Source organism: Marmota monax, unplaced genomic scaffold (assembly GCF_021218885.2).
Source record: "Marmota monax isolate L192 unplaced genomic scaffold, Marmota_monax_Labrador192_F-V1.1 WCK01_AAM20220418_F8-fsc00035, whole genome shotgun sequence".
Classification (NCBI taxonomy): Eukaryota; Metazoa; Chordata; class Mammalia; order Rodentia; family Sciuridae; genus Marmota; species Marmota monax.
In genome coordinates, this window is record NW_026691961.1 from 1 (window position 1) to 144,179 (window position 144,179).

At 45.5% G+C, this 144,179-nt stretch overlaps 7 protein-coding genes and 1 long non-coding RNA gene across 9 annotated transcripts; 6 read left to right on the top strand and 2 right to left on the bottom strand.

Annotated features, from left to right (window-relative positions):
* Positions 1-20: 20 nt before the first annotated feature.
* On the bottom strand, positions 21-62,380 carry LOC124081745 (uncharacterized). 2 transcript variants are annotated; one of them, XR_006848129.2, is made up of 4 exons: positions 62,230-62,380; positions 61,504-61,586; positions 54,951-55,158; positions 21-1,418 (listed from the first exon to the last, which is right to left on the bottom strand). It is a non-coding gene; the product is annotated as an uncharacterized LOC124081745 (long non-coding RNA). The 2 variants fall into 2 exon arrangements; XR_006848113.2 differs by having other exon boundaries at positions 62,172-62,380.
* On the top strand, positions 8,747-9,748 carry LOC124081538 (olfactory receptor 2T11-like). The gene has a single exon (XM_046427791.2). It carries the CDS (start codon positions 8,747-8,749, stop codon positions 9,704-9,706), a length of 960 nt encoding a protein of 319 aa, XP_046283747.1. The 3' UTR covers positions 9,707-9,748.
* Positions 28,763-35,170, top strand: LOC124081684 (cilia- and flagella-associated protein 144-like). The gene is made up of 4 exons (XM_046428004.2): positions 28,763-28,913; positions 31,220-31,279; positions 32,230-32,333; positions 35,002-35,170. Exons 1-4 carry the CDS (start codon positions 28,781-28,783, stop codon positions 35,110-35,112), a joined length of 408 nt encoding a protein of 135 aa, XP_046283960.1. The 5' UTR covers positions 28,763-28,780; the 3' UTR covers positions 35,113-35,170.
* LOC124081630 (olfactory receptor 2T27) lies at positions 48,004-48,957 on the top strand. The gene has a single exon (XM_046427876.1). It carries the CDS (start codon positions 48,004-48,006, stop codon positions 48,955-48,957), a length of 954 nt encoding a protein of 317 aa, XP_046283832.1.
* A 26,773-nt stretch (positions 62,381-89,153) lies between the features above and the next one.
* Positions 89,154-90,122, top strand: LOC124093421 (olfactory receptor 2G6). The gene has a single exon (XM_046445826.1). It carries the CDS (start codon positions 89,154-89,156, stop codon positions 90,120-90,122), a length of 969 nt encoding a protein of 322 aa, XP_046301782.1.
* Positions 90,123-94,668: 4,546 nt separating this feature from the next.
* Positions 94,669-96,388, top strand: LOC124076940 (F-box/WD repeat-containing protein 1A-like). Its single transcript, XM_046421068.2, is given in 2 exon segments — positions 94,669-96,218; positions 96,220-96,388. Coding segments are annotated over 2 exon segments (1,524 nt in total). The 5' UTR covers positions 94,669-94,757; the 3' UTR covers positions 96,283-96,388.
* Positions 96,389-105,102: 8,714 nt separating this feature from the next.
* On the bottom strand, positions 105,103-132,913 carry LOC124081848 (zinc finger protein 709). Its single transcript, XM_046428239.2, has 7 exons — positions 132,778-132,913; positions 126,583-126,734; positions 123,299-123,434; positions 116,107-116,246; positions 109,479-109,605; positions 108,808-108,868; positions 105,103-108,137 (listed from the first exon to the last, which is right to left on the bottom strand). The coding sequence occupies exons 4-7, from the start codon at positions 116,152-116,154 to the stop codon at positions 105,884-105,886; spliced, it is 2,490 nt and encodes an 829-aa protein (XP_046284195.1). The 5' UTR covers positions 116,155-116,246; positions 123,299-123,434; positions 126,583-126,734; positions 132,778-132,913; the 3' UTR covers positions 105,103-105,883.
* LOC124081909 (transcription elongation factor SPT4-A) lies at positions 119,297-120,581 on the top strand. Its single transcript, XM_046428331.1, has one exon. The coding sequence runs from the start codon at positions 119,343-119,345 to the stop codon at positions 119,685-119,687; it is 345 nt and encodes a 114-aa protein (XP_046284287.1). The 5' UTR covers positions 119,297-119,342; the 3' UTR covers positions 119,688-120,581.
* Positions 132,914-144,179: the final 11,266 nt, after the last annotated feature.

Here is a 144,179-nt window from a genome sequence, read left to right on the forward strand (position 1 = left end):
TTGTGAACATGGGATTGTGTTTGAGGTTCTGTGTTTTCAATCACATTTTATCTCTTTATTTTCTTGGCTATGAATTTACATGATAGATTCTTACCATGCCTCTCTTCCCATAGTCTAGGGCTTAGCCAGAAATTAATTATTGTTTGCTTGACTGGTTGATTGAAAGTTGAAACTGCCTTCAAGTTTTAAAGTCTAAATCAACTTCCATTGATATTTAATAAAGTGGTAACAGATGAATGCAGAATGAGCACATGAAGACCTCTGCCTAGCTATCGTTACGTCCTCTAGGCTAACGGGCTCTGTGTTCTCTCTCTTCGCCTCTCTGGTGACATGTTGGTAGAAACGCCTTTCTTTTCCAATTAGTTGAGGTTAGATGTGGTGTTTTGATAGGTGGTCAACTTGAATCCAACTTCAACTGACCAGAGGACAGGGAACCTTCCATGACCTATTATTTCACTTCCTTCTGTGCATAGGGGCCTCAAACTTGAGAAATAAGACACCTTGGGGTTCACTGGTGCTCCTTTCCTCTAGCAGCACAAGGCTTAGGAAAAATTGGACAATTTTCAGGTGATGTGTAGCCGACAAAGACTAACCAAAGTCTACTCCGTCCTTTGCTCCCTGGCACCAACTCGGAGGCAGAGGGAAGCATCCCCCAGCAGCGCCCACCCAGGTGGACAGCTTCCCTGCAGTGATCCCACCACTGGCCTGCTCTGTCTCCCAGGTTCCCGGAAATTTTACTTTATCCTGAAGTTAAACAAGTAACAAGCAGGAAAGGGATGGAAGGTTGGCTGGAGGAGCATTTCCCGGAGCGCGAGGCAGCCCGGATTCATTTGGGAAAATCCTCCCCCGTGTTCCCGTTCAGCCTGGTGAACGCTGTGTCCTGCGGCCCGACAGCCCTTTCCTTCTCCTTCCTCCAGCCTGCAGCACCTCTGCTGCCCTTTCCTTCCACAAGGTCACTGCATGCTGCACTTCCAGTGTCTTCCCCACTGGGAATCCCTCTCCTTCTTGTTTCCATGGAGTCCCGGACATCACTCGAGGCCTGTGTGAATATGTGCTAGGGTGTTTGTTCTTGCATTTCCAAGATTAATTTTCTTGCATGATTAACAAGGGCATTTAACCTACACATTGATTGATATTTCAAAATATTCAAAATACTTGAAAAGCAACGTGGAAGAGAAGAGCACTTGGACAATCCCTGCAGAGGTCATGGGCCTTGCTGGCTGGACATGGAGGGAGGTGAATTCTGCCATGCCGTTGAAGACACAGGTCAGCAAACTCGGGGCCAGTTCCACAGTGTCACATTGTGAGGGCTGATCTACATGAACACTTCCCATGGATTTTCTCTAAACAACTGGAAAACCCATAATGCATGTCACGTGGTGGGTGTCCACTCCTCAGAACCAAAGATGAGTCACAACCTAAGAGGGAGAGCAAGAGATTTTTTTCCAAGGTTAGTTCACCTAATTTCCATATGAGTATATTTGTGGTCACCAGATTTTCCTCTTTATTAAAGATGATGCATTAACTTGGAAATGACAATTACAAAAACCTAAAATCAATTTTAATATTATCAATTGCATACTTGCAACAGGACACACACCATTCCAGATGATGGCAAAAAGACAAATAAAAATATGTCCCTATATTTCAAATTATATTCAATTGTATTACCTGATCCTTACAAAGTTCTATAAGGTATTTAAAAAATAATTAGCCCCATGGGACATGAAAAAGCTGATGTTCAGACAAATTATCACCTCACTTGAGCAACAGGCACTCAGGGACTCAGACCAGGACTTGTGACTTCTGGTCTGATTTTCACTGTGTGCAGACCTTGATATTAACTGGCAGACAATTGTCAAAGGAGAGAGCAGGTAATGCAGGACACAGCTGCCAGTTTGGTCATCCTGATAATGGCCTGGACAAAAGTCCCCCAAGAGCAAGGTGCTGATAAAAGCCATGATTAATTCTTGCCGGATGCCAGGTGAACTGGTCTACTTAGAGCCTGAGGACCAATCTGGAGAGAAAAAAGACCTTCTGTGGGGTCTTTCTGTGTGTGAGAGATGTGAACATGAAGTGATCTGAACTCAGGCTTCCACATATTGTTTTACGTAAGTAAATATTTTTATTTATGCAATGTAAAATTTTAACAGTGAAAAACACAAAGCACCTATATCCTCTAATCTATAAACACTAAGGGAGATTTCAGAAAAGCAGTGGTCAGATAAGCTGACTAGAGACAGTTATGCAGACGTTGATTCAGAGGGAGAGGACAAAGCAGGCCTCTGTGGCCTGGGGGGTGACAGCACAGTCCTGACCCAGACCTGTGGCTGGCGCGCTGCAGTGAGGCGCCACTATGAGGCCTGACCTCGGCCATCAGTCCCGACTCCCACAGGAGTTCCTATGTACCAGGGCCAGGCTACAGTGATGGCAGATAGCTACATGGCCTCCAGAGCTTGACCTGAAACAGAGTGTTTCCTGAGAAAACTAGGAGCTGAACCAGAGGAAGCTTTGTTCATTATTTTTTCCGTTGAGATTGTGTTGAGGGCAGAACTTCCTAAATCTGACAGACCAGCAGGGTCTTTGCCAAACCCCCCTTGCCTGCTTCTCTCAACATTATGGAGACGTGGAATGGTGGGTTCTGACCGGCTGCAACAAACCAGCTGAGTGGAGCAAGGTGAGCCATTCATGCACACACGCCTCTGCGCCAGCCTGACCAGCCCACAGGCTTTCTCCTGTTCCTTTGATCAGCCCTTTAGGCTCATTTGGTTTTATTCAGTTTTACTTATCATGTAACAAAAACCAGGATCTTCATTTTGTTCTGCTTCCCAAGCACATAGGCATTTTCCTGACATAGAATATGTTGTCAATAAATATCAGGGTAGTGAACGAGTGGAAGCCACTGCATTTAGAAGGTGTGGCACTCTATGTACACATATCAAGTTAATAAATTATTATTATTATTATTATTATATTCCTTTTTCCAGGCCATCTTGGGTTTAAAGGGCAGCATGGAAACTGAAGCTCAATTAAATTAAATGCGCTTCACCAGCTCACATGGAATTGTATGTTGAGGGGAACTGGAGTCGTGGCTCAGTGGTAGAGCACTTGCCTGGCATGTGTGAGGCCCTGGGTTCGAGTCTCAGCACTCCATATAAATAAATAAAAGATCCACTGACAACTAAAAAATATTTTAAAAAAAGAACTATATGCTGAGCTAAAAGCTAAGAACTGTAGTTACCTTCTGTCCAACTTCACTAGTTCTTAAGTGACTTCAGATGAAGGGACACCACTGGCTTCTGCCAGGTTCCTCCCAGGGGGTGCTTCAGACAGGTGGTGGGGGCTATAGGGGGCATGGGCTCCTATAGCTCCTATAGGTGCAAGCAGGAGGCTTCTCTGAACACAGGTAAGACGGGCCGAGGCCTTGGCTTCTGAACAGCTGACGGGGCTCTGCAGACAGAGGCTTTCCCTCCTCCCAGGCAAGCTACGGAATCTCCTCAAAGGGAGAAAAGGTAGCTCACTCTGACCCAAGGCAGGGTTGATTGCAAGTAATGGTTCTCATTTGAAAATAATGCACACTGAGTATTTCTAAGAAATCAGCTATGACATGTGCCATGAAGGTACTGAGTGCTCTCAGCCTGAAGATGGAGAGTGTCAGACTGTGTCCATGTGGCTGTGGATATGAAGTATGCACACACGCCACCCTTTTCTCTTACAAGCACAGTGAAACTGTCAAACCATGGGGGATTGGAGACCTCCCTCGTGTCACAATGGCCACTTGGAGCACCGTGATGTGCTGAAGCCTAAGTGATTCAGTGTGGGTGCAGCCGACTATGCTCAGTCTCCTGGCTTTCTTATTGGAAATAACGCCAAGAGGAGTTTTTAATAGTACAAGCTGCCACTCATATGATTATCTCTGTATTAAAATTTCCTAGTGAAATTTATGCTCTTTCAGGTTTTTATACTGACTCAGTGCCCACTCCTACCAGCAATATTTGCAGGTCCCCCCTTGGTCCCCAATGTTGACACAGTCCTGCTCTCACTAGGGCTCAAGCTGGCCAGACTGCAGGACCCATTTCTGCTGCAGCCTCTCCACCCTGCACCTGGGCCTCTGCAGCAGAGGAACAAGCACCCCTGCTTCCCAGCGTCTTGCTGAGCAAACTCCTCATGCTCCTGCTCTGGGGAGGAACGGCCTCAGGTGCCAGCCTGTGCCCGTGGCCACCCTCCACTGATGGCCTCACAGGGCACATGACGGAGAGGACAGGAGGTGGCACCAGGCCAGTAGTGGCAGACAGTGCTGGGGGAGAGTCCAGGGCTGTGTCCATGACTCCCCCCGGAGGGGCTGAGGAGACCACCCGGCAGCAAAGGAGGCCCATGTCCCTCACTCCCCCAAGATGTGACACTTAGAGATTAACTCTGGAGACTGAGGTCAGCCCAGCAGTGAATCATCAGACTGAACAAGAGTCCCCTGTAACTGCTGTCCATGCCCAGGGTGGGGAGCTGGTCTGCACCTCTGAGCACCCACACACTCAGGAAGCCTGTTGGAAAGAGCGGTGTGTTGCGCTGCTAGGACCAGACAGGTACCATGTGAGGACACTGGATTCAGCTCACACAGCTGGCCACTTCCCCTGAAGGATTTTCCAAATGCTGTTTAAGGAGGGAAACCCTCTCCTCCCCATTTGAGGATATTTGTGCTTAGGAAAATACAGTAAGAAAAGGCAACTAGGTCAAAACATATGCTAAATTAATTCATAGTTTTAGTTTTGTAAATCATTGACAGGATTTCTCTAGTAGCATTTCAATTTATTCCACAAAGTTTTAAATTAGATTCACACTTCATGCAACTTTTTTTTCAAAATGCCTGTGTTGCTTTTCCTTCTGTCAGTTATAAGTAGTAGTCTTGGTCTCAGGGGTTCTTGCTTAGAGTGAACTCTGCCAGCTCCTCCCGACACACTTTGCTGAAAATCTCCTTCAACGCTCAGGTCCCCCAAAGCAAATTGGATCTCACAGTATGTAATGGTGGGGACGTTGGTGAAGGGCTGGGAGCAGGCCCAGAGGACAGGCACCCTGTTCCCTTGGAGATAAGAAGCTCTCCTTCCTTTGTGACAGAGGCTCGATGTCAGATTTCTGAGCTAGGAGTTTGCAGGGTCTTTCTCAAGGGACATTGGGTGAGAAAAGTGTGTGTGTGTCCTACCTCCACATGAAGCCAGGCACCTGAAGGCAGGTGGCTGAGGACTGGGGATTTCCCAGGAGTTAGGAAGAATTTTCAGTTTCTTAAAAAATTGACTTCTTTTAGTTACTTTATTAATTATTGACTATGTTTGAAGGAAAATGAAGTTTTCCTGATTATAGCTTTATCCCTTGTAGTCATTTAACCTCTACCAGGTGATTTGAACTTAACTGAAGCATGGAGGATACTTGCCCCTTGGGCATAGTTAAGAGGAGGAGCAGAGATCAGGGAAGATGGAGGCCAGGTCCTAAGCCTTGACTCAGCTCTGCAGCTTCCCCTTTCTGAGCTGAGAGGTGGTGATGCCTCAGTCATGACCTTGTCGCTGGGTTACAAGTGGCCTCGTCAAAACCTGGGACACTGAGGACTGCATAGGTGCAGGCCAATTTATTATTAGCATCTTGTCTTGCTTTTACTTAAAAACTGAGAGAATTATTTATTGGAATGTTAGTTTCCTGTGGATATTATGCTGTCACAAACCCAGCTTAACACGTTACAGTCCAGGAGGTCAGAATCCCAAAGGTGGCCACACTGGCTAAACTCCTCATGCTGGGGGAGCTGTGGTTCCCTCATGGGAACCCATTTCTGTTTGGTTTTTGAGTGGCCGGACATGGTTTGTCGGACCCCCAGAGCTGGCCCCTGCCTGGGACTTCCTGAACACCCCCCTCTACTTTAAATCCATGGACTGGATCAGTCTGGGTCCAGCTTCCAACAGCACCCCTTCCTGCTTCCTGCCTCCCTCCTTCCTTCAAAGGCCTTTTGACTGCACTGAGTCTAGAAAGTTCTCATCCCAGATCCATGAGTTAATCACCTCTGCAAGGTCTCTGTCATATACAAAAGTGTGTCCTTTGGTTTCAGGGACTAGCTATGGATGGGATTATAGGAGGAGGACTCTTCTGCACACAACTGGTCTTAACACTTGCTAAGCCTATTACAGCTTCACTAAACTCATTAAGGAGGAACATTAATCATAAGTCTCATGGCATTTTTTAAAGATACAATTGTTTCTGGTAATAGGAGGGAGATGAAAACTTGCTGTTAAAAAAATCATGCATAACAATAACGATCTTCTTTTTTTTATCTATTATACAGGAGGAATTCTAACTTTAACCTTTTTCCCCCACAATACAATCTCTGGATGTCTAATAACACTGGGGGCTGCAGTTCTCTTTAACACAATAACTGGGGCCTGCCTGTAGGAAGAGCTGTCTTAGCAAGTGCAGGTGCAGAAAACAAAGGAAGGGGTGAGTTCCTCTTGTGTAGTCAAGAAGGTGGTCATCTAGGGACTGTGTGAGCAGGTGTCTGGATTTTAAGGCTCAGGGAGTAATTGTCCCAAATTTATATACATTAACCTCAGAGATTTAGGAGTAAATTTGTATTAGTGTTTGACCTTCGAAGACTTATTTTATTTGTCCCCTTCCCACTCTCCCTTGTTTTGGGTTAGCATTCACATATCAGAGACAACTTCTGGAATTTGGTATTTTGGGGATTGGCGTATTTCACTTAGATTGATAATCTCCAGTTTCATCCATTTACTGGCAAATGCCATATTTCATTCTTCTTTGTTTCCTAGAACTAAGTCTCTTTAGAGAACATGGAGGGATCCTATTTTATGACAACTTTATTTTGGAGTAAAGACAAGCACAAAGGCCTGGTATTTGTTTTCTTGTTTGTCTGTCTTGAGTTTCATGGTGCTAGGGATGGAGACAGGGCCTCTGCTCACTAGGCAAGTGTCCAACCTCAAACTGAACAGGCTCAGGCCTGACATTTGTTGAAAATGTGTTTGCCATTAGCACGTTTTCAAAAAACAAACTTAAAAATATTTAAAAGAAATTATCCAAGAAATGGATTAACTTAAAAATCAAAAATACATGATTTGCATTACATTAGTGATGTGTTCAAAAACCATCCATTTAATGATTTAACAAGTATTTACAACACACCAGTCATTCTTCTAGATGGTGAGAGTGGTTAAAAAAAATAAAATAGGCACCAATCCTCATCCTCATGGGGCTCAATTTCCAGAACCAAGAGTCCAACACAAGCAAAATGAACCTGTAGTCTGTCCCATAGTGCTAAGAATCATGAAGAAATACAAAGTCCTCGAGTGGGACCAGAGCCACCTGCTGAGAAGGTGGCCTTTGCACCATTCCCTGACGCACATGTGGAGATGGCTGGCTTAGACATGCAGAAGGGCTCAGGCAAGGGGAGCTGGGACAGGGGTCCTGGGCTGGGACCCTAGAGTGGGGACAGAGGACCAGCAAGATGACCTCCTCAGCCCCATGACCAGGACATTGCAGGGGGCAAGAGAGGACTTCAAGGTAAGCGTCAAAACATGATGGCCCCTGAGCACAGGCTTCAGCAGAGAGTGATGTGGGGTGAATATATCCCCCAAGGTCACTTTGGTTGCTGTGTTGGAGGGGGACTCAGGGCAAGCAGAGGGGATGTGAGAAAGCTCCTGAACAACCCAGGTTAAAGATCATGCATTGGCCCAGCCTACTAGCTGTGCATGGAGAGATAAATGTGGATTCTTCACTTGAACTAGTTTATGCATTTGGATTGTTTCATTTGTGTGGCAAAGAGAGATAAAAATCTCTCTCATTTTTTATGGATTAGCTTTATTAATTTTTTGGAGTAAAAAGTAGAACATCTCTTTCCTGTCAGTGGGTTTTAACAAAAACAAGTTGTAGACAACATTTATTTTCAATTGTCCTTTGGAAATGGTATGTAATTTTCTTTTTTTATTTCTTTAGTACTAGAGATTGAATTCAGCCATATCCCCAGCCCTATTGTGTATTTTATTAGAGGCAGGGTCTCACTGAGCTGCTTAGCACCTTGCCATTGCTGAGGCTGGCTTTGAACTTGTGATTCTCCTGTCTCAGCCTCCCACCACTCAGATTACAGGCATGCACCACCACACCCGGCTCTGGAATGTAATTTAAGTTAACAGATCAGGATTCTAAGACAAGCCTTGACCATGTGGTCCTTCTGGGAGGCCTGACAAAAAAGACAGCAGCCGTGACTACTTACAGAGTAATTTGAACAAATGGTTCAGAGAAAAATTTGTAGAGACAGTCTAATTTAACTTCAGAATCCATTTTTAGCAGTAGTCTATTGAGTAGGCTTTATTGAGCCTATGGGTCGTGTCTCATGGACAGCAGGTAAATGAGAATTTCAGACAGTGATTTTGTCCTTGTTTAAGTAAATCACAGACTCACAATAATGTAGAGTGAGCAGAACAGACGTGGCGAATCTCTACTCCAGGGCGAGAGATCTCTACCCTTGCCATCCTCTGCACACAGCAACGTGACCACAAGCAGGGCCACTTGCCAACAAGAAACAGGGTCACCTCTGCAGCTGCTCTGGGATGAGTTTGCTGGTTTGTTTTTTCTAGCCCCTGCCCTGGAAAATCCCTCCACGCCAGCCCCCGTGCAGAGTGGTGTCCCCATCCTGAACTAGCTTCTCCCACCTTCCTCCTGGTCCTGAGGTGTCCCTGATCCCCTGGAGCTGCCACTGGCAATGTCAACAGGAAACAGAACTTCTACCTCCGACTTTGTTCTCTTGGGGCTTCTGGTGAGCACGGAGGCCACGGGGATTGTTTTCACGGTCATCTTTGCCATTTTCATGGTGGCTGTCACTGCAAATGTGGTCATGATAGTCTTGATTCAGGTGGACTCCCACCTCCACACCCCCATGTACTTCCTGCTCAGCCAGCTGTCCATCATGGACACCCTTTTCATCTGTACCACTGTCCCAAAGCTCCTGGTGGATATGGTTTCTACAGAGAGAACCATTTCCTTTGTGGCCTGTGGCATCCAGATCTTCCTGTACTTGACCATGATTGGTTCAGAGTTCTTCCTGCTGGGCCTCATGGCCTATGACCATTATGTGGCTGTCTGCAACCCTCTTAGGTACCCAGTTCTCATGAACCGCAAGATGTGTCTTCTGCTGGCTGCTGGTGCCTGGTTTGGGGGCTCACTTGATGGCTTTCTGCTCACGCCCATCACCATGAATGTCCCTTACTGTGGCTCCCACCAAATCAACCATTTTTTCTGTGAGATCCCTGCAGTTCTCAAACTGGCCTGTGCTGACACATCCTTGTATGAGACCCTGATGTACCCCTGCTGCGTCCTCATGCTGCTCATCCCCATCTCTATCATCTCCACTTCCTATGCGCTCATCTTGCTCACTGTCCACCGCATGCGCTCTGTTGAGGGCGGCAAAAAAGCCTTCACCACGTGTTCATCCCACCTGACTGTGGTCAGCATTTTCTACGGGGCTGCCTTCTACACGTACGTGCTGCCCCCATCATTCCACACACCTGAACAGGACAAGGTAGTGTCTGCCTTCTATACCATTGTCACACCCATGCTTAACCCTCTCATCTACAGTCTCAGAAACAAAGATGTTATGGGGGCATTGGAGAGGGTGTTTGCCCACTGTTCCCCTGCTCAGAAAGTAGCCACAGTTGAGGCGTAGAGACTCAGTAACACGAGGACAGGTCCTCCAGAGGTCACTCTCCATGTGCCCAGTTTCATCAAACTACTTTTCAGCCATCAAAGTCTACTTAACAATTAAGAAGAGTCCTCTCCAGAACAAATACCATCCAACAAAGCCCCTCATAGCCTGATTAGAGCTGAGCCTCATTGTCAGAAATTTCTTCGAAGACCTCAGCTGATGCCCAACCCCAGCAGGACAACAAGCTGGTCTGTCCAGAGAAAACTGCACTCCCATTCCATCCTATCTTGTGTTGGTGAAAGGGGACGTCGAAAGCGCTTTCAACCAGCTTATGTTCCAGGCTACTTCGTCTTACACCTTGGGACTTGGAATCTAAGAAGACACCAAAATTTCATAGAGTAGAGAAGTTTCTGCCAAGCTAATCCCAGACAAGGGAGATAGTACCTCTTGCTCCACACACAAATTAACCACACTCAAACTTCTGTGATACATTAATACAAAGAATAGAACAACAACAACAAAAAAGAATAGAACAAAAGCAAGAACAAAAACCCAACTAACAAACAGGCCCTGAGTAGGAATGACTGGAGCAGGGCCTCTGGACCCCACTAATGAACATCTACTCCTGCAGCAAAAGCAGAGAATTAACACAAAGTCTATAGATATCACACCTTTAAAAGGTCTCAGTCTGTAACAATCTAGGACATTTTGGCAAGAGAAGATTATGCCTTAAAAAGTCCCAAACATAAGAATTGACGAGAAATTCATACCAATAGATGCATAAAACTCAACACATCAATACAAGAAATAGTAAAAAACAAGGTAATGCAACAGCTTCTAAGTTCATAATTCACCTGCAACGGTCTCCAAAGATATTGAAGTGGAGAAAATAACAGAAAAGTTCATAAGCATGATTATAAAAATGATCAATGAATTTCAAGAGAACACAGAAAAATAACTGAATGAATTAAAGAAGTAAATACAGGCTATGAATGAGAAATTTGAAGGAGATTGATATGTTGAAAAATAACCAAGCAGAAACTTAGAAATGAAGGACACAATAAATCAAATAAAATGTTTACTCAAAAGTCTAATAGAGTAGATCATACTGATGACAGAATGGCAGATCTAGAAGACAAAGTGGCTGGTCTAGAATATTCATACAGCTTTATAAAAAAGAAAATAAGTAACTATGACCAGAGTAAAAAGAACTCTGGGCCAACATTAAGAGAAAAAAATTTAAGAATCATTGGAATTGAAGAAGATTGTGAGAGGGAGGCTAATGGCTGTAAGTCCTCTTCAGGATAATAATGACAGAACATTTTTGAAATCTTGAGAATGAGATGTACATCCAAATATAGGAGGAACTCAGAACCCCAAACAAACAAGATCAAAAAAGAACCTCTTCACTACACATTATAATTGAAATGACTAATGTGCACAGCAAGGATAGAATTTTAAAATCCTCAAGAAAAAAATCAGTTCACAATTAGAGGAGAGCCAATAAGAATTACTTCTGATTTCTCAGAACAAGTGCTAAAATTCAGGAAGACTTGTAATAATGTGTTTCAAACCCTGAAAGAAAATAACTGTCAATCCAGATTACTATGTCCAACAAAAATATCTTGTAGAATAAAAAAAAGGAAATAAAAAATTCTAACATAAGCAGAAACTAAAAGAATTCATGACTTCTAAGCTGGCCCTACAGAAAATACTTAAAGAAATATTACATGTAGAAAAACTCAAAAAACAAATCCCTGAGTTCACAAATGGATAAATCTCATTTGAAGAATCACAGGCAAATGAGAAATAGGACAAATTATTCATTAAAAATAATAAAAGTAGCAGGAATTAATAAACATCTCTCAGTAATAACATTCAATTTAAGGGGTCTCATCTGTCAAATTAAAAGACATAGGCTGGCAGAATGGATTAAAAAACACGATCTAAATAAACATTGTTTACAAGACACTCACCCTTATTGGTGAATACAGCAACAGACTGAACATAAAAGGATTAAAATTTATATACCATATAATTGAAGCCCCAAACCATCAGGAATATTCATAAAAAGCATGTTTCAAGCCAAAACTTAAAACAGACAAAGAAGGTCACTTAATACTCGTAAAGGGAATAATCCAATAATAAGATATATTGCTAGCAAATTTTTATGCCCCAAATGTTGGTGCACCTAATTACATATAACAGACATTACCTGAATTAAAGATATATAGACTCCAGTACAATAATACTGAATGAATTGAACACACTTCACTCATCAATTGATAGTTCATTATTCTGATTTGTGTATGAGGTGTCCCCCCAAAACTACAGTTAGTACAGGAATATTCAGAGGTGAAATGATTAAATTATGACATCTGTGACCTGATAAGCCCATTCTACTTTGAATGGACTGTGTGGTGACTATGGGTAGGAACTATAGGTAGTCCACCTATCTATAGTAGTGTGGCTGCAGGAGTGAGTCATGGAGCCATGCCTAGAATGCTGTTCTTCCTAGACCCCTTTATCTCCCTCTCTTTGCTTTCTGATCCCATCACAAACTGTGTGGTGTTCCTCTGCTGGTCCCTTCCCCCATGATGAGCTGCTTCCCCTTGGGCCCAGAGCAAGAATCAGCTATCTATGAACTGAGACCTCTGAAAACATGAGCCCCAAATAAACTTTTCCTCATCTAAATTGTTCTTGTTGCACATTTTGATCACAGTGGTACAAAATCTAAGTAAAGGTCCAGTTATAAACTCAGTAGAGAATCTTCACACACAGAAAATATTATAAATGAAATAGATAAACAGATACTATAGACTATTTCATCTAACATAGATGATTTCTCTTATCAGATGCTCATGGAATGTTCTCAAAATTTGACCATATTTTAGATCACAAAGCAACTCCTAGCAAATATAAAATATCATTATAATTCCTTGTATCTTGTCTAAACATAATGGAATGAAATTAGAAATCAACACCAAAAATACTTACAGAAGCCATATAAACATGTGGGCATTGGACAGTGTTCACTTTTGAATAATGAATGGGCATAGAAAAAAAATTAAAGGAGAATTTTTTTATAAAATCTTAGAATCAAATGTGAATATTGATAAAACATCAGAAAATCTGGAACATTATGATGGTGGTTTTAAGAGCAAGCATTATACCTATGAATGACTGCATAAGAAAATAATAAATATCCCAAATAAAGAACCTACTATTGTATCTCAAGCCCTTGAAAAGTAAGAACAAACCAATTCCAAAATCATTAGAAGAAAGGAAATAATTATGTTCAAAGCTGAAATCAATGAATTACAGAATAACAAAACAATTCAAAGAATAAAAAAAACAAAGAGTTGGTACTTGGGGGGGAAAAAAAAAAAAGCTTGGCAAACTCTTAGCCAAACTAACAAAAAGAAAAAGAGAGATGGCCACCTTGCCTGTGCAGGGCTCCAGGCCTCAGCATCAGAGCAGGACTGCCTACTCACCCACGCAGGTCTCCCAGGTGCCCGAGAGGGACCACCGGCATCTGCACCAGAGCAGGACTCTTGGCCGCCCACCTGCACAGAAGTTCCAGATGCTGCTCCCATGCAGGACACCTAGCCACTACCACCCACAGGAACTCCAACCGCCACTCCCATGTAGACCCCCATGTACCAACATGGGGCTCCCTCACTCACCTCCATCTTGGGACTCTGCAGCCACTGCCACAGTCCCCTATGCACAGTAGCCTGCCTGCACCTGGAGACATCACACAGGCTCTGAAGACAGCCGACAGCCACAACACTGCCCGTCACAGAGCTACATCTCTGAACACATAGCCAATGCCATTGTCCGGCTTCCCCCTCCCAACACGACACCCACCAATGAAAGCAGCCACCTCCATCTTGGACCATCTTCATCACCATCTTTAGTTGGGGCATCTCCCAGTTTGGAACACCAGCTGGGCATGTACTATAGTTCCCAACACCCTCTCCCCAGCAGCCACTTGTGTGGGCTCTCTCTCTGCCCAGCAAGGAGGTCCGCAGAACAGGGTAGAGGAAAGTGTGGCTGCGGAGTCACTATTCAAGACCTCTGGAGATCAAGCTGGAAGCATATCTTATTTTATTGAGCAGTTACCATGTATATATACTCAGGCAGCAGCTAGGCAGATTACAGGCAGCCACCAACACAATTTCTAGCCAACTGTCCTTGCAGCGACCAATTGAGGAGCAGACCGTGGAGCAAGCGCTGGGACCACAACATGTGGCCTCACGCTCCAGCGCGTGCCTACAGGTAAGCATCTGCCACTCGTGTACCTAGCACGAGGAGAGTGGTCTGCCACTCAGGTGCCCTAAGTATGCCACATATTCAGTACTCCATGCACCTGTCCCCACATCTCCCCACTCTGACTGTGCCACAAGGACTTCAGCCAGCATTGTTGGTTTTCATTCAGGGGACTTTACATGGTTACATAAGCATCTCACAACACAAGAAAATATTATCACTATAATAACCAGTAGGGCCAGGGTAATAGCGTTATAAGGATTAGTTAATCTGGCTATCAGGTTTTCCCAATGTTCAGTCAGTCCCTGGAAGAAAGAAGAGGTTGTCAAGATAGACACCTTCGTCTCATTGATTTTGACAATTGCCTTAGTAAGGTTTTGCATAGTCATAACATAGTTAGTATCCCAAGTGCCCTTCATATGCAGAGAAAAACTGGAGAAGTCTAAGGTTACATTGCTAGACACAGCATATTAGGTGACACAAATGCTATGAAACTCAGGGTCACAATTGAGCCTCTGCAACATAAACAGAATATCTAGTTGTTCCTGGTGAGGTCTAGTTCTTGCTGAATGACTAAAATAGCAGCTCAGGTCAGTTTATTTAAGTCATTTTGGATGGCAAAGGCTTCTGCCATGGCAGTGGACACATTGTTCACAGTCTGAGCAGTCTGGATACTCTGAGTGAGGGAAGCAGTGACAGTGGTTGTGGCTGCCATGGTGGTCACAGGGCAATAATCCCAGGGATGATGAGGCTAATTGCATGCCTTGTCTGATGTAAGATCTCATTCAGAAGGTTCTTCATCTCCATGCCCCATGGACTCCTCCTCTCTCTCTGGACAGGGTCACTGGAAGCCAGATTGCTGGGGGCACTCTGATTTTAAATATACGTATAGCTTTCACAGCAGGGGTTAGACAATTTGTGAGCCAGCAGGATGTATTGACTGCACAGGGATCTCTGTATGAGTGATATTTATGCCATCAGTATCATTGATTATTAGCATGGCAAAGGGTGGTGTCACACAAGCTTGTGCATAGTGGGTATGGGTATAATTTGGGATGAAGGTAAATCCATGGTCAGGTCTGGACTCAATATAGACCCATTCATCCAGCTGGCTGCTGCCCATTTGATGGGTCTAGCAGCTAGCAATATTGGTGTGAGATCCATCATGCCATACTGACTTTTGGCATGACAGTTGGTAATCAATAGAGGGAAAATCCTCCCTTCAGGCTTGCACAATGTAACCCTTGAAACCAAGTTCTGCCATTTAAAAATTTTTAAATTTAAATAGCAAATAATCCATGAGCATCTATTTGATAATTCTAAAATGTTAATTTATGAAAATTGTGTTGCTTTAGAAATAATCACTTGGGTTAACTGTACAACTACTTTTATTTCCTATCCAAATATATTGTGAGCACCTACCACTTTCCAAAACTACTATTAAATTTACATTTTGTTTTTAAGCAAATGATGTGTAAAATTAGAGGAATAAAAGTCAGCTTGGCACTGAGCACAAACCATTTTAGAGTGATTTCCAGGACTCTCTAATGGAGAGTGGAAGCTTTTCATGGCTCTGGACTTCCTGTCTGGTTCACATGATGGCCACCAGCCTGGCTTGCCCACTTTCCCAGCTGTCTCAGCCAAGCGTCCTGTACCTCTTTGTTCCTCAGGGTGTCAATGAGAGGATTCAACAGGGGTGTGACCACAGTGTAGAAGAAGGTGAAAAACTTGCCGTTCTTTGAAGCGAAGTTGCTCTGAGGGTCAGTGTACACCATGGCCACTGTCCCATAAAACATGAAGACCACGAGGAGGTGGGAGGATCAGGGGGCAGTGGCTTTCTTCCTTCCCTCCTCTGACTTCATGCTCCTCATAGCCTGAGCTATGCAGCCATAGGAAGCCAGGATCAGCCCCACAGGGACCATGATGAAGATGACAGCCGTGATGGTCATCTGCCACTCATTGGCAGTGGTGTCTCCACAGGCCAGGCGTCTGAGGACAGGCACCTCACACAGAAAGCCATCCAGGAGGTGATGGGGACAGAAGGGCAGCTGGAGTGTGACCGGGAACAGGATGAGAGACCCTGTCAGGGCAGACAGCCAGGCCCTGAGTGCCAGCTTCCAGCAGAGCAGAGGGTGCATGAAGATGGAGTAGCGCAAGGGTGGCAGACAGCCACGCAGTGGTGGAAGGACATCACCACCAGCAAGCTGCATTCTGTGGCCCCCACAGAGGACACACACAGCTGCACAGCACAGCCTGCAGAGCTGATGCCCAGGTTTGACGCCTCTGGTGCACAGAGGGAAACCGAGCTCCAGGGTGGAAAAGATTGCTAAGGGAGAAGTCCATGGGCATGTGGAGATGCGACCCACACAGGAAAGCAAGGCTATCGGGGAGCCTCTGAGCACGATGATGACGTAGAACATGGCAATGGCCCAGGAGAGAGCAATTTCCAGCTGGGGCCACTCAGAAGGTGGGAAGGATGAACCTCCTGTGGAACCCTGGTTGGTCTTCTCTCTTCCTTGGTCTTTGGGTTTTGGATATCATGGTAAGTTTTGGGAACTGGATTTTTTAGAAGGGATACACTGCTATTTATTTAGAGAAGATGAACATATTTAGATTCCAGGCAGTCTTGGGATGGATGGGACATGTAATTTCCCTAAATTACCCTAACAACATGCATTCTTTTCTGTAAAGTCTTTAGGTTTTGTACAGTAAATGGGTACTTTCAACTGTCCCTTGGATCTCTTGGAGCTCTTACCTCCAAAACCTGTAGTCATACCTTCCCAGTGACAGCCCTCATCACTGGGGCCTCCACATGTTCCTCCCACACTGTCCTTTCAACATTCATTCAGCAATTTCTACAATATGTGGGATGATTAAAACCCATAGCTACTTTCTTTTCTTTTTTTGAGAGAGGATCTTTCTAAGTTTCCTAGGCTGACCTCAAACTCATGGTCCTCCTGCCTCTGCCTCACAGGTAGCTGGGGTTTCAGGCATGCACCACCATACTTGTTCTACAATTTACATTAAAACAACAGTTTACTAACCAATTCACTGCGTAACTCTTTAGGAGGGGATGATGACATTCATCGCTGTGACATGAGAAACAACGCAGCAGGTGACACTGCTTCTGCAACATGGAGTCACAGAAACAGTTGAGGGAGACAGAGTGTCCCTACAATCAGATTCTGCAATACACTAGTAACACAGGATCTTTGAAGCTAAACCAGCATATGGTGATAATCTGTGCATCTGAAAACACACCCTGTTTCAAAGATTGGGACAGAAATTTGGGCGTATCCTTCAATTCCAAGCAGAGGCGTGCCTCGCTCTCTGAATGTACGTGCTTACCTGGGCTGGACAGATACTAGGAAGAGTTGAGCAGATCACAAGCCTGCTGCTCAGGAGCCCCTTGGGGATGCCCCATCTTGAGGACTTAGTGCCGATGCCCAACTCTGACAAGCTTCATTGCTGAATATAAGACGTTGCACTGACGTCAGGAAATGGCGAGAAAAGTTTCAAATGCTTTTTTTCTTTTTCCTACTGAGGAGGAAAAAAAGGAGCACAGAGGAGAGTGGGTGTTCGGGAGGCCCCAGTGGACCTCTTCTCTTGCAGGTAATTAGTTGCCAACCCCAAAATGCTGCAAAGACCTTGAGAATGAAAAAAGTGCCTTCCTTATTTTTGGTAAATTACTTGAGTCATCCCTTAGCGGGTTTTAGTTGATTTCTAAATGCAATTCTCCTTCTGTCATTTCTGCTTGGCGAGAAGACTGTCTTCTAGCTATCTGAAATGCATGATATGTTCACCCCCGAGGGCAGCAGCCCAGAACTTACTCTTTTTCTGTGTCTGGAACAGTGCGCCCACTGACCAACCTCTCTCGTCTGCCCCACCTCCCCCACCTCTGCTCATCCCGGTTCTGCTCTCAACTTCTGCGAGATCAAGTGTTTCAGCTTTCAGATAGGAGTAGATCTGGAGGTCCTTGAGGTCCTCTGTGCCTGGCTTATTGCACTTCACATCAAGTCCTTCAAGTTCATCCTGTGCTCACATGTGGAAGGGCCTCCACCTATGACTGTGAGACTGAGTAGCACTGTGCCGTGTTTGGGTGCCTCCTGCTCTTTGTCCATTCTCCACGGTGGCCAGTCAGAGGCTTCCCTTCTTGCCTGCTGAGCACAGGGCTGCAGTGGACGCAGCAGCAGGCCCTGCCTCAACACACTCATTTCCTTTCCTTTGCACATGAACCCAGCAGCAGGAGAGCTCGACTTCCTCTCTCTAGCTGTGTCTTTAAATTCTCAGGAGCTCCGTGCTGCTAACGGCCCTCACAGCCACACTCTGCAGGGCATTCCCGTCCTCCACTTCTTGGCAGCAGCCACTCTAAGAGCCTCGGGGCAGTAACTCAGTGTGGTTTTGACAGATTTTCCCAACAAGTGCAGATGTGGAGCATGTTTACACCGTGGCCGCAGGCCATCTTCCCAGGAGAAACAGCGATTCAGCTCTTCAGTCCATTTTGAGATTTTTTTGATTTCTTAGATATTCTGGATAGGACCACATTAGCTCAAGCAGCTTATCTACTGATCCTACATTCTGCAAGTTTCAGCAGTGTTTTTGTCAGTCTTTTGTCTGCTAGGGCCAAAAGACCCACAAGAACAATTTCAGAGAAGGAAAACTTTCCTTGGCTCTCAGTTTCAGAGGTCTCAGAGCATCGTTCTGGGCACCAGGTGAGACAGAACATCAAGGCACAAGAGTGTGGCAGAGTAAAGTAGCTCAGGACCTCACACAAGGAAGCAGAGAGAGCGAGCTCTGCTCGTCAGGCAAAAATATAGAACCCAAATGCATGATCCCCGCTGCTCCAGCCACAACCTACCAAACTACAGTTACCACCCAGTTCATTACTTCAAGTGGGTCAATGCACACATTAGGTTAAGGCTTCTGTAACCTGATAATTTCACCTTTAAACTTTCTTGCATTGTCTCACACATGAGCTTTTGGGGGACACCTCATATCTAAACTGTAACATTCCACCTCTGTCCCAAAAGTTTTTGACCATCTCAATGCAAGATACATTAGTCCATTTCCAAGAGTCCCCACAGTCTCATCAGTTCCATCACTGCCCCAGAGTCCATGTCCAAAGTCTCCTTTGAGATTCAAGGCAAACTCTCAGTGTGTAAGTCCTGGTAAAAATCAAAAGCAAGTTGTGTATATCCAATACATAAACACACTGAATAAACATTCTATTCCAAGAGGAAGAATTAGGGCCACTGAAGGAAGGGATGACACCAACATAAGACCAAAACTGAGCTGGACAGAAAGTCCCGTAGCTCCACTTCCAGCCTCTGGGGCACATGACATTGTGGTGTTCCCCCAAGGGGCTTGTGCAGCTCCCCACCTATGGCTTTGCTGGTTGCACCCCACATGACTTTCCCATTGGTTTGTTTCTACTTGGGTTCCTTGGGTTTTCCTTGGCCTACACTCCATGTTATTGGCATCTAGTCTTGGAAGTCTCCACTCAGCTTTGGCTTCCTCCACACCTCTCCATGCATTGCCCTCTCAAGGTCTGCCCACAGAGACCCAATCCTGCTGCACTTAGCTTGGTCTTCCTCACCTTTTGAAATCTCAGTGGAAGCCTCCATGACCCCCTAACTCCTGTAACCTGCAATATTGCGGAACTAGCACAACATGGTTCCTGCCAAGGTCTGACCATCTCAAGCAGTAGCCACCACCTGGGACCCCAGCTGCAGCAGACTCGAAGTGCCTGAGTGACTGAGCACACTGAAACAACTTCCTAGTCCTCTCCCTGTGCGAGCAGGACGCCCTCGTGTTCTCTTTACAAAGAAATTTTTACTTTACCGCTCATAAGTCTGAGGTGGGTGTGGTCTTTCCAATTCCTAAGATGCCCTCAAACTGTCCTACTACTTCTGGTTAAAGTATTTACCATTTCTTCAGTGACTGTAATCCCTTTAACAACCACACCTTTCTTAACCCCAGTTTATTTGCAATTTTCTGGCCAAATAGCAAGCTTTTCATCTTTTTTTACTTTGCTTTATACTCCTGATTATCATAGTAAACTTGGCTAAAAGCTGCCAACAATATCCATTCCACTGCCTGAATTGCAAACTGCCATGAAATTTCCTCCACCAGATTAATTAGTCCATCACCTTTAAATTCAGTCTCATAGAAAGTTGCAGAACATCTTCTTTGCTGGAATGTAACATGAAGAGTCTCCAGTCCAATTTCCAGTAGTATCCTCCTTTTCCTCTGAAACCTCATGAGCCCAGTCTTTATTGTCCACAGTTCTATTGACATTTTGGTCTTCTGAGCTCCCACAAAATCATCCATTAATCTCTGTGTACAATATTCTAAAGTATTTCCAGTTTACATATTTAAACTTTTCAAAATTCCTGCCCCCACAAACCAACTTTAAAAGTTTGTGAACCACATGGTTATGGTAATCACAGCAACAACCCACTTCCAATACCAGTTTCTATTTTGATCAGCTTTTTCAGCACTGTGACCAAATTACCTGACAAGAACAATTTTAGAAGAGAAAAAGTTTATATGACTCTCAAGGTTTCAGAGGCCTCAGTCCATGGTTGGCCAACTCAGTTGCTCTGGGCATGAGGTGTGGCAGAACACCATGGAGGAAGAATTCAAAGGAACATAGCCCCTCAGAACATGGCAACGAGGATGCAGAGAGAGTTCCTCTCACCAGGAACAAAATATATACCCCAAAGTCATGCCCCCAGTGACCTACCTCCTCCACCCTACCTGCCTACATTTACCACCCAGCTAATCCATTAAAGTGGATTAATGCTCTTTATTTTAAGCCTCTCATAACCCACTGATTTCACCTCTAAGCTTTCTTGCATTGCCTCAAAATGAGCTTTTGGGGGATATCTCACATCCAAACCATAGTAAACAGTCTTAGGGTTATAATTCCCTTCACAGAAACTCATTGAGTGCCTACTGTGTGCTGCCCCTATGCTAGCCATAGGAGACCCAATAGGGATCTAGAAATCTCAGAATTAAGACAATATTTTTGACTGTATAAAATAAATTAAATGTGGTATTGTAAAATAGCTATAGGAAATGGAAAAATTCAGAATAATATACACATAAGAGAAAATAATTTTAAAATAAGCTGTTGCTGCATAAAGATAAAATAGGAACTAAAAGTAACACAATTCTTATGAGGGTGGGGAGAATTTGATCCATGGGTACCAAGTTACAGTCATACAGGAGAAAGCAGTTCTGGTATGCTATTGCACAGTAGGATGACTATGGAGAGTGAGAACTTACTGTGTATTTCAAAAATCTGGAAGAAAGGATTTTGAGTATTTTTCCTATTAAAAAGATAAATGTCCAAGGGGATAGTGTTTAATATGAATATAATATTGCAAAATGTATATAAATATTAAAATGTTTCCTGTTTTATACACCAGGTAAGAGGTACATTTGACTTAAAAATATAAAAATATGTTTTGTCTATATGCATGTATTAAAACCTGACATGTATGTCATAAATATGTAAAATTGTTAGGATTTTATGTATCAGTTAAGATGCAACCAAGTTTCTTCCTCCCAGACTTGGAATGAGGGACACCATGCATACATACAGGAATGTTGTATACTTCTTTAATTGCTATTTTGAAAAATCTGTGTAACTTTTATACAAGTTTGAAAAGTTTATAAAAGGATATGAACACATTTCAAAACTAATTTCTAAAGAAAACTCACTAATAGAAATAAAAAATGTATTTCTTTAAAGTGTGAAATATTTCCCTTTCGGCCATATCATACACCAAAAGTAAAAAGGAACAATGAAATTCGGCAAGACTGGATGGAATGAGCATGATAGAAAAGTACATCGTCTCTAGAAAGCTGGGAAAATTCTTTTCCTTGAGATGTAACTTGTGCAATACATGATTTTTTGTAAAGTGAAATTCAAACACTATTAATAAGGTATCCAAGGAGAAATATAATCAAAAATGAAGATATACATTGATTCAGCAAAGCCTGAAGAGTTAATAGAGCAGAAAATCAAAAGTATGTCACATGAGCTGAAGTTCTCTACAGAAGCTGTGTCTACATTGCTGCCCCTTCATCCTGCTGGCCCTCAGCTAACCAAATGCATAGAGCTTTTAAAGTTTTCTGCCAAATATTACTCTGCCTAAAAATCCTCTTTTTTATTTTTTCAACATATTTCTGTACTTATTCACATAATAGAATTTTCTTGCTTTCAATACTCATTAGTCAATGTCAATCCTTTCATTTCATAAAACAAAGGAAGAATATTCGTCTGTGCTGCTACACGGGGAAGAAATTCTTTGAGTATATTAATATGCAGCTTTTTCTGTAGAATTGTCCTGCCATGCTTCACAAGCTTTTTCCTTATTTGCCATTCTACCAGTATATTTGATATCATTTAAAACTTTCAGAATTTGTAAAAAAGTGCTCAATATTCTATTGCCTAACTTATTTTATTTATCACTTGTGATTTTTATTATCATATGAATATTCAAAACTTTGAAATATGACACTTTGACAAGGGTCAATAAGTTTTTCTCAAGCATGATATCAGAAAAGTAAGCTCTGGACCCTCAGGTTTGTGTCCCTCATGCTAGAGATGCTGTGTCCCTGGTGGGAACTGTTTTCTGGCTTTTCTGGATCCAGATCCTGGGCTTGTGGGAAGGGCTCAGGACAAGCTGAACCTGGTACAGCTTAACTGAGACTCAGCCCACCAGAAAAAGTGTTCAGCCTTCCCTTAAAGTGACTGCTGAGGTCCCTTGGGGGCCAGAATGTGTTATGGGGCTTTTAGGAAGATGATTGCCTCTTACGTCTAATGAGGGAGGAAATAGCAAGCTCCCTGGACAATTATGTCATGAATGACTTTAACCCTTTATATGCTTTGAAATGTGCTGGAACACACAGAAGCACTTGCACCAAATCTGACAGCTAGGGACCACTACAGGAACACAGCCATGGAACCGCCAGGGAGGGCCACCAGAGAAGCAGAACAGCACAGCATCAGGGTTTCCCCTTGGTCACCCCTCCCCATGGCAGCCAGTGCTGCAAAGCCTTCAGATGTGCCTTGTGCTACATGCAGAGAAGACCTGCAGCAAAGCTGGCCATCTGAGCAGAGCTGCTGGTCCTCACCCAGCCTCTCCCACCCTCACTGCAGCCACCAGGCCACGCCCGCCAGGACCTGGGAGTCACGGCTCACCGGTTCTTCCACGAAGGCCTCATCTTGTCCCAAGATCTCATTCAGGATCCCACCCTGCATTTAGTTGTGGACTTTGATACCTTCAAAGATATTGAAGAATACTGATTGGTTATTTTGCCAAATGAATTTGATAATAATCATTTCCTACATTATCATTATTGTGTCATTAGATCAATGTTTTCCTCAATATTATAGGTTAGCTTTTAGTGTTGATTCACAATTGTTTGTAAGAGGATGGAGGTTGTGCTCTTTAGAGTCTGGCTGCATATGAAGAGCAGGACTCTGATTTGTGCAGTGACAGGAAGCCATATTGGATCATGTGTATGCTTACACACACACACACTCACACAGAAACAACAACAAAACCACACAATATCAAAACAACAGTTCAAAAGCATTCAAAAAGAAAAACAGCATGGACAAAAGTGAATTATAAACCCAAAGTTGACACTACTGAAAATTCTATGTAAAGTACATTTGTGACCTCCCAGCAAAATATGGTAGTACATATTAGGCCACACAAGATCAATGCCCACAAAAAAATTACAAAGATTAAAATCATTTTGTAAAAAGATTTTTTTGTTATCTGCCCCAGCTAATGTCTAGCCGCTGCTACTTAATTTGTCTGCTGAAACCAACTGGCCTTCACTCGGCTGAGAACTAGACTAGCTGGGCAGCTTCACAGAAAGAAAGTCATCTTTGAGGCATCCAGGCTAATTTGCCTTCACTTTAGTGCTGCTAACAATGTGTATCCATATTTTTATATGAATCTTGAAAAACACAACAATATTATTTATATTTTGTTCATAATCTTTCACTAAATACATAAGCCCATCTTCTGACAGTCAGAGATCATGGCACCCGAGGCAGTTGAGCACGTGGGTCTACAGAGATTTCCAAGGCACAAGTGGAAAAGGTGTTTGGGGCCATGTGCTTCTGGCCAGATCACAAACTCTGAGGCTGGAGACACCACCTAGGAGGAATATCCAGCTGCTGCAGGCCCTGCATACTTAGGTCTCTCCAGCACACCACCAATCTCCAAATCCCAGCAGGAACTGGGGAGATGCTTCCTGTATTCTGCACATTAGGTGTGAGCCCTGTTCCTGCACACTACAGACGTGACCACTGAGACGACTGAGCACTGCAGTGTGCCCTGGGCTGTCAGCTGGGGTCTGCACCTGGTGGCCCACACCCTCAAAGGTGATGCAGAGAGCCTCCATGTTCAAAGAGCATCTATCCTCCAGACTCCCTCCCTCCATGGTAGATGGCCAGGGCACAGGGAGGGAACCGGCTCAGTTGACAACTCCACACAGCACTGCAAACAGAACCAGAGTCCATGATTCCTCGTTGTCAGCAAAGTCAAGGTGGCCATGGAGGGGCCTATCCAAAAGGAGGTAATACTCCCCATGGCCTCCAAGAGTCATGGTGGGGAAGGAAGAGGCAGCAGGTGCCCGCCCAGCGCTCCTGGGGCCTCGCCCCTTCTCACCAGGCTGGTCCTGAGGCTGAGCCAAGCAGACACCAAGACCACAGAGCCACAGACTCAGCTCCTTAGACAACCAAGCGCCAGCCCAACGGCCACCTCTCCAGTCAACTCCCAAGGATGCCATGCAGGGTGCGTCAGTGAAGGGGAGTTCCTTCTCTGTAGGACACTACTGTGACAGTTGGTTTATAATATTCTGGGCTCTGAGCCACTTGGGGCAAAAGGGCACCCCAGTATGTAAGAGTGGTCACCTGGGCTCCCAAACATACTGAGTTACGATGGGCAGTGTGAAGATGGTGGGAATGCAAGGCCACAGGCTCCCCTTCCAAAGACCCTCTGAGCACGCCCTTGGTAGGAAACTGTGTCATGTTTGGTGCTTGAAGTCAGAGGAAAAGGAAGGATTTATGGTTCGGAAAACACCTGTGCTTACTCCTCCACAGCATCAACTCCATCCTGCCATGAAGCTTGGGCAGGAGGATTTGAGAAAAGGACTGAGGGAAGTCCTAGCGCCAGGGGTCAGGACATGATCTGGAGGCCTCGGCTACTCAGGAGCCCTGTCCTCAGGATCTAAGGGCTTCCACCCTCCCCGGTCCCTCACTCAGCAGTGCTGTGATTCTGCAAGTCAGCCGTCATCTGTGGGCGTCCACACCCCCAGGAAAAGAACAGGAGGCCCAGCCCGTCCCCAGGCCACCTCACTGGGCTGCTGTCAGATCTCAGGAGATGAGGCCCCATGATCTACACCAGCTGTGAAGGACCAGACTCGGGTGAGATGGAAAAGCAAACCCGTTCTCCACTGCCCTGGAGCCACCCACGCCTCGCTCTGGGTCCCCAACCCCCAAGGGTCTCCCTCAGTCCTTTTATACTTAGTGGACAGGCAGAGCGCCTCTGAAGGACCTGCCTTCCTCTCCAGGCATCTCTGCACATGGTTATTTTGGGCCCCAAACCTACTCTGTGTCAGCAGTCGACAGTCAACATGGAACACAGCAGTAGGGAGAGGAGGGAAGGAGCCACACGACCTGCCAGGGCCTCGTGGCTCTAGCAGGGATCTCAGCCCAGGCATCACCTATTACTCACTCGGCCCTGGTGACCGTCGCACGTCTCCTCTGCATAAAGGCACTGCCCACACAGTCCCTCTGAGTGTGTTAGGTCCACCCTGAACCCCAGGACCACCCTGAAGCCCAGCTCTGGTGCAGCTGGAGCAGCTGGGCAGCTTGTGAATGGTGGGATCAATCTTTTGACTTTGCACCAAGCAGCGATTTCTCCTTGAATTAGAAATTTTTTCAGCCCAGGTAAAATGAACCTGATGGGCATGTCCTCCAGGAAAAGCTTCTAACTTCTGCACGAGTGTCTCCTAGGCTTGATTTGGTGCCTTTGAATGGAGCAGTTTTCCATTCCACATTCTATCTTCTCCAGAGAACTGAAGACCCAAGAAACACTGCAGCACATGACCTGCCCCATGGTGCTTTCTTCCTCGAGTGCTGGGTAGACACACGGCCAGTGAAAACAGTCTGCACCCTGATCACTCACTGCTTAGGAAAACTGCACAAAAAGGAGGAGGGACTTCCCTGGTGGCATTCACCTGGACAGCCCCCCAGGTGCAGATTCCTGCTGGGAGTGGGGACCAGGGTGTGGTGTGAGGAGCTGCTTCTCCAGGTAAATGTCTAAGGCCTGCTCCACACATGGGCACTGAGCTGATTCATAGCTACGACAGAAACCGTCCTCTTAGAGATTATTTCTCTACTGCTGGACTTAAGATTCTCAAAACACACCATCCCACCCATGTTGGGTACTGAAGATACACAGAAGTTTCTAGAAGTTTTACTGATCCCACCTGCTCTGACCCCACTCCCTGCCCATGGCAGCCCCCTCCCTAGTCTCCAGCGTACTCCTCATTGCAGAATGGACCCCTCTTCTCCCCTCTCACGACCTCTATTCAGGCAGGGAGTTAGATGATAGGAAAGGGCTCTGGAAACACAGTGAGTTAATCCACTGGGACACCCACCGATTCCACTTTCCCATCCCACTTCCCTGCACAAGGTGTGAACACACTCGGCACCCACCAAAGTGTGTCCTCAGGAAGGGCACCTAGGACCCAGGCACAGAGGTGTCCCCTAGCCCTCTGATCAGTCACTGCCTGAGGAGGGCAGTCTGAAGTCCCCTAAGGACATGGACTCCTAGTGCAGCATCTCTCTCTCTGCTGTGTCCCATGACCACTCTTGAACCTAGACATGGGACCAGTCCCTGGATGGTGGGGACTGTCAGTGCCTTGCAGGGTGGGGCTGTGCCTGTCACAAAGGGCCTTCCATCATGGAATCTGAGGAGAGAACTGTGGGAGGCCCTCTGGCAAGGGTCAGTCACTGGTTGGCCAGTGAGTAGCTAGGACTGTCCAAAGACATGACTAAGAAGCTTCCTCCCGTGGATAAAGCTCGACGCCCGCGCCCCCCTCGGGCGCCCCCACCCTCCAGCCCCATCACCCGCCTCCCTCCCCTGACCCGCCAGGCTGCCAGCCCTCAGCCTGCTCTCCAGCTCAAGCCCTCCCCTTCTGGCCTCTGCCCCACCACTTTCCCTCCTCTGCCTTACATGGTCCCTTCCCAACACCCTGCCTTGAGGGGCCCAGTGCCCAGCTCTTCCTCTCTTGCTCCCAGACCACCCACTCGCCTCCCCCCTGTTCATCTGGCTCGCCTTTCCCGTCACTCCCCCATCTTTACCCCCTCTCCTCCCAGATCTCCCTTCTAAGTCTCCATAATCCAGTCCCACCCACAATCCAGCCTCCCCAACCAGGCAGCATGGTTGACACACTCACCCAGGGGAGACGGTCTCCCTACTGTGGGAGGTCACAGTCCCTGGGGCTGTCTTCCCAGCAGCCTGAGCAGGTGGACCCAGGGGACACAGAAGGATGACAGCCCCACACTCAGCCTGGAGCATTTCTGAGGTCAGTTGCCAGACCCCTGGCTCCCCGACCAGATCCTGGCTGTCCTACCGCTGTCTGTGCTCTCCCTCACTCTGTCTTAGCACCATGGCAGAAAGAGCTTCAGCAGGGTCCTTTTTCCAGAGTCCTTCCTTCCCTCTCCTGCTGAGCAGCCAGCTGCAGGAGCCTACAGGAGCAGCAGGCATGAGGTCAGCAGTCACCCAGGACCCTGTGGAAGCCTCCACACAGCCAGCGTGTCCAAACTGTGGTCCCTGCCCTAAGCCATCCTGGACACTCCATCTCACAAATGCGTGAATGGACCAAGGAGAAGGTCCCCAGTGGGGAGAGCACAGGCTGTAGAGTCAGGGTGAGGTGCTCACGGGGCCAGGGGGCCTCCCTCTCTGGGTGAGGCACTTTGGGCTCTTTTAAAGTGAACTGTTGCATAAGGTGCCCAGTGGGGTGAATCCAGACACAGAATGGAGAGGTGGTGGCCAGGGCTGGAGGAGGGGACAGGCTGGCCAGCTCAGAGTGTGAAGCAGCTCTGGAGGTGGGCTGCACAGGGTGTGAACACACTCGTCACCACTCAAGTGTGTGCTCAGGAAATTTCCCACCATGTATACCTTACCACAGTTAAAAACACTAAAGTCCCAGGAACTTCAATAGGGAAAGGGTGGTTCTGTCTATAACCACACTGGACAAAACGTGTTCTCAAATGGAAACTTCGGGGGGGGGGGGGGGGGGGGGTGAGTTTGTTTGTGTGTGTGTGTGTGTGTGTGAGTGAGCTAGCCATAGGTCTTGATTCTGGGCATCTGCTTCAAAGTGGGAGAGCTTCCTGACTCCTCCCCAAATGTTTTTTAGGAAATGACTGGCCAAGGTGAGGTCCAGCCTTCTGTCCAATACCTGGGCCTGCCACTGGACCTGGAGCCCTTCCCTGATGATGTCCAAGGGCAGCTCTAGTACCCAGGTTCTGATCTGAGAAGATGGGACAGGTGAGTCCAGTGCTTGCTTGGGGCCCTAAGAGGAGGGAGCAGGGGGAAGTGGGTGGAGTTGGGAGACTGAGCTACCCAGGGGAGGTCCAGGACTGAAGACTGGAGCATTCCAACCAGGACTCTGTTGCCAGGAGACGGCTTGGGACAATGTTGCCTGGAGACGGCAGAAGATCTGGCACTGCCCTATCCAGAGGGCACTTAGAGAGCCCCACAGCACCAGCGTGGCCAGGCCATGGCTGGACACCAGAGGGAGAGGGTGATCCAGGACGAGGTTCATCAGAACCAGTTCCTGCGGGAACAGTACCTGCGAGAGCTGCGCACACAGAAGCTCTGCACAGAGTACCACGTGAATCCCCTGCGCAAGGGTGAGGACTCGGGGGACAGACACGGGCCACCGTGGGGAGGGTTGTGGGCACACAGGCAGCAGGGAGAGGCCTGCCTTGGTCTCTAGTGTCCAGGAAGGATGGATGCCAGGGCCGCCCGGCCTCCTGAGACACATCAGGTGCATTGAAATGCATCCACCTCAAGATGAGATCAAACGTTCTGCATGTAAGCAGTACAGTTTGGTTATTTTGGGTTTGGTTCTCTTTGTGTGTGGTTTTATGTATGTGTGTGTGTGGTTGTAAGTGTGTGAATGTGTGTGTCTGTGTGTGTGCAAGAGTGTGTTTACCATGGATTGAATTCAGGGGCACTCAGCCACATCCCTAGTCCTTTTTATTTTCCATTTTGAGACAGCCTGGCCAAGTTACTGAGGCTGCCTTCAGAACTTATGACACTCCTTCCTTAGCCCCACAAGCCTCTGGAGTTACAGGTTGTGTACCACTGCAGCAGCTAGGAGTTGCTTCTAATAATTTTCCTTTTGAAGTAACTGCATTTTGCAGGGGTTTTCGCTTTAATTTTTGTTTATATTTTGGTTTCATTTCTTATTCTAAAGGGATTTTAGGATTTTAATATCATCATAGCCCTTTCTTTGGAAAGGTCAGGAGAGTGGGCTCTGGTCAGTGTTCCCTGTCATCCAGGTAAAAGCACCCTCCCCTCCACTCCTCTCACCCTGCACACTCCGGTGAGATCCATCTCATCCTGCAGAATCAGCAGCCCCTAAAGGACACTGGGCCTCAGATGAGCCCCAGATCCTCCATCTGATGACCTCCTGGCTAACCTCCCTTGGACTCACCATTAGGGACCTCAGACTGGCCCCCTGGAAAGCTAGGGGCCCTGAATCCCTTGCCCACCCTTTGCTTCTCCAGAAGACCCTGTGGCAGCACAAGGCAGCTGGGCCCATCCCTCCCAGGTGAGAAGCCTGAGTCAGCCCCGGCCTCCATCCATCAGTCCACACACCTGGCAGTCACAGAAGCAGAATATCTGCTGCTTCACATTTCTCCTGACCCTTGTCTGTTCCTACCTCAGGGAAAGACTCATGGTACACTGGGGGTGTACCCACCTCTCACTTAATTCCACCCTCTGGACAGCGACTGGACCTGCCCCTTTCCAGCCTCACTCCCCAGCCCCAGCAGGGCCATCCTCATTCCTGCCTGCCTCTCTGCTGGGCTCCCAGCTACACTCCTTCCCTCCAAACCAGCCACCCCAACCCATATCCTAGGGACTGCTGGCTTAGAGCTACCCTAAGAGGCCAGTTTGGTTACGTCCATCCCTCTGCTGAAGACTTGTGTGGCCTCTGCTACTTCTGAGCTACCTTAAAACAGCCAGTGCTTCCACCCCTTTGGAATTAGCTCTGATTCCTCCCTAGCTTCATCCCCAACTGCCCTCCTCCAATCCACCCAAGTTCCTGCTCCCCGTGGCTGCTAGGCTCCCGACCAGGATCCTCTCTCCTCCACCTCTGAACACTCATGCCACAGCCCCCATGGTAACTGCCCACCTGCTCCTCCTCCCTGAGCCCCCCACTCTGGGCCTCTGTAACCAGCACCCCTGCAGCCTGGCTGTCTTCAGGACACTCAGTGACTTCATTCTGCTTAGAATTCTTCTAGTTGTCTTCTGGAGTCCCCACCACTGATTTCAGGAGAAAAGTAAAGTTTGGTCCATCCCAACAAGCTAAATAATCCCTCAGGCCACATCCATTCTGGGAAAAGTGATTTCCTCCAGTTCTTTCCCTTGGGCACAGGATTAATGTGGCCATTGTGGTGAAGTGAGAAAATACTGTAGCTTGCATTTCTGTTTACTTGTACTACAAAGAAAAATGCTTTTCTAATATGCAGATAATTTTACATAAAGATGACATATACATTTCATATCTTAGGGGTGCATGCTCAGAAGACTTTTTACTCCTGGGCATGGTGACACACACCTGTATTCTGGCAACTTGGGACAGGGAGATTGCAAGTTTAAAGATGACCTCAACAGAGACTGATCTCAAAATAAAAGTAAACAGGGCTGGATTAGGGTTAGGGTGAGGGTTAGCTCACTGCAATAAATAAATGAGTGAATGAATAAACAAACATAAATCCTAGTATCCTGTGGCTTGTTGCCACTGACCTGGACAGTGCCAGGCCAGACCCTAGGTCCTCGAGGGCTGTGGGACCTTGTTCCCAGCACCCAGCCAGAACCCCCCAGGCCCAGGCACTCCATGGGTGCAGAATGGGAGTCTGGTCTAGGGTGAGTGGCAGGAGGGCAGGGGTTGTGCTCTGACCTGTGCTGTGTCCCTGCTCTTCTCCAGTTCACGCAATCACCAGGAAGCCCATGTCGTGGCATGATAACTTGGAGGAACCTGAAGATGGTAAGTCCTGGGGTCGGAGACTGCGTGAGGTGGGGCAGAGAGAGGCAGGGGGCTCAGAGAACTCGCAGGCAGAGTCACTGCAGGGAAACCTCAGGATCCTCTGCTGTGGTCTCGAGACTGGACTCTACTGACCAGGCTCAGAGAGACTGATGTGCAAACACATGCCAACTCATTACTGTCATCCACAAGAGTCCCGATGGCCTGAAAAGAGGAGTCATTCATTCACAAATGTTCAGACGTTACTCACACGGGTTCTGAAGGCCTAGGAACTGGATTCACATCCTGGTGCTGCCGCTCCTTAACTGTGGGCTTCAGTCAGGTTGTTGACCTCTCAGCCCACTTCTTAAGAGTTGTTGGAAGGACCAAGCAAAATACCACAGGTGCTTAGAGCTGAACCCGCCTCACCATGCTCAGTAAACACAGTCTTGTTCATGTTTCCACTTTACCTGGTGACAGGCAGTAGGGTGGGCCCAGGGGTCTTAGCACAATGAGGCAGAGGCAAGAGGGCAGCCTGTAAGTGCCTCCACCAGTTTGTGGAGTGGGATCATGGGCGACAGCATGGAAAACAGGTGCCTCCATCAGGCAGGGGATGTGGGACTGTTGGGGCAGGTGGGCACAGATGGTCCAGGGTGTCAGGCGGGAGGCTGTGGAAGGACCCCGCATGATAGAGAGGTGCAAGAGGGCAGCACCCACATGTTCTGAGAATAGAGGAGTTGACCTCTGTTCCTGCCTGCCCTGGACTCCCCGGGGACCCATGTCTGTCACAGCCCTGCCCCAGGGTCCAGAACAGTGCCTGGCACAGTTTGAACTGGAAACATTTGCTGACACATGGCTGAGAACCAGATGCCCCTGTCTCAGACCCTGGCTCTGCACACAGAATTCTGTGACCCTGGAGTGGTGTGGCCAGGAAAAGGACACGGGCAGCTTCTAACTTGAGCCTCCTCTCCCAGTCAGGTTTCTGAATCTCGTTCACCATGCTGCTCAGAGACCCCGGAAGAAGTACCCAGAGACACAGACGGAAAGTCAGGAGATCGGCTGGGAGGCAGAGCCCTTGGTAAGTGAGGCCCCTGCTCCGGGAAGCAGTAGGAACACAGGGCGGTGTGGGCAGTGTCTGAGAGCAGAGTGACAGCCCACTGGCAGGGGCTTGAAATCTGTCCTTCTTGCTAGTCCTGAGACCTGGGGTGAGTTACTAAACACTGTGCGGGGCTGTTCCTGGTCATAAATGGGGACACCACAGAACCTGCCTCACAGGGTTGCTAAGAGGAGCAGTACCTGGGACAGTGCCCAGCACACAGCACCTTCTCAGTAAACGTGGCCAGGCTCCTGTGATGCAGATGGAGAAGAGCGGAAAGGAGTCCCTGAGCCCTGCCCGGGATAGTCAGGTGCTGCTCCAGACAGGAGGATGTCTCCAGGGGGCCACCACTCACAGAGAAGAGCTCACCCCAAAAACAGGAGGTGTGTGGCTCAGAGATGGAGAAGCAAGGCCACACGGAGGCAAGTGACAGCCATGAGGTCTATCAGTGAAAGAGGGGACTTCAGAGGAAACTGCTCAAGACCTTGATTGAACATGAATAAAGAATCAGGGATCAGGGATTTCTAAAGACCACACGGAAGGCTTGATCCAAGGGGGGCTATGGCTAGGGCAGAGGCTCCAACAGGGTGGGAGAGACTGGGCAGCTGGACAAACTAAGGATGGAGGTGGGGGGGGAATCACTGGGGATAACTTCTGGGTGAGGGGTCCTGGCTAAGCTGACCTGGCTGGATTCTTGCTGAAGGCAGGGCAGGGACAAGACCTGCTCTGGGGGGCAGACACCAAGGAGCCCACAGACACCCAGGACAGTCAACACCCAGGGTGGTGGCTCTCGCTACACTGCTCAGCCAGAATTTTGCTGAAACTGGACGATGCAGAGGTGACCACAGAAGGCCCTAAGTCAGGCCTGGTTTAAGAGGAGGATGGCCTGAGTGAAGTTTGGTCCATAGAGTCCTTGACCAGTGAGAAGGAGGTGGGAGGGAAGGGAGCCTTATGAAGACAGATCTGCCCAGGGGACATTGGGTGTCTTAGCAAAGCACCAGAGAGCTGGAGGCTTCACATACCATGGGAAGGTTGCTCCCTGCACCTCAGGGCATCTCTGACAGTCAGCACATACCACAGGAAGGACAAATGTGGGGCCCAGACAGGCCTACCCTGCTTAGACCCTTCCAGGCCTCGAGGATAGAATGCTGTGTCTGAGTCCCAAGGGGCCTGCCGGCACTCAGTCTGTCCATCACACATGTGGGGACAGTGCCCTCAGGTGGCACAGGGAGCAAGGTAGGAAGTAAGCCCCCCAGATTAGATCCAGGTGTTGTGGGAAATCAAAGGTAAAGAAGCTGGGCTTTCAGAGCACTGTGCTTGGGGCAGAGGACGTGATTGATGTGCTCCATGGGCCCCAATGTGAGGACCCTGTCCCTGGAAGGATCTCGCCCTGTTCAGAGCTCCCCAACCTCAGCCCAGGGACCCCTGGGAAATAAGGCTCAGTGGGCATCTCTTTGCCTTGTGTCTCTGGGTAACACTTGCTGAAAATATATCCTCAAGTGGGATGTGTGTCCAAACACTCACAGACACCAACACACACTCATACACACTCAAACATACACACTGAAACATACACACTCACACACACATACACACTCACACTCACCCTCTCACACTCACACACACACTCACACATACACACACTCACACAAACACTCACACTCACACATAACACACATTCCCACACACACATACACACACATTCACATATTCACACATACACACATTCCCACACACATACACACACATTCACATATTCACACATAAACACATTCACACACACATTCATTCACTCACACACATACACATACACATTCACACACACACACACTCACACACACACACTTGCAGCCTGGGATGGGATGAGCACGTCCCTGAGTGACCTCAGGGCAGCTTCTCTAAGGTGCATATGCTGAGGTCTTCCCTCCCCCTGGCTTGCTGTGACCCCCCCACCACACTCCCTTTCCATTCAAGCACCTGCTGAACACTTAGTGTGTGCGGATGCTGTCCGGGGACAGGCACAGCACCACCCCCAGCTGTCCCTGGCACCCCAGCACAGAGGCCCGCTGGCTCTGGGCAGCCTGGCTGTGGTGCCCCCTGCCTCAGAAGGAAGAGGAAATGGTGTACAAAGGGAAGTGAAACACAGCACAGTTGGGCCACGATGGGGCAAGCAGCTGCCCTGCTCCGTTAGTCCTGCAGGACTGGACAGTTCACAGGAAGGAAGCCAGGAATCGGCCTTCCCTGTGTCCATGCAGCCAGGGGCACCAGCCACAGATGTGCTGCAGTCCGGCTTCCTGGGGCCCAGGGGTGGGGTGTGGCCACTTCTCAGCTTCCATTTTCCCTGAAGGAAGCTGGGAGGAGACCAGGTACCAGGAAATGAGAGAAAACACAGTGAACCGGGGCGTTTGATGCAAGGTCCCCGGAACCTAGGTCTTCCCGGGTGACCCGCAGGCTGCCCTCCATGTAGGCAGCGGGCAGGGCGAAGCCCCAGCTCTGAGGAGCTGACGCCCCTTGCTCTCAGGATGCTCTAAGCACTGGTGTCGCAGTTTCACTAGCAGGAGAGCCTGGGGCCACCCGTGGTCAGGGAGGCCCAATTGGGTCCAGGTCTTCCCCCTCCTGACCAGCTTATGCTGCCCCTGCCTCCATCTAGGTCAGCCCAGAGCGCCAGGACCACAGGCTGAATCACTTCAGGGTCTACAAGGACATCACTCTGTACAAGGCCAAACTGTGGCTCCTGGGGGAGAAGGACCACCGCAAGTAGCGCTCCACAGAAGAGCCGGCCTTCGCGCTGAGCGCCCAGTGTGCTGTCCAGGGAAATAAAGGTGGTTTTGCTAGGAAGCAAACCTGCAGTGCACCTCATTTTACAGACCACAACCCCTTTATGTACAGTCCTAGGTTGGGCAGCAGTCGGACCAAGAATGGCTCAGAGGCCCCGCTTACCTCATGGTGGTGGCCTTGGCAGCCAAGGTGTTTGCAGTGCCCACAGGAAAGGGAAGCGAGGCCCAGGCAGTGCCGTGGGTCCAGCTGCCACCATCTGATTTGATGTGGGTGGAACATGGCCCCTGGGGTTGGCTGAGCTGCAGCTACATGTTAGGAAAGAGAGTCCCAGGTGTGCAGGCAGGTCAGGCTGCAGCTCAGGATACCTTCACGCCAAATTCACCCTGCCCAGGGGCAGCCGCCAGCCACACAACACTAGAAACCCAGGTCTGGCTTCTGCCCTGAGTCCCACTTTCTCATTTCTGCCCATATCCATGGTTCTGCCATCGGGAGACTCCCAGGTGGAGACCCAGACCAGGGCGTAGTGGTGACCTCTGTCTTCCCAGACACCAAGGAAAGGTGATAAAGGGACTTATTGATAACAGCCTGCACAGGACCCAGGCTTACAATAGGCCCTGGTCCACTCCTCCACCAGTGGGGCTAAAGCCCACCAGAGAGTAGCCTCTGGCACAGAACCACCCCTTCCAACCAGCAGACTACCACAGGAGGTCAAGCCCTGCAGCCCAGATCCACCCACACTGCCCCTGTGTGGGGACAAGGTTCACAGTAGGCCTGGGGCCTCCCCTCCACCAGCAGGCACTGGCCAGAGCCCAGCTTCTAGCATAGGACCACCTCTTCGAACCAGCAGACTACCACAGGAGTCAGACCCAGCCCAGATCTGTCCACACCGATTTGACTTACTCAGGACCCAGGTTCAGGGTAGGTCCAAGCTCGTGCCCCATCCCCTTCCAGCCTAAGCCTAATTGACTTCTATCTTGGGGCACTGCAGTCATCACCATAGCCTTCCCCACACAATACCCCCCCTACCTTTTTGAAAACAGACAGGGCCTTCAAGCAGCTGTATCTCAGAGCAGGCATCCCAAAGAGTGTGAGGCCCCCCTTTCAGCCCCATCTCTGTAAGATATTGCTTCCATCTGGGGCACTGCAACTATTATCTCTGCTATTGCCTCCACCAACCTTAGAGGCAGTAGCATACACTGAGGGACACCAGCAGGGTCTAGAAGCCCAACATCAAGGTGAGGTACAGACAATTTCCACAGGTATTACAAGAATATAGGGAAAAAACTATAATATCTCAGATTCATGCTGCAAGAAAGGAAGACACATAGACAACATGAAAAAAAAAAAAAAACAAGGGAAGAAAGTGTCCCAAACAAACCAGGACACTATAATAACAGAAGCCATGGGACAGGGAAGTTGATGAAATGTCAGAGGAGGAGTTCAGAAGGTTCATAATTAAAATGATCTGTGAATTAAACAATGACCTAAATGAGCAAATATAGGCAAAAAATTGATCACTCCAAAAAAGAGAGAGTAAATACAGGTAGCAAAGGATTATTTTGAGAGAGAGAGACTCTGAAAAAAAAACAAATCTTTGAAATTAAGGATAGAATAAAAACTCAATAGAAAGCATAACCAACAGACTAGATCACTTGGAAAAAAAAAAAAGGACGTCAGATAATGAAGACCAAGTATATAATCTGGAAAGTAAAGTTGATCACACAGTGAAGAAAGTTAGAAACCATGAACAGAACACACAAGAATTATGAGACAGCATCAAAAGACCAAATCTAAGAGTTATTGGGATAGAGGAAGGCACAGAGTTTCATACCAAAGGAATGCACAATCTCTTCAATGAGACATCAGAAAATTTCCCAAGCATAAAGAACAAATTGGGAAACCAAATACAAGAGGCTTACAGGACACGAAATGTACAAAATTACAACAGATCTACACCAAGGCACATTATAATGAAAACGCCTAGCATACACAAGAAGGATAGAATCTTAAAGCCGCAAGAGAGAGGAATCAAATCACATATAGGGGGAGACCAATTTGTATCTCAGTAGATTTTGTATCCCATACTCTCAAAACCAGGAGATCATGGAACAATATATACCAAGCCCTGAAAAAAAGGATGCCAACCAAGAATCTTATATCCAGCAAAACTAAGCTTTAGATTTGATGGTAAAATAAAAACCTTCCATGATAAAAGTTAAAAGAATTTACAAGTAGAAAGCCTGCACTATAGAACATCCTCAGCAAAATATTCCAAGAACAGGAAATGAAAAACAATGATGAAAATCATAAGAGGGAGAGATTACACTAAAGGAAAATCTAATCAGAGGAGAAACCAAGTCAAATACCAAAAAAAAAAAAAAAAAACAAGAATGGCTGGGAATACAAATCATGTCTCAATAATAACCCTGAATGTTAATGGCCTAAACTCACCAATCAAAAGACCTAGACTAGCAGATTGTATTAAAAAAAAGACCCAACAATATGCTGCCTCCAAGAGACTCATCTCATAGGAAAAAAACATCCACAGACTGAAGGTGAAGGATTGGGAAAAATCATACCACTCACATGGACTGCGGAAGCAAGCAGGGGTTTCTATCCTCATATCAAAAAAAGTAGACTTCAAACTAAAGTCAATCAAAAAGGATAAAGAAGGACACTATAGACTGCTCAAGGGAACCATACACCAACAAGACTTAATAATTATAAATATATATGCCCCAAACAATGGAGCATCCACATTCATCAAACAAACTCTTCTCAAGTTCAAGAGTCAAATAGACCACAATACAATAATTTTGGGTGACTTTAACTTAGCTCTTTCATCACTAGATAGATCTTCCAAACAAAAGCTGAACAAAGAAACTATAAAACTCAATAATACAATCAATAACTTAGACCAACTGACATATATAGAATATTTCATCTTTCAACGAGTGAATACACTTTCTTCTCAGCAGCACATGGATCCTTCTCTAAAATAGACCATATATAATGCCACAAGACAACTCTTAGCAAATATAAAAAAGTAGAGTTACTACTTTGCATTCTATAAGATCATATTGGAATGAAATTAGAAATCAATGATAAAATAAGTCCCAGGCCAACATCATACTAAATGGAGAAAAATTGAAGGCATCCCCTCTAAAAACTGGAACAAGACAGGGATGCCCTCTCTCACCACTTCTATTTAACATAGTTCTTGAAACTCTAGCCAGAGCAATTAGACAGATGAAAGAAATTAAAGGGATAATTATAAGAAAAGAAGAACTCAAACTGGCACTATTTGCTGCTGATATGATTCTATACCTAGAAGACCCTAAAATTTCACCAGAAAACTTCTATAACTAGTAAATGAATTCAGCAAAGTAACAGGAAGTAAAATCAGCATCCATAAATCAAAGGCATTTCTGTATAACAGTGATAAATCCTCAGAAAAGGAAAACTACCCTACCCCATTTACAATAGCCTCAAAAAATAAAATATTTGGGAATCAACAAAAGAGGTGAAAGATCTACATAATGAAAATTACAGAACCCTAAAGAAAGAAGTCAAAGAAGACCTTAGAAGATAGAAAGATCTACCTTACTCTTGAATAGACAGAATTATTATTATCAAAATGGTCATACTTCCAAAAGCAATATACAGATTTAATGCAATTCCAATCAAAATCCCAATGACATTTCTCATAGAAATAGAAAAGGCAATCATGAAATTCATCTGGAAAAATAAGAGACCCAGAATAGCTAAAGCAATCCTTAGCAGGAAGAGTGAAGCAGGTGGCTTCACTATACCAGACCTTAAACTATACTATAGAGTAATATAACAAAAACAGCATGATATTGGCACCAAAACAGACTGGTAGACCAATGGTACAGAATAGAGGACACAGAGACAAACCCACAAAATTATAATTATTTTATATTAGACAAAGGTGCCAAGAACATGCATTGGAGAAAAAACAGCATCTTCAACAAATGGTGCTGGGAAAACTGGAAATCCTTGTGCAGAAAAATTAAATTAAAACCCTATCTTTCACCATGCACAAAACTCAATTCAAAATGGATCAAGGACTTAGGAATAAAACCAGAGACCCTGTGTCTAATAGAAGAAAAAGTAGGCACTAATCTCCATCATGTGGGATCAGGCCCCAACTTCCTTAATAAGCTCCTTTGATGCAAGAATTAAAATCAAGAATTAATAAATGGGATGGACTCAAACTAAAAAGTTTCTTCTCAGGAAAAGAAACAATCTGTGAGGTAAACAGAGAGCCTACATCTTGGCAGCAAATTTTTACTCCTCATACATCAGATAGAGCACTAATCTCTAGGATATATAAAAAAAACTCAAAAAGTTAACCACCAAAAAACTAAATAACCCAATCAATAAATTGACCAAGGACCTGAACAGACACTTCTCAGAAGATGATACACAATCTATCAACAAATATATGAAAAAATGTTCATCATTGCTAGCAATTAGAGAAATGCAAATAAAACTACTCTAAGATTTCACCTCATTCCAGTCAGAATGGCAGCTATTATGAGTACAAACAACAATAAGTGTTGGAGAGGCTGTGGGGGAAAAGGCACACTCATACATTGCTGGTGGGACTACAAACTAGTGCAACCAATATAGAAAGAAGTATGGAGATTTCTTGGAAAACTGGGAATGGAGCCACCATTTGACCCAGCTATCCCTCTCCTTAGTCTATACCCAAAAGACTTTAAAACAGCATACTACAGGGACACAGCCACATCAATGTTTACAGCAGCACAATTCACAAAATTAAACTGTGGAGCCAACCTAGATGCCCTTCAGTGGATGAATGAATGAATAAAAAAATGTGGCATTATTACTCAGCAATAAAAGAGAATAAAATCATGGCATTTGCAGGTAAATGGATGAAGCTAGAGAAGATAATGCTAAGTGAAGTTAGCCAATCCCCAAAAACCAAATGCCAAATGTTTTCCTTGATACAAGGAGGCTGATTCATAGTGGGGTTGGGAGGGGAAGCATGGGAGGAACAGATGAGTTCTAGATAGGGAAGAGGGGTGGGAGGGGAAAGGAGGGGGCAGGGGTTATTAATGATGGTGGAACGTGATGATCATTATTATCCAAAGTATAGGTATGAAGACACGAATTGGTGTGAATATACTATGTATACAAGCAGAGATATGAAAAATTGTGCTCTATACGTGTAGTAAGAATTGTAATGCATTCCACTGTCATGTGTAAACAAAAAAATTAATTAAAAAAAATAAAATAGGGTGCGATACAGGTCCTGAGGGACCACCAGCTCCTGACGCTGCTGAAAGGAGTGGCCAGTGGAGGGGACAGCCCACAGGCTAGACATCAGAGGAGTCCTTACAAAGAGCCAGGAGTTCAGGAGCCCATCATGCAGAGGTCTCTGAGCCGGACCCTGAGGCTCAGAAAAGGAGAAATGAAATCGCAGAGGCAACCCTGGAGCTCATGGAGGGGAAGGGGAAGGAGTGTGCTGCCCTGAGACCCCAAGGCCGGGTCGGAGGCCCAGAAGGCAGCGATGTGCTCGGTTTCCACCCACAGATCCCTGCTGGGCCACTGCCACTGCCCAGAGCTGGTCTCTGTGACTGCTGTGGGCTCAGCTCTGCCTCCTGTGGCAGGACCCTGAGATCCTGCTTCCACCTATAATCTAGATGGTGGTGGAGATGCTTAACCTGGGGAAAGATGCTCAGCCAGAAGGCTGGCCCCAGGGCAGCAGGAGAGAACTGAGCTCCCTGCACAGCGGGAGACACAGCAAAACAGCCTGCTGTGCACCCGTGAGTGACTTCAAGGAACTCAAGTCACCAGACACAAAGTAATGACAGGAGGTGGAAACGTCCACACTCTGATGTGGGTACATAGTGCAGTGTCCTGCATAGACGGGTACAGTTGGAAGAATAAATAAATTAAAAGGAAGAGCAAAGTACACAGAGGAGACAGCTGAGGAGAAGAAGGAGGGGAACAGAGGAGACAGTCCAAACCTAAAACCATGATTTATGTCCTTAGATATTTAAGGTCACTGTGTCTATAAAGAGTAAAATTATATGAAAAGGGCCAATTAGAGAATGAAGAGCTCTTGAGGCATAAAATGAAAATGAAAGTACATGTTCAAGAGACTGATTAGAGAATAACAGAAATGTTTCCCTAAACCTAGGACCCCAGTGGAGTGGTGCCCAGCTGCACAGAGAGCTGGACAAAAAGGAATGATGGGGGCTGGGGACATAGCTCAGTTGGCAGAGTGCTTGCCTTGCATGCACAAAGCCTTGGGTTCAATCCCCAGCACCACCAAAAAAAAAAAAAAAAGAATGATGGTGGCCAGCATCCTGCCCTAACCCTCGCAGTGCTCTGAGGCACACCATTTCCTCTTCGTAGTAGATGAGGTCATTGACAAACACGTGTTCAAAGCAACCCTCACTACTGGGATCCTAGGCCAGCAGCCTGTCGGGGATCCAACAACAAGGTCCAGACACTCGCCCCAGTAATCAAGCAGAAAAGGTCATGGGAAACCCAGAAAGAACTCCATTTAATAGGCTGTGCTGGGAGGGACATGCTGGAAGACAGTACCTCAGCACCTACAGGTGCTGTAGGTAGAAATGGAGGAAGAATCTGGGCAGGGCAAGAGGCCTGCCAAATTAAGCCTCCTGGTCTCATTGGCCTGGTGGATAATTATCCCAGTTCCTGTTCTGAGAAGCACTCCAGAGAAGGGAAAGACAATTTCCACTTGCTGCTCAGGAGTAGGACAAGGCTGAGAACTGCCAGGCACCACCCCAGGGACCTGATGCTCTCATAGCTGCCGGTGGGATGACCCTGCAGGTCTTGCCTCAGTCTTGAAGTAGAATGAGAAAAATCAGGAGAGTGCAGGCCTAATAAACCTGGCATTACAAGCTTCTGATGAGTGCTCCTTAATGATGAGCAGTTCTGCAAGCAAGCTAAGGTGATGGAGGAGACAGACTCTACTTGGAGGCCGAGATGCCCAGCCTCGTCCTGCTTCCAGTCACCTGTCAGGCATCTGTGGGCCTGAGGGTCAGTGCCTTGAGCACATGCAGCTTCTTTAAGCCCCTGTCATGCCACTGAGTGGCAGATTTGAGCCCAGCTCTATGCTCTTAGTCCTTGCTCTGTGTGACAGTGTTATGCAGCAATTTGGCTTCACTCAGAGTGAGCCAAGTACCTTATTTCCATCTTCCAAAGTGCTGTGTTAGATTAGCTTGACTGGCCCTGCTCCCTACAGAGTGACTTCCCACTGTCCTGATATTTCTCAGTGCCATTGTCCCACATGTGCAGCCCCCCAGCCTCTTCTGAAGAAGCTATCTGCACCTGTGATGAGGATCCAGGACAAGTACACCCATCACAAATTCCTATTCCACCTGTACATGTTCTCTCGCCAATAACACTGTGATTAACAACCAAACACAAAAACATTCATGCACTGTGACTATCACCAGTACCATTTGACATTTACACGTATGGGCCAAAAAAACATGGAGCTGGATGTATATTCTCAGATCATCCTCATAACAATTCAGAGAAGTTCAAATTTTATTATCTGCTAAACTGAAGCACAAAGAAGTTAGATAATTTCTCAAGTTCACGGAAGTGCAGAGCTGAGACTCACACCCTGGCAGCAGATTCCAAAGCCTGCGTTTTTTCCCCATCATACAATCCTGCCTGCAAAGCTGCAGCAAATCATGCCTTGTAACATGGATGTTGCAGATACCATCCCAAGTAAGTGCTTTGCAATGCTGATAGCTTCCTAATGTATAAGACATGAAGATCAATGCCAAGCAAATGCTTAAGTGATGGCCTGAAATGCAGCATCTTTTTTTTGTGTGTGTATGTGGTGCTGAGAATTGAACCAGGGCCTTGTACATGCAAGGCAAGCACTGTACCAACTGAGCCATATCCCCAGCCCCAAAATGCAGTATCTTTGACAAGACAGTACTGCCTTCGCAAGTTTGGATTTTCCTTGAAGAGAAGAATGCATATAGATTGGGAATGTGAAAAAGGAAAGAAACTTCCAAAGCAATGCCACAAAAAAAGTCAAGGAAAAGAAGCAATTTAGTTTGAATTTCAGGGACCCGCAACCCAAATTATATGGGGATAATTTAATTATTGTAATTCCATATAAATTGAAAGGTTTTATTTTCCTTAATTAAAAGAAAAGTAGGGTGAAGAGACTTGTCACATTTATGTGCACTGTGTAATTGTAGTCTAGGGACAAAGATACCCATAGGGATGAGCATTCTGATGACATACTCCTTCCAGATGGGACCACTGGTCCACACCATGATGCAAGCTCTCCTATTTAAGCCCCTCCATCTCTTTGTGTTTTGCAGCCTACATAATGTAGCGCTGTCACAACTTCTGCAAGCCTGCTGTTGGGCACTTAAGACTCAGGCTGTTCTGTCTCCAGGTCATTGATTTGTTTGCCTGTCCTTGTCTATTTTAAAAGTCTATGAGACTGCCTACCCTTGTGCCAAAAGGACATCACTCCAGGCCAGGCCACTGCACCTTTTCACTCTGACTCTGCAGCCACTCCCGCCTGCAGCGTCTCCTGCCTCCTGTTCCTCTCTGCTCTGCTTCTTTTCACAGCACGGAACGTCTTTAGGTTGGAAGATCTGTGTTCTGCCTCTCATGCTCCCACGTGCTTCATGCAAAGAAAAGCTAAACAATCACATTTACTAGTTTAAGATTCTTCTCTGAACAGCAGGTACTTGATCTTCAGATTCGGGTCATCAGACTTGAGGAAGCTACAGTGTAAGGTAAGTAACTTTGAGAACTCCATATCCATCAATCACAGGCTGCTTTAATTATGAGACTCTGGACTTAGTGGAAAGTTGATTAAAACCAGGGAAACCCTGGGTAATACTGAGGTTGCCATGTCTCAGCATCCTAATTATAGATGTTTATGAATCAGTGTGACTCAAAAATTCTACCTTCTGACCTCATTTCTTATGTCAGCTGACATGAGGGTCTCGCTTATATACTGCGTGTGTCAGAATGTTGATGACTTTCTGCTCAGGAAAATCCTTGGCAGATATATTTCAATGTAAAGACTCAAGAGAGTTTTCGTCATTGGAACCAAGTGCTCAATTGTATGATTTAAAATGTTTACAGGGAGAGGAGTTTGTCTGATTGTCTACACTCTTCCACTTCCTCAGGCCATTCATGTCTCTAAAGGTGGTTTAGTTACACAGCCCTCTGCATTGACTCCAGGGAAGTGTGGCCCCTCACTTTCCTATCTGGTACTCGGGGCAAGGCTGCTGGGTGGTGAGAGGCTTGCCAGACATCATGAAGCTTATGAATGATGGGGCTGAATTTTTCTGACCCCCACTCTGTTTGAGGTTCATGATATTCCCAGGCCAAACTCCATGGGAAAGCAGATGTCCAGGATAGAAGACAGGGAAGACCTCAGCTCAGGGTTTCTTAAGACTTCACTGCAAAAGTGGCCATGCCTTTGCTCTGGCTTCAGAAGGAAGGATGGTTCCTTGGCTTTGTTGAAATTCCTCCTCCATTCTAAAGATTCCCCAGTGGCATTGTTTTATGTCTTTTATGGAACAAGTACAAGTGGACTTCGCATAGAAACACTGTTTGGGGAAACATCATGCCGAGGATTATGGGCTATGGGAGGGTCACTCTTCACCCTGCTTCCCAGGGGACAGCTGTCCTCACATCCTGTCTAGGCCAGCCTTACTGAACTGTCACACACCTTCTGAGTTAGGTGGTCACCAAGGATTATGTCAGTTCTTCACAGAGAGCAGTTTTTTCACAGGAAAATGACTGCATACAAAAGGGGAAAGACAAAGACACCCAGCTCCCTGCTATTGGATCTGCTGTATTGCAGAGGAGACTTAGGGACAGACACCAGCAGGGGCTGCCACTGCTGGTGCTCTTTGCCTAAAATCAAATAAAGTCAAAATACAAGTAATGGTTTGGGTAAAGAAGTTGCAACAAATATCACACTTAGAAGAATGCCCTTATTCTATAAAGAGAGCAGGCCAATTTTGAGAAATTCCTAAAAGGGAAAATGTCATGAGCAATTAAATCCCAATATATAGAGAGGGCAAAATATACCCATGAAAACATTCTGAGGTTTCTTAGTCATAAACAAAAATCGAATAAATGACCATCTAGATGCTCTTGCTAAGAGCTAGGCAAGCAGGGAGCCCCGAGTGTTCTCTGTGGTTGGCTGGCATCACTGGTCAGCAGCCCATCTAGCACTTTGGTGACGGGATTCTAAAGCCCAATAACCCACCTTCTACCACCTACCCAGAGAAGCAACCTCAAGATACAGTGTTTTGTAAGCAAACTGAGAAGCAATGTGCTTGTCAATCAAACAAGGAGCCCTCGAAAGTGCATGTCACATCAATCAACCATCATGGTAATCTGAGAAGACACCCCCACATCTATACAGAAAAGGGGTCTTAACTACATATCAGATTGGAAGAATGCTAAAGTTTAAGTTAGGCACAGGGGTGTGGTGCAGTGGTAGAGTGCTTGTATGTTCAATTCATAGCACCACCATAAATAATAAAATAATGGACTAGAATAGAGTAGAATAGCATGAGTTATGCATAGACATAACAATTTTTATACAAGGGAATGGAGTATCCCAGGGGATTCCTTTCCCTTTTCTCATTTCCCATATTCTCCTCAGTGCTCTTATACTCCTTTGTGATGGTTTAAACACAGAACACAGATAACACTGACAGAGAAAGACAAAGATGCTCTTAAAATCTAAGGAATTATGAGCCTCCAATCTCCCTTCCCTTTGTGAGCAAGGCTGGGAAGTCTCCAAGGCCTCATTAGCAAGTTCAGCTCCAGGAATGTTCGTGGTCAGGGCTGAGGACAACACCCTGACAGGAAGGCGCATGTGCCCATTTGTGCTCTTGGGCTTTGACATTCACCATGGACCAATGGCAGTCTCTGTGCCTGGTCTCCACTGACCACCTGCCATTCCCTGGATCTGTAGTGCACTAATGATCGCAGCTCTCCACGGGGCTTGCTCTCATTAAAATGCTGAAGGTCAGCACTAGGAGACATCTTGCTCTCTCTCTGTCCATCACTTGGAATGCTGCTGAGTGCTTTTCTTTAATTTCCCCAGAGGCTTAAGACAGTGGAGAGAAAGAAGGCAAAATTAGAAAGGGCATACATCAGGAAAACACCTGGAGAGGAGCTCTGCTGGGAACCAACTATGTCTCAGGACAGGGGAAGCTGGACAGAGCACAGGGAGCCAGGCTCCTGGGTCGAGGCGGGCTGAGGATTCACTTTTCATGATTGACATCCATCCATGGTGGCTGTGGCCAACTGCACAGGGGTCCTGACTGGACCTCTTGTGTGCAGCCCTGGGCTCTGGCTTGCATTGCTACCCTGCCCTGTCCTCTCCCTGTTCTGCCCTCTTCTTCTCTCTTGTGCACCAGCCAGAGAGAAGTCAAAACCCTGGAGATTTTAATCAAAGCCATTCTTGAAGGACACCCTGGCCACACACACTGCAAGGGCAATTCCTGTCCCTCCTCTCTGTGCTCCTTGCAAGAAGGGACCAGGTCTTCACAGTCTTTTAGGTCCACTCAGAACCTAAAAGTTTGGCTTGCCCAGGGTGAGGTACTGATGACTTAACTGGTTTAATGCATGTTTAATTCACGACACTCTCTGTCCACTCTGGCTCAGCAAAAACCAGCCTAGAGCAGTTAGACTGCCCTGGACCAGCAGAGCCTGTGCCCTGAGGAGTTTCTGACCCTCTTTAGGTCTCACCTTTTGTCTCTGTGGAGTGGGTAGAGAGTCCTCTAGTATTTCATGAGGTGTGGGGGGAATGTAACTTACTATTTATGAGTCACCAGACCTCTGCAATTACTGTGTAGTTACAGTACATCCTCAGTTTTAATGTTTCAGGAGCTCAGCAGCTTCCTAGGACTCCTGGACACCAGGCTGTGCAATGTAGGTCTCTGTGATGTCAACATAAACTGTCCAAGTGACCCATAATGTTCATATTTGTGGTAAGATAGTATTTGACTGAAATGGCTAAGTATGCATGATCTGACTTCAAATTTAAGAGCAAAGTAACTTGGGAGATAATAACTCCTGATATTATTTAAATCAGTTAATCCTTCTATTTTTCTATTAAAATGTTATATCATAATTGCTGAGTTTATTCACTTCACAGGTGAGTAAGTTGTCTGCTAATAACCCATAGTTTTCTGCTGAAAGGGGAAGATAATAACCCTGATCCTCAGCATTACTTCCCCCTTGACAGCCTTTCTCTGCTGACCTCTGGATTGCCCCTCACAGTGAGGGCTCTGTGTTCACACTTCAGCAGAGTCTTTGCCTTCCAACACTGAGCACCTGATAAACACGTCAAGCATCGAGTTTTACAGTGTGCAAACCTTCAAGAACCTGCAAACCAGGTGGAGCCCATGTGGCCGTCTCCCCGTGGACAGCACACATGCTGACTTGTGGCTTTGACCCTGCAGTGTGAGGACCAAAGCCTGGTGCAGGGTAGGGCTGGGCTGGCCACTCTTTTCACATCCACTCTGCCCTGTCCAGCAGGACGGCTCCTCTCCAGATACGACGGTGCTTGAGAGACAGAGGATGAATGTCCTTAAACAAAAGCAGATGGGCTTGCTGCCTCAGGACCTCTAACTTAGCAAGGCCAGGCCGCTGGGCGGGCATCCTGCTCCTGAGTGGATGATGCTGTAATGGGACAAGACACCTGCCCAGCCTGTTCCAAGATTCGTGAGGTCAGAAGCCTGAGCCTGGATCTGGGTGTGGCCACGCCATGATGCTCTAAGCCCACCTGTACTTCTCCAGCTTGAGTCCCACCCTCTGTGCAGCCTGCAGCGCTATGGAGTGGGGCAACAGCTCCCTGTACGCTGACTTTGTCCTCCTGGGGTTGTTCAGTGGCAGCCGCTTCCCCTGGCTGCTCTTTTCCCTCATTCTCCTGGTCTTCGTGATCTCCATCGCCAGCAACACCACCATGATCCTGCTCATCCGCGCCGACCCCCGGCTGCACACCCCCATGTACTTCCTGCTCAGCCAGCTCTCCCTCATGGACATCCTGTACATCTCCACCATCGTGCCCAAGATGCTGCTGGACCAGGCCACCAGCCAGAGGGCCATCTCCTTTGCAGGGTGCACTGCCCAGCACTTCCTCTACCTGACCTTGGCAGGGGCAGAGTTCTTCCTCCTAGGACTCATGTCCTACGACCGCTACGTGGCCATCTGCCAACCTCTGCGCTACCCCGTGCTGATGAGCCGCAAGGTCTGCCTGCTGATCGTGGTGGCCGCCTGGCTGGGAGGGTCTGCAGACGGTTTCCTGCTCACCCCAGTCACCATGCAGTTCCCCTTCTGTGCCTCTCGGGCAATCAACCACTTTTTCTGTGAGGTTCCCGCCCTTCTGAAGCTCTCCTGCAGGGACACCTCAGCCTATGAGACAGCCATGTATGTGTGCTGCATCCTGATGCTTCTCATCCCCTTCTCCGTCATCTCGGCCTCTTACACCAGGATTCTCATTGCTGTTTACAGGATGAGTGAGGCAGAGGGCAGGCGGAAGGCCGTGGCCACCTGCTCCTCTCACATGGTGGTGGTCAGCCTCTTCTACGGGGCCGCCATGTACACCTACGTGCTGCCCCATTCTTACCACACCCCTGAGCAGGACAAGGCAGTGTCTGCCTTCTACACCATCCTCACGCCCATGCTCAACCCGCTCATCTACAGCCTGAGGAACAAGGATGTCACAGGAGCCCTGCAGAGGGCTCTGGGGAAGTGTTTGGCCTCAAGAAAGGTAACTGCTTTCTAAAGATATTGCATTTGCTGTTAAAGCTTTGAAAATAAGGATAGAAGACCTCATCATCACCTTTGAATTTGAGTATTCTCTGCCTGGAAACTTAAAAGTCACCCACATGCCAGAAACTGTGCGGAATTCCTGGTATTTGGCATGAGGGTGTGAACAGTGACCCATTGGGGGTGGAGTGGGAATACAGTGGAGGTTGCAGTAGCCCCCACACACACTTGCTTTTCACAATTGTGCGTTCCCCTGGACTCACAGGGGCCTGGTCCTGCCCACACTCTGTTCTGGCGAAGGGGCTGCTGCTCCTCTGGCTTTCCAAAGAATTAACTTGTTAAATGTGGTTTTCATTTTATTACAAATATTATTTCAATGTCAACTGATTTCTACAAGTGATTTTTTGTCACTTATAGAAACAGTTCCATAAAGACATCAGTGTTTGTTGGAAAAATTAGTTTTGACTGTATGCAATAACTTTTCAGCTGAATTCTATCAACACAACTTGTAGACACAAAAGTACATGCCAAAATTTTGGAGGACACCAGCACCTGGAGATTTACCTCTATTTTTCCTACTATAGCGTTTTCCTCAAACCATCCTGGAACAATGGATTCAATGACTATAAAAGAGTGATTATGTGGTGTTTGTGAATGTTGATGCTGCCCACATTTCCTGTCCCTCATTGCTGAGATCCTAAAGATATGATTTAATAAAACAAACTGGACAATCTTAAATCATATCTTTTCTTCCACATTTATATTTTATGAGGGCCTATGTGTTTTCTATTTGAGATCCTTGTATGAAGTGATGGGCTCTTCTGAAAGTCACCCCTGGCTCCCCCTTGGAGGGTAATGCACACTGCTCACTCTTTTCTATTTCTGTTCTGGAGCTTAGTGCACTGCACTCAGCCATGCTCATACTCCACCTTGTCCTGACCGTGGCTCTTCTGGCACAGCGGGGAAAATGTCTCTGTTTCTTGGTGCTCAACTTCCCTGGACTCATTCTGTATAAGTCCTTCATCTTTCCATTTTCCTACTTCCATATTTTGGCACTTACAATTTTATATTTCATCATCTGTGAAGGAAATTATTTGTGTTACAGAGAACAAGATGTATCGGTAAGTGTCCACTTATTTAAATATATGCAGAAAAGTCAGCTGGGAGTTGACGTATTTTAGAAAATCAGGAGCTCCTGCACCCTGGATAGGAGAAGAAGCACCTGGTTATGCAGCTTGGGTGTCATTTTTGTTTTGTGCTTCCAAAGAGAACAAGTGGGTGGAAGAGGACTTTGTTTCTCATTGCTAAGCATCTCTAAGTACCCTGTTTTCCCCCAACAACATCCAGGCTGGACTAGAAGTCAGAGTTGACTTTCAGACTCCACCATGTGCTGGTTTCTAGGGCTCCTCGGCCCTGGCCCTATTCTCTTAACTCTATTTCTCCCACCTTAATGTGAAGAGAATGATTTAGATCATGACCAGAAGTTTCAGACATGAGCAACTCTGCTTTCATCATAGAGATGGCAGCTCCATGTCATAGACCTGGTGAAGCTCCAATTAAAGGTGTCGGTTGGACTAGTGAACTTCCTGAAGCCCTGTTTCTCATGATATTAAATAGTTCATTCTAACCAAATTCTTACCACAAAGTGAGAGTTTTGAGGGGAAATTAGTAATTGATGCAAAAACCATTTTGGCTCAAGAACAAAGCATTGTAATAACCTGTCACTCTACAGACAGCACAGAGAAACCAGCCCTCTGCCATACTCCAAAGTGCTCTTCCATCCTGACATACCGTCAGAGAAGAGTCCTGTCTGGCCACAGAGGTGATCAATGAGAACTTCTAACCCCAACGTAAGACCTTACATTAAACAGGCAGAGAATGTTTTAAGGACTAGTGTTGGTTAATTGGCCACCAAACTTGCCTGGGATAAATAATAGTCATGGCCTCTCACATACAGTGAGCAGTAGAGAGAGGCAGGAGGTCCTTGGACCTCCCAACTTCAGGAGTTGAAGGAAACATACACTCCAATGGGAAGAAAACTTCTTCACAGGAGGAAAATACCAGACCAAGTCCGTAGGGTTCAACTCCTTCCTTTTCAAGTGGTGAAGCAAGATTGGCCACATACTGCAGGCCTGCCTTCTCACTCAGTCCACCATTTGTAACTTGGTTTTTGAGACAGTGTCAATGCTCAATAATATACATGGATGAAGAACTTGAAGATCAGATTCCTGCCCTCTGCACTGTGAGGTGGCCTCCTGAAGCCACTGAGCAGCAACTGCCATGTGGAGCTGACCAGTGCAGGGACCAGCCCTTCCGGGGTGACAGTGAAGAACAGGAAAAATTACTGAAGAACAGTTGTACATCATATGTTGAAAATCTTTCCTTTAACACAACTGAAAAACAAATTTATGAACTCTTCAGCAAAAGTGGTGACATAAAGAAGATCATTATGGGTCTGTATAAAGTGAAAAAAAAAAGCAGTATGTGGATTCTGTTTTGTGGAATACTATTCAAGAGCAGATGCAAAAAAATGTCATGCAGTATGTAAATGGTACATGTCTGTATGACCGGATCTTCGCAAAGATTGGGACGCGGGCTGGAAGGAGGGCAGGCAGTGTGGACGTATGGACGTGGGCGATCAAGGGCAGGCTCCAGACAGTCCTGTGAACACGATGATGCTGGGAGAGGCAGCTATGGGGAACCGGCACAAAACAGTGAGTGGTGAGAGCCCCATTGGTGCCAGACTCCCCGCACTGCCTGTGAGTCTGCCAAAGAACATCCCCCCTGTCTGAACAATGTCTTCTCTATTGCGCTGGAAGCCTTTACCTGGTTTCCTCTGAAAAATCACTAATGGGCAAAAAACAAAAGAATGCTTTTCCTTCTAGTCTTAGGATTGGCCATGTGTCAAGTTACCAGATGATTTTCTGTTACTAGGTCTAAAATTGTGTTCTCTGGGGCTGGGGACGTGGCTCAGAGGTACAATGCCTGCTTCACGTGTGCAAGGCCCTGATTCAATCCCAGAAACACCCCCCTACACAAACACACAAAGTGTTCCTTAGCAACAGGTTTGAACTATAATGTTGATTATCCTGTCAGTCAAAAATGCCACACTTGGGGCTGGGATTGTGGCTCAGTGGTAGAGCACTTACTTAGCATAGGTGGGACCTGGATTCGATCCTCAGCACCACATAAAAAAAAAGGCATTGTGTTGTGTCTATCTGCACCTAAAAAATAAACATTAAAAAAATGCCACACTTTGTAAATAAAGATGGGAAAATTTGTTTTACCATGTTTGTCTTAAATAGGTTCATGATCTACTTTGGAGCATGGAATGATTATTTTTTAAAATTTAAGTTTGCATGAGATAACGTTTAATAAATGGAATTTTGCTATGTGGTATAGATTTGTTTTCAATTAGCAACAGGTGTTTGACAACTGAATTTGTTTTCTATTTTGAATTCTAATCTGTAAAGAATCAAGGGACCTTCCTAAATAGTTGGACAGAAGTTATATAAACCTCAGATGGTCCCAGGGACATGTCTGCTTCCATTCCTTACATAACAGGAAACTGAATGCAGGGTTTGAAGAGTTATGTACCTTTTTCAAAAGATGTTTTACATAAAGCCAACAAAAAATTTAAAAAATAAAAGCAAGGGTTTGTAATACAGAGAACCTCACATATCCTAGTGGGTGGGGGAAGACACTATTAGTAGGAAATGGAAGGAAATATCAGGAGTTAAGGGATTGCCTTGACATGATGAAGTTTGCTGTAAGGGCCATCAGATTTGTTCTTCCTGTTTTAATTATAATCTTGGGAATAGAATGGATTCTTTTGAATACAGCTTCATGATTGAGAGAATGCTTCACAAAAACAGAGGAAGGCTTCCTAAGGAAAGTGTCTATCTCAGCTACTTTTATTTCTCCCAAATTGTGCTTACTATGAGTCAAGCCAGGGGCGTCTATTTTGCACTTATAAGGCAAGAGGTGATTTCTGATATTATGTGAGTTTAATTTTCCCTGATATGAAAAAAACACAGGTGAATTATTTTTTCAAAGTATTTTCCAGTAGTTTGTGAAGGTTGGAGCTGAATGAGGACACCTTCCACATTGTAATAAATGTGGGCTTTCTTATTAAATTCCAAACTGTTTGCTTGAATTTTTTTAAAGAGCCATAACAGTTGTTAAGTGCAGAGGAAAAAAAACATTTGCAGACATTTAATCAGGACACGTTATTCATTTTTAGAATCTGTTTTTACGCTGTAGTTTGAACTAATACATTTTGTATTCTTGTGTGGAGATGTGGCTCAGTGGTACAGAGCCTTACAGGCCTTACAACCCAAGACTGTGACTCTTATTTGAATTGTGTCTTCTGTGACAGATTTCAATAAATCTGGACCAACTTATAGGGAAAAAAAAAGACCAGATGCCCTGGGCCACATCTTCTCCGCCCTGGCCCACCTGCCACCTCTGGGACAGTGACAGCGCATTCTGGCGAATCTCGATCAGTGAACTCCGTTACCCTAACTTCAACTGCTCTCTTTGTTTTGCATCTCTTTATTCTAGCTCCTCCCTTACATTCTTGACTCGCTGCTTCTACCTTCTACCTCTCTTATTTTTCCTCCCCAGGTCAATGGGCAAGATCTGGTGACATCCTATTATACTCTGTAGAGTGACACATCACACTGGAGGGGTCCATTCAAATCAGTCCAATGGGTAATTGAATAACTCTTTGAATCTATGGATGAAAATTAAAATATTCACTAGAAAAATTGGTTGTAGAATAGCATCCTACAGCTGAAAGTGTATTCTGTTTGCTTGCTTTTTGTCTGTAATAGGGAAGGTTTGCTGGTCACCTTGTTGTTGCTGTGACCGACATACCTGACAGGAACAACTTAGAAGGAGAAGGACTCATTCTGGCTCGTGGTTTCAGAGATCTCAGCCTAGGGTGGAAGGGCGTGACAGAGGAGCGCTGCCCTCAGAGATGAAATGCTGAGGAAGATGAGCCTCTCCCTCCTGCTCTACGATACGGTCTGCTGAAAGTCACGTAACAGGCCGGTCCCAAGCACAGGCATAAATGCCTGACACTCCCGGAGGCCTGGGCATTCGAAAAAGGAAGACCAATATCCAGGTCCTAGAGGGATTCTCAGCAGGGGCCATATTTGCATACAGATGTAAAGATCTGGGCCCAGCCACCCTGTGCTTGACAGGAGCAGGGCAGCAGGAGCAAGGAAGGGGTCACATTGCACTGTACAGGAGCCCCCTCACCACCCCAACCCTGGATCACACCCTGAGTAGGACCCAGGATTAGCTGAGGAGGGTCCTTTCCTCACCTGAGCTGGAGCAGATGTTTACAGGCTGTATAATCAGAGATGCCCTGAGCCTAAGATGGGCTGCTCAGGGCTGAGCTCTGGATGAGGAAGAAAAATGAGGACACAGTGCCTGCCCCTGCACTGACCAGCATGGCCAGGGTCCCTCTATCCAGGAGAGGAAGGACATAGAGTCATGACCTGAAAATGCCAAAATATTTCAAGTGAAACCCTCAAATTGATGCCCTCTGCACCACAGAGCAGCACCAAGGCCAGTTCCATCCTGGGGTCTGCCCTGCCTTGCTGAGCTCCCCCTGCACCTGCCAGGTGACACTGTGTACTGTGGTCCAAGGTCTTTTCTCTCTTGTTGCTTTATAAACACAGCTGGGAGCTGACGTCCAGTGAAAGGCCCCAAGGTAGGTGCAGTCCACCCAAGGAAAGAGTGGGATATTCTTGGAGTCGCCCTTTCATGTGCCTTAGTGGGAAATTACAAGCCTCTTGATCCAGGAGGAAGATGGGGGCTGAGGACACGTCCCTCCCACACAGCTGACAGGATAGTGCTGCCATTGGCGTGCCCCTTGGCCCAGTGTCACATGATGAGAGAGGCAGTCCACCCCCCAAGGAAACCTCCATGTCATCTCTCATGAGTGATGTCAGATTTCCATGAGTTCATTTGAAAATAAGAAACTATTTCCCATCTTACCTAGGCATTAGAGGGGCCTCTTCCTGCAGCAGGGCCCCAGGAGGCCAGGAGGACACGGAGTACCTGTCAGCAAGCACATTGGTGGGGCTGCTCATGAATTCCTCAGGGAGTTGGCTCCTTGTGGACATAGGACCAGAGTGGATGGAGGAGTTTGCTTCACCAGCCTGGACGGAGCTGCTGCTGGGCCACCATCCTGGGCAGAAGAAGCCTGGAGAGGGAGAGGAGGACAGGAATGGGGCTCAGGTCCTCAGCTGTGCAGCTGATGGACACTCGGGTCAGCCTGAAATGTTGAGTCCACAGATGGCGCTCTCCTGTGAGCTGTGCTTTCCTGGATGCTCATGGCTCCCATTCCTCCTGGTGGCCCATACAAAGTTCCTAGTCCAGGGTGAAATTGCTGCTGAGATTGAGAGTTTAAATTCGGATGCCAGTGTTCACTGGTGCCCCATGGAGCCTCCTGAGTCAGAGAGGGGCTTCAGGGACGTCGTGGAGAGGGGTCCTCAGCACACCTGCAGATGGGGTGGGTGGGAACCGTGTTCCTGTAGATGAGCCAGTGCAGAGCCAGAAGAAGAGCAGAGGGCCTGAGCATCTGGGTGCTGGTGCAGAGGGCCTGGGCTCAGAACAGCCTGGACCTGGGAGGGCAAGGCATCTCCATTGCTGACCCAGGGTCAGCTCCATTTGTTCTTTCTGGCTTGGGGACACTACAGCTTCCGATTTATCCTTTACCTCTTGGTGTATTTCTTTACATCTTTGTCTTTCTTTACAAACTGTCCAAAGCACCTGCATCCCAATATGCTATCAGTGACCTGGTTTTCCTCATTCAGAAACAAATAATCCACAATCTTCAGAGCCATAGAATACTTTTGATTGATGATATAGTTTCACCCTTTAACTGAAAGAAGACTGATGTCCACAGCCCAGGCGCCTGTCAACAGTTGACTGGATAAAGAAAATGTGGCCTATGACACAATGGGGTTTTATTCAGCCTTAAAGAATAAAATTACAGCATCTTCTGGTAAATGGATGGAATTGGAGAACATCACACTAAGTGAAATAAGTCAGACCCAGAAAGTCAAGGGTCAAATGTTTTCTCCCATGTGCAGAAGCTAGACCAAGTTAAAGGGAAAGGGGGGCAGGGGAACCCCATGAAACAGAGGAGAGATCATTGGAACAGTGGAAGGGGGTTGGTGGGAAGGGAGGGAGGGAAAAGGAGGAATGGTGGGATGAAAAGTAATGCTGTGTTCATATATGAGAACTGTGAATTCCACATTTGTATAGATCTGCAAAGTACCAGTATAAAAATAAATAAATAAATAAATAAATAAATAAATAGAAGGATGACCAGGAGAAGAGAGGAAGGGAAGCAGGGAGAGAAGGGAATGGAGGGAAATAAGAAGTACTAGGGACTGACATGAGCAGATCCTATTTCACAGACATATACTAATGTCAAAACAAACCCCACTATCATGTAAGACTATAATGCACTAATAAAAAATTAACACGAAGAGATGAAGAGATATCTCCTATGTAAAAAAGAAAAACCATATCTGAGGACCAGAGAAGGACATCCGTGCTGCCCTCCCTTGGGGGAGCCCCAGCCCCCAGCACAGCCGCACAAACTGCTCCTGTCACCTGATTTCTGTGGCTGTGATATGGTTTATGGACATAACACATTCCCTTCTGCAGAGAGCCCCATGGTAGGCTTGCAGGAGCCTGCTCTCTGAGGACTTCTGCCCCAGGCTGCGTCTGTCCACCGGGCTGCACCCTGGGCAGTGACAGTGGCTCCTGGAGTCTGTGGCCCACACCCTGCTGGGCATGTGACTGAGCACAGGTGTGGGGCACCTGAGGGTTGGGTCCCTGGGAGTGGGAGTACCTCTTCCCTCTGGGGACTTTGCAGGAGCCCTGCTCTGCGGGAGGACAGCCTCTTGGACAACAGACTGACTCACAGGACAATGGCCCTACAGCTCTAGTGCTCCTGGACTCCTGGGAAGGTGTTAAAAGGGACAAGTCCAGGCGCCTCCCCCTGGTGGCATGTCCTTGGCCCTCACCTGGCCATCTCCTCCACAAGCTGCTGTGAGGGGCACCGACTGCCTGGGCTCCATGGTCAGGATCCGCAGATCCCCCATCTTGCAAGACCATCATTAAAGCGAAACTTCGCTTCTTGCTGCTCCTGTGTCTCTTAGCCCACCCTCTGGGCTTGCAGGTGAGCGTGCTTCTCACAGTGGAGGCTATTTTGTATTTTAATTTAGCAATTAATTACAAGCAACACAGGACTCCTGAGAAAGAGAGTCTCCTTATTAATAGTTTTCAGTCTCTTTTTTATTATGGAATGCAATAAGCATGGGATGTGCAGGAACAAGGTTCATGCTTACTGACTACCAGATGCACCCGATGGTCCATCCAGGAACAAAGGCACTTTTCAGAACCCATGAGTCCCCTCCAGTCACCACACCTGCCAACGGCAGACACAAACCTTGTCCTAAGTTTCATCAACTTTATCTTAAACTAATTTTGTTGAGAGCCACTGCCCAGTTAGAATGACGCCTGGCATTTGCCAGAGGGAATGTTTGAAAGGTGACCGCCAGCGAACCATTAAGATGATGATTTGAGTTAAGCTATATATAATTGCTGTGATGCTGGATTGATTGTATTGTATATTTGACCTTTACTGTCGGGCAATGGGGCGCCCGCTGCTTTGGAGTTCTTGCGGGGATTCCTGGAGGGTTCACGTTGGTTGGGGAAGTGCCAGAGGAGGGATTTCCGGTTGGTGGGAGTTTGGAGAAAAAAGGAGTTCCTGTTTTAAACCTACAAGTGCCTCGTGGCAGCTCGGTTATTTTGTGCCCAGCCAAAATAAATACCAGAAAAGTGACAAACCAACAGAGGGGATTTCCACATAGCCCTCCCCTGTCCTGGCTCCTCCTCTGAGGCATGGCCCACTGTAAGCAGACACTCGCAGCTGACCCTGAAGCTGTCCAGTAAAGCCACCTGCTTGGCAGCTGCCCCTTGGCAGCTCCTGGGTTGATAAGCCGTTCTCTGACCACCTGATAGGTCATCCTGTATTTGCATCTGCTCTCTGCTCTTCATAAGGCCTCTTGGAACCTGGCCACTGCAACCCTTTCTTAGCCTTCCTGTAGAGCGTGGTGTGTGGACGTGTATGTGTACAGTGTGACCAGAGTATCAGACATGGTAACAACTGACATTCAAATAGAGTAGAAGAACCTGTGATGGCCACAATCACACCAAGTCAAATCAAAGTCACTGGTGGATTAAAGCTCATGAAATGGATGGAGTTGTGAACTTAACACTGAAAGCTCGGTCCTCATCCCAGTGCTGATCCTTGCGGAGGACAAGTTCTCTTGCCTTGCTGGTGAAGGAGGGAGGCCTCAGGCTGACGCTACCTGAGGCTGCCCCCTAGCTGCTGTTTTCCAGGAACTGTCAGAGGATGTACTCAGGGATGGTCCTCATCCTCAAGAGAGCAGTTGCCCATTTCCAGGTCTGCAGCTGGGCAGTAGGGTAGGCAGTAAGGAAAAGGGCAGGCAGTTCAGCTCAGGACAGTGGAGGCTCACCTGCTCTCCCTACAGCCATGAAGTGGGAGAGAAAAACAGGAAGGGGCAATGTTCCCATGAGCAAGCAGCAAGGTTGACACTCAGACACAAAGTGGAGCCTATTACACCCCTGGGCCAGCACTCCCAAGCCATGGAGCCCACATTCTCCCAGTCCTAAGAAACTTTGGCCACACTGACCCTGAATAATCCATCACGTCCAGTTGCTGGAGCTCTTTAGTACCAGGGATTGAACCCAGGGGCACTTAACAACCAAGCCATATCCCTAGCCCTTTTTATTTTTTATTTTGAGACAGGGTCTTATTGAGTTGCATAGGTCCTCAATGAGTTGTGGAGGCTGGCTTTGAACCCACGATCTTCTTGCCTCAGCCTCACAAGCCACTGGGATTACAGACATGCACCACCGTGCTCAGCTACACTTGCTCTTTTATTGTTGTTTTACTGTTTTGCAGTACTGGGGATTGAACATAAGGCCTCTCCCATGTGAAGAAAGGGATCCATTGTGGAGTTATATACCCATCCCCTCTTTGTTTTCTCTTGAGAACTATAAGGAAGAACCGCATTGGTCCAAGATGTCTGGAGAGCCACCTACACAGAGGTACCAGGACACTTGTTGAGACAGAGGCACAGGCAGTAGTGGCCATGGCAGTACAACTCCTGGGTCTTGGAGAGCCAAGCCATCAGGTGCTGGGTTCCTAGATCTGATCACTGCACATGACACTTTTCCCTTCCCAACCCACAGGGATTTATGACATTTTGGGTTTCCACTGATGCAAACTTGCAGGCTTCCCCAGTACTGTCTCTATCTGATCACTGCTAGTGCTCATGTGTGTGGCTAAGGGGAAGAATCCAGAAGCCCAGCAACCCACACTGGAAGACACCACTTCAGCCTTCAATTAATGAGACTTATTTTTGTGTAGGTTAATACCCACTTGCCGTAAGTCATTTTTCTAAGGCCAGCAAGCCTTCTTCCATGAGACTTTGGCATGCTGACAAGCATTAGTGCTAAGGAAAACTCACACACTGGTGAGGGGTTTTCTGCTGCATGAATGGTTGAGATACTCCTCCCAGATTTCACGAGGGGCTAATGCCTCATGCATTACCTATCAGCACTTAGACCATCAGGCATCATGGATGTGCCCCTCAACAGAAGGGTGCACACTACTGCTGTAAGGGGATCAGCACACGAGAGACCAGCAAGGCCCCTACTCTTGCCTGCTCCATGATAACTGCAAGAAACTAGGTGATATACTTAGTTCTTCTCAAGGTGAGTATCCCCTTCTTTCTCAAACTTCACAAAGGACCATCCCTGGGCCTCTCCCAGAAGTATCCCAAGCAATTAGTAATGGTTCCCAAATTAAATGCAGGGTCCACAGAGCTTTAGCCTGTCTCTTGTTAATCAGGACTAAAGCACTTGTTGGGTAGCTGTTCTTTTCACTGCCTTGGGGGAGGAAGGCATTCAGTGGGTAAAGCCAGTGAACCATTATGTGTAGGGGATGTGAGTACTCATGTGAGGGGAGAAATGGCAACACCAGGTACAAATCAGTAACTGTGGGCCGACCAAAGCCAAACCCATCAAAAAGTGCAGGTGCTACGCAGGTGGGTTTCTCTGTACCATGGAACCAGTCACCAAGAGCAATTAGTAAAAGCTGAGCAGCTATTTTCATTCATGTTCGCTCCATTCTGTTTATGCTGCAAAGGTTTCTAACAGCCTCCCATTCACACCACTAGCTATAAATGAATTAGCACCCAGGGTGACTTGGACAAACACGTAACACCCCCACTGGACACATAAGAAAAATGAAACTGTATTATATACACACAGAGTTAAGCAGAGGAGGGGACAGGAAGCCATCCGGGCCCACAGAGGGATTGTCATTGGATGCAGAGAGAACAGTGGGCAAGGGGCAAAGCTTTGCAGAAACATCAAAGTGAGGTGCTCTTGGTTCCCTCAAAATATGTGGTTTCAAACAGGGCTGGTTAGAAGGAAATGGAAACACCTTATACTACAGATCAATAAGAATTTAATACTATAATATGTGCTGTAAAATACTATGTACTATACTAATTACATAGTGCTTAATTACACTATCATATAAAATAGTTTTATGTAATACACACTATTTACTTACAAAACTGTACTGTAACCTATATAGCATACACACACACAGGTATATGCACATATATATACTCCACGTATACATAATGCTATACTACATATCAGTGTACATAAATCTCTTTGCCAAGATACAAAAATTCTCAATAAAACAATAGAAAACAAACTATGAATAGAGACTTACACTACAAGATGAGAGATTTAACCCAGAAAATCAATGTGTTTTCACACCTTAAGGTCAAGCTAATACACACATCTTCTGGGTGCATCATCCTGAACCTCTGAATGTCGCAGGGAAATGAAGGCATTCCCACTTTCCATGCACTTCTCATCTTTCTCTCACTAATGACTTCTGTCATGTGTCTGAAAGGATCTAGAACAACTGAAGGTCTTGTGGCATTTCTTACTATGGTGTGGTCCTGGGAGGTCAGTGCTGTGGTGTGCGCTGTGATGTGGTTTTGGGAGGTGTGTGATGTGGTTTTGGGAGGTGTGTGCTGTGGTGTGTGTCCCTAATGTCACTGAAGCATCCTCATGTCCCAGCCAGCACTGGCTTCCCCAGCTGTTAGATGTGTTCCCTACCAGGTTGGAGAAAAGCTTTCATATTAGGAGAGACTAAAGAGTGAAGCTCGTGCCCACTGAGCCTGGCCTCAAGGCAGGTATACTAGTGTGACTTCTTGACATCTCTAGAGCTAGTGCCCTGGGGTGACTGGACTCAAAGACCCTCTCCTTTAAAATCTCCAACCTGGGGTCTTTGAGGCCACTCAACTCCCCTCTGATCTTACATAAACTCCTAGGCTGCAGCAGCTCTCCTAGGACCCCTCCCCCAGTGGGAGCTCCACGGTCTCATATCTAATAAATCCCTTTACTTGGCTCTCACCCTTTGTGCCTGTGGATTTCATTTTTTGAATTCAGGAGACATCCAACACATCCTCAAGTCTCAAAGACGATGACATCAGGTGCCTAGGGAGCATAAAGGAAAAGGGCACAAGACTTTTTATAGTGCAATTCCAGGTTATTGTTCTCTGCTTTCTTCTCATGGAAAACATTCACCAACAGAAAATAAATCTTTTGAAAATTGTCATCAATCAGTGAAAAAAAAAAAAAAACATGACAATTACAATACTGTGTCCCCTTGGATGCACCGTGGGGAACAAACAGTTCACAATGCTGTCAACTAAAAGGGAAATTGGAATCTTGAAATGCAGGGAGAAACTGGATTTTTAAAGATAGCCCTAGGAGAAGAGAGGATGGGGGACGGGAAAGTGGGTTTGTGATCCTGCTTCCTGTACATGTGAAATGATATGTGTTTGGAGGATGCACAGGTGACTCCTGGGGAGCAAAGAGGGCCCAGGACACTGCTGACCCCTGCGGCGGCGGCAGATTCCAGCCTCCACCTGATGCCCTCTCGCGCTCAGCGCCCTCTGGGGCGGGGAGCTGCGGGGATTTCCCTGAGAAGCCCCTGGAGTCTCCAGCAGGGAGGGGACTCGCCCAGCGGGCCCAGGGCCACCCGCCAGCCGGGAGTCGGCCGCACGCCCCGCAGCTCACCGCACGCGCCAGGTCCCCATGGCAGGCGCTGACCGGGCCCCGCCAGCAGCACGCTCACCACTTTAGCCTCCAGGGTGACCGGTTTTCCTCCCCTAGGGGAGTCCCTCAAGGGGCTCGCAGGGCACTCAGGTTGAGTAGTCCTCCGGCGCCGGGCAGCCCAGGCGAGTCCGGGAGAGGGAGGAGCGGAGTGGGAGAGGACGGGCCCGCCTTCCGCCCCGCCTGCGCTCCTGATTGGACAATTCTACCCCAGGGCCCCCAAGGACCGCCTCCGGGCACCGCCCCAGCCTTGAGTGACAGCTACTGTGACCCAATCGTTGGCTGACGTGGGCCAGAGTGACAGGTTCTTGGCCCAGCCCAGACCAGGGGGCGCTTCTCGCTGTGCTGGGAAGAGACCCGGTCAGGACTTCGCTTTTTACCTGGTCACGAAGGTGACTTCGAAGTAGATACAACGTTGATACCATGCCGAAGCACACAGTGTGCCTACACGTGTGTCTAAAATGTCACGATTCATGCCTTTCCTGTCTGCTGCTCTGCTGAGGAGACCCTGAGCTGCGAAAACGAAGGCGGAGTCTGTCGGGCCTGGAGGGTGATCGCGCGCAGAGCGCTCAGGTCTCGAGCAGGGGGCAGCAAGACGTCTCGCGCTCACTCCCCCCCCCCCCCCGCTCCCAGGAGAGGGGCCAGACTCCCAGGCCGGCTGGCCCCGAGTCCGCGACAGGGGACTCTGGCAGCTGTCAGGCTTGGTGAGGGTTCGCGTGTCCAAGCAGAGAGGAGAGCTGGGGCTCCATAGCCCGCGCTGTGTCCAGGGGAAGAAGATGTGACTGTCAGACACGAGGCCGCCAAGCAAAAGACTTTTGTTACAAGTGGAATCAAGTAAGGCTCGGCGAGGAGGAGAGAACGGACCGGGAAACGTGACGCCACTTCCACATTTCTTACCCTACGATGCTTTCCAGGAGAAATGCGGGCCATCCTCTGCGGTCTTAGGCCACTAAGATGTGTAACCCTTCTTCACCTCCATGACGTCGTTCACCTCCATGACGTCCACGCCCTAGGTGGTCCTTTCACCTGCATGACGTCCTTCCCCTCCTTCCTCCACCTCCATGACGTCCACGCCCTAGTTGGTTCCTCCTGGAGCTGTCATGGTGCCCATCCCAATCTGGGAACTTCATCTGCAAATCAGTCCTATGTTAATGTAGGTGCTGGGGTCAAAGACCAGGCAAACTGCACCTTAGTGTGCCTCCTTGACTGAAGAAATGTCCCTTGGATGTATATTGAGGCACCTCTGGCCATAAGTCCTACCTGTACACTGATCCAGCTGACCCTGTCAGAAGTTAGCCCCATGGATCTCCAGGAGTCTCTTAATGGGCCCCCTTTGTTTCCACATGTTTATTCCCAGGGCTGGCCCACCTGCTGTTTTCCTACAGTTACTGGGTTATTTATTAGAAGCCACAGGACCCTGCTACATTATTGGGTTGCATTCCTCTGCTCGTGATGGACTACTCACCAATACACAGGTGTGTGAGGACCAGGATGTCCTGCAGACTCTGCTGTCCTAGCAGGCACTTGCAGCAGCTCCTGCACTCACTGGGGTCTAGATGCCCTGCTTTGTTTTCACAGGTGCTGCTTTACCCTGTTGTAATTGTCTACTGACTAGGCCCCAAAGGCAAGGCCGTCTCAGACCGTGCTTTGTCCTAACAGCATTCAACGGAAATGGGTATCACATATGTAATTCTAAATTTCCCAAAAGCCACATTTAACAATACTGTAAAGAACATGTGAACCGTCAGGAGTATAGCGTAGAGTATTCTCCTAGCAAGCATAACACCCAGGGTTTAATCAGCAGCACAAAACAACAACAAAGCAACAAAACCCAAGCAAAATTGATGCAATGTGTAAAAGTATCATTGCTTTTATATGTGATCCATATAATGAACGATATCCCTATATTTCACCTAGAAATATAGGATACTACTAATTTTGATACAACTTTTTCAAAATTTACTCTCTTTTAGTCTTCTAGTGGCTCTCAGATCAAATCCAGTTACAACCCATGTGCTCTGAAGCTCCACCTCCCTATGATCCATTTTTGCTTTTGATTCCCCTGGTATGTGTGGATAAAAGGGTCTAAACCATGTCCCACCATCTGCCACAAGTGAGGATCATCCCCTCCATGCCAGCCTCTCCTATGAGGCCCAAGATACAGAGAGTCCATACCCCAGGAGACGGCAGGGAACTCAAAGCCTGAGGTCTCTGTCCTCACCTCTGCTTCCCAGCTGATGTCTGGTAGTCCATCTGGGCTGGCCTTATTTACCAGGCTCAGTAAAATGCCATGAACCAGCTTTGGGTCTAGACTCAAAAGACCCTAAATGCATCTTCCCCTCAGAGCCCTGCCAACTCCATCCCTCCCAAAGATGGAACAGCATAGAAATGGGGTCCCAGAATGATGGAACCTTATGTCTTCAGACCTGCCAGTGCCTTGACCTCACAGTTTAGATATGGAGGACTACTAAATAATACTAATTTTGCAACTTGGACTTGGCCCTAATCCTCAGGGTGTGATTGTCTGTTTCCTCCCAAGCTGTGGACACTGAGTTTCAGCCTCAATGGTACATACACATGTCTACATGCATTTCTGTATAACTCACAATAAGCTAACAAGAAAACCAACCTTAAATAAGTGGAAAAGGCCATCAGTACATAGAGGATGTTTTCTAGGTTACTTGTAATTAACACAATGCTGAATCCTGGCATCTGATCTTCGGTGGTTATATGTATTAGCTACCACTAAACACACACACACACACACACACACACACATGCTCATTTTTGAGCTGGTTAGTATTTAAGCCAGGCTCAGGTGGGACATTATTCTAGCCTCATCTAGATCCTTCAGGCATATATTCTGCTGTCTGTCCAGGCAGCACTGCTTCTGAAGGGAGCTGGCTATTGCCTGGGCTCCTTGGTTCTTCTCCCCAAGATGTCTCCATCTCCAGCAGGCTAACATGGACTTTGTTCTCATGGAGCTGGCAGGGTTCTGAGGGAAAGGAAGATGCATTCAGAGTCTTTTGAGCCTAGACCCAAAGCTGGTGTCCTGTTACATTCATGGAATTTTATTGACCCCGGTAAATAAGGCCAGCCCAGATCCAAGGTTTGAAAAAAAGATCCTGCCTCTGGGAGAAAGCAGCTATAAAAGCACATTGTCAAGGTTGGATGCTGGGAGGGATGAATAATAGCTCATGATTTTGCATTCAGGGTCATATGCCTCTTTGAAGAGTCTTCTGAGTCAAGGAATTATCCAAAGCTCCACATCTACTAGGCAGATGGGCTGGTATCAAGATGAACTTCCCTGACTCCAAAGCCCAAACACCTCCACAGGACAACACAACTCATGCAACTTCCCCAGACCTGGAGGTTTGTCTGGCTGAGGTTCAGGCCCTGGAGAAAAGGCTTGGGCTTCCAGCATTTGAAAGAAGATGCAAGGCCTAGTGGGATAGTTGTCATGCTTTATTCAGAGTGGGATAGTTGTCATGCTTTATTCAGAGCAGACGGCAACACCTCCGCCCCCATCTTCCCACAGGCACAGTGTCAACAGGTCCCACAAGTGCAGGCTTGCAAGCAGGTGCATATGAAAAGGATTTGCATACATGAGGAATACCTTGCACATCAGGGTGCATACAACCTTGACTACACACTAAAACCACACTCACTGAACAGCTCCATGAAGAAGCCTCACCATAGCCATCTTAGACTTACCCCACAAGGTTCCAGGGAACATCCCTTCTGCCAAAGGAGCAGCCATCCTGTCAGATTCTTGTCCACCTAGTGCTCTTCATTCCTGGGGAAATCCCCCTCCAGAAAATGCTTAAAACTGTATTACAAATCCTGGAATGATTTGGGGAAATGGCTGAGGCCCAGGTACAACAATATAGCTTTCATTTTCCATGATAGAAATAGAGTGCAAGGTACTCCTCCCATGTGCAAATTCTTTTAATTCCTCTCTGGTATTTGTAGGGTATTTATGATTCTCCCCTTGGAGTAAATAAAAACAATTGTGCCTGATTAAACCTGTTCCTCTGAAAGCAAGTGACATAAAGGTAGACCTGCTGAGAAGTCATTTCCCCTCACTGTGATTTAGTCAGTGAGACATGTGGAACTTATCTTTGATTTCAACAGGGCAAAGCTGTTTCCTAAGACCATAAACTGAGATGCCACATTGGGGGGAGGCCCACAGCACAGGTGGAAATCACATACAGCTAAACAGACACCTGCTGCTTCCCATGCATCAGACCTGACCGCCCATTATATTCAGGTTTCGAAGTCCTTTAAAATTACCAAATTACTTACTCATCTGCCTTGAAAGTACTTACACTTTAGAAAACGTTAAGAGTAACACAAAGCAAACCCATAACTTTGCCATGCACCCCACTGCTCATGGCTAGCTCTACGTAACACAATGATGCACTTACCAAACCAGGCAAAGTGGGAGGACACAGGGCGTTATTCAAGCTACATAGAAAGGAGAAATGTGGACAGAGGGGCAGGGGGGAGACCAGGGGCAGGCAGGAAATATGACTTGGTCAGAAGGCTTGTGCCAATGTTCCTCAAACTTCCAGTCCCTAAGAGAGTTGTCTGCAGGCTGCCCCTGCCTGTGCTCTGAGAGGTCCACAGTCTTCACTCACAGTCTCAAAGCATCTGGGAATCCACCCACTTTTAAAAATTGTCATGGGGACTATTGATTAGTCCCTGGACACATGTATTGTAAACACAGGTACATTGCTGGACACGGGAACTTGGACTTGGGGATGGCAGAAACAGAAACCAGTTGGGGGAACAAACTACAGGGAAGACTTTCTTAGGGCTCTGAGAAGGCCTGTTGGTACACACTAGTCAGGGCCAAGAAGTCCTCTTGTTCCTGCAGTGAGACGGGAAGGCTCCAAAGGATGTGATGAGCAAGGAGATGCAGAGGGCAGACTGTGCCCAGTCTTTAGGTGGATAACAGTAGAGAGAGCTTGGTGGAAAGTAGAGGCCTGTGCTCATAGACATCTGAAGGGGCACACCTGGGCAGAGGGCATGCAGTTGTCCTGTGTTCCCCCGTCCCCCTGCTCCTAGGCACAGCGCGGCCTCTGCTTTGCCCAGCCTGCTGCCACCCAGGAGCACATGAGTAATGACATGCTGAATCCCCCTCCCCTTAGTCCTCCAAGTGCTCCTCTGGGTCAGAGGACAGAGGCTCAGGTTTTCAGAAATACAGGGCTGAGCAGATTCTGCCCTGGCCCAAGGAGCTTCAGCCTGGCTCTCAGGACCTAGTTTTATTCATGTGAAAGGTCTGTTAGCAATGGAGGCTCAGGTTTTAAGATTTTAAGAATGTTAACTAACTTTACATACATTTCAAGGGTTTTCTCCACCCCCCCCTTTTTTTCTTTCTTGTTTTATTGTATTTTATTTTACTTTACTAGGGATTGAACCCTGGGATGATCCACCACTGAGCTACATCCATGGTTGGTTTGCTGGTTTGTTTTTGTTTGTTTTGTTTTTAATTTTGAGACAGGATCTCTTTAAATTGCCAGGACTGACCTCAAACTTATGATCCTCCTGCCTCAGCCTCTTAAGCCGCTGGAATTACTGGTGTAAACACTGTGCCCGGCAAAGGTATGTTTTCTTTTCATGTGAAGGTACTTTAACTCTGACAAAGCCAAGTTCAGTGTATTAACCTGACCAAATGGTAGTTTTTCATATAGATGCTGCCTTCTGGATGCATTTCCCTGCCTTGTGAGATGATCAGTTAAGGTAGCTTTTAAAAGAACACATACTTGAGAAATGAAAAGATTAAAATCATGGAAGTCACAATTAAGGTCTGAAAGTTCTGCACTATGATGTCTCCTCGGCAGACTTCATTACTCACACTGCTTGTGCTGAGGGAGTTATGGAGGGAGCATCCTCGACCTAGTGATGGATTTCAATCTCTGAGCTGATTAAGATTATTTCAGGGTGATGGGTAAAGTACATATCAAGGTTTTAACAGATATGAGTAAAGGTGGGAAAGCAGAAAAAAAAAAAAAGCTTATGTTGTCCTCTAGTGGCCATCAGGCCATGAGTTAAAGATCAGGAGTACATTCAACCTTTGTTCCTGTGGTGGTCCATATGTCTATCATATACAGCAAAGAGGAAAGCATACAGTATGGGGTATTTTTCCAGCATTATCTACTATAAGATAGTGGAAAAGATGGTCATACTAAACTAAAAGTACTATACAGATTTAATGCAGTTCTCATTAAAATTCCAATGATGTTCTTCATAGAAATAGAAAATGCACTCATGAAATTCATTTGGAAAAATAAGAAGCCCAGAATAGCCAAAACAATCCTTAGAGAGAAAAGTGAAGCAGGAGGCATCACAATACCAGACCTTAAATTATATTACAGAACTATTGTAAGAAAACCAGCATGGTATTGGCACTGAAACAGGCAAAAAGCCATGGAACAGAATAGAAGACACAGAGACAAACCCACATAAATAGTTACTTCATACTAGACAAAGATGCCAAAAATATACATTGGAGAAAAGAGAGACTTTTTAACAAAAGCTCATCAAGGTTGCCTAATGCAAACTTACAAACAAAAATGGTTAATTCGTAAGCCTTCTTTATACTTATCAATGCAAAGAAAATTTCAAATGTCCACCAGTCTCTTTAGAGTCCTTCTATAAGTGTCAATTCTGTGAAAACCTGAATAAATATAAAAATAGAGAATAAATAAAATAAGTCTAACATAAAGATTGATGTCTTTATGGGTGTCATAATTGAGGTATAACTAGTATTCCTAAGTGATTGTGAATCTTAAATCAGAAAAAAGGAAAAGAAATAGTTTGAGAAATTTTTAAAAAGCATTCAGCTGAAAGTATAATTGCCTGCAGTTTCTTTCATCTGGATTTTTTTAAATTTTACTTTTGATGAATCTATATTTGACAATATGTTTCATGGACTATTACTCATATGAGTTAATATATACTAATCAATTCAATGTGCTATTTCAACATATGCATCTAACGTGCACTGATCAAGTCTCTCTTTACCCAACCCACCTTTCTAACCTCTATTAATCATTATGGATATTAATCATTATTCCATATTCATGTTCTCTTTCTTTCTTTCAGCTTTCACATACAAGAACCAACACATGGTTCTTGTTTTATTGTGTCTGGCTTATTTCAGTTAATATAATGTGCTCCAATTTCACCCATGTTGCTGCAATCAGCATTCCAGACTTTAATCTTTTTTATGCCTAGATAATAGTAAATGTTGGGTAAGTTGTGGAGAAAAAGGGACTCTCATTCATGGTTGGTGGTATGTAAACTACTACAAATATTGAGGACAACAGTATGGAGAGTCCTCAAAAAAAAAAAAAAAAAAAAAACTAAAAATAGCTGCCTGCACTGGTGAACACTTGTAATCCCAGCAGCTTGGGAGGCTGAGGCAGGAAGATGCTGAGGCAGGAAGATTAGGAGTGCAGAGCCAGCCTCAGCAACTTAGCAAGGTCCTAAGAACCTCAGCAAGACCCTGTCTCTAAATAAAATATTTTTTAAAGGGATGGGGATGTGGCTTAGAGGTTAAGTGCTCCTGAGTTCTGTACCAGAAAAAAAGAAAAGAAAAGAAACTAAAACTAGATCTACCATATATGATCAAGCACTCCTGCTTCTGGGCACATGTCCAAAAGAAATGATAATAGTATATCAAAGGGATACCTTCTTGCCTGTGTTTATTGAGGCACTATTCATAGTAGCTAAGATATGGATGGAATTAACCTAGGTACCCATTAATAGATGAATGAATATAGAAAATATTGTATATGGAATATTATTCACATGAGTTTTACTTGGTAATTCTTAGGAATAATATGCAGTCATTTACCCAGTCCAGAGTTTCATGTGGAAACTGACTGCACTTGAAGAATATCTATTTCTGGAATGTCATTAAAAATTTTCAGCTTATCTTCTCTAGTAGGTATAGCCTTCTGTTTTTTTGTTTGTTTTGTTTTGTTTGTTTGTTTGAATATTTGTGTGTATTTTTTAAGGCTACCATACAAGAAATCTTTATCCATTAATGTTCTAAATACACACAGCAGTTTCTTTAGAAAATTTAATTTTTCCTCTTCAGTTTAACGTGGAGTATTAGAAGAGTCTTTTGCAAGCCAAGGCACAGAAAGCAGATTTTCCTGCACTGCTACCTACACATGCTTGCTAGCTGTACAAATCCGTTATGTGGAAGTGGTTAGAATGTGTATTTTCTGTCTTCCTTTTGAATGTACTTGATAGAACAAGAGTGAGGTACATGATATTGCAATCACCAAAACAAAACAAACAAAAACAATGTTGCTGTCCACCTTCATTGGCAAGGGCAGTTTAGAGGATATTGCAAATTTCTAGGCCATCAAAAAGGAGGTAGTGAAGGCTCACTTCCTTTACCACTCTTCTAAATTTAGGTTTCTGAAATCAACATCTAAATGTCAAGCTACTCACATAGCCAGTAGCACTAAAGTCTCTGTCTGCCCAGTTCTTGACAGTCTGAGGACCAGCTCTCTACACATACTAAAGTGGGTGGAAGGAGCTCTTGGACAAGAAGCTGTGGGCTACACACTCCCCTTTCCTGGACTGGGAGGACTATTCCAGACATTGTAGGATCATTAACCTTGTTAAAAGAACTGGAGCTGGGCACAGTGGCACAGGCCTGTAATCCATCGGCTCAGGAGGCTGAAGCAGGAGGATCTCAAGTTCAAAGCCAGCCTCAGCAACTTAGAAACTAATCAACTCAGTGAGAACCTGTCTCTAAATAAAACAGTTTTTTAAAGGACTGGGGAAGCACCTCTGGGTTCAATCCCTGCTACGAATGGGAAGGGAAGGAAAGGAAAGGGAAGGGAACGGAAGGGAAGGGAAAGGAAAGGAAGGGAGAGAAGAAATTGGGTATTCTGGAGAGTGTGGGATCATGGTTGTGGATGGGGTGGTGTGCCAGAGGCTGGTGCGCTGTCCTGCGGGGCTGCAGGGTCCTCCAGCAGCTGCCCTGATGTTTACACGGCTGTTTAGCCAGAGGTGGTCTGCAGTCTGACTAAGAAGCAGAAGGGCCAGAAGAATGAGTCGTTCTCCTACAGAACCTCTCACTCCTGCAAACGGAGGTTTAGAGGCTCAGTTCTAGATCCAGAGCTTCCCTTTTGCTTGGAGAATGTGGACTGTGAAGAGAAGAAAGCCCACCAGCAGTCAAGTGCATGTTTGGTCTGTGGGTCTCACAAGGCTGTCCTGTTGCAGGAATCAGGAGAGAAGTGGCAAATAGCACTCAAAGAGTGGAAGAAACCAAACTTTATTTTATGCTGGTGGGCCCAGAGGAGATCAGCACTCCAGATTTCGCACCCCTTACCAGTTTTTTACAACATAGGCTGGCTACTGTCATAACTTTTCTATTCTAAAACGATACATGGTTGTGCACAAGATTTCAAAAAACAATATATAATTGTGTGTAAGAGTTCTCAGGTGGGAAGTGTGTACACAAAAAGCAGAAACTGGCTCCTTTTACAAGGCTTCTAGCCTTGGGCTGAGAGCTGCCACAGGGCGTTTACACTTCAAAGGAAAGTAGTCAAATCTCAGGGAAAGTCCTTTACAGTCCAAAGGTAAGAGTGAATGTGCTAATTAGGTCCCTTGAAAACCAGCTGGTGGGAAAGGGGAGGAGGAGTCTCCCTTTCCAAAGCATTAATTTTCACAGAGTGTCCTTAGTTTATCTTTTTTTTTTAAGTATTAATTTCTTTAGTTGGACACAATACCTTTATTCCATTCATTTATTCTTTTGTGGTGCTGAGGATGGCACCCAGGCCCGGCGTCCTAGGTGAGCCTCTACCTTGAGCCCCCGCCCCAGCCCCCTAGTTCGTCCTTGTCCTCAGGCCTGGGTTACTTACCACAACACTCCTAGTCCCTGCCACGGAGAAATCCCAACGCAAGAGGAGCGCCCCGGGATTCCTGGACGACTCAGAAGGCTCTGCGGTCAAGGGGGTGTGCCGCAAAGTGACCGTGACAGCGGAGTCAGGTGACACTGCACGTCCTGGACAGATCACTTCTGAAGGTGCCTTTGCGAGTCTGGAAGCCACTTGTTCAGAAAGAGACGTCTCCAGACTCCAGACGGAGGAGACAAAGGCTGTGGCTGCTCTACAGAGAAAGCGTCCCCAGCAGGGTACCAATCAAAGTCCCCCCTGTGGTGGCTGCACCGCTTTTATCACAAGACACACAAAAGTAGTGCTGTAGCAAATTAATTATTTGTCTGCGACCTCGAAAATCTCCTTGGGTGCCTACCTGGGGGCTGCCAGCTTCGTGCCAGGAGCGCCTAGGTGAGAAAGTGGCAGCACAGTCTCTCCTGGGCTCGGCCCCAGAGGCCCTCGGGATCCGGGTTTGCGCTCCAGGCGGCCGGCTGGCAGGTGCCTGGCAGAGGCGACTGGCCCCACCGCGCTCCCGCGTGCGCAGGGCGGATACCCGCTCCCAGCCTGTGTCCCTGACACACCTCCACTCCTCCCTCCCACGCTGTATCGGCCCTTTGTGCAGCCTTCCTTCTGTGTTTTGAAAGATTTGTTTATTCTGTTTAATTGCAAAGGATAACCCTAAGGAAGAACCCTGGGGTTTTACTTACTTGCTAGACAGGCAACCTAATAATGTATTTTCCGATGAGATTTGCAGTCTTTTTTCTCCCCTGAGGCATCTTAGAAGACTGGGTTTCCTAGCAATGCCCTGGGTTTGTTCTTTGCTCAGAACTATTTTTTATAGCTTTAGCCCCATTTTAGAGGAAGATGCTGTGGTCAAAATTATCAAATCTTAGCTTCCTTATATTAAACTCTTTAAATTTAATCTTTCTTCCTGCATGTTAATATAAACTAGCAAGAAAAAATTAGGCACTGATTCTAACAAAATACAGAAACATCTTTAGCTCAGATGACCCAGTCCTTGGGCGTATTTTTCACATCAGTGCTTGAGAGTGCTGCTCCCTTTCTCAGGTTGCATAAGGAGGTGCTCCTCATCTACTGAAAGACAGCAGCCAAACCCCAGGGGGCTTCACACTTCCACCTCCCTTCCTCAGAGCCCACTGTCCGACTCCACACACACTCTTATTCTGAGCCTGTTGCTGGGACTTTGCCCACTTCTAGGTACCAAAAGGTGTGCTAAATCATTGTTTAATGCATATTCCCAAAGTTTCACAATTTCAAACAGCAAACCCTAATTTTGTCATGCGTCCTGGTTTCTGTGGGTCAGGACACCTGGCACGGTGAGGGTGCAGACAAGATGTAGGTTCCAATGGTGTGGCTTGAGGGCCTTTCACTCAGCTCACCCTCTGGTTGCTCAAGGCCCCTAGAACTTGTCCTGTGACTGTACACAGGGTGTGCTCACAATAAGTAGCAGGCTTCCACCCAGGGCTCGCAGCTGAGAGCACATGGCAAGGCATCTGAGGGAGAAGTCATTCTCTGTCTATTGCTGAACACTGGAAGTGACATCCCATCACATGCTGCATTTTATTTGCCACAGGTAAGTCGTTACATCCAGGTGTGATGGAACACACTGGGTTTGTCCCACCAATAGCACAACCAGGAGGTTTCAGAGTAAAGTGTGATTTATTACTTGCAGCAAAGTAAGTGTTGTTAGCCCTGGGGCTAATACCCACTGCAGAGTCTCCCTGAGCACAGGAGGACTATGTGACCTCTTCATCCTGGGAAGCGTTGCCGTCCAGACTGGAGAGATCGCTATCATGTGTGGCAGTGAGAAACCAAATCCAGTGCTCCGTTTTCAGAATACAGTATTAGCTTTAAATGAAATAATGGGATGTAGGAAAGGCAGCTGGAGGGAGGGCAGGATGGAAAGTTCCAAGCAGTTGACAGGGAGTGTGAAATAGCCCTTGACAACAGGAGGTGAGAGGAAAGCCCCCCACCACCGCCTAACCAACAGAGATAAACTGTGTATATGCCAAAAGGCACTCGATCCAAGGGACTTTTTCCACCACAAGAGAACAAAGGGAGGTGGGGACAATTAAAGGTACATTCTTTTAAATAACCCAATAGGAGACAGTAAAAGCTAGGTGACTGGGGAATATTGTGCACCCCATAGTACTCAGCCAATAAGGAACCAGGGACTGGTCTGGCACTCTAGAGGGCAAAACACTAGTTGTGCCCAATCTGGGATTCCTGATCGTCAGGCACCTGAGCTTGCAAGACATTCACTAAAGAAAAGCCTTGCTTTCTGCGGAGTCTCTTAGTCATTCTTTGGGCTTGGACAGGTGAGCATGTTCCACACAGCAGTGGGCACATTTCTGAGCACATGCAGCTTGAGAAGTGCTGGTAGACAGCCCACATTCACCAGGGCAGAAAGGAACCCCCTGGGACAGGAACTCAGCAGGGTAGTGAGAGTGTAAAGAGCACAGCCCCTATGGGTCACCCAGAAGAATGCCTCAACAGTTTTGGCTGGCTTAACCAGTTCCTGAGCTTCTCTCTGGAGGCTTTTATCCAAGCCAGGAAACAACTGGAGTTTTGCCAGAGGTCATTTGAAGGGGCAGCAACTTCTTTCTGCATAAACAAAGTTGCTCCTTTAACACATTAACCTGTGTTAGCAGGTAACACCCCCCACCCCAGGAAAGTATGACAAGGGGCATGAATACCATTATACAAGACTCACTGGAGGCCGTGTTACACTCTCTGCCTGAACCTTGTTCCTGAATCAGTCAAGAAACTCTAACCAAAATATCTTTGAAAAACAAACCTCAAGAGACTGATTATGGAACAATGATAAATGCAAAATAAATGAGTCTCATGGTTACCAAACTCCCTGTCTTGAGCAACTTGGCAGGTGGAGTGGAGTCCACCGAGACCATTAGTGGTGCAGGTGGAGGTGGTATCTGGGACAGCCAAATTGACTGTGACTTATAGACAGTGCCTGGTAAGAAGGTGCCCTCCTCAAGCTCCCACCTATGACAGGAGACCCCATTCTTATCCATGTCCTTCTCCGTGTCTGGGATAGGGAATGAGGTAGCTGTTCAGTTCCTAGACATTAGCAACTCCATTTTGGTCCTGGGACTCCGTCTTGATCTGAAAATGAAACTTATAAACTACCAAGAAAAGAAACTGAAGATACCCTGTCAGGGCTGGGTTGTGGCTCAGTGGTAGAGCACTTGCCTCGAATGTGTGAGGCACTGTGTTCACTTCTCGGCACTGCATAAAGGTCCATCGGCAACTAAAATAAATAAAGTTTAAAAAAGAAAAGATACCCTGTTCCCGTAACGCTTCCCCAGGGTACCTAAACACACACACACACAAAAAAAACTGTTATTACCCAATCACCTGCACCCAAAGTCAATTCCAGCTTGCTCTTGTTCCTTGGCCAAAAGACATAAGCTTTCACTCAGTGACACTGGCTGCTGTGCCATGCAGAAGGGCAGCCTGGCAGATATCCTCTGTCCATAAACCTTTGCTTGAACTCAGAACTGCATCTCTCATGGATATTTGCACCAGCTACCCTAACATTCTGGTGCTGAAACCGGAAACCCAGGATGGGGTCCTCGGTCACTGCCTGCTGGCTCTCCCTTCATAGGGATCCGAGCCACCAAGATCACGCCCCCTCCTCCCTGGCCAGTATCTATAGTAGGGCGTTTCTGCCCCTTACCATTGCCAACCTCCTCGCCCACCACAGAATTAGACTCTGAACAGCCTTCTCTCTACTGGTGGTGAGTTCTCAAAGCCCTCTACGGTGCCCTGAACATGCTCCCTCTCCCTCTCCCCCTCCCTCTCTCTCTCTCATTAAATCCAGCACTGAGTCAGGGCCTCCCTTAGCTTCAGCTGCAGACCTGTCAGGGATGGTGACAATCCTCACTGATGATCTGCTTTGACATGGGAAGTCAGAGATGTGGTGAGGACGTCCCTTCCTCCTCCTTTGTCCTTCTCTGGGCTCCTGAGAACTCTTAGCCGTGGGCTTTGCACAGTCGGCTCCTCCCTCAGCTGTCTCCTCAAAAATCTTTGGCCTCTTCATCTGACTCCAGATCTGAACCTTGCGGGCTCATTTTCTATTGTAACACAGCCTAATCCCAATATAAATTAGGTAATGGTTCCTCATGGCCAGAGAAGGGGCCTTTCCATCCCACCTCTGTACAGGACTCATACAACGTCTGTCACACAGCGGCACATGGGCTCCAGTTCAAGCCTTCTCTCTTCTGCACTCTGCCCTACTGCACAGGTCCTCCTGGCTCTCTCTCCCTGAACCCTTTCACCTCTGGATCTTAGCTTTTCCCTCTTTAGAGCCACAAGATCACTCTTCCTTTCTCAATCTCCACCCTAGCTTCTCCTCTCCTCACCTAGTCACCCCTTCACCACCTTTACTAAATAGGGCCCTGTCTTCCTGCCGGGCCTGACCTTCATCCCTCTTCCCTTCTCTCGACCTCAACACCATGTCACCTACTCCCACCTCTCCTTCTCCTTCTTTCCCCCTCCTCCTACCCGCTCTCATGGGCCCCACCCGGAAGCTTCAGCTCCAACCTCCTGCCATAATGGGAGGCAGCTGGAGCTGAGGGCATTGTGCATGTTCACATTTCCCTCCTGCACTCTGCCCTCTCCCAGGCTGAGAATCCTTTAGTCCTGTTCTACTGATGCTGATTCCTACACTAAAGACTTTGACCCCTAAATCTAAGCTGTGGAATCCTCAACTACCACCTGTCTCAGCAGAGGACCATCCAGAACTCACAACAGACGGGTAATTGTTCCACAACCCTTAAAAGATGCCATTGGTTTTTAGACACCCTCAAACAAGAGCTCAGACTCCTTCCTTGTGACATTTCCACCCAACCCATCTTTTCCAGTGGATCGTCCCTCTTTCTCCAAGACACTCTTTCTGATTTCCACCCTGAAGAAGTTACAGTTTCACTCTTCTCTTTCTTTCCTTCACTCTCCTGACCATCAGGCCCCCGGGTTTGTTAGCTCTTCTAACCACAATTCCTATGACCCTCCGACTGGCTGGAGGGATAGCCATCACTGTCTCTTAAAATTGGACAATCACCCCAAAACTATTGCCCGCCACAAATTATCTGGGCCTCTGCATGCTACTCCACCTCTGGTTTTGTAGTGACAGATTTGTGGGACCCCAGTAGACCTCCAGGAGCTGAATCCATGCAATCACACAAGAGTCTTTATTGCAAGCTCGAGCCTGGACTCACAACCGGTTCCAACACAGCAGTCCTGAAGAGTGAGTCCTGGCCCTTGGTTCAGTGAGGATTTTTAGGTTTTGGGGATACAACATCACACAGCAAATCATTTCACACCTCGGGAAAATCAAACAACTCTTAACATTGGTTAGCACATTCACTGCCGGGAACAAGTCGGATAAGGATGATTGGTCTGTTCAAGTGGTGGATACATTTGAACTGATTGGTTTAGGCTGAAAGGGGTTGCAAGGGTGTGTATGCTAAACTGCAGGGTTGCCTAATCCTGTTATCAATCATGGAAACTACTGGGAGGGCCGCTTGATATTTCAGGTGTCTTCCATGTCACATTCTGATTGGTTGTTGCTATGGTCCAAATCAGACCTCAGGCATTTTTTTGGTCTTTTCAGGAACTTGCATTTGCTGAGTCAAGGACATCTAGTGTGGACAAATGACTCAGCAAGGTAACTTATGTGCCTAGGAATGGGTTTTCCAAGCACCCCCCCCCCCTGCCAATTGGACAGGCTCTGCTCTGAGGTACAGGCTGGTTTTTCAAAAATGGAGTCATATCAGTTTCTCAGTTTCTCTGTTGGAGGGAGACATCTTTCCCCATCCTCCCTGACTCCAACGTATCCTACATCCCCTTCGCTCTCCAAATGATACCACTCCTCCTCGATGCCTCTGGAGCCTGTAAGGCCTCTAAACCTCATACTGACTACCTGTACCACACTCTCAACCTTACTTATAAACGCCTGATCCAAACAAACCTAATAGAGAATGAAACCACTGCTGGCCATGCCTCTTGCCACTAGAAATGGCTAGCCACGCTGTCTCAGTGCCTGGGCTTCTATAGCCTAATGCAAGCACTTCCTTACACACATACTTCCACTCTACCTTCAGACGCTCATAACACCTACCCACAACTTGGCCCACAAATAGAGGCTAACCTCTCGACCTATAATACAAAAATGACCCCAACATGGCCCCCCTTTGACATGTTAATACCACCCACTCCAAGGCCCAATTGTCCTTTGGCAGCCACCTTCCTCATCTCCACTAATTCTGTTTTATCCAAACCTGGCCTGATTACCAGCTGGGAAAAATGGGTTAAAAAGCCCTGTGCAGCAATCCTCTGGCCAAGGTCACACTAAAGCTAGCATTGGAATACAAATGGCAGATGGGGCAGGCTCCCTAGGAGTCCTGAGACCAGGGGAAAAGTTCGTTCAACTTCACTCCAGGACCTTCTCCTTCTCTCTTTCTCATTCTTGCATGCTGCTTTACCAAAATAATCAACCACTGTACCATTTTTTTCTAGGACTCTTGTTTTATTAAATTCTATGTTTTTGAGCTCATAATTTTGATGCTGCATGCCTAAGTTAAAATTTCTGAGCAGACCTATTTTATCCAACTATAGAAGTTGTTTTTATTTTTAACACACTTGGCCTTTGTTTGTTCTGTATATTTTCTTGTCTACATGGGTTATATATCAAAACCAATATAGAGAGCAATCATAAAATAAATAAGCCATCACCTACAAGGACAGATAGGATATAAAGCTAACTTCCAGTACTAACAGAAACCCCAATCATATAAAAGTTAAGATTATGGACATTAAAGATAAATCCCAGTATTTTTACCTTAAGACTGGTGAGACTGGCTTGCTGGATGTTTGACACCAAAGCCTAAAGATTAACGTTAGAATAAAAGGGCCAAGAAGGACAATATCTGGCTCTTGCCCTCTGAGTCAGCCTGAATCCAGGGAATGAGAGAGCTTCTCTAAGGACCTTTGCAACTCTGGGCCACATGATGTCCCAACCAAGGAGATCAATGACACCACTGGAGAATGGGAAGCCCATAAGTGAACCTGCTGCAAAGAGGAATGTCATTAGAGAAAGGACACACCCCTGATGCTTCCAAGGGAAACCACCTCATCAAGAAGACCCTGCCTGGCTGATGGCACTAAAAAAGTTAAGAAGCTGCTCTCAAGATCCCCAAGAGTAACCCCTGTGGGAACTCAGCTGACTCCTAACAGCAGATAGAAACAAGGTTGATTTGGGGGCAATTTGATCTTAAACACCTGGCAGGAGAATATAACCAAAACACAGCCATAGGTAGAGTCCCACAACCAAACCCTACCCATTCCAATAACACACATACTAGACTAGAAGAGCCACCAAATTATTTCCTTTCTCATAGGGCTAAAGACATCCAGCAGATTAACACAAGAGCAGCAAGATTAGGAAATGCTATTCACAATAAAAAAAAAAAAAAAACAGTCAATTAGACTCCCTAGTGGCTGTGGCCCTTCAAAATCAATGGGCTCTAGATCTCATGCTGGCAAAAGAGGAAGGCCTATGGTCCTTCTCCAGGAAGAAGGTTGTTTTTATGTCCATGAGTCTCGTGTGGTTAGAGATGCAGCAGGTAAACTAAAAAACCCGATCACACAAATAGCTAAAAGAGAACACTCCTCCTGTGGTGTGGGGCTCTTTGGGCACTTCTGCCCTGAATAGCCCCCCTCATCAGGCCTTTACTAATAATTCTCTTAGTAATTCTTATAGATCCTTTCACGGTGCTCTTAATAGGACCTTATCTAATAAAGTGCCTGAAAATTTTTGCCCAAGAACAAGTAAAAGCTCTCACTAGTCAGACTGTTAACCAGCTCTTTATGAGCAAATAGAGCCCCCTCCCTGAAGTCCTGGCCTGAACCCTTCTTCTTCACCCCCATTCAGCTCAAAGGAGCCAGAATAAAGCATGCCCCTTATCATTATAAGACAAAAGGCCAGAATGTTAGGTCCCTAGACATCAGTGACTCCATTTTGGTCCTGGGACTCCATCTTGACGGAAACTGAAACTCATGAACTGCTAAGAAAAAAAAATAAGATACCCTGTTCCCATAACCCCTCCCCCAAGGTATCCAAACACCAAACTCTGTTGCTACCCAACCACCTGCACCCAAGGTCAACTCTAGCTTGTTCCTTGGCCAAAAGACATACATACAAGCTTCCATTCAAGGGACACTGGCTGCTGTGCCTTGCAGAAGGGCAGTCTTGCAGATATCCGCTCTCAATAAACAGAACTCAGAGCTGGGTCTCTGGTGGGTGATCACGCCAGCTCCCCTAACAGTAGCCATTTAGGATAAAGAGTCTCAGAGGAAGTGTGCTGAGCCACAGAGATGCAGAAAGCATAGTTGGAACTCTGGAGCAACAGGCCTTGGCCCCTGCCTAGTGATGAGGGAAGTGTTGAAACAGGAGAAACTGGCATGAAATTGGGCAGCTCCACCCTAGCTCCTCTGCCCAGTCCCTAATACAGCCCCTCGATAAATATTGGACCTCCATCCCAGGGAGGAGCTTCTCACTCTCAAGATAACCTGCACTGTCCCTTGGATGTGTTTCTACTTCCTAAATAAGTCTTCTATGCCTTGGTCTGGCTCATGCTGAAATTCTTTCCTGTCATGTACGTCACCTTGCTAGTCCTGAGTCCCCTGGGAACTCCTCAGACCCCTCTCCCCTGACATCTCTTCTCCCAGTGACAGGAAGTTGCGGTTTCTTCCCAGGCCCTGCTGGAGGAGTGCTGGTTGATGGGGGCTGCCTCGAGGCTCATGGTGCAGGGCAACTGGGGAAGCACCCTCTTCACCTGGCCGGGGCTCCCTGGACACCGCACTCACAGACAGGGGCTCAGAGTTTCCTCTTACCAAGGAGTGCTTGGACTCAACTCTCTGGATGACAATGACCAGGAGTGCACTGTCAATAGGGGAGCTGCTCTTCAGTGTGGCCAGGATGGCACCAGTGGCAGATATGTTCCTCTGGGTCTGCCAGCTTCCAGAGTCATCTGCAGTAGTGACAGTGTGCAAGACCCCCTTGAGGCTCCACAGTGGCTTCTCACACCTAGTGGCAATGCTGTCAAGGCTCTGTCATAGTATTCTGGGCCCCACAACACTAAATGTCAATATTGACCTCTTGTCTGTGAGAGCAGGTGGCGTCCTGACTGGAGCCCATGGGAATGTCCTTTATCAACATCAAGACACTCGCTGTGGGGTTCCAGGCACAGTCATGGTGTTGGTTGGCGTCAGAAGCCAGACTCTCAGCACGGGCCATCACTGCTGCTGAGCTGAAGGACAGCAGCCACAGGTTGGCGTTGTGGACCTGCTGTGCATTGCTGGCTGGATTCAGGTGCCTGGAGCCTGGTTATGCATCGTGTACCATGTGAGGGACTCCTCACACCACATCGTCCTGGGCACCCAGCAGTTCAAGCCCAGTGAGGTTGCCAGGGAAACCAAGCTGAGTGTGGAGAATGCCTGGGGCATCCTGCGCTGCATCTCTGACATCTGTGTGGGGCTGGACAGCAAATGCCTCATCCTCCAGGATCCCAACAGCAGGTCCACCTGTGCCTACAGCCTGCCCAGGAACCTTCGGCTCCAGCAAAGGTGATGATGAGAGGGGACAGGAAGAGGAAGAAGCAGAAACCAGTTGGTGAAGTGGAACGGGAGCTTGTGATTCTCCCAGCCCAGGAGGGCCTTTGATGCCTGGCAGAGTGTTTGGCTCCTGCTCTCTGCAGTTTGCCAAAGGAATAAAGCCTAAGTCTGCTTGGGCTCTTCCCCCCCAAAAAATAATATAAAATAAATGAGCTTTGCAAAGAAAGCATCCTGGGACTCCAGGTTTTCAGCAGGGCTTTGCTCTGCACATGCATGTGGGAAGTCTTCCCAGGCCAATAAAGGCCTCAGAAAGCATCCTGGGAAGCAGTGCTGCACCCCTGCAGGGATGAGCAGCTGTGCCTGTACCTAGAAGCTGGAGCACAGCACCTGGCGATCCAGAGAGCGAGTGGCACCACAGTGCAGCAGACTGACCTCTGTGTTCAGTTCAGGAGTGATTCACTTCGGTACCAACATTGTCCCAGGCATGCCCACAAATCCTAAAGACCTGGGTCTCTCCAGCAGCTAAAGTGTGACTGTGAACAATGCTTGAGTATATTAATAAGAATGCAAAATAATCTACATTAAAAGGGTGAAATTGATGAGATCTTACATCCAGTCAAGGATAACTAGACACACACACACACACACACACACACACACAGAAAACTCAGCACATGATGAAGAGAAGCTCACTTATTAAAACTTACCTAAACAGAAGAAAAATAAGAAACATAAATAATAGAGTTATTATAACTCTGTATGTTCAAAAGATTAAGTTGAGACGTGAAGGATACGATAATCCAAATAAAACTCCAGAAATAAAATTTATAATCACATGAAGTGAAATTAATGTGGTATAAGATTAATAATAAATCATCCATTGCAGATTTACTAAAAAAGTTAGTAATAGAAAATATTCAAAATAAAACTCAGGAATAATGGAATTTAAAAGAAAAATACAGAGTTGGATGACATTTTAAAAGTCATCAAAATAGCCAGGCATGGTGGTACATGCCTGTAATCCCAGTGACTCTGGAGGCTGAGGCGGAGGATCTAGAGTTCAAAGCCAGCTTTAGCAATTTAGTGAGGCTGTAAGCAACTCAGTGAGATGCTGCTCAAAGTAAACTATAAAAGGATGGGAATGTGGCTCAGTGGTTAAGCATCCCTGAGTTCAATCCCTGGTACCAAAAAAAAAAAAAAAAAAAAAAATCAAAACATGTCATTAATGTACCTAAGAAAGAAAACTGAGCTCAGAAAAAGCATTTGAAATTATGAGAACAATTACTAAATGTTTTATAAAAAGTACTTCAATTTCACCAATCCAAAATGCATGGCAATATGAAAACACAAAGACCATTAAAAAACTACACTAAAGCACAACAAACGAAATTGATCAAAATCAGTGCAAGGAAGGCAGAAATTTAAGGAACACATGGTGGAGGAAGAAGCTCACCGTGGGGTGGCTACCAGCTAAGGGCAAGGAAGAGGCCAGCACTAGGTAATCTCCTTTGAGGCTGCCCACCTTGTTGCTCCTCTGAAAGATTCACACTTCCATCAGCGACAGATGAGGGGAGCCTTTAACACTGTGCCTTGGGGAACATTTAAGATCCAGACTATAGCAAATTGTCCTACACGGGGAAATGTCCTACAGTATGCTACAAATGACAGGTAATAATAAAATGAGCAGAAGTGGACCTCGACAAGAATGGAGTGCTTGGGGATAGATCTGTAACAGGATCACACGTGGACGCATCCACTCGAGTGACACCAGTGGCAGAAACTACATGCACATTTGTGGACAATAATAAAGATGTATTTTTTCCCATTGGCAGTTTTTCTCCCTTAACCTGAAAATTGTAAAAATGTCTATTATTTGGAGCAACAATTCATCCAAAGAATAAGTAGAGTTTGAGAGAGAGAAATGATCCAATGTGCAGCAGGCAGTCGAGTCTTGGCTACGATATGGGAAAAACAAACTGGTGTTGAAATCCTTGTCTTGTATAAAAGTGAAAGCTTACTTTTTGCTCTCCTTACACGATCAGTGTAAGTTGGCTGTGGCTCTTCAATTCTCTGAAGTTCAAGTTATGCAAGTGTAAAATGAAGATCTGAATCTATGGTGTCTCCTGCTCAATAATTCCTTGATATCCCACCCACCTTTGAAGGAAAATTCTAGGCATTTGTTTATTTCTATTACTAATAATCATGACATAAGTAATAATAGTGATAAGTACACAGAAATTCCATAAAGATACATTGACTTTAGGGGCTGGGGTTGTGGCTCAGTGGTCGAGCGCTCACCTAGCACATGCAGGCACTGGGCTCGATCCTCAGCACCACATAAAAATAAATAAATAAAATAAAGGTATTGTGTCCAAGTACAACTAAAAGAAAATATTTAAAAACAACAACAACAAGGTAGCTGGGTACAGTGGTGCATGCCTGTAATCCTATGGGCTTGGGAGACTGAGACAGGAGAATTGCAAGTTCAAACCCAGCCTCAGCCTCAGTAACTATGAGGCACTAAGCAACTCAGTGAGACCCGTCTCTAAATACAATACAAAATAGAGCTGGGGATGTGGCTCAGTGGACGAGTGCCCCTGAGTTCAACCTCAGTACCAAAAAAAAAAAGAGATACATTGACTTTAAATTTAAAAAAGATTTCTGGGGCTTAGGTTGTGGCTCAGAAGTAAAGCGTTCACTTAGCATATATGAGGCACTGGGTTCCATCCTCAGCACCACATAAAAATAAAATAAAAATATTGTGTCCAACTATAACTAAAAAAAATTAAAATAAAAAGATTTCTGGTCATTTGCACCTACTTGGAAAAATAATCTCATAGTTCCAGATAAAATAACCCAATTTCTGAGCCAATATGAATTTTAATTCCCTTAAATATTTCCCTCTCTTCTAAACTATTTTTGTTTCCATATGGTATTTTTCTTTATATTTATCTTATTGTTTTCATTTATTGAATAAATCAATTCAGTTTTATCTTCCCATCTGAAAATTTTTGTTGATGAATAAAAATATTTCTATTGAATATTAAAAATAAAATTCTCATTTTTAAAAATTTAAATGTACATGTTTTTGTACTTAGATTTCTGTTGTGAGCATTGGTCAATTGGACTATAAGGCTCTATTCCCAGAAGCAGTCTTCCCAGGACCATAAAATCTCTATTGAGCCTCCCAAAGTTTAATTGGCGATTTGGGATGGTGGTCCCTATGGAGTTACCAATGTAAATAAAACATACCCTAAAAGTAAGCTCTTAACCCCCCTATAGGGAGGCCCTACTCTCAGAAACATTCATTATGTCGGAGTTGGTGAGCACAGCACATGCTTTTCTATGAATTTTACTTTCCTGATCTCCAAATACACAACTATCCCAAATAAGGAGGTCATATATCTGAACTCCTGCATAGGAGGAAAAGGTAGCCGTCTGTTCCTTTTCTCCCTCCATTAAATCTTCTATATTTTTTAGCATTTTACTTTTTTCCCTGTCTATATCATCTGAAATTTATCATTGGAATCACAGAAATGTTTTCTAACCAGAAAGAAGAAGCTGGCATCGTCCACATCAGGTATTCTAATGTGAATTTTAATAGATTGAAGTATGAATCTTAAATTCTGCATGTAAAGTGTCGACATTTCTGTAAGATCAATTTAGATGTGTTTATGGATATTAACTGGCAAATTAGTTGCAATATAAAAATTGCAGTGTCATTGAAATTTCTTGCTAACCCTAACCCATCTCCAATCCAGAAAGTCCATGCTCATGGTTATGTAGGTTAGTGAAGGGTAGAATTGCAGTCAGCTTTCCCAAATCTCAACTAGATGGTCTTACTGTGTAGGGTCATGTCAAGTAAATCAGATAAGACGATCCCTTATTATACAGAGCAGTCTTTGGCAAACACTGATATTGTAACTGACATGGTTTAGTTCTCATGGATGAGGGTTACTAGTTACATGTTGTCTAAATGCCTCAAAAGAAATACCCTTCAAACCACAGGGGTCTGTGCCTGTCCACATTACACTATAAAGACGACTTGGACTTTTTTCCAGACATTTCTTTGGTGTAGCAAAGTTTTGGCTTCACAGCAATCTTTGACTATGCTAAGCTGCTGTCTGTTCAGCTGAATTCAGGGCCTGGCTAAGGACAGTAGTTATCAGGTTAAAAACAATGGATGTGTGCTTCTCAGACCTCTAGGTGCACAGCGCAGTGTTCTGCTCTAAGCATAGTGTGGTGCAATGGTCTCTAAAACTCCTCGAAGACTCCATATCTGTGGGACCAGAGCTCTAGTGAAGAAGTTAGTGAAATGTGACCCAAGGCTATGGGACAGGCAGAGAATGCTGTTGGCATCAGAAAGCTTGTTCCTCTTCTGAATTTAATTGTTATCTTGACCTTCTTAGACCACAGGGCTAATTCTGAAGCTAACTGGCTAGAGTCCAAACGGTCTTTCACAAACCTGTAGTTGAGACCCATGGACAGAAAAACCACAGCTGCCCAGAATCCTTCCCACCTCTCTTGCCCCATAATCACCACTCATCAGAGCTCTGCACGGAGCCCCAGATGACGAACAGCAAGCTCAAGGGTCTAGCAGCTCTGAAGGCTGGAACAGGAAAATGAAGGGTTGGGGAAGAGTAAGAAGTAGAATGGTTAACTTTGCTTATGAAAACCTGACTCTGAGAAAATGACATGGGCTTGGCAGCATGAGATGGGTAGTAATCAGAATGTTCAGTTTGAGGAATTCTTTTAAAAGCAAAGTTGAAAATATTTGCATCTGAAGGACTAATAGAAGAAAATGCAAAAGAAAGAAAGAAAGAAAATGCCAACATGATGCGAAATAATTCTCTATTTACAAAAACAGAAGCATATACACAAAATAAAACATACACGCCCATGTATTCAAAAGTTTGATAGAACCTCACATATCTTTAGTATTTGAAATATCTCAGTATTTTGCCATTTCATAAATACTGAGTGGCAATAATAAGTGTATATTGTTTGTCTCCCTATCTTCTCTCAAGCTAAGGAAAGACATTCAGAGTGTGTGTGTGTGTGTGTGTGTGTGTGTGAGAGAGAGAGACTGTGTGTGTAGAAGATGACTGACAACTGTTTACTCCCTATTCCTAGCCATGACTTAATGTTATTTGAAGGAATTACCTTTGATCAATTTTTAGTGATGTAGAAAAAATGTATCATACATATTTCTTAAAATTTATAACTAATTACTCTTAAGACATTTAAAAGAAAAATATGTCAGCATGAAACTAGTTATCATGGGTGAATGTGGTACCACTTATTTAGGCCTTACTAATACTTTCAATATGAGTAGTATTTTATTTTAAAAGTAACATTGACATGTTCTCTTTTCACTCTCTTTCAAGCAGTAAATATTTGGAGTCCTTAATGATTATCCTTGACTCAATCCTTTCCTTCCCCCAAAAATGACCAAATACACTTAAGGAATAATATTTTTGAGCCTCTACTCTGAGGTTGGAACAGTGGTCGTCTTTCAAGAGACACTATAGGGAAAATAGGTAAAATGTCTCATTTTATGAATCTTACTTTCTGTTCTCAGAGATAATGAACAAATAAATGTAAAAAAAATACTGTGGGGATTGTTAATATTGTATAGAAGAAGAAGAAAGTAAAGTGAGGAACAGAGCACTGTTTCATATTCACCGGTCATAGAAATTTTCTCAGATAACCGAGTAGCAGAGACAAGACCTAGATCAGCGGAAGACATTGGTCATGGTGTGTCACAAGTAGACAGGCAGTGTTGGCACCTTATGCCTTTAGCAGGTATGTGAAGCCCTTTGATGTTTAATGAAATGTCCAGTAAGTTTGGGGTCTCTCACATTTTGTGTTATATTTTCTTCCTATTTTAAAAAGTCTTTCACTATGTGGTCTACTATCAATGCTTTTAAACTTAATAAGGCATTTGTATTTGCATTATTTTCCTTATAGCTATACTTTTATAAAGTCATTTTGTGAAGACCAACTTACCTGCGGTCTTCCTGTGGATACAAGGCCTATTGGCTCCCCAGCATAAGGAGGAAGGAAGCAGCTTCTGGAACACTCCTCTCTTTTCCTCTTCTTATCATTCAATTTTGGTCAATATTTCTTAGTGTTTATTACCATCTCCCTAAATATGCCTCCTATTCCACTACTTGATCTATCAACTTTAAATAGCATCCTTTGGCAGTTGAATTCTAATGGTTCTCTGTATCAGCAACACTAGCAATGAATGGACAAAATGTTTTTAGGAACTTTTTTTCATTCTCCCCCAAATGTTCCCAGCTCAAATAAAGACTGTTTTTATATGATTTCTTGACCACACAGGGAGTTTGGATCATTTTGTTTCCACATGGCCATGGGGAAAAAAAAAATGACTTCAACTCCATAGCTTCTGACTTCCGAGAAGTCTTCACTTAGTTTCATAAATAAGGTAGTATCCCATGGAGTTTTATGATGATCTCTCTCCATATCATCATGTTCTATTATCTACTTCCCTGATACACACATTCCTACCTATCTCTACAAGTCCCCCGAGTGCAGTGAAGTACTCAGAGTTGAAGTATGAGACGCCTACATGGGTCACATTGATCATCTTCATCCCTGATACAGACACACACAACCGACGTATCTGCTATGCATCTTTGAGAAGCTCAGGGGGTAGGTCAAGGGTCATCACCAGCCACACACAGAGCATTTTCTCACTGGAACCCGCATTTTCTATGTGGACAAACACATGAGATGAAAACTGTGCTTCTGATGCCAGTTGGCTAAAAGTGGTTGTGTATATAATTTTTCTTAGTCTTCTATTTTATCCGTGTTTCTTGTTAATTTTGATTTTGTTTTTCACATAGTTTTACATAGATGTTACAGATCTGCAACAATATACACACAGTTTTCATTTTACACATTCTGCATTTTAATTTGATTTGCTATTTGACAATATCATTTTTATTATTAGCTTTTGAATGTTGCTCAAGTTTCATATGCCCATAGAATAAAACATTTGTATAAAAAGAACACTGGGTCACTTTCTTCATTGATTTATAACTTTAAGGCACAAATGTATTGTGTAAAATAGGCAGAACACAAAAATAAGCAAAGGAAATGAATATATGCAAATGGAACATAGATAAAACAAAGATTAAATGTGTTGCTTGGGTCAGATCTTATCGAAGGAAAAAAGGAGCAAATCATTTCCTGCAGATGGGCGAATTTGGAGGAGAGGGCTACAGGTCTATATGACAGGTCCAGGGGCGACATCAGGGACATAGTCACGCTACAAAAAACCTGGGTCACCAAGGCTGACCGTGTTGCCTTCTTTCTCCAGGACATTAGTCATTTTGTGAAGGAAAGCTGCAGGGAAATGGAGGACACCAACAGCAGCTCAGAAAAGGGATTTCTTCTCCTGGGATTTTCAGATCAGCCCCGGCTGGAGAGGCTCCTCTTCATTATCATTTTGCACTTTTACATCTTGAACCTTCTGGGGAATGCTGCCATCATACTAGTGTCCTGCCTGGACCCCAGACTGCACACCCCAATGTACTTTTTCCTCAGCAACCTCTCCTGTGTGGACATCTGCTTCACCACCAGCGTGGCCCCACAGCTGCTGGTTACCATGAACAGGAGAGACAAGACCGTGAGCTATGCTGGGTGCGTGGCCCAGCTCTATGTGGCCATGGGGTTGGGTTCATCCGAGTGTATCCTCCTGGCGGTCATGGCTTACGATCGCTATGCTGCTGTCTGCCGGCCACTGCACTACACAGCCATCATGCATCCGAAGCTCTGCACATCCCTGGCCAGCACAGCGTGGCTCAGTGGCCTTGTGACCTCCCTGATTCAGTGCTCCCTCACTCTGCAACTGCCCCTTTGTGGTCATCGCAAGCTGGACCACATTTTCTGTGAAGTGCCTGTGCTGATCACACTGGCCTGTGTGGACACGACATTCAATGAGGCAGAACTCTTTGTGGCCAGTGTAATCTTTCTAATTGTCCCTGTGTCCCTCATCCTAGTCTCCTATGGCTTCATAACTCAAGCAGTGCTCAGAATCAAATCAGCCGCTGGGCGCAGAAAAGCCTTTGGCACCTGCTCATCACACCTGGTTGTCGTCATCATCTTCTATGGCACCATCATATTCATGTACCTTCAACCAGCCAGAAGTGGCTCCAAGAACCAGGGGAAGTTCGTCTCTCTTTTCTACACCATAGTCACTCCGCTTTTAAACCCCATTATCTACACTCTGAGAAACAAAGATGTCAAAGGAGCGTTGAGGACCATGGTAATGGGAAGGTGTTGGGGTCCGGATGGTCATGGCCTTAGTTGTAACCTCAGATAGCAAGGATAAGCTCACAGGTGATCTGTTTTCAGTTTGCTCCTCCTGTCCAGAGCCACAGGGACCTGAGAAGAGGCTCAAGTGCTGAAGGCACAGTTACACTTTCCATTCTTATGCACCCCAGGATTCTGGGCTCTACCTTTAGAAAACCCTGCACTCTTTCCAACCACATCATCAACTGTCATGTTCTCGTTCTTTCTTTTCTAAGTTTTTGTCAGTACATGGTAACTGCCTAAGAGTAGAATTCATTGGGAAACATTCTCATGTGCAAATTACAATTGGATCAGTACCCACTATTTCTACGTAGCATTCTGTTCCACCTGAAAACTTCTATTTATTCTAAAGAATATGTTACCCACACTTTCCAGGTTTTCTGACACACCATACTTCATATTGCCTGAGAAAAATTTGTTTCAAAACACATATTTCCCTAGCACGTGGAAATTGTTCGTTTTCACAGGCATTGTTTGTACATGCACACACACAAAGAGGTCATGGAATATGTACAATATACTGTGAAATAACATGTGGCCATTTTCTGACAACCCAACAGCTTAAACCTGAGAATACTGTGTCCTGATGTACTGACTTATTTGTAACACAAGAAAACCAACTGTAATTCAGAGTTGATACCTTGATTCCATGAAACTATGGGATACAAAAAATGACATTTTATTAAAGGAGCAAAGAAGCAAGCTTGCTTATTGAGATGGTGCAGTCATGCACTATTTGGATAAATCTACTTTTTGTTGAAGAGGCTGAACCAAAGTGTCATATACAAAACCCCAAGAGTTATAGTGTATTCACAATTTATGAAGTCTACCATGAAGTAATTGCTTCCAGCCTGAACTTCTGAAGAAGAAAAAATTGATTATGTATTTTATTTTTTTTTAAATTTGAAATGTGAAGACTATACACAGGCTCATGTCAATGTTCATAGTTTCATATTAGGTTCCCAAAAGTGAAAGTCATATTCAGAAGCAACTGAATGATAAATATAATCTTATATTTTACTAAACTCTTAATTCTTTTTTATTAGTTGCTCATAACAATAAATGATCTTGACATATCATTCATTTGAATCAAATAGGGTATAATTTCTCATTTTTCCAAGTGTACAGGTTGCAGAATCATATTGGTTATACGGCCACTTAATTTTTTTTTAATATTTATTTTTTAGTTGGACACAATACCTTTATTTTATTTATTTATTTTTATGTGGTGCTGAAGATTGAATCCAGGGCTTCACACGTTCTAGGCAAGTGCTCTACCACTGAGCCACAACCCCAGCCCCCTAAACTCTTAATTCTTGATTCAGTTTTTTTCTTTCTCTCCATTTGTACCTCTATCTCTGTCTCCCCCCAAAGAGATTGAATTTTATCAATTTATCAAAATCAAGAATTTTCAGATACTTGTGCAATTACCAAGAAAAAGTTAATTGCCTTATATAGTCAGTTCTACATTATCTTCTCATTATGATTCTCACGAGGGAAAAATCATGGAAAAACAATGAAAAGATTGAAAACAGGAACAGGATTGGAGGGGACTTTCAAATAGTTTATACTTATGACAACTAAAAGATCACTGGGGCTGATTTAAAATTTGTGCTTATACCAGAACTTCACAGACTCTACAAATGTTAGGATACGGTTTGACATTTCTCCACCACCAAAGCCTGGAGTTCAAGCAAAATGCCCACAGATAAGAAAGAAAGGACCTCAGAAGTGTTTTAAAGAATGAGTCAAGGTTAAAGAGAACAAGATGCACTCTTCAGACTGGTGGGAGTGGGTATGGGGTGCAAGAAGGTGCAAATGTTTCCCAAGTCACTTGGGAATAAGGTGATTTTAATATTTAAAAAAATAATGTTTTAATGTCCAATACATTTGGACATTATAAATTAAGAGTTTAGAGGGCTGGGGTTGTGGCTCAGTGGTAGAGCACTCACCTAGAACGTGTGAGGCCCTGGGTTCAATCTTCAGCACCACATAAAAATAAATAAATAAAATAAAGGTATTGTGTCCAACAATAATTCCTTCAACACAAGAAGAAAAAGATAATCCAATTCTCAAGTGGACAAATGGGTAAATGGCTTAAATGGTGTTTCAACACACAAGATAAACAATGAGAGTAAGCAAAGGGAAATACTTGACGTCAGTAGTCATTAAGGAAATGCAGACCAGAACCACAGTGAGGTACTGGTCCATGCGTTCTAGGATATATATGTATGGAAAATGAACACTGATGAAGATGTGGATCAATGGAAATAATCCCCCATCCATCATCCCTGGAGGGAATGAAAAATGATGTGGCCACTGCACAGAATAGTGTGCAGTTCACTCAAAATGCTCATCCTAGAATCAGCCTATCACCCAGCATTTCTATTCCTGGGTGTATACACACAAAAAAATTGAAAACTGGTTCCCAAACAGATTATTGTTTGGACACCAATGTCTGCTGAAGCATTAGTTACAAAAGTCAATAGGTAGAAACAATTTGGAATGTTAAAAAGTTTGGAAATAATCTGAGGATGGTGGTGCATGACTAATCCTAGTGACTCCAGAAGTTTAGGCAAGAGGTCGCACCTTCCAGACCAGTCTGGTTTACTTACCAAGACCTTGCTCAAAAGACAAAAAGTCTGGGAATGTAGCTCAGTGATAGAATTCCCTTCAGCTCAGACCCCTGTGTTGCAAGATAATAATAATAATAATAATTACTATTATTATTAATATTGGAAACAGTGGTGGTAATGGTTTAAATGTTATAGTAAGAAATGACATTAAATGTTCACTTAAAAAGGTTACAATCACAGATTTAATAAAAATTACAAAAAAAATGAACTAATATCAGTACCCTATCCATTAAGGTTCTGGTTAAAATCATATGGACCTGTTAATATTGAATACAGTGGGGGAGCAGACGCAGAAGCTGGGCTGAAGCACGCTGTGTTGTCATAAAGGAGGTTCCAAGCCCAGCGCTGTGCTCCCTGAATTTCTCTGTTCCTTGACTGGACCACTGACCTCACCAGGCTCCATCTCCTTGGCCTTGTAAAATCCCTAACACCCACTGTGATGACTGACCTTGTCAACTTGAGTGCCACCAGCTGTGCAGATACTTGGTCAACTGTCATTCTAGGTGTTTCCATGAGGGTGTTTTGGTTGAGGTTGTCAATTAAATGAGTAGAGTGAGCAAAACACACTGGCCTCCCTACTGTGAGTAAGCCTCCCCCACAGCAAAAGCCTGGGTAGACTGACCCTGCTCTGGAGTGGAAAGAGAGTCCTCCCCACTGAGAGGGGTGGGTGTGCCAGCACTGGTCTCCTCCTGTAGCTTGTGTCTACCATCTGAAGCATGCTGTGGCAAGAGCTTAGCTCCAGAGGGTCTGGGCAGCATTTCCCCATGACCTTGTTGCCAACAAGACCTCTCTCTTAGGCTGGCTCTGCTCCCTGACCAGTTTTATTCAGCAGATAGTCCAGATTTCAGACACCCTTAATTCCTGGGGTCTCCTCTGCAGCTGAAGTGTCACCTTCTCAGCTTCATGCATCACCCTTGCAGGCACTTTATGCAAGAAGCCCCTCCCTGACACAAAGTGCTTGGCCTCCCAGGCCTTCCTTGGAAATCTCTGGAGAAGCCTCTGTGACCCTGTAGCTCCACCATCCCACATTCCTGCCAAGCCAACATGACATGGATGATGCCCAAGTATGCTGTCAGCTCTAGGAGCTGGTCACTCTCAGACCACGGCTGCAGTGGCATGGGTGTCTAAATGGCAAGGATGGTTAAGGGAATACTGGGGAAACAATTCTCTAAGTACCTTGATGTAAGCAGGGATCCCCAGTCTGTTGCTAAGGCAATTTCTTTCAAACTAGTGTAGAGGATTACACCCTTGAGCCTGAGAGGATTCCTGAGATGCCTCAAGGCACCTTTCCTATTGTCACTGTGCTCAGTATGAATCTTCCATTAAATAGCTGTAATCTCTTCAGCAACCAAACTTCCCTTGGTCCCAGTTTTGCATGTATTTATTTCACAGCCAAATTGCATGTTTTTCAATTTTTTTTCTTTTTTTTTTTTCTTATTTTGCTTCCAGCTCTCACAATAAACTAGACTAAGTTTAAGCAATATCCATGCCACTGCCTGAATGCTGTGCTGCCTCTTTCTCTGGCCAGACATGGTGGTGCACACCTGTAATTCCAATGGCTCCGGATTGTGAGCTCAAAGCCAGCCTCAGCAACTCAGCAAGGCCCTAAGCAACTGAGACCCTGACTCTAAATAAAATACAGAAGGGCTTGAGATATGGCTCAGTGGTTAAGTGCCTTGGGGTTCAATCCCTGTACAAAATAAAACAAAAACAAAAACATTTTCTCAGACCCAGTGGCCCTGGCGATTATGGACCCGGCCGAGGCGGTGCTGCAGGAGAAAGCACTCAAGTTTCTGAATTCCTCAGAGAGAGAAGACTGTAATAATGGTGAACCCCCCTAGGAAGATAATACCAGAGAAGAATTCACTTAGACAGAAGTAAAGGCCACTATCGATGATTTCTTTGAAAATTTTTTTGTTCACTGCTGTGTCCCTATGTCCAAAAGACTTATAACAGCTGTGCCAGACTCTGCTTAAACCAAGAAACAGTATTATCTAGCAAATACTGCTATGAAGACTGAAAATTGTGTGGCCAAAACAAAACTTGCCAATGGCACTTCCAGTATGATCGTACCCAAGCAACGGAAACTCTCTGCAAGCTATGAAAAGGAAAAGGAACTGTGCGTCAAATATTTTGAACAGTGGTCAGAGTCTGATCAAGTTGAATTTATGGAACATCTTATATCCCAAATGTGTCATTACCAACATGGGCACATAAATTCATATCTTAAACCTATGCTGCAAAGGGATTTCATAACTGCTCTGCCAGCTCGGGGATTGGATCATATTGCTGAGAACATTCTGTCATACTTGGATGCCAAATCACTTTGTGCTGCTGCACTTGTGTGCAAAGAATGGTACCGAGTGACGTCGGATGGCATGTTATGGAAGAAGCTCATCGAGAGAATGGTCAGGACAGATTCTCTGTGGAGAGGCTTGGCAGAACGAAGAGGGTGGGGACAGTATTTATTCAAAAACAAACCTCCTGATGGGAATGCTCCTCCCAACTCTTTTTATAGAGCACTTTATCCTAAAATTATACAAGACATTGAGACAATAGAATCTAATTGGAGATGTGGAAGACACAGTTTACAGAGAATCCACTGCCCGAGTGAAACTAGCAAAGGAGTTTACTGTTTACAGTATGATGACCAGAAAATAGTAAGCAGCCTTCGAGACAACACAATCAAGACCTGGGATAAAAGCACATTGGAATGCAAACGAATTCTCACAGGCCACACAGGTTCCGTCCTTTGTCTCCAGTATGATGAGAGGGTGATCATAACTGGATCATCAGATTCCATGGTCAGAGTTTGGGATGTAAATACAGGTGAAATGCTAAACACATTGATTCACCATTGTGAAGCAGTTCTGCACTTACGTTTCAATAATGGCATGATGGTGACCTGTTCCAAAGATCGTTCCATTGCTGTATGGGATATGGCCTCCCCAACTGATATTACCCTCCGGAGGGTTTTGGTTGGACACCGAGCTGCTGTCAATGTTGTAGACTTTGATGACAAGTACATCGTTTCTGCATTTGGGGACAGAACTATAAAGGTGTGGAACACAAGTACTTGTGAATTTGTAAGGACCTTAAATGGACACAAACGAGGGATTGCCTGTTTGCAGTACAGAGACAGGCTGGTGGTGAGTGGCTCCTCTGACAACACTATCAGATTATGGGACATTGAATGTGGTGCATGTTTACGAGTGTTAGAAGGTCATGAGGAACTGGTGCGTTGTATTCGATTTGATAACAAGAGGATAGTCAGTGGGGCCTATGATGGAAAAATTAAAGTGTGGGATCTTGTGGCTGCTTTGGACCCCCATGCTCCTGCAGGGAGTCTCTGTTTACGGACCCTTGTGGAGCATTCTGGAAGAGTTTTCCAACTCCAATTTGATGAATTCCAGATTGTCAGTAGTTCACATGATGACACAATCCTCATCTGGGACTTCCTAAATGATCCAGCAACCCAAGCTGAGCCCCCCCCCCCGCTCCCCTTCTAGAACATACACCTACATCTCCAGATAAACAACCATATACTGACCTCATACTTACCCAGGACTTATTAAAGTTGCAGTATTTAAGTATCTGCCAAGACCAGAATGAGCAACAACCGCAACAATCAAACTCCTACCTGGATGGCATTACAGCAGATTATGCTAAGCGAAGCTAGCCAATCCTTAAAAAACAAATGCCAAATGTCTTCCTTGATATAAAGAGAGCAACTAAGAACAGAACAGGGAGGAAAAGCATGAGGAAAAGATTAACATTAAACAGAGACGAGTGGGGGGAGAGAAAGGGAGAGAGAAGGGAAATCATATGGAAATGGTAGGAGACCCTCAATGTTACACAAAATTACATATAAGAGGTTGTGAGGGGAAAGGGGGGGGAACAAGGGACAGAATTGAACAACAGCAGATGAGGTAGAGAGGGAAGATGGGAGGGGAGGGGAAGGAGGATAGTAGGGGATAGGAAAGGTAGCAGAATACAACAGTCACTAATATGCCATTATGGAAAAATGTGAATGTGTAACCGAAGTGATTCTGCAATTTGTATTTGGGGTAAAAATGGGAGTTCATAACCCACTTGAGTCAAATGTATGAAAGATGATATGTCATGAGCTTTGTAATGTTTTGAACAACCAATAAAAAAAAACATTTTCTCCATCAGGTTAATGACTCCATCACCTTTAAATTCACCTACAAAAATTTCAGGACATGTACATAATGTAGACAAATTTATATGCCAGAATGTGACATTAATGACCTTGTGTTAGGCAACTTTTTATCATGTGACCAAAATACATGACAAAAAAAAATTAGAGGAGCAAAGATTTATGTTGGCTCATGGTTTTAGAGTTCTCAGTCCATAGTATTCCAGTTGCCCAGAATCAGTGTTCTGCAATGGTATCCACAGCATCTGCTTCTGTAGGTAACAAAGGATAAGAAGGTGGTTGAGCAAATTGTCTATTTCAGTCCTTTGCACTATTCATCAAGAATAGGTGTAATCATTGACAGGTCTTACTGAGTGGCTGAGGCTGGCCTTGAATGTGAGATCCTCCTGCCTCAGTCTCCCTAGTCACTGAGTTTAGAGGTGTGCACCAGTAGTGCCCAGCTCTGGTACTTGCTGAACATCTTTCCTTCTAAAAGTGTATTATTTTCTTCCATTCTCAGTCACACCTAGAGGATCAGACCCACCTACCAGGCACCACTCTGCTCCCAAAGAAACCCTCTGAATACAGAGTCTTTAATGAGCTTCCCTGATAGACAACATCTCATCCTGATTGGCTCTATTTGTTACCTGGGAATTGGACTCATCCTCTGTGGTGACATCAAAAGTACAACTGGAAGTGTGCAAGTGGTTTACTCCAAACCAAATTTAACCAACAACTAGTAAACATGTAATAATCAATGAATGGAAAAAAATAATTTTATTGGTTAAGGTCATAGCAAAGTGGGATAAGTGAAAAGATGCCACATGGCTTAGAAACAACTTAATGTTACTAAGAGTTCACCTCCTTGAAATGCTAGTCACATAAAATTTCATAATTCTCCAAAACAGACTTCATAGCAATCAAGAGAAACTGCCTTGCCAAACACCGCAGGAAAGGCAAGTGTCTCATAATTGTCAAAGTCCCCTGAACAGTAGACTGTTGGCTTGTCCAATACAGTCATGGACACAGAACATTTTGCTCAGGGACAGGCCCTTTTATACAAAGGGTGTCTGTGGTAAAGGGATTCCTGTGCCTTTGTTGTGATGCTGGTGTAGACAAAGCCAAGGCATTACCACCTCCAGCGGGTAAAGCAACAGGCTGCGGAGGTTTGTAGCCTAGAAACCAAGTGAATATCCACAGAGCCCAGGTGGAGGAGGGCCACCCCATCCAGGACCGTGTGAATACACTGTGCTGTGTGCAATGGTGGCAGCATTAAAGTTCACTTCTACATTGTATCCCTGTGTTAAGTGACATGTGATCCTACATAAAGGATTTCCAAATTTTAATACTCAAAATAGTATAGCATGAGCAGAGGGGTCCAAGACGTGGACCAAGAGAAAAAAAATGCCCAGTGGGCTGACATTTATATTCAGACTTGATTAATGTCTTTACAGGAATTGAAACAAATTGCGACATATTTAAAACATCGGTCAAGGTCAACTGTATGTAATAGGGAGAATGCACTGAACTCCTGCCGTTCCATGGACAAAATTTTCTGCAGCAATAATGGGAGAAACATTTTCTCTAATTCTTTCCTCTAATAGCATTTTTGAGTCTAGGGTCTCGAATTACATTTGAAGTCACCCAAAAGAAAGGAGCAAATCTCAGTGCTGCTGCCTACACTCGTGGGAAGAAAAAAGCTAAATAAGAATTTTCAAAGAATGGAAATAAAACTATATATACATATATATTTATACTCATACATGTATATGCTTGTGCTTTTTTGGAATCCACTTTTTACAGTCTCTTTAAAAACATTTCACCTTTTCACTCAGCTGTGAACATATCAGACTCAAGTGTCAAGTAAGGCCATCCCATCCCACCAGCTGCGACATCCTCCCACCTGGTTCTGCTCCCTGACATGCTCCACAATCACCCTCCTAGGAGACCCTGGACCATGGCTCAGGTGTTCACAGCACTGCAGGGGTGGGTGCTTCCCTTGGGAGAAGTTTCATTCCTCCACTAATCTGAAAAAACCCAGGGGGCAGAAATACTCTCGCTTCTCCTAGACACCAGCATCCCACTGAACAACGTGCCTCTAAAGGATGGGCTGGGAGGAAGCCATGTCCCAAAGGGTGGCTGTCCAGATGAGGCCCATCCCAGGAGACTCCTCAACCCCAGGGCCTCCAGCTGCTCCCACCCCTCAGGCTGTCCTCTAGGAGGAGCTGATGCCAGGACTGAAATTCCTTGTACCATGCAGGACACAGGGCAGCCCTGGGAACCTTGTGGCAGACCCAGGAAAAGACAGGACAGTGACTGAGGACACAGGACCCTGTAGTTTTCAAAGGGAAGCTCAACCTAAGTCACCGTGCCTCTGCCTGGGAAAATACAGGAAGAGTGGGACAAGATTTTAGAAGTGGATTTCCAGGTCCTCGTTCTCTGCTTCCCTCTTATGGAAATGTTCACAGACACTACTCAAATGTTTTAAAATGCACCACACATTACTCAATGAAAAGAAAAACATGAGCGCTAAAATACTGAGTCCATGTGAATGCAGCAGGAGCCACAAGATGATCCTGAGCACTTGAGGAAGGTGTGAGGGAATTTTGGGTTGTGCAGAGGGGAGTGAGGGGAGGGGGTATGGGGATGGGAAGGACGGTGGAATGAGATGGACAGACTTCATAGCATTCAAGAGATGGTTGTTACATGATTGTACTACCGGTGTGACTCTGCCACCATGTTCAGCCACTGGAAGAAGCTTTACTCCCTTCGTGTACAATGTGTCAAAATGCATCCTACTCTCATGTATAAACAAATAGAACAAATAAAAAAATACATAAATTGCCAGGCACAGTGGCCCATGCCTGTAATCCCATTGGCTTGGGAGGCTGAGGCAAGAGGATTGGGAGTTCAAAGGCAGCCTCAGAAAAAGCAAAGCACTAAGCAACTCAGTGAGACCCTGTCTCTAAATAAGAATACAGATAAGACTGGGGATGATGTGGCTCCATGGTCAAGTGCCCAGAGTTCAATCCCCAGTATCCTTAAGTTTTTTTTCACATTAGCCATGGCCATGACCTGAGATTATAATTTTAACACATCCAAAGAAGCATTATAAAAATGACCAGGCATTCTGATGGAATCCAGTAGCAGCCACTTCATTTCTCCTATCATCCCCTCTTTTATGATGTTTTGGTATTAGGATCTAGAATCCAAACATAAGCATTTCCATCGTCAACACATGCACACCTGAACCCATAGTGATGCCTGTCACTACAGGAGCCACTTGGGGACCTCCAGGAATCAGCAAGTTCTCTCCACTGTCCCAGGGGTCCTGGCGCCTTTAACCTTGTCTCTCCAGCCTCTCCTGATCAGCTCACATAGAAACAGCATTCTTCCCGGACTGGCTTTGCAGGACAACAGATGCCAAGGAGTCCCATTTTGTAGTCAGCACTGAGTTGGCGCTGTTGGATGTCCTGAATAGTCTATTCTGCTCGCTTTTCATAGTAATGGACTGAGATCCTCAACCCTGCAGATCCTGTGCCAATCCCAGCAGGTGTCTCTAGCCCCATGAGTACGGGAATAATGTGGAGGGCTCTCCTGTGTTTGGTGTGTACTGTGCCCCTGAGTTCAATCCTCAGTATCCCCCCTCCCCCCAGAAAAGCCATACACGTGGTTTTACATATATCTGCTCACCTCCACATCTGCTCAGATTCCTAGAATGAAGAAGTGCTGATGAGGGTGGAGGTCTGAATCGAGTTCTTTCACTGTGATCACTGGGTACTCTTCACTCCCTATCAGTGAATCTTCAAGCATACGTAGGATTGGGCAGCAGAGGCCTGTCTATGGTGAAGGGCTTTTACCTAGTGTGGGTGACCTGTCAGGGACCATGTCCTTGACGCTCAGCAGGGATGGAATCTGGCATTAGCTCTCAGGCGCTGTTATGTACATGTTATTTTAATTAATGAATGATGCAGTGCTGGGGATTGAACCCAGGGACCCATACATGCCAGGCATACACTCTACCACTGAACCAGATCCCCAGTTCATACATATTTCTTTGAAAGTTCCTTGGTTTATTTAGATTTTTTTTCTGATCATACAATAAATATGTGATCTTTGAAGAAAATCTGGAAAACCAAACAGGATAATATTTGTGTGTGTGTGTGTGATATAAACTTTCTTTTTCCATCAAAAATTGTAAATGTTTTCAAAGATAAAAGGCTTACTCTAGATGAGTACTGCAATGGAATCACTTTATGTGGTGAATTATGACCATATTCAAGGAGGAGCAAGACAACATTCTCAAAGCCAAAATGAGGTTTAGCAAAGTTGCTTAGAAATGATGACCCAATCCTTTGGCTATAAAAGGAAAAATAACAGCGCTACCATCAGTCCAAGGTGTGCAAGCAGTGGCTGGGCAAATGTCACACACACACACACACACACACACACACACACACAGCAGCCTTTGTGCCAGATTGTGGTCCTGACAGTCTCTCGTTGACAGTTATTATCAGACATAAGTGCATGGGATTCCTTCTTTCATAGCCTCCTGACTTTATTTTTGCAGGGGTTGAGACAAGTGACTCCATCTTAAGCAGATAGCATTCCTACCTCCGCCTTTGATGAAGATCTTTCTGTAAGATCCTTGTCATTCAGCCGTGTTGTCTCTGGTTCTGGTTGTCTCCCAGTGCCAGGATGGACCTGCCCAGTGGTTGGTCTGGTCCTATTTCAGAGACAAGTGACTGTCAACTAGGACTCAGTGTCTAGATCCAAGCCACACCGGCACAGCAAGGGACCTGGAAGGAGTGGCTCAGGCTGCTTTCCTGGAGACCAAGGTTGCATTCAATCTTGTCTCTCTGATGGACACTGGTGAGAAACTGAAGGAACCTGGCTAGCATTATGCTGTTAGCAGCTGAACTTCTGCACAAGTTTGGTAGAAAATAGGTACAAAGTTTTTAAGGAAAAAATATAGAATAAAAACAAAAGGAGGATAACAGCTCAGTTAGTGCAGTTGTTCTGATTCAAGGCAACCTACATGAACAGAAAGAACCCAGGGGATAAAGTGAGTCTTGTGTAGCTACATTAGAGGGGATGAGAAAAATTTCAGATCCAGGCAAATCTATACACATGTACTATAAATTTGAAAACAATGAGTAGTGCCACTAACCACAATGGGTGTTGTAGTTTTTCTTTGGAAATAATTTTCTCTATACCATCAAGCCAGTATACACAAAATATTCAGAGAAAACCCCAATTTGAAAACCCCAAAATTAGTTTTATCAAGTTTTACCAGATCATTTGCATAGAAGCTTGGAGAATATTTACATATCAGATTGGTCTTACTATTTATAGACTAAAGAGCTATATACCATGACAGATTTTAGACTTGTCCTCAGTATCTATAAATAATTTAAATGACATCCCATTGAAAATTTTGGTAAAACATTCTTTTCAATATCATCTTGTTACAAAGAAGAGATTCTCTTGTAAGTAACTGCATTGCCAAAAAAAAATAATAAGAATACTTTTGCATTTTATTTTTTAATTTTGGGGCTTCAAGTATGGTGGAAAAGTAAATGTTTCCACTTTTATTCACAATCATAGCTGCTGTGCTGGATGCTATAATAAAATGCCCAACGCAAGCTAACTTTAAAGGAAAAAAAGGTTTGTTCTGTTCAGTTTCTCAAGTCCAGAGGCAAGGCGCTGGCATTGCTAAGTTCTGGTCAGGGTTCTTGGCTGCAGAACATCACAGTGGCTGGTGATGGTGGGACCACATGTGGAGCGAGAGCTTAGCTCACAGACAGAAAGTGAGACAGGGCGGAGCCCCATCAGCCTTAATACCAACCTCTCAGGAGAACTCATGCAGGCATCAGTCACACCTGACTCCCTTCTGAGAACAGCAACCAAGGGACCTGTGGCCACCCATGGGAACCATCTCTTATAAATCCCAGCAACACCCACACTGCTGCACTGGAGAGCAAGCCTCATCAGCACGTGAGCTTTTGGGATGCACTTGAACATACCCAAGCCATTACTTTCTGTCCTTCGCCCTGCAAGTCTCATGTCTGTGTCACAATTTCAAAAGTACAAGTCCAACATCTCCAGTGAGAATGAACGAATACCGCTTCAGGTGTGAGCCCCCTTTAAAAAATCATCCCACACTTCCAAAGTACAGGGCACAGGACAAACGGTCCTATTGCAAAGGGAGAAGCAGAGCAGCAGAGGGGAGGAATCTGCTCCATGCAAGACAAAACCCAGCAGGGAGGAATTCAACCCAAACTCTTCTTGTCCAGCCTCCTGTGCACACTGTGAGGTTCACCCTCCCAAGGCCTGGGCAGCTCCGTTCCTGTGGCTTTCCTGGTCCTTGGCTGCTAGCAAGGCTGCATGCTAATGCCAGTGGATTTTCTACCCTACGAAATCCAGTTGGTGGGGAGTTGATTTCCTGGGGACCTCTCTGCACCTCCACACCCACAGCTCCAGGAGGAACTTTCCATCAGGGGCTCCCTGCAGCAAACTTTCAATGTAAGTCAAGCAGCAGCTGCCCTAAGGGCTCTGCACTCTGCACCTGCAGGCTCTGCTGTGAGTGCCCAGGTGTGCCCCTCGCATAGCATGCACCTGGTCTGCTTAGGAGACCTGCAGCTGTGTGGGACCACCGAGCAGTGCACTGAGATCAGGGCCCCCAGTGCAGAGGTGACCCCGAGTAAGGAGCCTGTGGAAGGTGCCCCTGGGCTGTGACGGGAGGGGTGAGGTGGCATCAGACTTCCGAGGCTCCCTGAAGGCCAGTTCCTCCTTGTCTTGCCACGTGGCACAGGGCTCTTAGCTGCACTGATCTCTTGGGCAAGTGGTTTCTCCACCGCAACCTTTCCTTTTCCTTGCTCCTGGTCAGGCCATGAATTTTCCAGAGGACTCTGTTCTGCTTTCCTTTGTTCCTGCATCTCACAGTAAACACAAAGAATGGTGCCCAGGGTGTGGTCAGAATGCTTTCCTGCTCTGACCTCTCCTTTGATGTCTTAGTGCCTCAGGCCATGGGCACAATGCAGGCAGATTCTCTGCCATGGTGAAACCAGGGGGTCTTTGGCTCAGTTTCCAGCAGAGCCCTCACTCCCATCACAATCTGCTCTCCTCCCCTCCTCCAAACTCTAAGGTCTTGGACCTGGTCTGCTCATCTTCTGAGCCCTCCCCAGGGCCACCTATAACCATCTGCTTGGAATACACCAGGGTTTTTCTAGCCTGTTTCTCCAGACTCTTGTAACCTCTGCCTGGTCCCTAATCCAAAGCTGCCTCCATGATAACCCTACTCCTTGGCACCGGTGTTCTGTACTTACCACTTTTCCACTAAGTCACAAAGACTTTCATCATCTCCTTATACACACGCTCACCTTATAGCCCGCCCCCCACACCTCTCTCCTACTTACTGCTTCCCTGCTGCTTTACCTTCTTTTTATATCCCCACTATAAAAAATTCTGAATTGTTTGTTCTTTTTTGACAAGTCATATTTTCATGCTGTTAAAAATAGTTTCATCATGAAAAGCACATCTTTATTCTACAATTTGTATAGAAAACTATACCAATTAGAAAGCTTGGCACTCCAATATTTACTAAAAACCTAGGAAATTTGCAAAATTTAAAGGGTTTGCCTTATGATAATAATCTAAAAATATATACTGCATGAAGTCTAGAATCATATGCTTCCTCATATAAATTTCTAATGTGGAAAAGAACACATGTGACAATAAATATGAATATATTTGACTTTACAAAATTCAAAAAGTTAATAATAAACTTCAACCTCATGATAGTTAAAAGTTCAGTATTTTAACTCCAGAAAAACTGATTTATATTATTTCTGTTATTATAACTTTAACACTACAAATCACACAATTTATAAGCATTTATCATATTTATAGACACCTAATTTATTGTTAAGAAAACAGCCTAAACAAAAGTAGCCGTCAGGTGTCTGGTTGTTGACTCATTCATCCCCCTCTATATCCTCTTCCCTCTGCCATGACACAAACAGTTCTGCTCTTCCACTATCGTGTTTTTAAGTCACCTCAGACCAAAGCAATAGTCACAGAAAACTGTGATCATGTGAGCCAAAGGAAATCTTTCCATCCATAAATTGAGTTTTTCATGTTTTGACACAAAAATGGAAAGCTGAGTAACATATGAAGAGAACTGGAACACCAAATATCTTTATAAGATTTATTATGTTCATAGGTTTTTATCTGTGTGAATCTTTCTTTCAAAGGAACTGGGGAAAACTTAAGCTTTAGCACATTTCTCACATTCTCAGGTGATTTCTCCATTGTGAGTATTCTCATGCATAGGAAGGGAAATGAAACAATACACATTTTGGGGGTTTGTTTCCCCAGATGAGTGACTGAAATGTTTTGAAGGCAACAGAAAACACTTCAGAGAGAGAAACACACCACACTCAACAACTTTTCAAGGAGTCCTCTCATGTCATTGAAGGTGACTAAGAATATTAGATGATTTCTCAAGTTTTTGACATTCAATAGACTTTCGTCCAATACAACTACTTTCAGGTTTAAAACCACAAAAATGAAGTGCTTTTCACATTTTTTTAAAATTAATAGGGATTCTTGTTGGACACAGTGGCACACACCAGTAATCCCAGTGGCTCAGGAGGCCAAGACAGGAAGATCGTGAGTTCAAAGCCATACTCAGCAAAAGCAAGACAACTAGCAACTCAGTGAGATCTGCTCTCTAAATAAAATACAAAATTGGACTGGGGATATGGCTCAGTGGTTGAATGCCCCTGAGTTCAATACCAGGGACCCTCACCACCAAAAAACAAAATAGGGATTCTGTCCAATATAAGTTGCTTGATGTTTTAAAATGTAACTGTAACAAGTGAAGGCATTCCCACATTCACAGGACTTCTCTTCAGTATGAGTTGTCCATCTCTGTGAAGACTAGCAGACATAGTGAAGGCATTCCCACATTGCTTACATTAAAAGGACTTCTCTGCAGCATGTTTTTTTATGTTTCAGAATGTAACTGTAACATGTGAAGGCTTTCCCACATTGCTTACATTCATAGGACTTCTCTCCATGATGAGACCTTTCATGTCTGTAAAGACCAGAAGAAGTAGTGAAGGCTTTCCCACATTGCTTACATTCATAGGGCCTCTCTCCAGTATGAATTCTTTCATGTCTGTTTAGTTCATCAGACACAGGGAAGGCTTTCCCACATTGCTTACATTCATAGGGCCTCTCTCCAGTATGAATTTGTTTATGTCTCTGAAGGGAAGTAGAAAAAATGAAGGATTTCCCACATTGTTCACATACATAAGGCCTCTTGCCAGTATGAGTTTGTTCATGTGAGTGAAGGTGAGTGGACCTAAAGAAGGCTTTCCCACATTGTTTACATTCATAGGGTTTCTCTCCAGTATGAGTTCGTTTATGTATTCGAAAGGAAAATGAATGAGTGAAGGCTTTCCCACATTGTTTACATTCATAGGGCTTCTCTCCAGTATGAATTCGTTTATGTATTTGAACATAATAGGAACTACTAAAGGATTTTCCACATTCTGCACATTCACAGGGATTCTTTCCCATATGGCACTGTTCATGTGAGCGAAGTAATCTGGCTGTAGCAAAGGCTGTCCCACATTGCTTACATCTATAAGGCTTCTCTCCAGTATGTAACCGTTCATGTATGTGAAGGTAAGCACAAGTAGTGAAGGCTTTCCCACATTGTTCACATTGATAGGGCTTCTCTCCAGTATGAGTTCGTTTATGTATGTGAAGATTACTGGAACTAGTGAAGGCTTTCCCACACTGCCTACATTTGTAAGGCTTCTCCCCAGTATGACATCGTTCATGTACATGAAGGTGATGTGAACTACCAAAGGCTTTCCCACATTGTTTACATTCATAGGGCTTCTCTCCAGTATGAATTCTTTTATGTCTCTGAAGATAAGCAAAACACTTGAAGGCTTTCCCACATTGTTCACATTGATAGGGCTTCTTTCCACTATGAGTTTGTTCATGTGTGTGAAGCACAGAGGACCTAATGAAGGTTTTCCCACATTGTTTACATTCATAGGGCCTCTCCCCAGTATGAGTTCTTTTATGCACTTGAAGGTAATAGGATGTGGTGCAGGTTTTACCACATTGTTTACATTCGTATGGGTTCTTTCCTGTATGGATTGGTTGATGTGAGTGAAGCTGACTGGATGAAGCAAAGCCTTCTCCACATTGTTCACATCTATAAGGCTTCTCTCCAGTATGTATTCGTTCATGTACATGAAGATAACTAGAAGTCGTGAAAGCTTTCCCACAGTGTTCACATTTATAGGGCTTTTCTCCACTATGAGTTCTTTCATGTTTTTGAAGGGTATTGTAACAAGTGAAGGCTTTCCCACATTGTTTACATCCAAAATGTTTCTCCCCAGTATGCGATCGTTTATGTATTTGAAGGTAAGAAGAACTAGTGAAGGATTTCCCACATTGTTTACATCCATAAGGTTTCTTTCCAGTATGAGTAATTTCATGTTTTCGAAGGTAACTGGAACAAGTGAAGGCTTTCCCACATTGTTCACATGTGTAATGTTTCTCCCGAGTATGAATTCGCATGTGTTTTTGAAGGTAATTTGACTTACTGAAGACTTTTCCACATTGTTTACATTCATGGGGCTTCTCTCCAGTATGAGTCCATTCATGTGAATGAAGCTGACTATATGTAGCAAAGCCTGTCCCACATTGTTTACTTCTATAAGGCTTCTCTCCAGTATGAGATTGTTCATGTTGGCGAAGATAAGAAGAAGTAGTGAAGGTTCTCCCACATTGTTCACACTGAAAGGGCCTCTCTCCAGCATGAGTTTGTTTATGTATTTGAAGGGAAGAGGAACGAGTGAAGGCTTTTCCACATTGTTTACATCTGTAAGGCATCTCTCCAGTATGAGTTCGTATGTGTATCTGAAGGTATTTTGAACTAGTGAAGGCTTTCCCACATTCCTTACATCCATAGGACATCTCTGCATTAGGAGATCGTCCATATTTTTTAACACACTTGGAACAATTGAACTCTTTTCCACATGTCAGACATTCATAAGGTTCATTTATAGTGTGTGATGTCAGTTGTGTTTGAACACTTGTGAGAGAAATTAAAAATGTTCTGTTTTGTTTACATTCATATGGCTTCCCTTCACACTCTTCTTTCTCATATGGATTGCTTGCAGAATGACGTATGATGTGCCTATTAAGGAAAAAATTATAAATGAAGACTTGTCCACACATATTGCTTCCACATGGACTCACTCTAGTAGGAAATGCATTGTTAAGACTAAGACTTGGAATCTCACTAAAGGTTTTTCCACACTGAGTACATTTGTACATTTTTCCAGAACCTACCATATGACTTCTGTAAAAAATTACCAGGCATTTTATGGTTGGCTCATTAATACTTTTATATTCATTAGTCAATCTTGCACCTACAGTATTACTAATGTCAGGCAAAGTACTGGTTTCCTGTCATGTCTAAACTGTTTGAAAGTCAAAGTAGCAATTTCTTTGCAACACTGTTTCTCCAGGGCTACTACTAAAACACTGGTATCATAAAAGCAGCTTGTTTCAATTATTTTGAAAATACTAAATGTTTATTATATTAAAGTTCATATTTTTGGTTAAAAAAGAATAAATATAGGGGCTGGGGTTGTAGCTCAGCAGAAGAGCACTTGCCTAGCATGTGTGAGGCACTGGGTTGGATTCTCAGCACCACATACAAATAAATAAAGGTCCATCAACAACTTAAAAAAAAAAAAAAACATAATTCATATAATCCTTGTTTTCTTTGCTTGTTTATAAAATAATAAGACATGCTACTATTTCCTCAAGGTACTCTGCTTCTTCTTGTGAGTACAAATTACCTTAGATCTCTCCAGGAATTTGTGTTGTGATCATCAATGTTCTGGCTCTCCCATCTGACTCCTAAAATGTAGACCCAGAATAATCATTATAAATCATATTAACTTCACAATAAATTATAGGATTTTTTAATGTACACAACTATGATGCACCAATTTTTAAAAGTTGTGAAAAAGGAGAAAAAAAGGGGAATTTATGCTGCAGAGTGAACTGACATTAACCCAAATTTATTCCCAAAAGTACTCCCTCCCTTTCCATGTTCCAAATTCATAAGTAATAAGAACTCCCATTTGCTGGGCCTGGTGACATATGCCTATAATCCTAGCAACTTGGGATGCTAAGGTAAGAGGATCACAAGTTCAAAGCCAACCTGAGCAACTTAGTGATTCCCTGTTTCTAAATAAAATATAAAAAGGGGGAGCCAGGCACCATAGTGCATACCTATAACTCCAGTGACTTGGGAGGCTGAGGCAGGATGATCAAGAGTTCAAAGCCAGCCTCAGCAACTCACTGTTTCTAAATAAAACACTGTTTCTAAATAAAATACAAAAACGGGCTGGGGATGTTGCCCAGTGGTTAAGTACCCATGAGTTCAAACCCCAGTACAAAAAAAAAAAAAAAAATCGCCCCCACTCACTTAGTGTTTGATTATGTAATGAAAAGTCATCCTTACCTATAGAAGCCAGGTTTCTAAGGACTTCCTGCATCACATCTCTGTGGAGATTCTTCTGGGAAGGATCCAGCAAAGCCCACTCCTCCTGGGTGAAGTTCACAGCCACATCCTCAAAGGCCACTGAGGTCTAAAATGTCCCACAAAAGTATAGGGTATACCAGGAGAGATTGACAGCATGAGAGTTTTATTCTCTACTTGTGAGATGTTCTCATGATTCTGTGATCTCCAAATATTTATTCCATGATTTTGTCATCAAAACCTGTACTCTCGGTCTGCACTCACTTCCCCAAACACAGTCATTCCAATGTAAGATCTGAACTATCCTGAAATGCATCAGCAGAGCAAAAACACCCTTCTTGTTACAGATATAGAGTACAGGAAGTAAGTCATGCTCCCTGGTCATTCCTAACATCTGTGTAGGGTACATGTCTAATATATGGGATAATAAAGCCCTTACCTCCTCATGTACAGGAGAGCTAATGAGTCCTCCTTACAGTACCTACCTTCAGAAATACCTGCTGACAAAGTTGGAACTTTGCTGGTAGGGGGAGCTAAGGATTTGGGAGGATCCCACTGAACTGAGCAGTAACATTGAGTCACAAGGGCTGAGTGTGTTGGGAAACAACATGGTTTTTACTGAACCTCTGCCTTCCTTCAGAAAGCCTATTATTTTCTTCCACTTTTACCTTAGAACTTAAAGAATCATCACCCCTCTGTAATAATAATAATAATAATAATAATAATAAAAACAACCCAATGCTCTGCTCAAGCAGGCTGGGGACTCGGCATGTTGCTGGTAGACATTTCATCCACAGGGTCACAATGTATTCAATGGGAATTGAGAACAATTAGAAGGCTGCAAATGTTTTACTTCAGACCAAATTTAACCAACTAAAAAACAAGAACAATGATCAATAAACAGCTTCTTAATTTCTTCTGATAATGTCAAAGAAGAATGGGGTAAGCAGAAAGATGTGAGTCTCTTAGGAATAATTTAATGTCACCAAAGGTCACCTCTTCCATATGATAGCCTTACAAAATTTTCCAAAACTCCAAAATAGACTTTATAGTGGTCAAGAAAGTACTTTTCCAAGCCTAATAGGAATAAGAAATATGCAACAATTGTTACCGTTGTCTGAATAGCAGACTGCTGGCTTGTCTAACACACAGTCATGTGGCACATAGCAGATTTTTGTTCAAGGACATTTGTGGTCACATAGGCCACACATACACGGTTGTCTGTAGTAAAGGGACTCCTTGTGTGTGAGCAGTGATGCTGGTATAATAAACCTAATGCACTGTCAACTGCAGGATTTGGTAAAGCAACATGCTGGGGAGGTCTGTGGTCCAGGAACCACTAATACCACAGAGCCTAGGTGTGCAAGAAGCTGTGCCATCCAGGATCGTGTGAATACAGAATGATGTTTGTGCAATGGGGAGACAAGCTAAACGTGCTCCTCCAGAATGTATCCCTGTATTTAAATGACACATGACTATACATAAAGGACTTTCCAAATATGATACTCCAAACAGCACAATATTAGCAGACAGATAAAGAAAGAACCAAGAGAGAAGAAAGTTTTCAGTGGACTGGCCTTTATAGGGAATGCTGATTAAAGACATAACAGGTATTTAGAGGGGAAAAAAAATCACCAGCAATATAAAATATGGGCCAAGACAAACTGGTATCTAATTGCAAACATGCACTGTGTTCCTCTCTATTACTTAGAGGATGATGGAATAGAGATTCTGATGTTAAAGACAAAACCAAAACTCTTTAAGAAATGGAATAGAAGGTGAAAGTCGCCTATGGAGAAAGGACTACCTCAAAGTGAAGAGGAAAGCCCAGGAGAAGGCCAAGCAGATGAGCACTGGCATCCTCTGCAGGCCCAGCTCCCCTCAGTCAGGATGCGAGCAGTGGGGAGAGTAGGACAGCTGCCCCTGAGCAGTATTGCCTCTTACAGAAATTGACCACGACCTGTGGCTCAGGGGTTTTTTTGACTTTGCATACAAATTAATAACATTTTACCTCTTGAAGCACTGCCAGTATGTCACAGGGAAGATCTGTCTGTCTGTCCCTTTCTCTCCCTCCCCCCGCTCTAAAACACACACACACACACACACACACACACACACACTCTAACTGCATGAGGAGAAGAAAGGTGGCATTTTTCCAGTGTGTTCACAGAACTCCATCCTTCCTGAGCTCATGAAGATTGGTCCTGGGAGGCCTGAGTGTCCGGAATACCAGCCTCGGCACAGTCAAGAGAATGCCCCCCACAAGACACTCGACCAACAGCAGAATACCTCCATCACAACAGCACCGCTGAGGGAACTGTAGGTCACACCTCAGTTAACAAGTCCCCAAGGTACAACAGACTGAATAACACTGAGGAGGTGGACAGACATCCAGAAACACACTGCATGGAGATGAGGTATGAAGAAACAGGAAACCTGAACAGTTCTGGAGACAGTGAATTTGAAAAATACAAAGGACGCTAGGCACAGTGACACACACCTGCAATCCCAGCAGCTCGGGAGGCTGAGACAGGAGGATCGTGAGTTCAAAGCCAGCCTCAGCAATGGCGAGGCACTAAGCAACTCAGGGAGACCCTGTCTCTAAATAAAATACAAAATAGGGCTGGGATGTGGCTCAGTGGTTGAGTGCTGAGTTTAATCCCTAGTGCCCCGCCCTGCACCCCCCAAGAAAAAAAGAAAAAAAAAACACAAAGGATCACTGGGCACAGTGGTGCATGTCTGTAATTCCAGCGGCACGGGAAGCTGAGGCTGAGGCAGGGGGACTCCGAGTTCAAAGCCAGCCTCAGCAATGGTGAGGCAGTAAGGAACTCAGTGAGACCCTATCTCTAAATAAAAAACAAATAGGGCTGGGGATGTGTTTCTCTGTGGTTGAGTGCCCCTCCCCGCCCAAAAAAGAGCAATAAAACATAGTTGGTTTTCTTAAAAGGGTAAACAATATTGATAAACCTGCAGTTAAACTATACAACCGAGAGGGCTAAGGATATATTCCAGTTGGTACAATGCTTGCCTTGTATGCACAAGGCCCTGGGTTCCACCTGCAGCACCAACCACCACCCCCCACCCAAAAAAAAAAAAAAAAAAAAAATCCAAAAACTAAACAGTAGAGAGATAAGATTCAAATGAACAAAATTAGAGATGAAAAAACTAATATCGCCATAGACACTACTGAAAACACAGAGTCATCAGAAACTATTTTGAAAATTTATACTCAAATCAGCTGGAATATCTTGAAAATATTAAAATATTCCTAGAGATGTCTGATGTACCTAATATGAATAAATATCAATAAACGATAAATATCAAGTAATGAATTTGAAACAGCTATTAAAAAGTCTTTCAACTAAGAAAAACCCAAGACTCCATGGATTCTCAGCCGAGTTTCAACAGAAGTTTAAAGAACTAATAAGAATCCTCCTGAAATTATTCCATGAAATAAAAATGGAGAAAACACTGCAATGAAGTCAGTATCATGCTATGAAGTCAGTATCACCCTGATAACAAAATCAAAGTATTAGCAAACAGCATACAAAAACACGCGATCAAGTGGGTTTCATCCTAGAGATGCAAATTTGGCTCAACATACAGAAATCAATAAATAGAATTCACCACATAAACAGAGTTCAGGTCAAGAATCACACCATTACCTCATAGGTGCAAAAAAAAGCATTTGACAAAGTCCAGCCCCCACTGATGTTTAAAACACTGGAGAAACTAAGGATAGAAGGAACTTACATCAACACTTCAAAGACTATATGGACAAACCCAAGGCCAACATCAAACTGAGCGAAGAAAGGCTGAAAGCATTTCCTCAAAGAACATGGTACCTCATAAAACATATACAACTTTCAAATTAATAAACATTACAAAGTGAAAATTTTGTCTTTTGTGGACACCATCAACAGAGTGAAATAGCACCCCAAGGAACTGTAGAAAATACCCGTGAATCATGAATCTGGAGAAGTGTTAATACCTGGAAAGAATGAAGAAAAAACAGCTGACAAGCTCAACCCATCTTCACGACATCAACACGCACACGCATGTACCTGGAAAAGAATGAAACATCCTAAAAAGCCACAGGGATCTACACACCCTGAAGCTACACGGAAGGATGAAAGGCTGTCTCTATGACAACAAAAACAAGTCAAGGAAGCCTGCTCTCCCTACTTCTGACAACACAGCAGAGAGGGTACTCCCAGGGAAGCCAGGAAGAATACCAAGGTATTCAAGACCTCAGGGCCAACTCACACAGCCCCAGACACTGAGCAAAATCAAGGACTTCGCCAAGCAGATACAGGTGGGAACAGGCTCAGGCTCAGACCCACTCACCCGGAGACAGCAGCCACAGGCACCAAGATGGGAGGAGACAGCAGCCTCTGCACCCTTCACCACCTCTCTCCCCATCAACAATGACCACCTGACACAGTGCCCATTTGACTGGTGTTTCTGGCTTCCTACTCCCTAGAGTCTCTACTGCAAATGGATAGGGACATTTGATTTTTTTTTTTTTTTTAAATTTCCCAAGACAGCACCTACCAGAAAGCCTGCTACGTGGAGGGAGATCAGTACCTGAGAAGTCACAGGGCTCTGACACACACCAATACAGAGACCTCACACAAACCTCCTCACAGGGACATGACTTTCACAGGCTGAAATGATCAACCCCATCTCCTGGGTCATAGAGGTGACTCCTGCACCCCAAGCCATTTCCCAAATTTGGAATAACCCAAATGAGTTCACAATGTAGGGCCACAAAAAATCCTGCACAGCAAACTTTATAGCAGCAGTATTCTTGATTTTCAAAGCCTGGAAGCAACGAACAGGAAGATGTATTTCCAAGGTCAGCAGTAAAAAATCTAAGACAAAACCAATAAAAATCAATTAAATATCAAAAATCCACTTCACACATGAAATATTGAAAGCAATTAAAAGTTCATTTACAATGGCACTCCAAGAATAAATACAGAAGAATAAATAACAATAATAATAATAAATGATACATAAAACTTATTTTCTAAACTGCAACACTTGTTGGAAAAACCTCAACATCCAAATAAAAGAGAAGCCATTCCATGCTCATGGAATTTTTCCTAAAGTCTTAAACTATGTCCAATGAATAAAATGATCCAACAGAAAAGATTTTTATAAAGTATATTTTACCTTATTTGGTTCTGAATAAATACATTTCACATTTAAGGAAAACCTGAGCTTCAAATTAAGTGAACAAAGTAAAGAAACAGAAAGGGCTGGTACTGAGGGAATACAGATGTGTCAGGCTCAAGGGGCAGGTAAGGTCCCTGCCAGCTGGACATCTCCCACCTGGTCCTGCTCACTGAAACACTCTATGATCACCCTCCCAGGAGACCTGGACCATGACTCCAGTCTATGAGGCTTTCAGGTTTGCACAGCACTGCACTGGAGTGGGTGGTCCTAATGCTCTGGGAGTTTTCCTCCTACACAACTGTTAGAGAATGCAAGGGCAGGAATCACTGCTGACCTGGCCCCTCAGCACCAGCATCCATAGGCTCACTGTCCACCTGTTGCCAAGGAATAGGAACAGGGCTTGGGAGAAACAATGTCCTAAGGAAGTAGCTCTCTAGATGAGGCCTGTTCCAGAAGATTCCTCAGCCCCAGGGTCTCCAGCTGTTCCCCTGATGGCTGCAACCCACACCTTAGGCTGTTCTCTGGGAGAAGCTGACCCAGGGCCTGAAATTGCCTGCACTATGCAAGGCACAGGGCAGGTGTGAGCACCTTGGGGCACCCTAGGAAACTACAGGACAGTGGTTGAGGATACAGAACCCAAAGCAAATTCTTACCCAAAGACAGTAAGGCATCAGTGCCTGGGGAAGACAAAGGAAGGCGGAGACAGAGGGTTTTTTGTTTTTTACTTTTTTTTTTTTTTTGATACTGGGGATTCAAATCAGGGACACTCAACCACTGAACCACACTCACAGCCCTATTTTGTATTTTATTTAGAGACAGAGTCTCACTAAGTTGCTTAGTGCCTTGTCATTGCTGAGGCTGGCTTGACCTCAAGATTCTCCTGCCTCAGCATCCTGAGAAGCTGGGATCACAGGCATATACCATTGTGCCCGGCCTACAGTGCTTTAACAGTGGAATTCCAAGTGACTGTTCTCTGCTATCCCATAATGGCAGATGTTCACAAACAGAAATCAAATCTTTTAAAAATTATCATCCATTACTCAGTGAAAAAATGATAATGCAGATACTGTGCCCACTTGAATGTAGTGAGAGAACTAAGAGTTGATAATGCTGAGAAGTGCACAGGGAGGTAGTGTCTGGAAATATGGTCTGCCTTCCCTGCACACTGAGGACCTAGGACTGTGGATCAAGCTACACAGAGAAGGTTCTGACAAAGTGGCTGCAGATCAGGCAGCACATTGGGAACCCACCTGCACCAGCCCACACCATGGCCTGAAGGCATCAAGGGCTGAGTTGTAGCAGCATCTGACTCAGGTCTGGCTTGGCTGACTCTGGAGCTAACAGTGGGAGGCCAGAGTCCAGCCACACAGATGGTTCCCACCAGTTCTAAACAGCCCACCTCCCTGAGCAGTCCTCAACCCACACTCACCATTTCCTGCCTTTTGGGGAGTCCTGACTTCTTTCCTATGGATCTCATAGCAGCTCCAGGTCACAGGGAGACAGATCTCAGCCAGAGCCACTTGGGCCTCACACAGCAGAGAAGACACAGTCCTGGAGATGGATTCTGAGCTGCATAGGATGAGAAAGGCCTGTGAGACTATGGAAGGTCACCCCCTCCCACCAGCTGCCTACTGCCTGCCCAGGGCTCCACAAGACCCCTGCAACATCCCAGGCCACATATGCACATTCTGAAGGCTATTAATGGCAAGGAGATGTATCAGACACCTGGATAAATGAGGCCAGAAGGACATGGTCTTGCCCACAGTCCTTTTCAGGCAGCGTTTCCTCCCTGCAAGGGGACATTTCCACTTAGGCAGGGCTGAGATAGCTCTCCACAGCAGGCTCTATTGTCTTCCTGCTCCTCTGAGCACACAGTCATAAGCATATGTGAAGAATTACAGCCTTGGTGTCTAAGGCAGCCGACCCTGACCTCAGAGAAGGTAGGTGCCAGGTCTGGCCAGACTGGAAAGGAGAGAGACAGGCATCCGTCACTTGGGAAAAGGCCGGGGCAGCATGGCCCAGGCTTCCTCACAATTTGATTCTGTCAAGCCATTTTCAGCAAAAGAAATTAAAAGACAACAAATAAATACAATTATTAAGTGCATGCAAAACTAGTTATATGACAATAAAAAGAATTTTTTTAAAAAAGGAAACACTTAAAGCAGCTCTGGTAAGGCGTCTGCTTCACCCACAGCTCAGAATGAAATCCCACTTGCAGAGAGAGGGGTAAACACAATCCCAAGTTAGGAGCCACACTCTGACTGCTTAAATGTGTCCCCAGGAGGACTCAATCCCCAGTGGCCAGGAGGAAACACCTAAAGATTTACTTCTGGGAGCCCAACATTCCTGCTGACCTATAGGTTTTCTGAACCTTTCTCTGTTCATAATTTGAACATCTGAACTTCCTACCATATCATCTTTGCTCTTATAGCACTCTGTATCTACCACATTTAGAACTGCCTAGTTTAGGTGAGTCCTGGCCCCTCCACTGAGGGTGGAGTCATTAGTACTGAGTTAGAGAGGTTGACACCTGCTGTTTGATCTGCACCTAGGGCACAGCCCTTTATGATTTTTGCTTTTGGCAACTGCTGACCCACTACTCTGTGTGGTAATTAGTGTTGTAGATGTCATAGAAGGTGACGGGTATTGACTGAAATACTGTATATTGTTTGCTTCTATCGTTGTTATTGTTTCCCCCTTTTATGTGCAGTGACAGGAGTCTACAGGGACAGCTGAACCTCACAGAGTCGAGACTCTGCTGCTAAGCTTCCCCATGACAGCCAAGAGAGCACCTGGCTCCACATCCAACTTGACCTTGTTCACACTTTAGCAATACAATGGATAGACCAGACAAAGTCCCCAAACTAACAACCAGGCCTTCAAGTAGGCATGGATGGGATGGGTTAGGTCCCACCCAGGGGCAGCCACTTCTGCAGCAGAAACAGAATTCACACAAGGACTATGAAGACCAAAGGTACAAAGGGTCTGAGTCGAGATCACTCCCTGCCTTTAGAATACACAGACCTGTGAATGAGGAGCCATCACAGGGCATGGGCCCCCCAAACCCTGCAGCTCACAGCACATCTGCCAGATACAAAGGAGAGTCCCACTCTTTTGAGACCTACAGGAAAAGAGGAATCCTTAAGATCTGATATAGTGCACACTAAATCAACAAACACTAATCATCACCAAAGAACTAGTAGGGAAGCCAAACCACAAAATCCTCACAGAAATATTGAAAGAGTAGACACTTTTGCAAGAGAAGACAGTCCTACAAAGATCACAGATAAGAGGGGAATAGAGGGCTGTAATTGTGGCTTAGTGGTACAGCACTTACCTAGCACGTGTGAGGCCCTGGGTTCGATCCTCAGCACCACATAAAAATAAATAACTAAAATAAAAATATTGTGTCCAACTGCAACCAAAACAAAAAAATATATATTTTTTTTTAAAAAGAGGGAAATAGAAATCCATCCTAACAGATACATAAACTCAACCCAGGAATACAAGAAATGTTAAAAGAGGAAAAAGGAAAAAAAAAAAAAAAGTAATTCCAGACATGGTGGGCATGCCTGCAATCCCAGTGACTGGGGAAACTGAGGCAGGAGGAACAAAACTTCAAAGTCAAAGTCAGCCTCAGCAACTTAGTGAGACCCAGGATCAAAATAAAAATGAAAAAAGACTGGGGGTGTGGCTCAGTGGTTGAAGGCCCCTGGGTGCAATCCCCAGTACCAAAAAAACAAAAACAAAAAAAACAAGCCTATACTATTCCCTACATCTTATCCTAATGGAATGACATTAGAAATCAACACCAAAACAAACAACAGGAAGCTGTTACATAGTTCACAGCTATGAGTGGCTATATAAGAAAGCCAAATAATTCCCAAATAAATAACCTAATGATGCAACCCAAGGCCCTCAAAAAACAAGAACAAACCAATTCCAAAACCAGTAGAAGGAAATCATAAGAGTTGAAATCAATGACAGAGGAAAAAAAATTGAAAGGATCAATGAAACAAAGAATTGGTTCTTTGAAATAGGAAGAAGAGGAAGCTTTTGACAAAATCTAGCACCCATTCATGACTAGAACACTGAAAAACTGGGGATGAAAGGAATTCACCTCAACATCATGAAGACCATGTACAACAAACCCCAATCCAACAGCACAGTGAATGGAGGAAAAACAGACAGCATTTCCTCTAACATCAGGAACAAGAACATTCACTCTCACACTCTTATACAATGATACTAGAAATTCTAGCCAAAACAATTTTGCAAAAGAAAAAATAAAAGGGACAAAAATAGGAAAGGAAGAAGTCACATTATCACTGTTTGTAAGTGATATGATCCTCACTGAGAAGATCCACGAAGTTCCACCAGAAGATTGCTAGAGCTAATAGATAATTTCAGCAGAGTAGGGGCTTACAAAATGAACATACAAAAGCACTGGCTTTTCTACACACCAACAATGAATCTCAGAGAAAGACGTCAGGAAAACAATCCCTTTCACAATAGGCCCTCACAAACAAACAAACAAAAAACTATGAATAATGTAACCAAGGAAGGAAAAGCCCTCAACAATGAAAATTACGGAACACTAAAGAAACACAGTATGGGGTGTGGAGGCTGTGGCCGTGTACTCTGCTGTTCTTCGTATCCTAGAGGATGGCTTTGGAGACTGTGCCCAAGGACCTACGGCATCTGCGTGCTTGTCTGCTGTGTTCGCTGGTCAAGACAATAGACCAGTTTGAATATGACGGTTGTGATAATTGTGATGCATACCTACAAATGAAGGGTAATCGAGAGATGGTATATGACTGCACCAGCTCTTCCTCTGATGGAATCATTGCAATGATGAGTCCAGAGGACAGCTGGGTCTCCAAGTGGCAGCGAGTCAGTAACTTCAAGCCAGGTGTATATGCAGTGTCTGTCACTGGTCGTCTGCCCCAAGGAATTGTGCGGGAGCTGAAAAGTCGAGGAGTGGCCTACAAATCCAGAGACACGCTATAAAGACCTAGCAAGATTCAGGCTGCCAGCATCTTTTCTGTCCACCTCCTTCCTCTGCTTATTTTTTGGTGTGGAACTAAACAGGCAGAACTTCAAATACTACTTGCCCTCCAACTCTGAGAATGAACAGACAATTGAGAGAGTAGCACATCCTGTCTCCACCATTTCACCTTGGGACTAGTGGTGGAGGTGGAGGGGTTGGGGCTGGAGGGTTCACAGAGACTGAATTGAGGCGAAAGGATGCTGGTATTCCTGCTCACGCCCTGGGCTGTGCTTTTGCCCATGGGCAGTACTTTGAGTTAAATTCCAATTAACATGAACCACTGGAAAATTCTTAAAACTATGACACATGGCTTGCCTCCCTCTCCCTTTCTTTCAGCTAGGCACAGTAAGGGCTCACTTGCCTGGTAAGCACCATCCAGCACAATAAAGGCTCTTCTGCTCTTGTCACTGTTTCTGGGCCTCCAGAAGTGCAGCCTTCCCAGCATACTTGCTTGAGTTTCATTGGAAGGTCTGCTGTTCTGTGGCACAATAACCCCTCAGTGTAGTCCCACTGTCTAGTGCTTATGTCTTGCCCTCTAGACCTGTCAAATCAGTCTCTTGAAATCTTGAGGCTTAATGTTCTTTGCTCCTTGACTTTGTTTAATACTGCTTCTTTTCCTTCTTTGTCTCTTTATATTTACTGATCTACCTATACCTTTGGCTAGTCTCATCGTCATTTTACATTCCCCTCTCTGGAGACCTTCCAGCCTCAGGTGGCTGCTGGGTCTTGTCTGGGAGTTTGTGCCTCTGTGGGAAGTTGGCCTTTCCTTCTCTAACCTGGTAAGGGTGCTTTGGGTAACTACAAGGGCCAAGGTGAATTACCTGTTTTAAAATAAAAAAATTACCATAAACTCATTTATTTAAGTTTCCACAGAAATCCTATTAGTATCCCCATTTTGATTTAAGTTCATCCATAAAGTGACTTAAGTGATTATACTCTGTTTACTTCAAGATTCTTGTGATCAGAAATGAAGCGATGTGCTAGGCATGGTGGCGCATGTTATAATGAGGCAGGAGGATCACAGGTTCAAAGTCAGCCTCAGCAACTTAGGTTGTAAGCTACCTAGTGAGACCCTGTCTCAAAATGAAAAATAAAAGGCTAGGCATGTGGCCCAATGGTTAGGCACACTTCGGTTCAACCTCTGGAACCAAAAAAAAAGATCAAACAGTGTAAAAATTCTAGAATATAAATCTTACAAAAAGCAAAAAAAAAAAAAAAAAAAAAGAAACACAGTATGGGACACTTTTGAAGAAGACACAAGAAGATGAAAAGACCTCCTGTGTTCATGGATAGGTACAACAATTAATATCATTAAAATGGCCATACTACCAAAAGCTCTATACAGATTCAGTGCAATCCCAATCAAAATACTAAATAAGTTAGTAAAACTGCATGGTACTGGCATAAAAACAGACACATGAACCAATGGTACAGAACAGAAGACAGAGATAAGCCCACTTATCTGATGCTTGACAAGGAGATCAAACATGCATTGGAGAAAAGACAGCCTCTTTAACCAATGGTGCTGGGGAAATTGGTTACACATAAGTAGAAGAATAGAACTAGACCCTTATCTCCCCTCCTGCAGGAAAGTCAACTGCAAATAGATCAAAGGCCTAGGAATCAGACCAGAAGCTATACAACTCCCAGAAGAAAATGTAGGAGCACACCTGTAATCCCAGCAGCTCGAGAGGCTGAGACGAGAGGATCACTAGTTCAAAGCCAGCCTCAGCAAAAGTGAGACACTAAGCAACTCAGTGAGACCCTGACTCTAAATAACATACAAAATAGGGCTGGGGATGTGGCTCAGTGGTTGAGTGTCCCTGAGTTCAATCCCTAGTACCAAAAGAAAGAAAGAAAGGAAAATATAGGGTCCAGCGTACAGAGCAGCGGTGGGCATGATGTGGGAGCCCCAGTGAGGACTTGCAATGCCAGGAGACAGGACAGTGGCTGGGGACACGGCATCCTGTATAGTTCCAAAAGAAACCTCCTCTCAAACACACGGATACAGTGTTTGTGGGAAGATAAAAGAGGCATGAGTACTTTTTTTCTTCTTTTTTGGGGGGAGGTACCAGGGATTGAACCCAGGAGTGCTAAACCAGTAAGCCACATCCCCAGCTATTTTTTTTATTTTTTATTTTGAGACAAGGTCTCACTGAGTTGCTTAGGGCCTCGCTAACTTACTGAGGTTGTCTTGAAACTCGCAATCCTTCTGCCTCAGCCTCTCGAGCTGCTGGGGTTACCACCAGCATGTACCACCATGACCAGCATAAGTACTTAAACAATATATATTAATGTTTCCTTCATAATTTCTGTCTTCCTTCCTTTTGTTAGAAATACAAGGGTGTCAAAAGGATCAGAAGTGCCCTAGAAGTAGCTGGGCAAGGCAAACTTTATTTCTGCAGCAGGGCAGGCTACTGAGCTGAACCAAGTCTGGCAAGCAGGCACACCTGGGTGGGCAGTCCACCTGTTTTTATCCCTAATACAAAACTGTTCCTTGCTCAGAGAGGAGGAGCTCAGGTCACAATCCACACATTGGCTGATTTTAAAATGGAGAGGGAAAAGGGAAGGGCCATAGTTATGACTGATCACTTAGGATATTAAAGCATTATGAATTGAAGACTGAGGACAAAGGGGGATTAAAAAGGGATTATAGCTGGGGTTGTGACCAGATCCAGGGTCTGCATTTTTGGCCACATATGGACACATGCTGTACATGTTGGGGAGCTCACAATGGCTACACTTTAACCATAAGGTTTTGTGGTTTTATAACTGAAATTGGCTCCACCAAAAGAAACTCAGACTACAGGTTTAACTTTTCTCTCTCCCCCGCCCCCCCACTTTTTTTTTGGTGGCACTGGGGATTGAACGTATGCATGCTAGAGAAGTACTCTACCACTAAGCTACAGCCACAGTCCTACAGTTTTAACTCTGACAGAAAAGAGAACATTAAGGACCAGGGTTGTAGCTCAGTTGGTATAGCACTTGCCTAGCACGAGTGAGGCTCTGTTCAATCCTCAGCAGCACATAAAAAAATAAATAAATAAATTAGGTTATTGTGTCTATGTATAACTAAAAAAAAAAAGTTAAAAAAAAACATTAATATTATACTTCCCTCCATTCTTCCTTTTTATTTTCATAAGTACTTTTGAAGTTAAATTCCAGGTCATTCTTGTCTTTCCACTCACAGGAAATGTTCACCCACACTTAAATGAAAGGAAACTCTACCACTACTCAAGCTCCACAAATACTTCAAGTCAAATTGGCAATACATTCTATTCAAAGTCATTTTTAAATTTTACTTTTAGTTGTGGATGTTCACAATACCTTTCTTTTGTTTATTTAGGATTTGTATGTGGTGCTGAGGATTGAACCCAGTGCCTCATACATGCTAGGCAAGCGCTCTACTACTGAGCCACAATCCCAGCCCCCAAAGCCAGTTTTGAAGGAAGATAGAAATGTTTGTTTCTATTTTTCATCTTCAGATAATTAAGTGACAGAAAAACTTACATAAGAGAAAAGGCAGCAAAGTGAGAAAGAATATGCAACACACACATGCAGATTTACTTACCTGTGCTAGAGAGAGCCCAAGTCAGTGACACTCAGCACATGGAGGAGGAGCAGCCCTGTCAGGCCCAAGGGAAGTTCAGAGGCAGAGCAACCTGGAAGATGCAGGAGTCACCCTCAATTTCAGCCTGTTTCAGGAACTGGAATATAAGGAGGAGGAGTCAAGTACCGAATGGAGACCCTGCTTCCTGCACAGCCGTGTGAACAGCTAAATTCACAACTCCTGGGAGAAATGAGGGACAGGACTCCACATGCCTCTAATGATTCACACCAGAATCCCAACTGAGTCCACATTCCCTGACACCTTCCTGTCAGGAAGCTCATCACACACCCTGGGAAACCTGGGCTGTGGGAGGTGAGCTGGCCCAGGACTGAAATCCACTGCAGCCTGCAGAAGGCAGAGCAGCTGGAGGTACCTTGTGGAAGCTCCAGGAAGGGCTGCCACCCAACCCAGAAGACAGGCAGAGGCTGAGGACACAACACCCTGTCAAGTTCCCAAGGAACACTTTACCCAAGGACACCAATGAGGGGTCGGTGTCTAGAGAAGCAAAGCCCACTCCTTCCTCTTGTAGCAGGGGTCCACTTCCTACTTTGACATAACCCTCCCACTCTTTCACTGCAGCTTTTTAAAAACCTTACCTTTTTCCCTCTTTATCCTCTCCCCTCCATAACCTCGTTCTGCCCATCCTAGGCCATGTCACTTCTCATTCAGTACACACCACAGGGCTTCAAGGAGGACACCAAAAGAACTAAGAAACAGCCATCGCCCACGTCTACAAGAGAATTATGACCCAACAGGGAACACCTTGAATGTACCCTTTGAAGCACCTCTTATAAAAGTCCTACCCCCCAGTGGACAGAACCACAGCCTCTGCAACAGGAGCCCCTGTGTTTCTCCTACAAAACCATAAACTTCTTTTCCCTTTTTCTCAAAATCATGTCCTCATTACTAGACTGGTTTTAGGGACAGGCAGCACCAAGCCTTTCATAACAAATTGGCACCCAACATGGGGTCCAAGAGTGGCCCCTACTCCAGCTGCAGCACCTTTCCTGGGCAGGTCTGGTGCCCTGGGCAACCCCCTTGGTGCTGAGGATGCAAGGTGGCTGCTGAGCTTGTTGAGAACAGACCACTGGAGAATTAGGCGATGGGGAGAGTTTGCCTTGGGCAGAACCAGAGGAGCTTTTCCTGTAAGTAAAGGGAGGGACTGAGGGACCATCTCAGCACTGATGTGCTCCTTCTCCTAAGGGGACACCACCTTCTCTCCCTAAAATGGATGGGTTCTTCCATCAATTGGTCTACTTTGAGGAAGCACAACAAAGTCTTGACATTTGGTTATCTGGAAAGCCTCACTGGTATGCAACCCCAACCCTAATCCTCACACCTGATCCCCCTTTGTGGACACCACTGTGGCACTGCTGGTGTAGGAGTCATGAGTAAGCGTGAGTAGGAAACAGGGAACTTTCCCCCTAGCTGGTCCCTTTCAAAGGCTCCCATCTGTTGGCCATGGTTGTGGGGACCCCCCCTCATTGTCTTATATTCTATTACAGGCCATTTTAAGACGTGGGCAAGGCTGGGCTGTTCCCAGTAGTAGTCTCTTGGGAAAGATCTTGGCTGAAAAGGCAATCTATAGGTGCAAGACTATGAAAAAGATGATGTTTTACTGGAACAATCTGGCCTTAGAAAGCTGTTCTGTCTCTTAGGGATGAGAAAGGATAAGAATTATTTCTGAATATTAGAAAATCTTGCAGTTGGAGTGGGTCCATCAGAGGTGATGTAAGTGGAAAAGATTCCGTATGTGCAGGCATCCATGCAGCTGCATAACAAGGAGTCTGAACAGTCAGAGACTCATTTGACACTGCCTCTGGTGTGCAAGGACAGCAGGACACCAGGAAGATCTAAGTCCTTTCCGCTCAGTGCTGGCAGTCCCTATTTTCAGCCCAAGGCAACCGCAGGTCATCCTCCTGTGGCCCAGGGACCTTAACCCTGGCTGAAGCCCAGGAAACCTGCCTGGGCTGTAGAAAAATGGGCAAGGAGAATCTGACATCTGCCCTGCCTTCCAGCCCCTTCTTCCATTGGTGGGAAAGGGTGGTCTGCAGAGGTTGTGGCCAACAAGGATGTAGCAGTGGACTCCAGCACTGCTAGATGATGACCTGAGGACAGGAATGGTCTCCCTTTTCAAGATAAGAAAAGACTCCATCTGGCCAAGGGAAACCCATCACTGGGGCAGAGGAATTCTTGCTATGACAATATCCTATCAACCTAAATTCAGGAGGGGGACACTGGCAGAATAAAGAAATGAATGCAGAAAACAACTTTGCCTAAAAAGCAGATGGGGGCACACTGTGAAGAGGAGACCATGTGTCACAACAGCTGAATCCACGGCAAAAGGCTGAGTACTGCCTGCTGGGAGGGTGAGGAGAAAGCAGGACAGCCTGTAAGACAATGCAGACACCAACTGCACATGAGTCCTGACACCTCATCCTGAACAGTACCAACACAAACCTTTTTGTACTGAGAAGGATGAGAAATGGGCCAAAAAGCGGGGTTTTGACTCCTAGGATAGAAGTGCCAAGTGGAGACAAAGTTGCCAAGGGCTCCTCCTCCTGCCTGCAGGAGAGGCCTGGCCCTGGTGAAGCATCTGCATGAGTACTTGCCAAGGGAGGGAAGCCTTGCTGACCTTCAGCAAGCCCCAGCTGGGAGGGCCACTGCACCAAGACTCTTGAGCAAGTGAGTGGGAACTCCGCTGTGCACCAGAAACAGTCCAAATACTAAAGGGCAGCCTGTGGAAATGGGCACGAGATATAAAAAAACACAGACTTTTGATGACTTATAGGTAGAGTCTACCCAAGCGCCCTGTGCCATGGGAAGCTTCAGACGTCTGCTGTACTGACTGGTAGATACCTGTTAGAGTCTGTAAACAAGTCAAAATAACACCTGGCATTTTGCCAGGGGAATGTTAGAGTTCCTAAACAAGTCTGGATGGTGCCTGGCAAAATGCCAGAGGGAGTGGTTTGAGAAGTAACAAAAGCGAGCCATTAAGTGTGGAGATTCCTGATTGGTTGACTGATGTATCTAGTTTATGTTAATTAGATAAGCTGTGTGGAATGTATAAATACTGCTCCTGTCCTGCAATAAACGGCTTCCACTCCTGCTGTATCAATCTACACAAGTTCTTTGTCACGTCACCCTCCCCCCCTGGTTATTTTGCTGCAGCCGGACTGCGGCAGATACCTTCTCTAGGGGGGTAAAGGTTGATCCTTCATGAACAGAAAAGTCTTTAGAAATACCTAGATTCCTCTTGAAGGAATTGATCCCAGGATACAGGCTCCTCTCCTTAAACAAAGTGACAAGAGACAATCTCTCATTGCAGAAGTGACCCAACAAAGGAACAAAGCTTTAGGCGGCCAGTGGAAGTTGCACACATCTTGGAGACCCCAATCTACCGAGAAAACAGAGAAGATAAATCACACCTTAAAAAGACTGTGGCTGGGCTGGGGTTGTGGCTCAGCAATAGAGCACAGGGTTCCATCCTCAGCACCACATAAAAATAAATAAAAATAAAGGCATTGTGTCCAAAACTAAAAAAATATATATTAAAAAAAAAAAAAAAAAGACTGTGGCTGATATATGCCAAGAATGTACCTGGGATATGGTGTTGCCAACTGCTCGATTTAAACTGAGCCCAGAAATAGTATGTTAGAGACCTGGCTGGTACCCTGGGGGAGGGGAAAAGGTGGATCTAGCAGAGGGACCTAGATTAATATGGCACTTATGGGGCTGGGGTTGTGACTCAGCAGTACAGCACTAGCCTAGCATGTGTGGGGCGCTGGGTTTGATCCTCAGCACCACATACATACATACATACATAAATCAATAAACATATTAAAAAAAAAAACACTCACATGCATAAGGCCCTGGATCCAATCCCCAGCACCCCCCCCCCCACACACACACACACACAAATTGGGGATTGGCTCAGTGGTACAGTGCTCACCTAGCACACATGAGGCACTGGGTTCAAGCCTCAGCACCACCTAAAAATAAAGATGTTGTGTCCTCTTAAAACTAAAAAATAAAAAGAAAAAAAAGATAACCTGATTAAAAAAATAACACTTATGACAATCAGTTAAATATTAATTGCTTAAGTAAGTGTGCTTCCTCCAGGTTTCCACCAAGGTTGGAGTCACCTCTTCATCTGATACAGCGAATGTCCCAAAGAGAGAAATAATAAGACTTTCCAAGACTCCACTCATCACCCAGCTTAAGACGAAGCTTCTTAGGGATGTCATCACCCACTTCTCCAAAAGAATGGGAGGTGGAAATTGACAGTAGAGAAATGTAACCAGGGTCCATTTCATGCTTTGAACATAACCCTGTGGCTTATTTTAAATCTGAAATGGGTTTTTCTCACACTCTCCTCTTCCTCTCCCCCCTCCCTAAATTTGGGGAAAAAAAGATTGCCCTAATTCCCAGCTTAACAGAAGTTAGCTGTCCTTGAGCTCATACACAAGAATTAAGTAATTCTGACTTGCAACAGCACCAAAAGATCTAAGAAACACCATCTCCCAAGTCGTGAGTGAATTATGACACCTGACAGAGCACACCTGGAATGCAGCCTCTGTACCTCCTCTCTAAAACCTTCTGATCCCCCTGCATAGCTGAATCACAGCCTCTGGGTCAGGAGTTCCGATTCTCCTCTGCTACAAAAGCAATAAAACATTTTTTCTTTGTTCTCAAAACTGTATCATCATATATTGGATTGTCATTGAGACAAGGCTTGAGTTTCCTGCACCAATCCATGTTGCCTAGACAGTCCCTGATGTTTACAAAATTGATAAGTGTTTCCATGTGGGGACAAAAATGAATGAAATTGTCAACAAAAGAAATAAACTTCGGCTGGGGTTGTAGCCTATCATGTGTGAGGCACTGGGTTCAATTCTCAGCATCACATATAAATAAATAAAAATCCTTCAACAACTAAAAAAATAAATAAAAAAAGAAAGAAACCTGAACTCAAGTCTCATAGCAGAAGAACAAGGGAACACCCAAGTTCAGGGCTCAGCTCCACAACACTGCCTCACTTCAGATGCCAGCTGCAGGGCAGGAGGGCCAGTCACACTGCCAGGAGCAAATAGCTACAAACCAGGGACTCCCATCACCCCACCTCAAGTTCAATGATTTGATTTTAGCAACACACATCACTTAGTTCAGTTTAAAGGACATAACTTAAGACTAGACAAAATGAAAAGATATATAAGAAAATGCCAAAGAGAATCCTGGAAAAGATCTATGAATGAAGAAACCCCCTCCTCTGTATTATGCTAGAGCAGTTCCTGCAGAGACCCCCTTTTCTTTTTTTTTTTTTTTTGAGAGAGAGAGATAGAGAGAGAGAATTTTAATATTTATTTTTTAGTTCTCAGCGGACACAACATCTTTGTTTGTATGTGGTGCTGAGGATCGAACCAGGGCCGCACACATGCCAGGCGAGCGCGCTACCGCTTGAGCCACATCCCCAGCCCCAGAGACCCCCTTTTCTATTATGACTCAGAAGATGCTCCTTTTTTTTTTTTTTTGAAGGGGGGCAGAAACCAGGGATTGAATTCAGGGGCACTGGACCTCGGAGCCACATCCCCAGCCCTATTTTGTATTTTATTTAGAGACAGGGTCTCACTGAGTTGCTTAGTGCCTCACCATAGCTGAGGCTGGCTTTGAACTTGCAATTCTCCTGTCTCTGTGTCCCTGGCCGTTGGGATTACAGGTGTGTGCCATCATGCCCGGCTATAAGATGCTCCATTTTTACTTTTTAACCCACGGCAGACATACACTGAAGATCCCTCCCCCTTTTCCCCCTCATAAGCAATGAGCTGAGCACATTGTTTATGGGATCAGAACATATACACATTAATCAAAATTGGCTTAAGTTTCCCTCCTTGCTCCAGGACCCTGAACTCTGACTCACTGGCAGCTGGAGACAACATAGGACCCTTCTTCCTGACCCCTCCTGAGAACAGGCTGACTTCTGAGGAAACACTCACTGACCTGGGATCTGACCTGCCCCCCCTCCTCGCTGCCCTCCCCTTTAGCCTCTTCCTAACCCTGTTTGCCCCTCCCTAAGAAAGCAGCCCTTTTCTGCAAGAGCTGTGGGTGCTTGCAGAGCTCACCTGTGGTTCTCCCCCCCTCTGCAGTGCTCCTTTACATAAATCACTTCTCACCCAAATCTGCACTTGTTTCCTTGGACTCTCCGAGAACAGCCTTGGACAATATCAACTACATCATCAGAAAGTCTCCCTTTAGCCTTCCCATCCAAACCCTCATCACATCTGCCTGAGGACCCCCAGCTTTTCAGAGCTCTATAACTTCTAAGTCTAAAGGGCTCCTGCCAGCTGAGTGTGGTAGCACATGCCTATAATCCCAGTGGCTGGGGCGGGGGGGGGGGGGGGGGGGGGGGGGCCGGCGTCTTATCTGCAACACTTTCTTCTGGGAATGCATTCATTCCTGCAGCCACACTGAAACAGAGGTTTTCTCCATCTCTATCCCCAGGTAGCATCCCCAAAGCAAAGCCCTGGAATTGTATTTTAAATTAGCAACACCTTCCACTCTTAAGTGAGGGGGGCACATCTGAGAAACTTAGTAAACTTACTGTGGGGAATAAAAACACTACATAAAAAATTTTTTAACTAAGGGAATATAAGACCAAGTGTTTCTGTTCCTTTTCTGGGTTTTTTTTTTTTTTTTTTTGGGGGGGGGGGGGTTCTCCCTTATACCTCAATCTTGCCCTGTAGGAGTATTTTCTAATCTTTCAGCTCTACTGATAAACTGCATTTTTTTTTTATAAAGAGAGAGATTTTTTTGTTTAATATTTATTTTTCAGTTTTCGGCAGACACAACATCTTTGTTTGTATGTGGTACTGAGGATCGAACCCGGGCCGCACGCATGCCAGGCGAGCGTGCTACCGCTTGAGCCACATCCCCAGCCCTGATAAACTTCATTTTACAGTTAATAAAAAACTTATACTAAAATACCTGAGCAAGTCTTTCCAAGGCAACAAACCCAGGGAGCTGCAGCACCACTGGACACTGACCTGTCAGACTCCAGCTTCAGGTCAGGCATCTGTCACTAGGCACATCCTCCCACCCCCTCCTGCTGTTGAAGAGCTTTGCAGAGTTTTGCTCCACCTTGCTGGGGTCCCCTGCTCTTTGGGATAACTGTTCTTCTTCCAGCTCTGAGAAAATCCGGAGGACAGGAACCATGTTTGTCATGTTTCCTCAACACCAGCATCTCACTGCCTGACCTGGGTATCCCCAGCGGCTCCCCTGAGAGGCTGCACCCCACATCTCAGGCTGCCCTCTAGGAGTTGACCCAGGGTCTGAAATTGCCTGCACCCTGCAGGGCACAGGGAAGCTGTGTCCTTGCAGCAGCCCCAGGAAAGGACAGGGCAGTGGCTGAGGACCCAAGACCCAGTAAAGTGGCCTAAAGTTACCACATTGGTGTCTGTGGCTGGGCAAGATAGACCGGCATAAGTACTTTAAAAACTCAACTTGCAGTTCATTTCTCTCTGCTTTCCACTCAAAGGAAATGTTCAGCCACATTGGAAACACACACACACACACCTTTTTAAAAGTGGCATCCAGTACTCAGTGAAACTATGACCATTAAAACACTCTCCACTTGAATGCAGTCTTGGGAACAAATGTTGACACAGTGTTGACACCCACAGTGCCCTGGTGTGTGTGAGACACATAGTCACCTGTGCAAACCCAAAGAATGTTCTGCAACATGCAGTAGAGCAGTAAGCGAGGCATTTGCAAGATGTGGCACAGCCACAGCTGTGACAATCAGCATTACATCATAGGGCAGAAGGTCCCTCCCTCAGTTCCTCATTAGCTGAGGACTTGGGGCGGGCAGTGTCCTCTGAATGTCAGCTAGGTTTTACTGTCTCCTATTGGGTTAAAGAAATGCACCTTTTCTTGTCCCACCTCCCTCTGTTCTCTGTGGCAGGAAGGTCTTCTTGGGGTGAATATACTTCAGCACAGACACAGTTCTTACTTCTGTACCTAGTTAGTATTTCGAAGCAGAAGATTTCTACTTCTGTTGGTCCAGACTGCCTCTTGCATCTCCTCCCTTGTCAAGGGCTGTTCAGATTCATGGACTTTGATCTTCCACATCCACAGGCTGTGGTGCTGTTGGGTGTCAACTGCTTCTAACCTTCCATTCTGCTCTACTTCCCCTTAGGCTACCTTTCTTCCATCCCAATTTTACATTTAAAGCTAAATACTATATTCTGAAAATAAACCCCTGGACTTTATTTCTCCTATGGTGCAGCTGACATCTGGGAACGCTGGTAGAGAACTGGAATTTTAGGGTTTTACTACCAGCCTGAGGAGAAGCAAGGCTACAAAATGGAAAATGGATTTGAGACCCTACTTTCTGCACATTTGGAAGTGTCTGTGGGGAGCCCAGGTTACTACTAGCAAGTAAGGGGGGAGAATGGGACACTCCGAACACATCTGGTGATCCCCAACACTCTGCAGTGCTTGTGGTAGGTCAAAATGGAAACTTAACATCTTAAGAGCTCACAGGCTATGGTTTTGCACACGGACATGCAGAAGTTCTACCTACTGACTTTTAAACAGAGGTCTTGCAGGACTCTCAGTAGCAGAAGCAGAAAACAAAGTAGGACCAAAGAACTCCCTTTGAGGTTTAGTGCAGTAAAAGTCCCTAAGCTTTTTGAGCTAAGAGTCCCTAGGTTGTTCACAAGTTTAAACCGACACAGTGGTGGTAAAATGCACCCTCCAATAGCATTGCACCAACGCCCAGGCCTCGATGTACCCCAAACTTGTTTATGTGTAAAAGGAAAAGCCGCTGGGCAGGCTTGGGAGGCCGAAGCAGGAGTTCAAAGCCAGCCTCAGCAATGGCGAAGCGCTAAGCAACTCAGTGAGACCCTGTCTCTAAAATACAAAATAAGGCTGGGATGTGGCTCAGTGGTCAAGTGCCTCTGAGTTCAATTCCTGGTACCAAAAAAAAAAAAAAAAAAAAAAGGAAAGGCCTTGTTGAGCCCGGGGCTCAGACCGCCGGGTTGTCCCTCAGCACCTGGCGCCACTAATGCGTGCTGCTCCCAGATCTCGTGTCCTCGCCCTCATTTCCCGCGACGTGCTCCCCGCGCACTCTGGAGTGGCTGCAGGAGCTGCCCAGGGATGACCTATAGGGAGGTCGTCAACAGGGAGGGGACAGGACGACAGGCCGCGGCCGGCCTATCCCGCAGGCCTGGCTGACAGGGTACCAGGGCGACCCGCAGGAAGGGACTCGGCTCCACACTATGCAGCTGACCTCGGGGACCCTCCGTCTAGCCCACCCGGCGGTTCGGGGAACAGGCCCAGGGCCACCGCCGGCCGGGTCTCGGCCTCACGCTCCGCAGCTCCCGGGGAGGCCGGGTCCCTAGGGCGGTATGGGCGGCGTCCGCCAGTCCTGGCCGCACACTCACCGTCTGCGGACTCCACGGTCACACGGCGTCCTCACGGGGGACCTCACGGGGCTGGGGGCAGGGGAACGGCGGCGCGCGGCGGCTAGAGATGCCGAGCAGAGGACGCGGGGCCTGCGGAGGAGGGAGCCAAGCGGGCGAGGAAGAAAAGCCCGGGAGACCGCGGAAGCCCGCCCTCGCCCTCCGTCTGCGCGCCTGATTGGACAGCTCCGCCCCGGCGCCCTGACGGACAGGTCAAAGCAGCCTTGAGTGACAACTAATGTCATCCAATCCCTGACTGCCATAGGCCATTGTGACAGGCTCTTGGTCCAGCCCTTTTCAGGCAGGACTTCCTCCCGGTGTCCGGACCTGACTGGCAGAAAAACGTTTGTCTTTCGCCTGGTGTGGAAGGCGACGTCTGGGCAGGACGAACGAGGGCCAGCCGGGCGTAGAAACAGGAGCTGTTCACGCCGGGAGTGGGGGACATAGAAGGACCAGTGGTCGGCTTTCAGAGTACAGATTTTGGTTGGAATGTAAAATGACACGACGCAGGAAAGCAGCTGGAGGGGAGAGCTGGGAGGAAGGTACCGACAGGTCCCAGGGTGAAAACCCAGGCCCCTGACAAACGGGAGAAGGATGCCCCCACTAATCACCAGGGCTAGTGCAGAACAGGTGTAAAGTGACCAGGCAGTGGGGCCGATGGCCCTCAGCCACACCTGCAGGCCAACCCGGAGGCTGTCAGTACGCACCAGCAAGCCTGTTCCAGACGTGAAGACCCCAGGCGCCCCGGGGGGACCGCCTCCCGCCAGCCCCCTTGTCCCAGGGGTGGGTGGAAGGGGGTGATGGAAGTTACCGGAAGGCGCGGGGGAGTAGGAAGAGTGTTCTTTTTTCTTTCTTTTTACTTGTTAGCTATACATGACAGTGGGGTGTATTTTAACCTATTGAACATATATGGAGTAGAACTTACCATACTTCTGGTTGTACGCGATGTGTGATTACAAGGTTGCCTATTCACATATGCACGTAGGAAAGTTATGTCCGAGTCATTCTACCATCTTTCTTCTTCTCATCCCCCTCCATTCCCTTCATTTCTCAATAATGCCTTTTCAAAATCCGTTTTACATAGCTTTTGCTCCAGGCGCTGCCCAGAATCATATATAAACTCCTAAGCTGCCACACCAAAATGGGTTTTTTTCTGCTATCAGGCCCCCTCCTGCATGGCAGGAGTTCTATCTCTTCTCCTTTAAATAAATCCAGCTCCCTTCACTCCTTATCTCAAAACTCTCACCACCACCTGTGTAGCAGTGGTCCACTTTATGCTTTGAATGTTATAACCCTTGCTGCTCTGCCACTGCGAATTGTTTTCCTGTTGGTGGTGGTGCTGGGATTGAACTCAGGGCCTTATACATGCAAGGCAGGTGGTGCACACCTGTGATCCCAGTGGCTCGGGAGGCTGAGGCAGAAGGATCGTGAGTTCAAAGCCAGCTTCAGCAAAAAAAGCAAGTCACTAAGCATCTCTAAATAAAAAATCTAAATAAAAATTAGATTTTGTCTCTAAATAAAAAACAAAATAGGGCTGGCTTAAGGTCCTTGCTTAGCATATGAATGGTCATTTTAAGTGACAGCTGCCACCTTGAAAAGTTTTTCAAATTCCTGACCAAGGGCCTTTCCGAGAAAGGCTCACCACTCCCTCAGACCAACCTAACCCTTCACTGCCGGCATTCTTTTTTTTTTTTTTAATTTTTTTTATTAGTTGCTCAAAACATTACAATGATCTTGACATATCATACATATGATTCAAATGGAGTACGTAATTCTTTCCTACCCAAGGGCGATCACCACTCCCTCATACCAACCCCACTTATAACCCCTGGCATTGGGACCCTCCCAGATGGTCCTTATTTGTCTGCTCTGATGAATAAACTTTCATGTGTATCTCTGCCTGGTCTCTGTCTTTCATTTTTCACTTTCCCGTCTCCCGTCCCTCGCCTTCCTTTTCAACTGGGGAGGTGGCTCTGTGGTCGAGTGCCCCAGACTTCAATACCCTGTACCCCCCACTGGGAAAAAAAAAAACCTCAGACTAAAGGACACAACCAATAGCCTTGGCACTTTGTCAATGCCTGTTTAACATAGATTTGGATCAATGCTAATACTGTAACAGTGGTCCACTTTCTGCTTTGAATACAGCCCTTGATGCTCTGCCACTGTGACTGATTTTTTCAATAATGTTTTTTCTCTTCCTCTCCCTGCTCCTCCCAAATCTCTCCCCCTCTCTAATTTCAGTGAAAGCAGGATTACCTTTTTTTCCCCATCCTAGGCAGAGGGGTCTGTCCTCAAGTACACACCACCACAGAAACAAAGTACCCCAGACTTTGGGGATTGAAAGATATGGAAAATGAATTCAAAGACATTTTCCCTAAGCTTTTGTCTCACACTTGACCAGCACATGACCCCCCCTTCAAAAAAAATGGGTCACCTGACCCCAATACAATAAGCCCTAGGAAATTTCCCATTGGAATTCCTGTCCCACCCTAATGCATGAGCAGGATGCAAATACAATGAACCCCAGAAATTGTCCTCCTTTCCCACCCTGAACAAAGCCTATATAACCCAGACCCTTGCTTTAGACCACAGCCATTTTCTGCCCTGAAAATGAGACACACCAAGGTTTTACCAGTTGACTTCACTGCTGACTCTTGAATAAAGAAAAGCCTGCTGATCCAAGGTTTGCTTCCCATCTCCCACCTGCATCCTGTGTGTGTCCTTTGTGCTCACAGGGATGGCATCAGAAGATAGCAGAGATGCCTGGCATGGTGGTGCATGCCTGCAATCCCAGCAGCTCAGAAGCCAGACTTGGCAAAGGCTAGGCGCTCAGTAACTATGACTACCTCTCAAATTAACAAGTGAATTAAAACTCCAGACAGAAAACATGAGGAATGCAGCCTTTCAGTCACCTCTTTAAAAGCTCCCTTTCTCCTGATGGGCAGAATCACAGCCTCTGGGACAGAAGTCCCATGTGTTTGTCCTTTGCTAGCAAAACAAAAAAACTTTCTCTGTCCTTCTCAAAACTGTGTCCTCATTACTGGTTTGGCATTGAGGACAAGGACCAAAATCTTGGCAACAATACCACAAAACAACATAAGCCGCTGTTCTAGCAAACCCAAAGTGGTTTTCCTACTCTGTGGCCCCCTTCTGCATCTCAGGAGTTTTCTCTCTTCTTGTAATGGAAATTTGGTCCTTGTCCCCAATGTCAATTCATGCCAATTTAATAATGGGACACGGTTTTGAGAAAAAAGAAAAAGAAGATTTATTGCTTTCCTAGCAAAGGAGAAACTGTGATTCTGCCCCTCAGGAAGAACAGGGGACATTTTAAAGGAGCTATTCAAAGGCTACATTTGAGGTATGCCCTGAAAGTAGCTGTGCCCTGATGGTGTGTCAGAATTCACTTGTTAATTTGGAATGTTTTAACTCTCAAGTTCCTCTGGCAGACATCTCCTTCCTCTGGAGCATGAATAACTGAAGGCAATTTTAACTTTTGTTCCTAGGTTAGGGGACAAGAAGAAAGGGGAGAGGGAGAAAAGGAAAAGAAAAACACATCTCTTCAAAAATAAGCCCTTGCTGGGAGCAGTAGCACACATCCCAGCAGCTTGGGAGGCTGAGGCAGGAGGATCACAAGTTCAAAGCTAGCCTCAGCAAAAAGCAAGGTGCTAAGCAATTCAGTGAGACCCTGTCTCTAAATAAAATTCAAAAAAGGGTTGGAAATGTGGCTCCATAGCTGAGTGTCCCTGAGTTCAATCCACAGTACCCCCCTAATAAATAAATAAATAGTTTTAAAAATAAGCCCTTATTCAAATAGCCATCATTCAGAGCTATATTCAAAAGGTGAAGTGGACCACTGTTACATTCTCAAGTAAATACTAGTCTGTTTTCTTTTCTCTTCCATTATTGTCCATGCATTTCATTCTTCATATTTGCAAGACAAGAACCCAGAAGAAAATTGGTGACATAGGGAATGTCAATGAGCCAATGAAGAACTGTAAAGGATTTTGCAATCTAAGAGATAAAGCACTGGTTGTGCCCAATCTCTTGGCCCCTGATCTCTCAAGACTGTCATTTAAGGAAACCCTCAATTCTTATGTACCTAATGATCAATCTTTTGGCCTGAACAGGAGCGTATGTTTCCCACATAAGCAATAAGAGAATTGTTGTAAAATCTCAAATCTCATGACTTTTTTTTTTTTCTTGTGCCAGAAATTGAACTCAGGGGCACTTGGCCACTGAGCCACATCCCCAGCCCTATTTTGTATTTTATTTAGAGACAGGGTCTCATTGAGTTGCTTACACCTCACCATTCCTGCTGAGGCTGACTTTGAACCGGTAATCCTCCTGTCTCAGCCTCTTGAGCCACTGGGATTAGAGGCATGTGTCACTGCACTCAGCACGATTATGATTTCTTTAATACATGCAAAATATTATTATAATAATCAATCAATACAAGGGTGTATACTACTATTAACCATTTGTATTTGTGGTACTGAAACCAAAGTTTTGAGATTAGACTAGATTCCATGCTTTGCCAACTTCCTTCTGGGTTCTTCTCTCACAAACTTGAAGAATAAAATTCACAGACAATAAAAGAAAGGAGTAGGCCTTACTTGAGAAGAGAGAGAACTCCCACAGGTGGGAGGGGTCGACAGCAGGAAACCCATGTGGGGCTGCTAGCCTTGGGCTTTCTGTGTAGAAGAAAAGAACCCCAAGGAAGGAAATCAAGAGAAAGGGGAGGTAACTACACCATACCCCAGGTTTATTCTGGGTAAACCTGTGGCAGGGATGCAGGGGAGACTGGGATCTGTCTTCCACTTACAACTTGGAGTAGATATTGAGGAGTGGGGGACATTTTTATAATCAGGCCACTGACAGGAGGTTGCCAGAGAAGGATCCTTTTGGATGGCACTTCTGTTTTTTGAGGTGGTCACTGTTCCGTGTCAACCAGTGTATTCAGGATTCCAGTCCCAGGCAACAGTTTCCTTTTTTAGCATGATGATGGAGTATTGTCTAGAGCTGAGTCAGATGACTGTGAGGTGACTCTTGTTCAAAGGTGAAGGATGGTTCAAAAATGGCATTGTCTGTATCAAGTTCGACCTAACATTCCTGCCTCTGTCTTTTCCTTTGATAAGAAAGCAGTGATGGGAGAAGGGCACCATGCATCCTAAACTGCTTCCCAGTGGGAGGGGGCATGGTTCAGAATTCTTGTAGGCACCATATTAAGCAGTTCTAGTGGAGCTCAGCAGGGGATGTTCTGGATTCTGGTGAGCAGTGGCATGGATGTTCCTCTGTAAAAAGGAGGAGAAAGCCAGAACAGGGAGGACCAATGGCAAGGCCAATGATTAGAGAGAATCGAGAAAAGGGGGTAGGCCAGTTCCTGTCCAGTGGGCAAGTAAAGAGATGAAGACTTATCTTCCAACCAGTGTGATGACGCGCGCCTGTAATCCCAGCAGCTCAGGAGGCTGAGACAGGAGGATCCCAAGTTCAAAGCCAGTCTCAGCAATGGCAAGGTGCTAAGCAACTCAGTGAGACCCTGTCTCTAAATAAAATACAAAATAGGGCTGGGGGTGTGGCTCAGTGGTTGAGTGTCCCTGAATTCAATCACCAGTACACTCCTCCCCCCAAAAAATCTTTCCATATAGAAAGAAGATTCCCTGACTAGAGTCAAGGTGGGCAAAGAGGTGATAGAAGAAAACTCCCATTAGCTGGAGGCAGGGTATTGTAGGGAAATTTTAATATGAGTGTGGTGAGTGGCCATTATGGGCTAGGAGGCTTCCCACTCTGTTGAAAGATGATGTGAGAACAGCACCTTGCAAGCTCTATTTAGCCTGCAAGCCATTTCCATAGGCCTTTTTTAAATATCCAGGCCTGAAAAAGAAGGCACACTGCCAACAGGATACATCAGTGGATGCAGATCACAAGCAAATGTTAATGACATTGAGTACATACACTGACTCAGAGTGCTTATGACCTTGACTACACACTAAAAACAGCCTGCTGGAAGTCTCCAGAGGGAGCCAAACATTGGCCATTTGGGGCCTGCCCAAGGATCCACCCCTTTAGGATTCTTCCCAGTGCAACCTAGCATGTGAAGTCTTCCACAATGATCCCTTAGCAGTGAGGGCAGAGCCCTGCATCCCCAGACCACAACAGCAATATAAGCTGCAACAACATACAACTAGGAGGAACACACCACCCCTTATTGTCACCAAGAGCCACCTCCAGGTGGTGCCTAAACCAGCCCACCATTCCCACAAAGGATCACCACCAGTAGCTGCTGTATGGCTGTTTCTTCAGAAGTCACATGTGCCAAAGCCATACTAATGTTCTTGTGGTGATCTGACATGTATACACAGCATTCAGTACCAAGCATGGCAAACCCCCGCCTCCGCTGCGTTGCTGTTAACAAACCAAGTGCCATGCGATTTTGCAGCACAACTTTATGGATTTCATGCATTTATTTATTTACCAGAGAGAGCCTAGTTTGTATGATTTAAGGCTCGGGCTGGATGCTCACTAACCCACAGGTTCTGTATCCTGTCTAAACACCGCAGTAGTGGGCCCCTTAGCTCTACATTTTTAGCTGGGATCCAGGCCATTCCATCCCAAATAGAGTACCCAAACATGAGTAAGAGGCACTAAGTTGTTCTCTGACTGACGTCCCAGTAGGTGCCTTAGTTTCATCCCATGTTGAAGTAGCAGCAAAAGCCTCTTCCAGCCATGTCAATTGTGAAGGGATGTGGTTTGAATTACCAGGGCAGTTCAGCAGGAGAACCCATGGGCCTTTGGGTGCATACCCGGCAGGCAGAGGTGTTTGCTACTCTGGCATAGCTGTGTACCCAGTTCACAATGGTGTTGGGAGGACACACCTACATAACACAGGACAAAGCAGTTACAGGTAAAGTCATGTCCACCTGTGAGAATGCATGCCAGCTTTGCATCCCTGGAAATCACAGTGGCCGCCCACTTCCCTGGGTGTGACACCACACTCGTACAGTGTGGACCTGAACTTCAGCAGGCCCTATGTGCACCAGCACCTGGGAATCCATCACTGGCCAGAGGGAAATATCAAAAGTGTCCTTCACAATCTGTTTTCCATTTGCAGAACACAGCCAAGTCACAGGTATGGGGGTGCTTTCACTAGGCACCCATGGCATCATAAGGAGCTCACTCTCCAAACCTTTTTCCCATGGGGTTAACAGGGCTACCCAGTGGAGGTGGGGGCCTTTATTGTCCAGGGCCATGTCCACTCCACAGTTGATCCTGATTCAATCCAGTGGGAGTAGGCAAGAGAACACGCCCTCGATTCCCAAACCCAGGCTTAAACACAACATGTCACCCCAATCTGTTACCTGGATCTGTATAGGGTTGCTGGGTGTGAGCAAAGCCACCACAGAGCTGGTCCCCCTCACCAGAGATGCTCAACCTGAGCTCTCAAAACTGCCCACAAATGCTGTCTCCACCTCTTCATGGAGGTGGGTGGGCTGCAGTTCTAGGTCCTTGCTTAAGCAGGACATTATACCTCTCTATCATGCCCTCAGTCTGCGGGTGGTATGGGCCTGGCAGCCTCCACTTAATCTGGAACTGAGTTGCCATTGCTGCACATCCTGACCTGTTCAGTGAGTCCCTTGATCACTTAATATTGTGATGGGCTAGCTGTACAAGGCTGTCCAACAGCCTTGTACACCTGAATCAGTCACAGCCCACTGATTCTCTTGACACCTGAATCAGTTGGACACCTGAATCAGCCACAGCCCACTGATTCTCTTGACCATAGGGCCAGGTAAACATCAAGCCTGTAGCCATACCCACTACCATCAAGGCCAACATGGCCCCTTCTGATCTCTGTAAAGGGCCAGTGTAGTCAACCTGCCATTATGCTGTAGGGGCATCCCTGCATTACCTGGCCATCTGTGGCTCCAAGGCATGAGGATGGGGGTATTCTGAAGCACAACCACACATGCCTGGAGGCCCCCGTCAAGTTAAAGGCAGATCCCACTGTTGGCTACATTCCACATGGTTTCACACCTGAATGCTGCAGCTAAGCGACCAGGCCAGGGGAAAGCACCCACTCTAACCTCTGCACCCTAGCCAAAGCATCTGATCCACGATTCCTGGCCTAGTGGGGGTCAGTAACATGTACCATAGTCATGTCTTTCATGGCCTAAGGCCCAAAGTTCTGCCACCTGGCTTGACTGGAGAAAGACCAATGCTCTGCCACCCAATTTTCTACTTTCCATGTAGTAATCTACAAAGTTCGCATCTTAAACACAGTCCAGCTATCTGTACAGAGAATCAGGGGCCTGGTTTAGCAGTGCCACCCATCTATATATGTACTCAGCCCTCTGGGAGCTCTGTTCCATTCCTGTATCACACCACAAGGTATCAGTAGAGGGCTGTATAGCAACAGCAGTCGAATCAGAAGAAGTCCCTTACCCAAGACGGCTGCTCCCCTTCCTTGAAGGGCAATGGCTCTTTTGGCTTACATTTATAAGCAGGATCTGGTGCTTTCTCAGTTGTATACCGCACTGGCCCTAGAATCTGTTGGTATTCAAGGGTCAAGGGACTAGTAGGCAAGGCACTCCTTTGTCCCAAATATGCCCCCCATTTTGCCAGAGTAGGTATGTGGGCTACCCCTGTCCTCAGAGTGACTGCTCAAGTTCATACCCATCCTGTCCCAGGATACGTGGTGCATACCAAAACTTCAGCAGCACCTGTGATGGTCTCTGAGGCCACAGAGCTGAAGCATAGGTACTAGCTGGGGTGCAATAAGGCTCTGCACTCCTCCACAACTGTGGCCAGAAGTCTACTGTTCTTACAGCTGTTCACACCATTGCCACAGGTCCCACCCCATACCCTGCTGGGTTGCATGAACATCCAGCTTGAAAGGCAGATCCAGAAACACCATCTGCAGGGCTTGAGTTTTCTTAATAGCTGGTCCCCTGAGTGGCCCAAAAGTCCTATTCACCTGCTTCAGTCCAATCCCACCATGTCCCTTTCCTCATCAGGGCATACAGAGGAAAAAAAAAAAACTGGGCCAAATTCGTAGCAAAAGCCCATGAATATCCCAACAAGCCCACATAGACCTGCAGTTTTGCAACCATTGCCTGTCCTAGATATGCCTGGATTTTATCAATAACAGCTTCTAGAACAACTTTTGTCTTAACCTGACCAAACAACATCTAAGAACTTGACCAACAAGCCAGGACCCTGCACCTTAACAGTGTTTACTGCCCAGCCATTGATCTCCAAATGGGCCACTAATGGCAGGGTTACAAGCTCTAAATCTGCAAGAGAGTCAGAAGTCAATCAATATAATCAATCACCATAATTAAACATGTGTACATGGGCGGCTGAGTCCACCAGGCCAAGTCACTTATCACCAAACCATGGCATGTTCGGGCTATGTAAATAACTTTGTGGCAACACTTGAAATGTCCACTGCTATCTTCCCATGTAAAAGCAAACTGCTCCTGGCTCTCCAGGGCAAGAACAATAGAGAAGAAAACATTAGCCAGGTCCAACACATAGCTTTATGTGCCTGGCTGCAAGGTCGATTGGCCCATGAGATCATGCCCTGGGGAAGTGCTGCATGCATGGAAGGCACCACTGTATTCAGTTCTCCACAACATACAGTCCTTCTCCACGTGCCCTCAGGCTTCTTCACTGGACACATTATGGAGTTAAAGGGGCTCCGGGTGGGTCAAATTATGCCCACCTTCTCCAGTTCCGGGATAGCAGCTCCAATTTCTGCACATCCCCCTGGGTGGTGGTACTGCCTCATCATCACTGTCCCCCAGGGGTGTGGCAGGACCTGGGCCAGGTGTTTTGCATATCCTCTCATAACCCCCTTCACAACTCACACACACAGATGAAACTCCCCCACCATGGTCTGCAGCCACTGTCCTTGAAGCATATCTACACCAAATTACTCTGGTATAGGAGACACTTAATCGTGTGTGCTTGTGGGGGGAAATGACCTATCCCCATCAGTAAGGATACTACCTTTAACTTGATTGTTGGTCCCCCATAGCCATCAGTATGGACATATGGGCCCAAGAACTTCTCAGGGTTGCACACACCAGGCTGCACTCAGCTCCAGTGTCCACCAGGGCCAATACCCTCTCTACACTGGGGACCAGTGGATAGCAAGCTCCACATGTGATCATGCACTGGGAACTGCAGCATTCAGGGAAGGCACCACTGTATTCAGTTCTCCATAATATACAGTCATTCAGGATGGGCACCTTAGTCACCTCATTTCTCCTAGAAGCAGCCAAATAGTCTTTCAGTTGTACAGGTCAGGCTTCTTGGGATACTAATTTACCTGTGCCCACTCTGATGAGTTGCTGCTCCGGGAGTAGTTGCTTCTGCAGCTCCAGAAGGACCACATTAGGCTGGTTGTCATCTACCCCTGCTGCCAGATCAGTCCTCATCTCATGCAAGACACTCTGATGGCCCTTTCTTCCTTCCTTTGTCTTGCATACAGGCCCTCTCCTGTGCACATTTTTGGACTGCTGTCTGCTCTCAGCTTCTCCCAGGCTAGCCATCATGGTAGTAACCTCATTTAATGGGGCGACCAACATATGGGTCTAAAATAGCCATCGAGGACCCAATGTTGCAGGGGGAGCAGGCTGCAGAACCAAGTCTCTCATGCCACTGGTAAATCTTCCATCACCTGGCCCCGTGAATTCAGATTAAACATCACCTGACACATATCAAGCTCTTGTTGAATCTGCTCCAAATCCGCACAGCACTGCCATTTACCCACAGTTCTGGCAGTTCTCCAGGTCAGTCCACACTGTTCATGCAGCTGCATAAAGCAAACTATCAGGCAGTGATGATGGTCTCCATATCTTCAATGTTTCTACAGTTGCTGTCTCAGGATTCTAAGTGGGTGGTGATGGATGCTGGATGCTCCATCTATGGAGAGCAAACAATGCTGTCAAGTCCGAGGTCCCACAGTCACAAAGTCCATGTTGCCAAGGGCTCCCCAGGTTCCTGGCAAAACATCTTACCCAAGCCCACTAATGCTGCCTGGGTGTGTGACTGACATGTGGTATGTTCTGTAACATTCAGTTGCCCCATTGCTGACCCCCAGGGGCCCAGGGCTGCTCATGTTTTATCTCTTGCTGCATGTAGAGTATGCTCACCACGAGGGCTTCTCCACAGGCTCCTCTTCAGACTCCACCTTCCCCTCAGAGTCATGGATTGGCCTCTCCCCTTCATTACTGAAGTGTTAATGTGTTGCTCAAGGTTTCCTATTTCTCTTGGAGGATGTGGAACTGGACAGCATCCCGCAGAACCTAATGCATGTTTGCATTCAGAGTACTGAGAAAAATCCACCCCAGGGGTCCTGCTGTTTCCCAGGCAGCACTATT

Bases quoted from the DNA above. Each gene is read 5' to 3' on its own strand.
- LOC124081538 (XM_046427791.2), top strand. From the start codon at position 8,747: ATGTCAACAGGAAACAGAACTTCTACCTCCGACTTTGTTCTCTTGGGG.
- LOC124081684 (XM_046428004.2), top strand. From the start codon at position 28,781: ATGGCTGGACACCAGAGGGAGAGGGTGATCCAGGACGAGGTTCATCAG. The intron at 28,914-31,219 runs GTGAGGACTCGG...GCTCTTCTCCAG, and splicing joins CGTGAATCCCCTGCGCAAGG to TTCACGCAATCACCAGGAAG. The intron at 32,334-35,001 runs GTAAGTGAGGCC...GCCTCCATCTAG, and splicing joins GCTGGGAGGCAGAGCCCTTG to GTCAGCCCAGAGCGCCAGGA.
- LOC124081630 (XM_046427876.1), top strand. From the start codon at position 48,004: ATGGAGTGGGGCAACAGCTCCCTGTACGCTGACTTTGTCCTCCTGGGG.
- LOC124093421 (XM_046445826.1), top strand. From the start codon at position 89,154: ATGGAGGACACCAACAGCAGCTCAGAAAAGGGATTTCTTCTCCTGGGA.
- LOC124081848 (XM_046428239.2), bottom strand. From the start codon at position 116,154: ATGAGATCCATAGGAAAGAAGTCAGGACTCCCCAAAAGGCAGGAAATG. The intron at 108,869-109,478 runs GTAAGGATGACT...TCTACATTTTAG, and splicing joins TAGAAACCTGGCTTCTATAG to GAGTCAGATGGGAGAGCCAG. The intron at 108,138-108,807 runs GTAATTTGTACT...TTTCCTTAATAG, and splicing joins AATTCCTGGAGAGATCTAAG to GCACATCATACGTCATTCTG.
- LOC124081909 (XM_046428331.1), top strand. From the start codon at position 119,343: ATGGCTTTGGAGACTGTGCCCAAGGACCTACGGCATCTGCGTGCTTGT.